General features: G+C 44.8%; 1 long non-coding RNA gene and 1 other non-coding gene across 2 annotated transcripts; one reads left to right on the top strand and one right to left on the bottom strand.

Annotated features, from left to right (window-relative positions):
• The first annotated feature begins 52,767 nt into the window (after positions 1–52,767).
• On the top strand, positions 52,768–135,075 carry LOC139185836 (uncharacterized). The gene is made up of 4 exons (XR_011569419.1): positions 52,768–53,221; positions 128,635–128,760; positions 131,704–132,043; positions 134,039–135,075. It is a non-coding gene; the product is annotated as an uncharacterized lncRNA (long non-coding RNA).
• Positions 135,076–138,572: 3,497 nt separating this feature from the next.
• On the bottom strand, positions 138,573–138,644 carry TRNAY-AUA (transfer RNA tyrosine (anticodon AUA)). Its single transcript has one exon. It is a non-coding gene; the product is annotated as a tRNA-Tyr (tRNA).
• Positions 138,645–144,179: the final 5,535 nt, after the last annotated feature.

Here is a 144,179-nt window from a genome sequence, read left to right as displayed (position 1 = left end):
TAACTAAAGTACAAACTGGAAAACAAAACTAAAGCAAGGTGCCAATTGGGGAATAAAGCAATGAAAATAAAACTAACAGATATATTGAGAGGAAAGGAAAGAAAGAAAAGAAAGACTAGTTATACAAAGTTAGAGGTAGATGAAGATTTATATACATTGAAGAATAACTGTAAGGGAAAAAGAGCAGTAGGAAAGGCAAGCAAAAGAATAAATGTAGAAAAAATATAATAGATTTCAGAAAATTAAAGTTATAAAATAGAGGAAAGAAAAAAATGGAAGAAGAAAGAGAAAAAGAAAAAACGGGAAACTCCACAGAACTGCAAAGGCTCAACGTATCTGGTTTTTTGTTGCTTTTTTTTTTTTTTTAATTTGGTGAGTGGCATTTCTGAGCTCTGTGTCTCTGAAGTAGCCTCCCCTCACTTCCTACCTTGGAGGGCTTGACGGAATGTTGTGACTTCTGTTCCAGGAGGTCAGACATGAGCCCCTTCTTTCCTGGATCCAGAGTGCCCAAACAGTTTAATTTTGTATTTCACTGAGCCTCAGAACTTCTGCATCAGAGGGGACAGTATGGAGCTCCTTCCCTAAACATTTGAATGTCCCAGAGATGCATATCAGTCCAATGCCACTTTGCTTGGAATCAACCCTCACTCATATCTGGGACTAAGCATTCCTACTTTTTCACCCTGTTCTACTTTATGGGATTCTCTGGTGGCTCAGACAGTAAAGCATCTGCCTGCAATGCAGGAGACCAGGGTTTGATCCCTGGGTCAGGAAGATCCCCTGGAGAAGGGAATGGCAACCCACTCCAGTACTCCTGCCTAGAAAATTCCATGGATGGAGAAGCCTGGTGGGCTATAGTCCAGGGGGTCGCAAAGAGTCGGACACGACTGAGCGACTTTACTCACTACTTTATGCATGCAGATTCTTAGCAATGTGCACCTGGGTTGTTGTGCATGGAATTTCCCAGGCAGGAATACTGGAGCAGGTTGCCATTTCCTTCTCCAAGGAATCTTCTCAACTGAGGGGCCAAGCTGATTCCTGCTTGCTAAGATTGAACCAAGGGTCTCTTCTCCTGTGGAGCTGGCTTCACTCCTTCAGTTCATCCTTAGCAGTGAACCATCACCATTCTTCACCCCACTGGGTAGCACTGTTTGCCCTTATCAGACTGTCCCCACGTGTATCATCCCTTTTGGATCACAGCATCCTGATGGTTGAAACCATGACTAACCCATCATTCAGTCCAACCTACATAATACCTATACTTTACATGGGACACATACGTGTTTGTTGAATGCATATTTCCTTCTAGGTACATAAAATTTTTTTCTTACAAAAAGTCATACTGGCTGATTCTGAATAGTGATATTGTAGAGCCAACAAATTTAAACAAATTTATTTTATATTTCACTGAGCCTCAGAACTTCTACATGGGAGGGGACAGTATGGAGCTCATTCCCCAAACATTTGAATGCCCCAGAGATCCATATCAGCCCAATGTCATTTTGCTTGGAATCAACCTTCACTCGTATCTGGGATTGAGCATTCCTACTTGTGTTCTTATATAGAAATGTTCTTATTTCAGGGCATATTTTTGTTTGTTTGTTTTTATTTCAAGGTGGAGGCCAGAATACATTAATGATGAGGGGTCCAAGGAAGAGAATGTACATTGCAGATGACATTTTACTTTTTATCTTAATACGTACTACATTTTTCTCATCAAATGTGTTATGTTTCCATAGCAGCAGTAAGAAGAAATCAGGCTGATTGCAGAAATAAAATACTGTTTCACCTTGAAAATGCATCCTTTGCTGAATTTTGTTTAATATAAAAAAGGCAGTTTCTTTTCTATAATGAGTAAGTTATACAAGTGCATAGATTATAGCATTGTGGTCTCTAGCACATGTGCAGAGGAGCAAGGATTGGATTTTGGTCTAAGGAGGATCATTCTTGAAGGTGAGAAATGTAAGCTAATAATTGGCATGTGTAACAGTGGGGAAAAAGGTTAGCTAACAGATATGCCGGTTATTAATTGTAGAATTCAGAGCATGGTTTGTGGAGGAAATGATGGCTTGTGAATCCTGTCTTGAATGATAGGTCTGTTCCAGGAAGTGAGGAATGATGGGCAAAGGGTGTGCGCTCAGGTCACAGTGACCTGGGCTGCACGCCCTTCTTCTCCAAGAGCTTCAGCTTGAGGACTTGTTAACCTTCCTGAGAGCTGGTTTCCTCTTGTGCACAGTGTGGACAGTGACCTCAAGCTCACAGCAGAGAAGCGTCATTTACAGGGAATCATTTATACAAAGTGCTTGAGCAATTGTGTTCTAGATTGAACCATATCCTCTCAGCAAGACGCCGTGGTCCCCATCCCCCAGGACCTCAGAATGTGACTTTATTTGGAATCCCTATCTGGACAGAGGTAATTGAGTTAGAGTGTTGTGACTAGGGTGGGTCCTCATCCAATATCTCCAGTGTCCTTATAAAATGGGGAAATTCGCATATGGGGTCAGACACTCTTAGAGGGAAGAAGACAACGTACAGACACAGAGAAAAGACAGCCATGAGACCGGAGTCATGCAGCCACGAGCCACTGGACCCCGAGGAACACCAGGAAACGGCAGAAGCTGGAGACATGCTGGAGGACAGTCCAGCCCCCCTCCCAGTGGAGCTCATCCTGGACCAGTGACACAAAGTCACGGAGGCCTGACAGCATCTGGATGCTCAGAACTGGAAGAAGACTCTGTTGCAGTGCCGAGGTCAGCGGGGCAGCAGAGGACAGAAGGCAGAGGAAGGCAGGACCATGATCAGGAAGATTCCTATTTCCTACACTCAGGAATCTGATCAAATTTGATCCATCCTACTGCTTTGGTTGATTCTTAAAATCGGCAGTGGGAGAAACTGAGTGAGCAATGTAGGCGTCATGGTTCTCTGCATTTTCTATCATGAGCCTCTCTGTCACTGCTCAGATTTCTAAAGTGGCAGACGTGGTGACCCAGCCTTGCATACAAATCTGTAGACTAAGGATGGTGATCTGTGTGGCAGTCAACCACGCCCAGGTCCCCAACCCCCGGAAGGCCACCATGTGTGCCCAGGGCATCACAATTCATACAGCATAGCCCGCCTTTTATCTTCTCCCCTCCGAAGCTCAGGGTCAGGAAAAGAGCCTCCCTTTGAAGATGTGATGAGACCATTTGCCTCCGTGCTGGTAGGATGCTGTCCCAGCAGGATGGCAGCTGCAGATGCCTGCCTTCAAGCCCTGCCCAGGGGCCTGTGTGGGCAGCACCAGCCGTGGAAAAAAGCTGGAATCTAACAGGCGTGTGTTCTTCCAGCTGCTGCTCAGCTCCTCCCTGGTCCTGCAGCCCGGAGGAGGTCTTCCTCCTGGGAAGCCAGTGAGGAGGGAGCTGCCCTTGGACCAGTCCAAGGAGAGCTGGAGGCAGAGGGGAGGTGGACCTGCCCCTCCTCTGACCCACAGAGACCCGAAGGTACAGACACAGTGGGACTAACGCCCCAACGTGAGAGGGCTGGCTGGGCTGATGGAACCAGAAAGCCACTTTCACTAGGCACAAGTCTCTCTAGATAAACAGAGCCATTGTGTATTAAGCTTTGTCATAAAACCAGTTTCCCCAGATGCTCAGCTTCTCATCTAGCTCCTGGGTGCCAGGCTTCATGAAGTTTCCTTTCCCTCACCTCTTGCTGGGACCACTGTGTGATGCATCCAGAATGGTGGCCGTGAAAACACGTGGGGAAATCCGTTAACAGGGCCAGCCCTGTGATGCCAGTGCCCGCTCCCTCCGTGCCTGAAGCTGGTAGATTATAACCTTGGAGATCTGCTCAGAACAGACAATGCCAAGAATGTCTCTCAGCTATAACTGTTCCATCATGGACACTTTTCCAAAGGCTTTTCTTGGTCTGTCACATAGAGGCACAGCAATCTCACCATTTTCAGTGACTCTGGATTCAAAGACAAATTGTTTGCAACTGCTGAAAGCCATAAAACTAAAATCGGCATCAGCTCCGAACACGGCCAGTTTAGAATCCCGAACTGTCACATTGTTTTGTTCTCTTAAGGAAATTAGCTTTGCCCCCTCTATCATTTATAACAACTGCGCATTGCGCGGGCATGCCCAGTTGCTCGGTCATGTCAGGCTCTTTGCCACCCCATGGACTGTAGCCCCCCAGGTTCCTCTGTCCAAGGAATTTTCCAGGCAAGAATACTGAAGTGCATTGCTATTTCCTACTCCAACAACTTACACATTATATATGTTGATATTATTGAATCATAGGCTTTCTACCCTAAAAGGCATTATGGAATCATCTAATCACAATTTTTTTCATTTTATAAATGAGGAAACTAAGGACCAAGTCGCTGTGCTTCTCCCGGTTCTAGAAGCTGGTCATCAGGCTCGGTAGTCAGAACAATAACCCAGCTCTTCCTCAGCATCGAGGTTTGGAGAGGGGAATGTTTTCTGGACACAAGCTGTGGGCAGCAGAGCCCGTAGGGCTGTCTCTGGACTCCGGTGCCCGACTCCTGGAGTGCTCAACCCAGTAACAAGGCTGGGTCGTCCTTTGGGTCTTTGCAGTTACCAGTTGGAGCCTGGACCTGATGGAATCATCTCTAAACACCAGAAATGTTGACTCCGAGGGCGCCAACTCAGCCAACTTGTGAGAAAAGGGGAGCTGCTCTCAAGACTGTACAAGTGGGTGGACTGCCCTGGTTGACCAGCAGGTGGTGGATGGAGGTGGGGTGCAGACCATGAGAACAGCTCCTCCAGATGGTCCTAATGCCACAGCGATGGCTCTCATGGTGGATCAGCATGGAGAGAGACCTCCTGTCTCCTCACCTGCCCAGGTGATGGGAATGGCTGAAAACATCTGTACCTGCAGTGAAAGCAGGCGGAGATACCCAGGGAGCTTTCTTTCCTGGGGCCTCAGCTGGGAAGAATATTAGGACCCTGAGCTGTGTTGCAATGGAAGCTTTTTTTCAGCGCAAGGAGCCAACAGAGTAACGGTGGGGCAGCTCTAAATACAGAGGGACACTCATCCCTGAGACCTCTTGCTGGGTCATAGTCAGAGGCCTGTGCCCACACCCAGGAATGTCCAGTAGGTCCCAAGGCCATGAGACCATGTAGAGGGACTTAGAGAGGATGGTCCAGGACACAGCTGCTGCCCAGGCCCGGACACTCCTTCTAGGAAGGGTGGGGCCGCATTCTTGCAGTGGTGTCACCCAGTCCTTCCGGGGATCGTCCTGGAAGCTGCCTGCTGGAAATGGAAAACTATGTATCCTTTAACTGCTCATGATCCCTGCAAAATTCCCGGGCGTGGTGCCTCTGGGGATGTCACTGGAGGGTCTCTTGGCTTTCAGAGAAAGAGGGAAACATGAACCTGGGTGGCTGCTGACGACGAGACTCTCTCTGCTTCTCTCTCCTCTGCATGTTGTCTCTTCTTCTGTTCTTTATTTTTTCTATATTCTTATTTCTTCTACATTCTCTGCTATTTCACTGAAGAGGTGAGAAGTTTTAAGTGTAGAGGGGATGTAGCTATGACTCTTATTGCTTCATTGCGCTTTAAAGATAGAAGATCAAGTCTGGACAGTCGTAGTGTTTGGAGGTAAAGAAAAGCGGAGCCCAGAGCCCGGGCAATTCCTAATATGGGATGCAACATCTTACTTCCTCACTGCTGGCCACCTCTTCTTCTTCACATACACCTTCTTTCACCTTAGCTCCTGGACAGTTGGGCAATACATGTGCTTCTCCATCCACCGAGTCACAAATTTTAATAACGCAGGTGGTTTCAGATTTTCTGCAGCCTTGGAAACAAAACAAAGCCATGTGACCTCAATGGATTTAAATTTCTGGCTCATAGAGTAGTCTTTGCTTCTGTGACTTCTAACCTCAGGTCCGTTATCCTCACCTCTACCTGGAGGAGGTTGGACTACAGGCTCTAGAGGTCGTTGGGGCTATAACATTTTATCATCCTTCAAATCCTTTCCCTGTCATTGGTCTGTTTGGAAGAAACATGTTGGGAGGAGTAGAATGTTTAAGACATTCCCATCTGCTCAGCCTACACACTGAAGAGATTTACCTGTCATCCTTGAGGGTTGCTTTTTCTTAGATCTGCTGAAGAGTGAGCCATGGGACACAGCACCCCCTCTGCCCCACAGTGCCCACGTTCCCATGTGTAGCCCCTGAACAGCTGTCAGAGTTCAGAGTGAGAGTTCCAGTACGGATTCTTTTTTTCCCTTTGGCCACTTTCTGTGCTGCTTTTTGGATTAGTCTCTGGATCTGGCTGTTCCCATGAAAGCCAACTAGCTTACCCACATCTAAGAGGCAAGAATTCTCTTGCAGTAACATTTCTACAACTTGGGGTTGTACTGAAGTCAGTCGGAACCTTGTACCCATCTTACAAGTGGGAAGTTATGGTGTATCTCACTAGGTAGACTCAGTAATACTTAGGAATACATTTTATTAAAACTATTTAAGGCCTGTGCAAAAATAAGCCCAAAATATTGTGGAGAGAAAACAGAAAATGTCTAAATATGTAGAGGTAGTCTGAGTTCATAAAAAAGAAACATTAAAAGCTATAAATATAAGGCATAAATAAAATACATAAAAAATAAAAAAAGTTTATAAATATAAGGTAATAAATGAAATATTAAAAACTATTAAGACTATGGAGATCAAACCAGTCAATCCTAAAGGAAATCAGTCCTGAATATTCATTGGAAGGACTGATGCTAAAGCTGAAACTCCAATACTTTGGCCACCTGATGCTAAGAACTGGCTCATTGGAAAAGACTCTGATGCTGGGAAACATTGAAGGCAGGAGGAGAAGGGGATGACAGAGGATGAGATGGTTGGGTGGCATCACTGACTCTATGGACATAAGTTTGAGCATGCTCCAGAAGTTAGTGATGGACAAGGAAGCCTGGCGTGCTGCAGTCCATGGGATTGCAAAGAATCAGACATAACTGAGCGACTGCACTGAACTGGCTAAAGTATCTATTTTCTCCAAACTTTCTATCGGTTCAATATGATCCTATAAAATTCTATGCATGCTGTTTTTGAAGCAATTGTTGGGCTGTTTTAAAAACTGATACGGAAATTGAAAATCTGAAAAATATCCAAAATATAATGAGAGTTGAAACTATGATCTAAAGACTTGTGTCATGGGCATAAAATGGGGAGGCTAAAACTCTAAGAATTCTAGCAAAAACCATAGAAGAAAAATCCTGCAATTCTGAGGTAAGAAAAGAATTCTTAGAGAGGACCAACAGAGCACAAATCAGTAAAATATATGCATTTATGTTCCTCAAAGGTAAAAACTACTCTTTAAAAAGCTCACAATTAAGAAAAGGAAAAGTCATTGACTGGGAGAAAACATTCTCAGTCTCCACGACTGGAGGGTTCTTATCTAAATCATGTAAATAATTTGTACGACTCAATACTAAGGGGAAAAAACCTTGATTATACATACATTTATCTTATTAGTTTATCTTTTTTATCTTCTACTTCTATGTAACAAAGTACCACAAATTTAGCAGCTTAAAATTTACTGTCTCACGATTTCCACAGATTAGAAGTACAGGCAGGGCTTAGCTTGGGGCCACTGCTAATAAGGCTCTCATCACCATGTCACCCGGGGCTGAGGTCTCACCTGAAGCTATGGCTCCACTTCCAAGTTCACCTGCTTGTTTCCAGGGATTGATTTCCTTGCAGGAGTGGCACTCAGAGCAGCTTGTTCTTTGAGGCCAGCAATCTCTCATTCTAGAACCTTTTACAAGAGGTTCACCAGATTAGGTTAGACCCACCCAGGAAATCTCCCTGTTAATTAATTAAAGGCAACTGATGAGATGTTTTAATCACTGCTGCCAATCGCTGCACCTAGATGCTCTAGTCATGGGAATGACACCCATCACTCACAGGTCCTGACTGCACTCAGAGGAACGGATTACAAGAGCAGGTATGCTAAGGAGGCAGGGAATCTGGGGGGCAGACTTAAGAATCCTATACACCATATTTTCCATATAACCCAATAATTCTACTGTGACGTGTTCCCCAGATCAGTAAAAACAAACGTTCACAAAAAGACTGGTAAGAATATGCTCATACCAACCTTATTCATAATAATTCAAAATTGAAATAAACCAGTCCACCAGCAGTTTAATAGACAATCTGTAGTTTAGTCACGACTCACTAATGTGAGGAGGAAAAAAAATGATATATGCTACAACCACTGATGGCTCAGTGGTTAAAAATATCTGCCTACCAAGCAGGAGACTCATGTTCAATCCCTGGGTCGGGAAGATCCCCTGGAAAAGGGAATGGCAACCCACTCCAGGATGCCTGCCAGGACAATCCCATAGACCGTAGGAGCCTGGCAGGCTACCGTCCATGGGGTTGCACAGAGTCAAACAGGACTGAATCGACTGAACAGCAGCAACAGCAACAACACAGATACGTCTCTAAAATCTATTGCATGAAAAAAGTCAGGAATGAGTTCATATATTATGGTTCCATTAATATGAAATTCTAAAACAGGCAAAATCAAAATCTACTCTAATCAGGAGAGTGATAGAAATCTGATCCCTGCTTTTAGAAGGAAAGAGAGGGCTGACTGCAAAGGAGAAGATGGAACTTCCGGAGTGATGGAAATGTTTTATGGTTTTTTTTTTTTTGGAGAGATCACAAATGCACATGTATGCATTTGTCAAAACTCATCAAACTATACACTCAAACATGTGCCTACTATGTAAATTATGCAAATTATATCTCAATAAAGTTGATTTTTTAAAAAAGAATGTTTCTATCAAAACCAAGCAAAAACAAACTCCTGAGGCCAGATTATCTCAGAACACATTTGGAGATACTTCTCTGCTTGCATATAGTGTCACGTTCATGCTGAAATCCTGGCTGCCTAGTTTAGTTACTCAGTCATGTCCAACTGTTTTGTGACCTCATGGACTTTAGCCCCCCAGGCTCCTCTGCCATGGAATTTCCCAGGCAAGACTACTGGAGGGGTCACCATTTCCTACTCCAGGAGATCTTCGTGACCCAGGGATTGAACCTGCATCTTTTGCATTGGTGGGCGGATTCTTTACCACTGAGCCACCAGGGAAGCACCCTGTATGGAAACATCCCTGCCCTTAAATGCACCTGCCAGCCAGTTAGGGACCAGCATCTGGCATCTGTGACTGGCTTCATTTGTCTTGCAGTTTGTGGATCTTCTAGTATCTCCACAATTGGTTCATTTTCTGCCTGAAGCCTCTGTGCATCAATGTAGTCTCTTCTTTAGCAGAACAAGGAATAAGTTGAAAGAGAACATAGTTTCTAACATTTGTAGCGAAGTTGATCACGATGGTATTAGCAAAAGGTTTTTCTTACAGGACTTCTTATTTTATACACGCACAGAGCAACATATTTCACGACATTTATCTCCTTTACAAAAACAGTTCCAAAAATACACTATGTGAATAGTCAAAACTGTACTCTGCCACTTTGTCAAGGGAAAGGAGAGTTTGTCTTCACCAAGCATTGTTGATCCAGTTGACTAGCAACCAGGCATGGGGAAGAAGGACTGTGAGGTGATGGGCTGTATCCTGCTTGAATGATTGTAGATACTGGGGCTGCGGCAGGACCAGTGCATGGGGGAGGGGCTTGGGGTGTTCTCTGGTTCTTCTATAGGAAGCTTGGAGGCCCACGGGCATGTCATGTACTTCTTGGCACCTAGTGGAGATTCAGTAGATGAATGAATGTATATTGGATATATATTAATATTATATACAGTTGTATATAATACATATCCATTTTCTGTGTGTTTGTGTGTGCTCAGTTGTGTCTGACTCTGTGACCCCATGGACTGTGGACCACCAGGCTCCTCTGTTCATGGAATTTCCCAGGCAAGAATACTGGAATGGGTTGCCATTTCCTACTCCAATATATGATATGTACCTATATCAGTTCAGTCACTCAGTCGTGTCCGACTCTTTGCAGCCCCATGGATTGCAGCACCACAGGCCTCCTTGTCCATCACTAACTCCCAGAATTTACTCAAACTCATGTCCATCGAGCCAGTGGTGCTATCCAACCATCTCATCCTCTGTTATCCCCTTCTCCATCCGCCTTCAATCTTTCCCAGCATCAGGGTCTTTTCCAATGAGTCAGTTCTTTGCATCAGGTGGCCAAAGTATTGGAGTTTCAGCTTCAGCATCAGTCCTTCCAATGAATATTCAGGACTGACTTCCTTTAAGATGAACCGGTTAAATATATAATAACATATATGTCCATTTTTTTCAAACAAAAATGCCCAATATATAGTCAAGGCTAATTAAATAATACTTGAAAACATGTTATACTTATCTCAGATTTTAAATAATTGTGAATTATGAACTATAAGACATTATAAAGAAATGTCTTCAGTTCATATAAAAGAGCTTGTAAAGATATCAAGACAGTTATTAAAAGCATGTTTAAATGAGATCTCAAAAAATGTCACCATTTCATTCTTATGACATCGTAGAATACTGGCCAAACTGATAATTTTGCACAGGAGCAAATATGGCCAGAATGTTGCTAACTCTCTGTGTTTTGAAACAAAACCCCTAACTATGTAGCTAGCAGTCCCTGGGGGTACTCATTGGACTTGCACCTGTCATCCAGCTGCTCACAGACCAGAAGGGAGTGTCTAGTATTTGGTGATTTCAATGTGTCCTGTACAATAAGGTCATAGGATGCACAGAGCCTGTAGGAAGAGAGGCAGGACACCAGCAGAGGAAGTGGAGTGGTGTTAACAGAAGCTGGGTTCTGGGATTCCTGCAGACAGCTCTGTAACTGAGACACGAGAGAGGAGATAACGTGATTCGGGGAATGAAAAAGTGCAAGAAAAAGACAGAAGAGTGAAAAGGGGCAGATCAGCAAACAGGTGAGTGCAGCTGGAGGAGAAGAGCGAGAGAGATGACCTTGGCCAACTCACCAAGGGCTGCATTTGCCAACTTAACACCCCTGACCTCTGAGTTGCAGGCTTCAAGTCAATGACATTGCGATAATGGCTTTATCACTGTGAATTTCAAACCTTACCATATGCTCAGGGATGTTTAAAAGTATGTCAGCAACACACTAAGCTATGCACTTAGGATGCAAGTCATAAAGACAGTCACTGACAGAGGATCATGGATTAGCCAAAGGAAGTCACATGTGTGAAATGGATAAGTGCACTCTTTCAGAATTGTCAAAAAGTAAGCACCTTCCTGAAACACTTGTATAGCAAATCCCAAAATATTTCATCCAGTGCTAAAAATGGAACTCCAAACAACAAACAAAACCCTCATCTTTTTTCACAATTCTGTAATGCAAAGTGTAAGTCATGTTTTACCCATAATTTCTTCTTGAATGCTCAATTTTCAAAAGCAATCAGAGTGAGTCAGATCCAAGGGTCTGTATTTCACCAACTTATAGAGTATTAAATTTACTGTTTGGTGGGGTAGAGCCATAAATTTGAGAGGATTGCATATGGAGCATGTAAAAGGTATTCTACTGTGTGGGCTTCAATACACTTACTTATTTTGTCCTGGCCAAAAAAAGAAAACCCTGCTGTGAATGTTAAATAGTGTTCTATTACTTAAAAAGCCTTTGGGTACAATTCAAGACCTTGACTTCACAAATATTAGGGATGGGACATTTTTAGTGCACATTCTTATTAAGGCTGTTTAGTTCTAATGAGTATGAAATGCAGTGGTAATCACACTCATTTCCAGTTCTTTGTTCCTTTTTTAATTGAAAAGAACAAAACTTTAACAACCATTTATACATGTCCTTTTAGGCACATGACAAATATTCATTCAAAACTGACAAAAATAAATCCAAAGGTCTCTACAACAAAGTGCTTGGCTGTTAATTGTTAACGGTTAGAGTAAATTTAGGGGCTTCCCAGATGGCTCAGTGGTAAAGAATCCACCTGCCAATGCAGGAGAGATTGGAGACGTGGTTCAATCCCTGTGTCAGGAAGATCCTCTGGAGGAGGAAACAGCAACCCGATCCATTATTCTTGCCTGGGAAATCCCATAGACAGAGGAGCCCCAAGGGCTAGTGTCCATGGGGTTGCAAAGAGTGGGACATGACTGAGCAACTGAGCATGCATGCAGAGTAAATTTTCCACAAAATACTTTAGGAGATTGAAAGCTAGACAATGTTTCCCTCTCTTCCATGTTACACAAGAAGAATTTAAAACAGTACAGCAAAATGCACAAGAACGAAACGTCCTTAACTCATGCCTCACTTGATAGGTGTTTGTGATAACCCCTGATGGAAGTTATCCTACTCCAAAACACAATTCCAAGTAGTTCTGACTTCTATTTTCATTCAAAAATGATCATGGAAGTTGAGACATTACCTGGAAGCAGATTATCAAATGTAGAGCTTGAGTTCTTCAGAATAACTATAAAACTCTTTCTACATGTTTTAGTATTTCCTTCCTCAAGGTCCCTGACCTGTGCTCCATTGCTTTAAGAGACCTTCCCAAACATCTCCTAATTCCTTTCAAACACCTGTAGACAATGCTTTTGTATAAGAGATTCACTTAGCTTCAGGACCTGTAGAATTGCCTTCTGCAGGTAGCTGTAATAAAAGTGTATAGAAGGAACCTTAGACCTTAAAGGACCTTTTTGTGCATTAATTTCCAACTTCCAACTTAATGCCATTATCTCCTTCAATTTAAGTACTCTTGGACAATTCTCAGTGGCAGAAAACAACACACCGCTTCAAAAACAGTCATTGCTGGATAATCTCAACTACCAAAATTCTTCCTTAAAATAGGAAGCTATCAACATTGTTGACCAAACATATAAAAATTAGCACAGGTTGTTACTATGTGTTGAGACTCATCTTTATTGACTGAATTTATTTCAATGGGTGTTTACTTGTTTCATAATTCAATTAACTGGAATAGCTGCAATAAGACTTCCTTATATTGCTTGAAAGATGAATATGCTAAGATGAGCTCTTTGGGGCTAGAGAAAACAAGCTTCATGTATCAACTTTGTCAATATGTAACAACTTTGGGATCTGGCTCCTGACCAGTGCCCAGAATGACCTGCTCCTTTTAATGGAATAAACTGTGGAAAATTCTGAAAGAGATGGGAATACCAGACCACCTGACCTGCCTCTTGAGAAATTTGTATGCAGGTCACGAAGCAACAGTTAGAACTGGACATGGAACAACAGACTGGTTCCAAATAGGAAAAGGAGTTCGTCAAGGCTGTATATTGTCACCCTGCTTATTTAACTTATATGCAGAGTACATCATGAGAAACGCTGGACTGGAAGAAACACAAGCTAGAATCAAGATTGCCGGGGGAAATATCAATAACCTCAGATATGCAGATGACACCACCCTTGTGGCAGAAAGTGAAGAGGAACTCAAAAGCCTCTTGATGAAAGTGAAAGAGGAGAGTGAAAAAGTTGGCTTAAAGCTCAACATTCAGAAAACGAAGATCATGGCATCCGGTCCCACCACTTCATGGGAAATAGATGGGGAAACAGTGGAAACAGTGTCAGACTTTATTTTTCTGGGCTCCAAAATCACTACAGAGGGTGACTGCAGCCATGAAATTAAAAGACGCTTACGCCTTGGAAGGAAAGTTATGACCAACCTAGATAGCATATTCAAAAGCAGAGACATTACTTTGCCAACAAAGGTCTGTCTAGTCAAGGCTATGGTTTTTCCAGTGGTCATGTATGGATGTGAGAGTTGGACTGTGAAGAAGGCTGAGCGCCGAAGAATTGATGCTTTTGAACTGTGGTGTTGGAGAAGACTCTTGAGAGTCCCTTGGACTGCAAGGAGATCCAACCAGTCCATTCTGAAGGAGATCAGCCCTGGGATTTCTTTGGAAGGAATGATGCTGAAGCTGAAACTCCAGTCCTTTGGCCATCTCACGCGAAGAGTTGACTCACTGGAAAAGACTGATGCTGGGAGGGATGGAGGCAAGAGGAAAAGGGGACGACAGAGGATGAGATGGCTGGATGGCATCACTGACTCGATGGCATCACTGACTCGATGGACGTGAGTCTGGGTGAACTCCGGGAGTTGGTGATGGACAGGGAGGCCTGGCGTGCTGCGATTCATGGGGTTGCAAAGAGTCGGACACGACTGAGTGACTGATCTGATCTGAAGGTTGCTTTTGTGTCTGGGCAGCTGGGTTGCACCATTGACTTGTGTAGAGTTATTTGTAATGAAATATTGAGTTATTTATGCTCTGTCATCCTCTGTAACTTGGACAGTGCCAGTTTCACCAACTTTAGTTCATTGTTTCTAGTTCATCACAACATCAGTAGCAAAGTGATTCTTATTAACTGTTTCTTGTGTGGTAAGAAGAGTTATGAGACTTTGATTTGCACTATTTCAATTAATTCTCAGAGAAGCACTGTCTGGCACACCAGTGGTAATTTGAAGCAAACTGCTTGAATCTTCGGAATACAAGAATTGTATCTGACTCTATGTTATCACCTTCTACTGGCAGTGGGAACTTAGAAAATTCACTTTCACCGGGTGGGTCTCACTTGCCTGAACAATAAAACGAGTACTGTAATGGCTCCCTGAAATTATAGATAATATTCTAGAGGGTTAGAAATGACTACCAGAAAATCAAGAATGAAGAGATGCTTAAATTTCTGAAAAGTTGCTTTAGTAAAGTATGTAGTACCTTGCTACTTAAAGTGTGGTTTGAGGCCAGCAGCACTGCCTGGGAACTCAGTGGACATTCAAATTCTCAGGCCCTGACCCAGACCCAGACCCAGATCTACTGAATCAGAATCTGCAATGTCACAAGACTCTCAGGTCATTCCTAAGCACGAGCAGCTCTGCAAGTGGGGTGGATTGTGGGGGTAGAGCTGCATGGAGAGGGCAGGGCTGCTGTGTAAGTCCTAGCTTCATATACAGCAGCTGTTTGCACAAGTCATTTCGACCTTTCCATAAAAAAAAAAAAAAAAAGAAAGAAAGGAAAAGAAAAACACTACTACCTCAAGTTGCAGTTTAAAATAAACTAGATTAAATATACGTAGGTGATCAATGCTCTACCTAGAATATCACTGATATCTTTTACATATTTGTTGAATCCAAACATGGGTATTTTAAAACCATGCTTTCTCTTCTCTGATTTTAAAAATAATACCTCTTCATTGCAGAAAACTGGCAAAATGCATTTTTATGTGCAGTTTTTATTTCCGTTTAAAGCTGTAAAAGACAACTAAAATGTTTATGGGTATTCTGTCAAATTAAGTAGCAGTTGTAACAACAAAAAAAAAAACCAAAGCACTTGCACTGCACTTTAGGAAATCAGATTCTATTTTCTTAAAGCAATTCTATGATAACAAGAACAGTACATGCAGTGCGTTTTGCATAATAAGCTTCATAAGGGGTACAGACAAGCTGAGCAAGCCCGGAGTTGCGAATCTGGGAGAGGCAAGTACGGATCCAGAGGTGTCATTGAATAGATGGATGATGTCAGGCATGGTGCTCATGTCTCCTGAACTGCAGTTTCTTCACCTTGAAGTCTGTTGCGGAGAAGATTTAGTTGAGAGGAGAGGCTCAGCTCAGGGGCCGACATGGAGTATGCCCTTCATAAATGGTGATGATCTCTGTGCTAGGGTGTGAAGACACTCCGTTTCTGACAGCCTATTCAAAGAGAAACTTGGAACAAGTTTTCATATCTATGTGGGATTCCAGATACACAACGTAACCAAGGCAGGAAGGATAGGAGAGAGGGCTGAGAATTCTCCTTGTGATGGAATTTGACATTGCAAAGGCGACAGTTCTCCTGTCAAAGCAGTGTAAACCACAGCTCTATGATAGAAATGATTATATGAAATCACTTGACTATCTGCAAAATGCCCATGCCTTTTCAGACTGGGAGTGATCAGAACACAGAGGACAGTCTAGGAGGACCAAGGTGTGTTTGTCAAGAGTTTATTAAAAGGATGGTTGCCAATCACATTTCTAGTTGGTCTCTAAATCTCTTTTCATGTTTTCTGGTCATTGGGACCTTTTCAAGTGAGTCATTGGGTGAGTAATAGTTCATTATTTGTGACACAGTGATAAAGAATCTATAGAAGATGTGGGTTCAATCCCCGTGTCGGGAAGATCCCCTGGAGAAGGGAATGACTACCCACTCCAGTATTCTTGCCTGGGAGATCCCACGGACAGAAGAGCCTGCAACCTACAATCCATGAGGTTGCAAAGAGTAGGGCATGATTGAGCACTCAGCACTTAAGATCATAATGGGGATGTAAGATAGCATAACTGATAGAATCTGGTTGAAAACCCACCAGGTAAGAATTGTGTGGAAGATGACAAACAAGCTTTGCTGCAGAGAAAAAGTCTGAACTGAGCTCAAGAAGAATCATTCCAGAGGAGCTACAAGAAGCAGCTCACTTTTGTTTTCGTCCTGCAACGCGTGGCTGCAAAATGCAGTTGGGGTGCAGGGAAGATGGACACTGTGCTGAGGTGTGACGATCCTGCCCAAGGAGCCCAGTGTCCGGAAGAGCATTTCTGAGCCCAGCCTGCTGACCGAGTTACCACACTTAAATGTGTGGTGGGCTCAGTGTGTGTGATCAGTTCCAGCTTCCTGCCGATGTACAAGGATTAGAGCCAGTTCCACTCAGATGTCTCCTTCACTCTTCTTCTCACTCTTGTCATGAGTTCTTCTGCTTTTAATGGAAAATGGAAAAAAAAATGCAGTGTAAAAAATGGTTCACAGAGTAAAGGCTGAAGCAATTTTCTACAGAGTTTTGAAGAGAAATATGCGGACATAGACCACTCCCTAAATGCATGTGTTGATACGGAATATGCTTTCGAACCATGCCGTCTTTGAATGGGTCAGCATAGTTGTGACTCTATAATTGGTTCATATGCACTGAAATGGGCTTCCCTGGTGGCTCAGACTGTAAGGAATTCACCTGTAATTCAGGAGACCGGGGTTCAATCCCTGGGTGGGGAAGATCCCCTGGAGGAGGGCATGGCAGCCCTCCAGTATTTTGTCTGGAGAATCCCATGGATAGAGGAACCTGGTGGGTTACAGTCCATAGGGTCACAAAGAGTTGGACAAGACTGAGCAACTAACACTATGCATTGAGATGCTGTTTGGTTCGGGTCACTCTTGGGGAATCTCATGAGAAGAAGCATAGCGCAGCAGGTGTCCATAGGTGTCCATTGAACATTGGACACCAGGAGAGAACACCATGCAAACGTGTACACAGTTACATAAAATCAACATTTAACACGACAAGGGATGGGCCTCGAGGCAGCAGGGACTTCACACTGCTTGGATGGTTAGAGGGAGGTGGGGCTTCCAGGGGAGGAACCTGGTACCCCAGAGGAATCCAGAGTCTCTGCAGGTCCTCTTCTGAAAGGTAGACAGATTCCAAATGTGCAGAGACGAGAAGGAAGGGGAGAACCATGAGCCACAGCTGCAGAAAGTGCTAGGTTTTGTCCTGGAAACATGGATTTTTAAGTTACTTTTCTGTAAGTCTCTCTCTGTGTTACTATATATAAAGTGTTAAAAAAAAAAAAACCTGTTAGAACTCAATTACAAAATAATTTTCTATAACTAATTTTAAGTTGGATACATGCACACCAATGTTCATTGCAGCACTATTTACAATAGCCAAGACATGGAAGCAACTGAAATGTCCATTGGTCATACAATGGATGATTACTCAGCTATGAAAAAGAATGAAATAATGTCATTTGCAAAAACACGGATGGGCCTGGAGATTATCATATTAAGTGGTAAGTCAGACAGAGAAAGACAAATATCATATGATATCACTTATGCATAGAATCTTAAAAAAAAGACACCATTGAACTTATTTGCAAAAGAGAAACAAACTCAGATTAAGAGAATGAATTCATGGTTACCAGTGAGGGGAGGGATAGAGTAAGAGTTTGAGATTGACAGTAACCTGTGTACACAGTACTATATTTAAAATAAAATGCCTTTCCATGAAATAAAGAAAAAAAGAAGTTTGGAGTAAATAAATCAGATCAGATCAGATCAGTCGCTCAGTCATGTCCGACTCTTTGGGACCCCATGAATCGCAGCACACCAGGCCTCCCTGTCCATCACCAACTCCTGGAGTTCACTCAGATTCACGTCCATTGAGTCAGTGATGCCATCCAGCCATCTCATCCTCTGTCGTCCCCTTTTCCTCTTGCCTCCATCCCTCCCAGCATCAGTCTTTTCCAATGAGTCAACTCTTCGCATGAGATGGCCAAAGGACTGGAGTTTCAGCTTCAGCATCATTCCTTCCAAAGAAATCCCAGGGCTGATCTCCTTCAGAATAGACTGGTTGGATCTCCTTGCAGTCCAAGGGACTCTCAAGAGTCTTCTCCAACACCACAGTTCAAAAGCATCAATTCTTCGGCACTCAGCCTTCTTCACAGTCCAACTCTCACATCCATACATGACCACTGGAAAAACCACAGCCTTGACTAGACGGACCTTTGTTGGCAAAGTAATGTCTCTGCTTTTGAATATGCTATCTAGGTTGGTCATAACTTTCCTTACAAGGAGTAAGCGTCTTTTAATTTCAAGGCTGCAGTCACCATCTGCAGTGATTTTGGAGCCCCAGAAAATAAAGTCTGACACTGTTTCCCCATCTATTTCCCATGAAGTGATGGGACCCGATGCCATGATCTTTGTTTTCTGAATGTTGAGCTTTAAGCCAACTTTTTCACTCTCCACTTTCACTTTCATCAAGAGGCTTTTTAGTTCCTCTTCACTTTCTGCCATAAGGGTGGTGTCATCTGCATATCTGAGGTTATTGATATTTCTCCCAGCAATCTTGATTCCAGCTTGTGTTTCTTCCAGCCCAGCGTTTCTCATGATGTACTCTGCATATAAGTTAAATAAGCAGGGTGACAATATACAGCCTTGATGTACTCCTTTTCCTATTTGGAACCAGTCTGTTGTTCCATGTCCAGTTCTAACTGTTGCTTCGTGACCTGCATACAAATTTCTCAAGAGGCAGGTCAGGTGATCTGGTATTCCCATCTCTTTCAGAATTTCCCACAGTTTCTTGTGATCCACACAGTCAAAGGCTTTGTCATAGCCAATAAAGAAGAAATAGATGTTTTTCTGGAACTCTCTTGCTTTTTCCATGATCCAGTGGATGTTGGCAATTTGATCTTTGGTTCCTCTGCCTTTTCTAAAACCAGCTTGAACATCAGGAAGTTCACGGTTCACATATTGCTGAAGCCTGGCTTGGAGAATTTTGAGCATTGCTTTACTAGTGTGTGAGATGATAAATAGGAAATACAAAAAAATGACTTTTCTGGTTGATTGTGTGTGTGTGTGTGTGTGGCCAAAATAAATATTAGCTGACTCAAGTAGACATGTGAAAAATCCTTGGCCAGTCTTAACTCTTTAAAATCAAATATTTACCTCCCTGGAGTTCTCAAAATAAAAGTTTCTGCTTAAAAATTATTGCCAGCAAAACAAATGATTTTTTTTGCACGACACTGCAACTGGTCTGTGATACTGCCAAATAAATGATCACTAAACAATATTCTGTTTGGAAAATGACTACAATTGGTCATATAGCCCAAGAGTTAAAGTTAGTTTTTTTGTAGGTGAGTAATAGTGTGGGACACTCTACAAAAAGAGTGTCAGTAAATCAGGCAATGTTTGCTCTGTGGATATGACACACTTCAAAACATTGGTGAAGTTCCTCCGCAAAGGTACATACTCGCCTGTAAAATAAACACTCCCTGGAAGGTGCATACTGCACATCCCCTGGCTTGACCACGAGCAGCCCAGCTACCATCTCCAACCTTCACAAATGTTAGTAGAGATTTTGTTGTGGAAAACAAGCTCAATCAACCAGACTCCCCTAACCTTGAATTTGTAAATTGCTTAAAGAAGTGAGCTTGAGATCATCCTTTTATAGTGAAAGAGTAAGAATGATTTCAGGGTCACTTTTTAAGGCAACTTAATAGATGGAGTTATTTTTATGTGATGTGGGAAACATTTATTTGCAGGTCACTCCAACCTATGGATTTAACCAAGTTCCCTCCAGATCCTCTTGGATACGTGGACTTGCAGTCACTTCGAGGGTTTTACTGTCAAAGTTTTGTTTTGTATGGTCTTAAAAGTTGCATGTATTTATATTGTTCTCAACTTTGTCTTCTGTGCCCAGTTTCTATGAATCTGGGACATTTTCTTTGAAGAAAGTTACACCGGTTACACTGAAACAGCAGAAATGGATGAGCTCACTCTTCTGGAGGCTACAATCCTGAAATCATGGTGTTGGCCATGAGCGAAGAACGGTTCCAGGCCAGTTTGTGGACCTGCGGTGTTTGGCTGACAATCTCCTGTATTCCTTGGCTCAGAGATACATCACTCCCACATCTGCCTGCTTCTTCACCTGGTGTTCTCCCGGTGCCCAAAGTCCCCCTTTTTATAGCAACCCAGCCATATTAGATTAGAGCTCACCCTAAAGACCTGATGTTAATTTGATCATCTACAAAAACCTTACTTTCAAATTGGTCCCATCCACTCACTCATACTGGAAGTTAAACCATCAACGTCTTTTTAGGGGCCATAATTTAACCCATAATACCATAAATCCTCTGGAGAAAGAAATGGCAACCCACTCCAGTATTCCTACCTGGGAAATCCCATGGACAGAGGAGCCTGGTGAGCCACAGTCCATGGAGTCCCAAAGAGTTGAACACAATCAAACAACAACAGAACAGAACCATAGGACCTAGTGATCCCACATCCAGCTATTTTTCCTCAAAAGGCTTTGTGAACATTGTTGTTGTTATTTAGTCACTAAGTCATATCCAACTTTTTGCAACCCCATGAACTGTAGCCTTTCAGGTCCTCTGTCCATGGGATTTTACAGGCAAGAATACTGGCGTGGGTTACCGTTTCCTACTCCAGGGGATCTTCCTGATCCAGGAATACAATCCACGTCTCTTGTATCAACAGGCTGGTTCTTTGCTACTGAGCAACCAGGGAAGCCCTTGTGAAGATTATATGAAATGTATTTATTTTTAATTTTTTAAAAAAAATTTAAGTGTAGTCAACATACGATGATATGTTTAATTTCTATCAGAGGAACTACCATGAAGACAGTGACAACTGATGTCATCTTAAAAGCTCTGGACAAGTAGAGAGAAAGGCAGTCCAGGTGGTGAAAGAGTAAAAGTCAGGTAAAGGAGATGGGGTGCATAGAAATATGTGGAAAACCTATATATCACTGATAGGAGGAGGGAAGCGTGGGCGAGGTGGGCTTTGGGGAAATATCGCTGCATCAGGGGATGGTCCAGGAGGCCATCAGCACAGGAGCTCTGTGTTCTGACGGCAATAAGGAAAGAAGGGACGCACCTGGAACAGGAGAACGGTGATATTAGTGCTTTTTCAGCAAGTTTATCTTGCATGGGGTGTTGTGCAGTGTGATCAAAAAGGGGAGTATGGCATGGGGGCCACTCAGTGGTTGAAAAAGGGAGGAGATGCCCCCTGACAGGAGCTCCATCTACCTTCCCTTTGGGAAGGCTGTTCGCTCAACTGGCCTTGTACATATCAGCCCATTTTCTTTTAACACCAGTCCAGCACAGGGTGTGTCTAAGTGGTCAGAGAGGCTGTTGGTCCCTCTAGTTAGGCTAAAAGAGCAACTATTATCTGATGCTGCCATTTCTTCCTTCTCCCATAAGAGAAAAGCTCTTGATCATGCAGTGATACTGGAATAATGCAACGATCAGCTTTATCTTTGCAGAAAAAGCAGCAGCATTTTTTTCAGAATAAAATCTCTGGATCACCAGCATTTAAGATAATTCCAGTGCCACCGTTCTTCCAAGGCTAAATCGTACACCACTGTTACTGCATTATTCTTCTAGGGGAAGGCACCCAAGCATTTAGGGCTATAGCTCAAATTGTGCAGATTCCCAAATAGCCCTTCACAGCAATATCGTTCAAGGTCAATGGCCAGACAAACAATCTCTGTGAGAAAATCTGAGAATGGCTTGATTGCATAGTAAACTCATAAAATTGGTGATTTAGGGAGGCAAAGTTGAAGGACTTCTAATCCTTTAATTTTATGTCTCTCCTTGAATATGATCATAAAGGTAGACTTGGTATCCTCCTTTCACTAATATATCAGGAGCCTAAGAGAGGAAATGGTGGTGGTTTAGTTGCTAAGTCATATCTGACTCATTGTGACCCCATGGACTATGGCCTGCAAGAGTCCTGGAGTGGGTTGCTATTTCCTTCTCCAGGGGATCTTCCCCACTAGAGGCCGAAACTGGGTCTCCTGCATTGCAGGTGGATTCTTTACCAACTGAGCCACCAGGGAACCCAATCCCTCACCCAAATATCTCATTCAGTTCAGTTCAGTTCAGTCACTCAGTCGTGTCCAACTCTTTGCGACCCCATGAATCATAGCACGCCAGGCCTCCCTGTCCATCACCAACTCCCGGAGTCTACCCAAACCCATGTCCATCAAGTCGGTGATGCCATCCAGCCATCTCATCCTCTGTCGTCCCCTTCTCCTCCTGCCCCCAATCCTTCCCAGCATCAGGGTCTTTTCCAATGAGTCAGCTCTCCACATGAGGTGGCCAAAGTATTGGATTTTCAGCTTCAACATCAGTCCCTCCAATGAACATCCAGGACTGATCTCCTTTAGGATGGACTAGTTTGGATCTTCTTTCACTCCAAGGGACTCTCAAGAGTCTTCTCCAACACTACAGTTCAAAAGCATCAATTCTTCGGTGCTCAGCTTTCTTCACCGTCCAACTCTCACATCCATACATGACTACTGGAAAAACCATACTCCTTCCCAATAAGTTGCTACCATTGCTTCCCTGTTTCTCCAGTGGAGCTGTGTCTTTTAGGACAAGCTCAGTGACTGTGGGGTGAGAACCAGCTTGGAGAAAAGGCTTCAGGTCTCTCCAGATGGCTGGGAGATTGCAGTGTACCAGGCAGACTTCTCACGTATGTAGCTTCAGGAAAGAGGAGGCTCCCTCAGGAAGGCAGCTCCGGATGCCGATCTGTCTCTCATGCACAACAGATGAGTTTGAGAACAATTAAGTCGAATGCACTCACACACCATCTCTGTGAGTTCTCCAGGAAGCATTTTAAGCAGGAAGCAAAATGTTTATTACTATGTAAAGCTCTGAGTTTCCTGGATAAAAAAATCTGTTCCCATATTTATTTATGCCTTAGTTCATATATACCTACGGAGAAGAGCAAAATATTTTAGGCAGGAGCCTCTCTGCAAGGCAGGCTTGTATTTTTAAGGAAGATATTTGAAAGTGGTGATATTTGGTGATCTGAGAACCAAAGGACTCTGTGGTGGTGGTTTTAGTCGCTAAGTTGTGTCCGACACTTTCAGCCCCATGTACTGTACTGTAGTCACTCTGTCCATGGGATTTCACAGGCAAGAATGCTGGAATGGGTTGCCATTTCCTTCTCAGGGGGATCTTCTGATCCAGGGATTGAACCTATGTCTCATACACTGCCGTCTCTTCATTGCAGGCAGGTTCTTTACCAACTAAGCCACCAGGGAATCACTTTTAAAGGAGTCTGTGGCTTAATGAAGAATTCAGCTGAAAGTTAAAGCAAGTAAATAATTCTCCAAGGTCCCCAGATGAATTGCTGGCTGATTTGAAATCTGGTCCTCACCTTTTGATTCCCTGCTTCTATTATCTCCCCAAATTCAGTGGCTCAAGACAATAGCAATTATTTGGGTTTTTTACATTAATTTTTATTGGAATAAAGTTGATTTGCAATGCTGTGTTAGTTCTAGGTATACAGAAAAGTGAATCAGTTAGATGTATACATACATCCACTTTTTTAAGATTCTTTTCCTGCAGAGGTCATTACAGAGTGCTGAGTAGAGCTCCCTGTGCTATATCGTAGCTCCTTGCACTATATGTGCTCAGTTGTATCCAACTCTTTGCAAACCCATGGCCTGCCAGGCTCCTCAGTCCATGGAATTTTCTAGTCCAGAATACTGGAGTGAGTTGCTGTCTCCTACTCCAGGGGATCTTGCAGGCCCAGGGATTGAACCTGTGGCTCCTGCATCTCCTGTGTTAGCAGGAGGGTTCTTTACCAGTAGCACCAAAGGATTGTGCTGCTGCTGCTAAGTCGCTTCAGTCGTGTCCGACTCTGTGCGATCCCACAGACGCCAGCCCACCAGGCTCTCCCGTCCCTGGGGGAATGTAATTATTGTTTTAATTTGCATTTCCTGGTGAGAGATGATGTTGCCTTCTTTTCCTATGCTTGTTTGCAATCTGTACATCTTCTCTGGCGATTTATCTGCTGAGGTCTTTGGCCAATTTTTCAGGTTGGTTTGTTCCTTTTCTGATGGTTGAGTTTTAAGAGCACTTTGAGTGCTTTAGATAACAGTCTTTTAGTGGATGTGCTTTTGCAAATATCTGCTCCCAATTGGTGGCTTGTCTTGTAATTCTCTTGATATTGTCTTTTGCAGAACAGAAGCTTTGAATTTTAATGAAGTCCAGCTTATCAATTATTTATTTCATGGATGGTGCCTTTGGTGTCGCATCTAAAAAAATAATTACCTTACCTATTGCCACCTAGGTTTTCTCCTGTGCTATCTTCTATGATTTTATAGTTTTGTGTTTTATATTTGGGTCTGAGATCTATTTTGACACGATATTTGTGCAGAGTGTAAGGTCTGTGTCTATATTCTTTTTTTTTCTTTTGCATTTGAGCACCTAGATGCTCCAGGACTGTGTTGAAAAAACTGTCTTTGCTCCTTTATGTTGCCTTTGTCCGTGCATCAAAGATAGTTGACTGTATTTGTGTAAGTCTATTTTTGGACTCTCTATTCATCTCATTGATCTATTTTTTTTCTATCCTTTCACCAATACCAGGCTCTCTTGATTACTATTGCTTTATAGTAAGTCTTGAAGTCAGATAATGTCAGTTTTCCAACTTTCTTCTTCTCCAATATTACCTTGGATATTCTTGGTCATACCTTTCTCTACGGATGAAAGAATATTGCCTCTGAAAACCCATGGGATCTCTCCCATTCCCTCAGTCTATGAGTTTTAAATCCCTTTTACATTATTTTAAAAATTATTTATTTTGATGTGAACAGTTTATAAATTCTTTATTGAATTTATTACAATATTGCTTCTTTTTTTATGTTTTGGTTTTGTAGCATGTCTGATCTTAGCTCCCCAACCAGGTATCAGATCTGTACCCTCTGCATTGGAAGACAAAGTCTTAACCACTGGACTGCCAGGGAATTCATCCCTTTTGAGGCTTTTAAGAGTGAAAATTGTGTAAATCAGGTTTCTGTCTTAGCCATGCTGTTGTTTTGACCTACATCACTACTGTGAGCTGAGTTGTACAGTTGTTAACACACTCTTGTGCTTGGGCCATTGTTTATATTGCTGTGGTCACTTTACTTACATGTTGAGGCCACAGTACTGTACTGAAAAGTGGAAATGTTATTTGCTCAGTCGTGTCCGACTCTGTGCGACCCCATGAACTGCAGCCTGCCAGGCTCCTCTGTGCATGGAATTTTCCAGGCAAGAATACTGGAGTGGGTTTCCATTCCCTTCTCCAGGGAATCTTCCCAACCCAGGGATGGAACACAGGTCTCCCACATTGCAAGCAGATTCTTTACCATCTGAGCCACCAGGATACACTTATGTAATTCCAGGGATGTTGTTCTTAGTGTAGCTTCAGGAACAACCTCAGTACATACAACACTTTCAAAGAAAGCCTGTTTCCTGCTGAACCCTGCATAAGAATAATACATCTTTACCCATGGTGATTTTTGAAATGCGATTCTCTGGGTTAAATGTCCTTTCCGTACATTGTTGTGGTTTTAGGACAAACATAGCATTTAACTTTGATTACACAGGGAGTAGATGTGAATTTAAACTAGTGGAACTCAATTATCAGACTGATTAAACAAGAAATATATGTTGTCTATTTTAATCTGCTTAATTATTGAAACAAGCTTTTCTTTTAAAATTACTCCATTAGTCAAAAGAGCAAAATCAATGCATATTCAATATTAATTATACAATAGATTCAAAGTTGAGTCAGGTTTAGCACAGTCCAATAATGTGGTTTTTGCATTGGTAAATTGAAAGTTCATTTACTGAAAGAGAGTAGGGTGCTTTTGACTGTATTTAGAATCACCATGAAGGCCAAATTCTAAATGTCAAAGCCATCTCAGACTCCAAGGGGTTTGTTTGAGTGTATACAAGTCTGGGTGGGGGGTGTAATATGACTCTGTTCCCTCTGCTTCTAGAAGAACAACTTTTAAAAGACCCAAAGAATAAATTTCCTAGACTCAATTTATAATTTTAAGATCTAGTCTAATTGGCCACAGCCATATAAATTGAGTCCAGGTAATTTATTCTTTGGGTCTTGACCAAAGAGAGGGCAACACAAACATGACTTTTCAATGATTTCCATGCCATGAAGTCTGGAAGTAGAATAGAGTTTATATGCGCACGAAACAATTTACCATTCTGGATACAGTAATTCTCAATGCATTTGGATTTCACCATTTCTAATTCGTCAGTTCTCTTATCTTGTGATGAACGGACAGAGAGAAAGAAGATGAAGGTAGCATGCCTTTTAGGATGCTTTGGGATTCTTATATATAAACAGACAGAGGGCTTCCCACCAATTTTTCCCTTTTCCTATCTTCCTCTCCAGGTCTCCTGGGCATATGTTTCCTAGGGTGTCTCTCTCCGATCTAAATCACCAAGTCGTGTATACCCTTCTCTTAAGAGACAGCATACAGACTTTAAAAATAAACCCTTAGAAATAAGTAATTAAGATAGACAGTGAACAGCCATTAATCATGTGGTTGGCATTTAGGTCCTTTTTGATGACTCACCACTCATTTGCCAAACATTTGCTGCTTCCTGAAAACCCTTGTCTTCACACCTTGGTGTCTGCATTCCTTTCTGAGTGCTGCCTGCCTGGCAGACGGCTGTACACGCTTAGCTTCATTTCCTATCTTCAAGCTTCTACATCCAGCTCACATATCATTTATTCTTGCCACCCAATGTCCATTCAAATTTCTTCTGCTAAAATAGTCTTTTTTTTTTTTTTTTTTGAGAGGGGTTCTTTTTTCAAGGCTCTTAACCTATGAAGATTGGATGGATCTGAGTTCACCTCCAAGCACTGTGATGGGTGAACGCTGATTGGCCCAATCAAAATAAAACATTCACCTTAATTTGTTGTTGTTCAGTCACTAAGTCATGCCTGACTCTTTGTGACCCATGGACTGCAGCATGCCAGGCTTCTCTGTCCTTTACCATCTAACAGTTTACACAAACTCATGTCCATTGAGTCGGTGATACTTTCCAACCATCTCATCCTCTGCTGCCCCCTTCTCCTTTTGTCTTCAGTCCTTCCCAGAATCAGGGTCTTATCCAATGAGTCGGCTCTTCGAAACAGGTGGCCAAAGTATTGGAGCTTCAACTTCAACATCAACCCTTCCAATGAATATTCAGGGTTGATTTCCTTTAGGATTGACTGATCTGATCTCATTGGAGTCCAAGGGACTCTCAAGAGTCTTCTCTAGCACCACAGTTCAAAAGCATAAATTTTTTAGCGCTCAGCCTTCTTTATGGTCCAACTCACACATCCATAGATGACTACTGGAAAAAAAAGAGCTTTGACCAATAAGATACAAAAGACTTCTGCTGGATCTCCTGAAAACATGCAGGTTAACATTATGCCTGGTGTCCTTGAACCTGGAAAAATGTAGTACTGGAGCTGATGCAGACATCATGCCCTGACACGTGATTTGAAAATGTAGCCCCCTCCCACCTGCTGAATGGACCCAACAGAAAAATAAGAGTCTAGTAAAGCCAACTGAGCTCCTCAACCCAATCCTCCCTGGAACAAGTATTAACATCACACTCCATAGATACTCTCTTATTTTTTTAAGGCAATCTGGGTTGTGTTTTTGGCTGTTTTCCATGGATAACACATTAACTGACATGCTTTGCCAACCATACCAGGCAGAATGGATGGCTCCCTTCTCTGCATCCTCAAAATGCTTTGTTTATAGCACTACTGGATCACTTGTCAAATGGTTTATAGTTAGTTATATGTGTCTCTAAGCCTCTGGAGGGCATTAACTGTGGTTAATTTCTCTTTCCAACTCCCAGCTGCAAGCACAGAGCCTGGCACATGGTGGGGGCTCCATCAGGGTTTGTTCAATTAAATAACAATTTTACTGCTCTTCCTCTGTCAGCTTCAAATTGGCTTCCCTCTCTATGTTTACAAGCTTCAACAGAATGGGAATGTATCAGCACAATGTTTTAATGATTAAAATAATTAAAAGACAATAGAGCTACATTATCTTGACAACCTCCTCAAAGGTTGAACCAAGTTAGACACTGTTAACTGATTACCATCAGAGGGAAACCAAATGTAGGAAATTGTCAATTATGTGCCAAAAACTGTCACCATGGTTTTTAAGGCATATTTTTTGGACTTAGGTTATGTTAATCCTTCCATAGGCATCAGAGACCTTTGAAAAAAATGAAGTATGAGTATCCTATTGATGAAAAGATAACCTTTCAGGGATTTTAGAGGAAAAGAAATAGCAATTCCTGAGAGAGCCTTCCAAAGCCTTATAAAAATGCTACCAGCTGAATTATTATGGTATTTCTACTTCATTTCAGAAAATCCATGCCTGCCATGTTTGAAACATACCAGCAAATTAGCCATCCAGACAGCATGAGCGCTTCCATTAGACTTCAGATCCTTGCTGAATCTCTCCCTTGCTCCCACACACAGCACACAGCTGGCTCATGCTTCCCATGCGCATGTAATCAACAGAGCAGACTCGTCATTTTTTCACTCTGGTTGCTCTGCAAAACTATGCAGAGTGAGTTCACTCCCACTGTCCATATATTTATGTTTTATCACAATTTTCACAATATCCTTTCCTCACCTTAAATGAATGGAAAGGTCATAGTAGACTTTTATCTATTATTTCTTGCCCTGATCACTAAAGCCAACACATGCTGCTTCTGTTTTTCCATAAGATACTGGCACATTTATCATTAATTGACCTTAAGAGTGTTTTTTGTGCTGTGCTCAGTCGCTTCCCAACTCTTTGCAACTCTATGGACTGAAGCCCACCACACTCCTCTGTCCATGGGATTCTCCAGGCAAGAATACTAGAGAGGGTTGCCATGTCCTCTTCCAGTGGATCTTCCTGACCCAGGGATCTAACCTAAGTCTCCTGTGTCTTCTGCATTTCCGGTGGATTCTTTACCGCTGAGCCACCAGGGAAGTCCAGTAGTGCTTTTTACCATCAGGCAATGGTTTTTCCAGTGGTCATGTATGGATGTGAGAGTTGGACTGTGAAGAAAGCTGAGCCCTGAAGAATTGATGCTTTTGAACTGTGGTGTTGGAGAAGACTCTTGAGAGTCCCTTGGACTGCAAGGAGATCCAACCAGTCCATTCTAAAGGAGATCAGCCCTGGGTGATCTTTGGAAGGACTGATGCTAAAGATGAAACTCCAATACTATGGCCACCTCACGCAAAGAGTTGACTCATTGGAAAAGACTCTGATGCTGGGAGGGATTGGGGGCAGGAGGAGAAGGGGACGACAGAGGATGAGATGGCTGGATGGCATCACTGACTTGATGGACAAGAGTTTGGGTGAACTCCGGGAGTTGGTGATGGACAGGGAGGCCTGGCGTGCTGCAGTTCATGGGGTCACAAAGAATCAGACACGACTGATCGACTGAACTGAACTGACTAAATAATGCTCTTGAATTTCACCTTCAAAGTGTGGTTCCAGGAAGAGGAATAAAGTAACATGGTGGATGCTAGGACAGTTGGCTGTTTCTGACTCTGGGTTTATGGTTCTTGGTGATATGTGAAAAATCACTTCTCTTTCCTTGACCTCACAGGCTTGTCAAAGAAAAGATATTGGTATAGGTAGTCTATAAAGTGTTAGTCACTCTGTCTTGTCTGACTCTTTTGCAACCCCATGGACTGTAGCCCACCAGGTTCCTCTGTCCATGGGATTCTCTAGGCAAGAATACTGGAATGGGTTGCCGTTTCCTTCTCTGGGGAATCTTCCTAACCCAGGGATCAAACCTGCATTTTTTGAGTCTTCAGCATTGACAGGTAGTCTCCTGCATTGAACCACCTGAGAAGACCACACAATAGTGTGTGTGTGTGTGTGTGTGTGTGTTAGTTGCTCAGTTGTGTCTGACTCTTTTGCAACCCCATGGACTGTAACCCATCAGATTCCTCTGTCCATGAGATTCTCCAGGCAAGAATACTGGAGTGGGTTGCCATTGCCTTCTCCAGGGGCTCTTTCTGACCCAGGGATGGAACCTGGGGGCTCCCGTATTACAGGCCAGTTTTTTACTGTCTGAGCCACCAGGGAAGCCCATAAGAATGGTAATAATATTAATATATTTCTAATACTATATTGATTTTCCCTGAGAAGGTGACTTGCTGATCCATGTACATGGAATGCAATGAAGGTTATTCACAGAACACTTAGAACATCTTGCTTACATTTGGCAATACACATTTTTTTTTCTTTCAAGTTACTTTGCTCAGTTGTTAACTGGGGAACATAGGCTTGCTTAAAGCTGTCTTTCTTGTTTTGGAAATAAAGAACTGCAATCATGTGCTAGAAGAAATAGAGCTTTCCTTACCATTAAATCACATGGAAGTGTGCTAGTATTCAAATAAATTCTTGGAATATTAATGAATTTTGGAATATATTACTTCAAGGGTTCTTCTTTCTGTTTGTTGATAATATAACTCAAACTGTCTGATCTAGAGAATTTCTAGTGGCTTGCAGAACTCTGCTCAGGCCTGGCCTGCTCCAGAAGGCCTGCCTGAGAGTCCTGAGCCTTGGTTAGACACCTCTTCTCTGTATCTCCCTGGTACACACCGAAGGCCTGCCTGAGAGTCCTGAGCCTTGGTTAGACGCCTCTTCTCTGTATCTCCCTGGTACACACCGAAGGCCTGCCTGAGAGTCCTGAGCCTTGGTTAGACACCTCTTCTCTGTATCTCCCTGGTACACACCGAAGGCCTGCCTGAGAGTCCTGAGCCTTGGTTAGACGCCTCTTCTCTGTATCTCCCTGGTACACACCGAAGGCCTGCCTGAGAGTCCTGAGCCTTGGTTAGACGCCTTTTCTCTGTATCTCCCTGGTACACACCGAAGGCCTGCCTGAGAGTCCTGAGCCTTGGTTAGACGCCTCTTCTCTGTATCTCCCTGGTACACACCGAAGGCCTGCCTGAGAGTCCTGAGCCTTGGTTAGACGCCTCTTCTCTGTATCTCCCTGGTACACACCGAAGGCCTGCCTGAGAGTCCTGAGCCTTGGTTAGACGCCTCTTCTCTGTATCTCCCTGGTACACACCGAAGGCCTGCCTGAGAGTCCTGAGCCTTGGTTAGACGCCTCTTCTCTGTATCTCCCTGGTACACACCAGCCGTTACACCCCACATGCCACTGTGTTTAGGTCCTTTCAATTATATCAATTTTCTACACACTGAATTCCTTGAAGACAGTATTTTGTGTTCCTCTCTATATGCCTAAGACCCAGCCTAACAGAAAGCATGTTATAAAAATCACAGTCAGTGTATGGAAAGTAGATTTAGATAAAACTTATTAACAAAAATCTTAAATAATACTGATAGACTAACATGCAATGCAAAAAGATTCCCAGAAATGTGTATGGGAAATAGGAAATGAATTAACCAGGGCTGGGAAGACATAGAGGAAAAGAAATAACATTAGAAAAAGAAAAGTATGAATAAATATGAAAGGAAAGTAATGTGCTTTTTATGATTAAGAACCATGATTAGTTCAATATGGCTCAGGAATGTTAGAAAGTCAGGTTGAGGGGAAATTAGAAGAAGCTTTGAAGATTAGGCTGAGACTTAATGGACACATCGATTGGCCAGGCGGAGATGTTTATGAATATATCCTGTGGGCAATTCAATCCTGCATGTGTGTTGTAAAGATAGAATCTCCCCAAGCCTCGGTTCCTCACATGTGAAGCCAAAAGGTTAGATTCCAAGGTGACCCCTAAGGTCTCTTTATGATCCTTTCTCTATGATCTAGGGCTGGACTGGCTTACTCCACACTGACAGCCCTTTGGAAAGTGTTCACCTCACTGGGTCAGCGTTCTCTAAGCCCAGGGTGTCAAGTAAATGCAATTATCACCTCGGCCTGTTCATTTAGCTTCTTTCCTAACTCTCTTTTTATTTGTTTTCTCTTTTTTGTTGATTTATAATTGACACATAACATGATATCAGTTTCAAGTTTCAACATCAGTTCAGTTCAGTTCAGTCGCTCAGTCGTGTCCGACTCTTTGCGGCCCCATGAATCACAGCAGGCCAGGCCTCCCTGTCCATCACCAACTCCTGGAGTTCACTCAGACTCACATCTATGGAGTCAGTGATGCCATCCAACCATCTCATCCTCTGCCATCCCCTTCTCCTCCTGCCCCCAATCCCTCCCAGCATCAGAGTCTTTTCCGATGAATCAACTCTTCCCATGAGGTGGCCAAAGTACTGGAGTTTCAGCTTTAACATCATTCCTTCCAAAGAAATCCCAGGGCTGATCTCCTTCAGAATGGACTGGTTGGATCTCCTTGCAGTCCAAGGGACTCTCAAGAGTCTTCTCCAACACCACAGTTCAAAAGCATCAATTCTTCAGCGCTCAGCCTTCTTCACAGTCCAACTCTCACATCCATACACGATGTCAACATAATGTGTCAACATAATGATTTGCTATTTTTGTACACTAAGAAATGGTCACTGCAAAAAGTCTAGTTACTCTTCATCACCATCATATTTACAGATATTTTTTCTCATGAGGAAAACTTTTAAGATGTATTTTCTCAGCAACTTTCAAGTATGAAGTATAGTGTTAATATCTGTAGTCAGCATGCTGTACATGACGTCTCCCAGGCTCATGAATTTTATAACTGGATGTTTATACCCTTTGACTCTTTTCAACCATTTTTACCACCCTTTACCCTTTCCTAAACGTCTTGAAGACAATTCGTTAAGTAGCTCCTGCTCAGTTGTGTCCAACTCTTTGCGACCCCATGGACTGTAGTCCACCAGGCTCTTCTGTCCATGGGGTTTCCCAGGTAAGAGTACTGGAGTGAGTTGTCATTTCCTCCTCCAGGAAATCTGGAGAAGAAGATCCAGGGGATCTTCCCAATTCTTTAACTCAGCCCTTTAGAAACATAAGATAATTAGTTCAAGAGAACCAAACACACTTTACTGACCTCAGGGAAGTGCTTTTCTCTGGGCACAGCTCAGTCAGAAACCAGGACCTAGAACCAGAGCTGGGTTGACTTCATATTGAGGAGGATGGATAAATTCTGAAAAGGAGCTGGAAACTGAGGCCAGAACTCCAGAGTATGTGGTGTAGTTATGAGCAAGGAAAGATCTGAAACTCTGAAGTCATTGTGGCCAGGCCCAGAGAGGGTCAAAGTGTTCCGAGGAACCCCAGCAGACTACTGTGGCTGATTAGTTGTGTGTCCATGAGTTTGCGTTCCTAACCACTTCCCATGGGTATCTCCACTTGTGTTTCAGAGAAACATAGAGGCCCCAAGTTACTTATGATGGTTTGGAGGCAAACTGACCACGCAGAAGCTCAGATTGGCCAATACAAAGGCACTTTGGCAAATAGTTGAGTGAAATGCATTTATTATTGTACATAGCAAGCAACTGGAGGAGGAAATGGTGACCCTATCCAGTATTCTTGCCTGGGAAATCCCACGGACAGAAGAGCCGGATGGGCTACTGTCGGACACAGAGTCGGACACAACTGAGCAACTAAACAACAGCAATAGTAAGCAATTTGCATGGTTCTGTGGCAAAATAAAAATAGGACGTGGACCTTTGGATATAAAAAATTTTTGTCTACTATAATCTAGACTCAAAAAAAATAAAAAAGACTTTATATGTGAGGAGTTCCTCTGACTGCTTCTTTCACAAGATGCTTTGACTCGGTTGTTTATTCACACTTGTGGGATAAAACATGACCCAAACACATGAAGTTAAGATTTTTGAGCTTACAGAGTTTTATAGGAACAATGAGGATCATAAAACACACCTCTATTTACAGAGCCAGGTTCACACGCTTATAATCTGTATTGTCATACCAGGCCGACGCTCAGCAGGGTCCCACCATTGGTTCAAAGCTCTGGGATCACCACCTTGAAATTCTCATCATTTTTGAAAAAGGATTCAATATTTTTATTTTGTGCTGCAGTCCTACAAATTATGTAGTGATCCTGTCTGTGTGTGTAGATAGAAAGATGGGTAGATAGATGACAGATGATTGATAGATGATGTATAGAAATAGATGATGATAATGATGATGATGATGGTGATACAGAGAAATCTGAGTGAAGAAAACGAACCTCGGGGATGGGGATCTATTTTCTACCATATGTTGAGTTGTTGGGCCTTTATTTTTCTGCAGATTCACTCTTATTCTGCTCATTCACATCCTGTCTAAAGAGAACATTTCCATCCTATTATTAAAAGAGAATTTAAATGCTCTAAAGCACCTGATTTTTATGAGCTGCCCTAAGATTAGTTTGCATGCTTCATTAAATGGAGTCAACATTATTTATGTGGGTATTTTAAAAGAGATTAGAAAGCCACTTTTTCCTGAAAAGGTAGTATATTTGTCAATAACCTTCTCTTGACTTCTCTTTATCATAACTTCATGCCTCAGAACTAATCCTCAGTGAGAAAGATGACTCATGAACTCAAGATCATCCTGGGTAAGCAAACTCGGACTTTGGGCCTGAGCTGCAAAGTGACTAAGGGAGATGCATTCTGAAGGCCATTCTGTGACAGCTGAGGATCCTTATATGGAGAGAAAGGGTCACTATGACAAGATGAGTATATTTTACAAAATAAGTTGCTTGAGATTCTCTAAACCTCAGTGTTAATCCACACCGCATTATTATTTTGATGATTACATATGAGTGGTTTCCTGCCTTCCCATCATCCAGTTATTCTACATTTGGGTTACATAAAAATATATATGGACTTCCCGGATGGCTCAGTGGTAAAGAATCTCCCTGCCAGTGCATAAGATGCAGGAGGTGTGGGTTTGACTCCTGGGTTGGGAAGATCCCCTGGAGAAGGAAATAGCAAACCACTCCAGTATTCTTGCCTGGAAAATCCCATGGCCAGAAGAGCCTGGCAGGCTACGTAGTCTGTGGGGTCACAGCATTGGACATGACTGAGCATACATGCAAAAAAATATATATGTTTTCTTTCTAGTGAAGGAAAAATCACTGATTCCTGAATTATTAGAGCTGGAAGGTTTATTTGGCATTACTTACTTCATTGTTTTATACTTTTTCAAGTATTTGGTATTAGCTTCAGATACCAAATATTTGAAACAACAATATCCATTAAATTCTGGCTTTAATAAACTAATTTTATGTTTTTCAAAACAAACATACACACATATGCGTAACTACTTTTTCCTAAAGTTTATCTATGATGATCTAAAAAATGGTTCATGTTTTGCTCTAAAAATATACAAGTTGAACAGAGGTGTAATTCAAACTTCTCCTGGTACACATGAGCCAGTGAAAGCAGAATGAGCTTATTAAAATAAAAACACAGATTATCCCACAACCCAATTAAAAATCAGTCTTAGAAATAAATTTCACAATCTTTATTCTGCATTTTCTTACCTCTTTGGAAAAGTCACTTAAAATCCTTGAACCTCAGTTTTGTCATATGTGGAACCTGAGTTTAATCAGCATCCTAGCTCATAGGATATTCCAAAGCAAGGAGGAAAGTTCGTGGTGGGGGTGACAGTGACAGATGACATGTGACCTGATCATGACAGTGAATATAATTCTGAGTGACAGAAGAGACCACCACCCAAGGTCACAGAGTCATCATAACACAAGGGTAGTTGACAGAGCATGAACAAAACCCAACTTTCCTAACTCTCCATTCAATGACCTTGGTGCCGAATGAAATAAGCTAATTAGATGTTGAATAAACTTCCCTGAAATCATGCTTCTGTTTCCAAAGCATTGGGTTTTTATATGGCTGATGGTGTTCACAGATCACTGATAACACTTTTTGATGAAAATATATGAGTACAGTATTGCCTAACGGTCACTGGTTCCATAATTCTTTTCTGACATGGTGGCCTCCCTGCAATTTATCTCTGAAGCAAAAGGTAGGATGGTTGGTTCCTTTCTGATTTTTCTTTCAATCTAACATATGGTTCTGTTTAAATGTGTCCATGTTTGCAACTTACAGTTGACGTTTTTGGCACTCGGAATAGTATCTTGCAATTATACTTAGTTTAGAAAGAAGGGTTTGCTTTAACAGCAGAATGCATGAAATAAAAAAAGTGCAAGTCAAATTTATTGGCTGCTGAGAGTGCTCGAGAATGTAGACGTCTGGTCTGGGGGAACTCAATGGATTTCTGTTCTTGGTACGTGCACCCACTTACGTGCTCGTGTCCACCCCCATCCTCACAGCCATTACATGAAAGCATCTGAGTGTTGTACAAGGCTAAAGCTTTTTGTGTTAATCTGTCCCATATGGAGTAGGCATTAAACAGACAGCGAATTCACTCAAGGCCTGGGGGTAAGCATGCATTTGTAACACGGGGACACTGTCAAGGGACTTGTGTAGCAAAGAACAAGGGAAAAAAAAGAGAGAGAAATGAGCAATAGAGAAATGTGAAAAGTAGTACCTTCTCGGCTACATTCAGCCTGAAAATAATTGTTTTTGAAGACTATGGTGTTTGAGGACATGCACAAACAGCTGAGGGGGCTGTCCTTGGAGGAAGGCTACTCTCCTGCAATTCTGAGCCCAGGAGACACAGATTTTTCCTGTTTCTGGGTCTCCCTGCAGAAATTAGACCCAGAAAGAGAATGATTCAGTGAAACCCAATCATATCCCAGCACCAGATTCTAGACATATGGAAATTAATGAAACACAGGAGTTCTGCAAATGTAACAGAAATGCACATGCAGACCCCTTTGTAATTTAAGCAGGACGATTTTATGTTTTAGGTGCTAGCTTTAAGCAAATGAGAGAGAGATTGAGAGATTTTGGTGGCTAGAGTATCTGTACCAAAGCAAGACATGGTCAGGCCAGTTGGTCACGTCTCAGCCGACCCCAGAGATCTGGGATGGCTCCAGGGCAACAGAAGTTTCTGGGGCAAACTAGGAGAGAGAGGCATTTGTATACATGACCTTGGTTCAAGGACAGATTTGCCCCGCTCCCTCCAGAAGGGAGTAATGGAAACTTAATACCAAAACACAGCAATTAGATTGGTTTATTTCTATAACGTCTTATGTACATTTTTCCTTGTTTATTAGATTTAAAATAGCTTTTTCTAGAATGTGGATCCATTTCTTCTGGGCAATTTTACTCTTTATCTGTCCTCACACAGTTCTCAAAGGACTCTCTCAGGTGATGCAACCCTAACATCTATTAATGGAAACCTCTTACACAGAATGAACCCATGCAAAGCCTGAAAAGTCATTTACCAAGCAGAACACATGCCCTAGTGAGTTTGTGAAGAGATGGAGTTTGGAGTTGGATGATGTCTAAATTTTCTTTTAGCTCTGAGACTATTATTCAGTGAAAGTTCCCTGGCTTCAAAAAGCCCAGCAAACATGACTCCCTGGACTGTACTTCTACCCTGCTTCCAGGGACTGAACAGCTCTGTGAGTCATTCAGATCAACATTCTTCTAGTTAATGCAGTTCTGTTCAACAGATACTCAGAATGTGCTATGAGCCCAGTACCGAGGACACAAAGTGAGAAAAACAGGCATAATCTCAGTTCCCATGGAGGTGACAGTTTCGAGGAGCAAATGTCACTCAAAGAACCACAATCAAAAGGACACCCATGAGAGTGCATAGACACAGTTGGAAGGAAAAGAACATGATTTCAGGCACCTCATTACCAAAGAGTCTGAGTCAGACTGGACAGTCAGGGAAGGATTCGTGGAGGAGGTGGTATTTGAGCCAAAATCTGGAGTAAGAGAATTTGACATGGGAAAGGGGAACATGAGAGATGAAACAGCTAAGCCCAAGGGGAAATTGTGACATTAAACAAAAAAATAAAAGCCTAGATAGAGGCCAGTGGTCCAGAGTAGAAAGGTGGAGAGAAGTGATGGACCTTCCCTAGTGCAGGAGCTGCTCACAGACTCAGAGATCAGGTGTTGACCCTAAAGGGTGGAGGAAGACACTGGAGGTTTCTAAGCTGAAGGTTAACAAAATTGGAGTTGAATTTGAAAGCATCAATTTGGCATCCACTTACCCAGAAACAACCAAACCTAAATAGTCTTTGTATCAATAGCCAGGAGATCAAACCAGTCAACCCTAAAGGAAATCAACCCTGAATACTCATTGGAAGGACTGATGCTGAAGCTGAAACTCCAATACTTTGGCCACCTGATGCAAAGAACCAACTCACTGGAAAAGACCCTGATGCTGGGAAAGATTGAAGGCAAAAGGAGAAGGGGATGGCAGTGGGTGAGATACTTAGTATCACCAACTCAATGGACATGAATTTGAGCAGACTCTGGGAGATAGTCAAGGACAGGAAAGCCTGGCATGCTGCAGTCCATGGGGTCACAGAAAGTCAGACATGACTTAGCGACTGAACAACAACTCTCTTTTACACTATCTTAGTAGATAATTCTCAGAAAATCTCCACTGCTAGGTGCCTGCTCTGTGTATCAGTGGCTGGGCTAATTAGCACATGATATCTTAGACCTAGTGGATACTACACACTGGGGTTTCCTGGCCATTTTGTGCAGAAGAGCCTCTTTGATTTCCTTGAAAAGTTAAAGTCATTGGGAAAAAGCCAGGAGACACAGAGAGGTGTCTGAACAGAGACTGTGTTTGGAGAAGAAATATAATTAACTAACAAGACTGAACAATGGAGTTTTGAGAGATGGGATGTGGGAAGAACAGCCCAGAAAGGTATCAGAAATCCAGTTTCCGATTAGATGGAACACAGAGCCACTTTGCACTTCTGTTTACTTGCTTATAAAATAGGATCTGTTCATTCACACTGCACCTATGCTCTTTCTTATTTTTAAACAATGCAGCCATGCACCAAATCCTGTGCTAAGCTCAAGGGATAAAAAAAAAAAGCATGGGGCTAGCCTTCAAGTTGGTTTTCCAGGTGGCTCAGTGGTAAAGAATCCACCTGCCAACGCAGGAGATGCTGGAGATTAGGTTCGATCCCTGGGTTGGGAAGACCCCTTGGAGTAGGAAATGGCAACTGGCTCCAGGATTTTATCTGGGAAATCCCAAGGACAGAGGACCACGGGGGTCCCAAAAGGGTCAGACATGACTGATAGACTGAGCACACACACAGCCTTCAAGTCACTGGTATTCTCCCTGGGGAGGCAAAAATCCAACATGTATCAAACCCTGACCCCCTTCTAGACCCTGGGCTTGGCGCTTTCACATGTGTTCCATTTTTTTGGTCCTGAGCACAACCAGGTGAGATCAGAGACCTCTTGGCTCCACTCTTACAAATGAGAAAACTGAGACTCAGAGAGAGGGGGGCCCTCGACCCAAGATCTGCAAGCGGCGGAGCCAAATGTCACATGCAGGTCGGTGCAATTCCAAGCCCCTCGTCCACCCCACCACAACACAGTGTGAGCAAGTCATGAGAGAGCAGACCGAGGAGTGTTTGCACTGAGGTATGTGGCAGGAATGAGGGCAGCAGGGTGCGGAGACACTAAGAATAGCCCCTCTGCCGCCATGCAGGGCTGTCCCCAGGATCACAGGCGCTGATGGACTTGAAAGTGCCCTGGACATTAAAAAGTGCCGTGTAAATAGAAGGGATTACTCTCACCCACACAACCGGATCTGCTAAGTGGAGGCTCTGAGTAACTCTCAGGGTGAGGTTGCAGGCTGGGATGGTGGCTATTTCATTCATTCTTTTCCAGGACTTTCTTGGCATTCGAGACACCACCGCAGGGGTGGGTCTGCCAGCCAGCAGTCCCACACTTTTTAAATGGAAGCCAAAACCTGACAGCTGTGTGGGGACATTCCTGGGCGCTGAGTGCTGGAATGACACTTAAGGTTTTTATCTCCAAGCCGAGAGGGAAAGGGTTGATCTAGTCTGGAGCGGTCCCAAGGAGCACCCTCTTTCTCTCCCTCCCCTGGGCCTGAGACCCCAGAACTCAGAATCAGAGTCCTCCAGTGATCAGCAATGTGCGCCCCCCGCCTCCACCCCCAGGCCCTCAGCTGTTTCTGGTGGGATTGCCTGGGTTGGGCTGAGTCACGTCTCTACCTTGCTGCTGAGGCGGGGTGGTGGGGCATGCTCAGGAATGGCTTGGGGACAAAGCCTGTTTAAGATTACAGGGGTTTTCCAGGCTGCCCTGGGTGGGGGCTGCGTGGATTATAAACAGCTGTGTTCAGTAGCCAGCGAGTGGCACCAGGGCTTTGTGACCCGGCTGGAGTCCTTGAGGAGACATCTGTGGCCAGGCTCAGGGCGGAAATTCTCACACTGACAGTCCTGGTGTTGTGGTTAGTGTGGGCACTGCCTGTCTGAATGTGTATTAGTGTGTGTCCCGGGGGAAGAGGGGAGGAAGACAGTGGGTGACAGTTTTGCTTTTCCCTTGTCAGGAGAATTACCCTCTCAAGGCAGACTCATATGCCAACTTCTGACACAAGGAATTTTATTTACTTATTTGCTTTTTTTTTTTTTTTTTTGAGATTTTTGTGACAAGAAGTAGAAAAGCAGAGAGATGGAGACAACTGAAAAAGAGAAAAGGCGGAACCAGAGGGTCAGGTGATGAGCATCTCAGTGCTGGGAGGAGAGGTGGAGGTGGAGACCTTCCTGACTTCCAGCCACGCGAGAAGAGACGTTTCTGAGGCCTATCAGAAAGACTCTGTGGTTTACACAACATTGTTGTTGTTCAGCTGCTAAGTCGTGTCCAGTTCTTTGCGACCCCATGGATGGCAGCACACCAGGCTTCCCTGTCCTTCACTGTCTCCCAGAGTTTGCTCAAGCTCATGTCCACTGTGTTGGTAGTGCCATCCAGCCATCTCATCCTCAGTCATCCCCTTCTCCTTCTGCCTTCAATCTTTTCTGGCATCGGGGTCTTTCCAATGAATTGGTTCTTCGCATCAGGTGGTCAAAGTATTGGAGCTTCAGCTTTAGCATCAGTCCTTCCAATGAATATTCAGGGTTGATTTCCTTTAGGGTTGACTGGTTTGATCTCCTTACTGTCCAAGGGACTCTCAAGAGTCTTCTTGCAGGTGGTGCTACTGGTAAAGAACCCACCTGCCAATGTAGGAGATGCGAGACACGGGGATTCAATTCCTGGGTCAGGAAGATGCCCTGGAGGAGGTCATAGAAATGCACTCCAATATTCTTGCCTGGAAAATCACATGGACAGAGGAGCCTGGTGGGCTACAGTCCATCGGGTTGCAAAGAGTCGGACACGACTGAAGTAACTTAGCATGCAATGAGAGTTTCAGGTTTTCAGGACTCCCATGTGGCACAATACCTACCAGGACTTGAAATACCTTTTCCAAAAAATGAGTCAGTCTAGATAAGCCACCTGAATATTAAATGCCAGATTTCTCTGAAAGAAAACTGCAGAAGCGTCATCCATGAAGGACCACAAATGTGCCTAACTTTGGACCTGGTATCCACACACATCATAGTTCCCGTCCACAGAAGCTCTGGCCTTTGGACCTGGTATCCACACACATCGTAGTTCCCGTCCACAGAAGCTCTGGCCTTGTGCTGATTTAAGAAAACCATGCAGCACTCTTTCATTTATATTTTTCTGAGGACCGTGGGGTCACAGACAAAAGGTTATTTTCATGTCTGTCTTCAGCACTATTATTTTAAGAAATTAATATCACCCACCTTATCTAGGAATGCTTTTAGGGTCATGACCTGACCCGAACCATGAATGAACCCCAAACTGAATGGAACCATATTAATTTGCAAAACCAGCCACTGAAACTGAAACCGTGTAGTGATTTTTAGCTGAAATGTACACTGAAACGACATCTTCTAAAAATGTGACTTGGCTTGATATATTTCGAAAGCTAATGAAGGGATGTAAAAATGTCTCTGACCGATGGGTCATCCAAGCCTTATTTGTAATATGAGTCAAAGCACATGCAGTGTGACTAAAATAATTAAAGAAGAGAAAAACCATGCAGGACCTTTGCCACGACTGAGCCATCGGCTTTCCAGACGGTTCTGCTGGGGAAAGTGAGGGTGGGGTGGGAGGCAGCCAAGGCTGGGAGGGGAACGGGGACTGAGGGAGCAAGGCTGAGCCTGGGAGTCAGGCTGGGAGGAGAGAAAGTGAAATAGTGAGTGGGGGACCTCTTCCTGGGGAGTTCAATGAACAGACTGAAGCCTTCTCTTAACGCTGATGAAAAAGGAACGTGCCAGATGGCAAGTGATCCTCACACTGATGACATAATTGAATTAGAAACTTGCCTTGGTCCACGCCACTTTGGGATACTGCTTTTAGTTTAAAGCACAGCTTTGTGGTGGTAGGTCCAGATTGGGGATGCAGGGTCAGAGAGGATAAAGAAAGAAAGAATCTAGAAGGACTTCCCTTGTCTCTTGCACGAAGGACTCCCTGAGAAAGCAGCCCCCGAAGGCCCTGATTCCTCTGAGGTCCCTGCCCCCAAGCCCAGGCCTCCAGATTCACCGTCATGTCCATCCTGTCTTAGCCTCGCCCATCTGTGGACAGACAAATGACTGTATGAATGCCCCAAATACTCTCCTTGCTCTTCCATCCTCCTCTTTGCACCATGCCATGCCAGCCTGAAATGCATTCATTCAGGGTCCTTTTCCCCTGGGTCACAGGCCCTGACTCTCCATCTCCATCTCCATCTCATTCTAATTCCTCCATTCCCTTGCTTGGGTGTTTGTATACTTGGTCTCCCAGTTGTGTCTGACTCTTGAGACCCCATGGGGCCCTCTAGGCTCCTCTGTCCATGGGATTTCCCAGGCAAGAATACTGGAGTGGGTTGCCATTTCCTTCTCCAGGACACCTTCCCAAACCAGGGATCGAACTCACACCTCTTGTGTCTCATGCCTTGGCAGGCAGATTCTTTACCACTGTGCCACCTGGGAAGCCCTCATTCTCTTGCTTAGCTGCTTTGAAATAATCCTTTTCCTTCAAATACCTTCTACTTGAATTATCATCTTATCTTTCCTTTTACTTTAATAGTTGTATTCACTTCCTAGGGTTGTCTTAACCATGGTTTACAAAGCATTCGGCCTAAAACAGCAGCAATTTATTTTCTTCCAGTTTTGGAAGCTAGAAGCCCCAAACTGAGATGCTTGTAAGGTTGTGCCCCTCTCTTAAATTTTAGAAAAATGGCATGTGTTGAATTCTGTTCCCCCAAATTCACATGCTGAAGTCCTAATGTCCAGTTCCTCGGAATGTGACTTTGTAACTTAATTTGGAAATAGGTTCATTGTAGAGGTAATTAGCTAAGATGAGGTTATACTAGAGCTGGTGTCCTTGTGAAAGGGGGATGAGGGGACACAGCAGAAGCCCAGGGAGAATAGCAAGTGAGGATGAAGCCAGAGAGCGGAGTCATGCATCTAGAGGGAATATGAGACAGTGCCAGCAAATGACCAGTATCGGGAGAGAGGCAGGAACTGACCCTTCTCCTCCCTGAGAACCTTCAGAGGGACCATGGTCCCCCAGCATCAGACTTTCTCCTCCAGAATTGAGACAACAACTGCCCATTACTGAAGCCATCAACTGGTAGTACTTTGTCCTGGCTGCCTGAGCAGACATGGGGAGACCCCTTCCCCGCCTCCCCCAGCTCTGCTGACTGCCAGCCATCCTGAGCACCCCCTGGTTTGCAGCCGCCCCCTCTGAGCCCTGCCTCATCATCACACAGGTTTCTCCTGTAGCTCTGGGTCTACATTTCCCTCCTCTTATGAGTCATCTCGGAGAAGGCAATGGCACCCCACTCTAGTACTCTTGCCTAGAAAATCCCATGGACAGAGGAGCCTGGTAGGCTACAGTCCATGGGATCGCTAAGAGTCGGACATGACTGAGCGACTTCACTTTCACTTTTCACTTTCACGCATTGGAGAAGGAAACGGCAACCCACTCCAGTGTTCTTGCCTGGAGAATCCCAGGGACGGGGGAGCCTGGTAGGCTACCGTCTATGGGGTCACACAGAGTCGGACACGACTGAAGTGACTTAGCATAGCATAGCATAGCATGAGTCATCTTGGCTGAGTGCCACCCTAATGGCTTTGTCTTAGCCTAATTCCATCTGCTAAGACTCTATTTTCAAATCAGATCACATTCACAGGTGCTGAGGGTGAGGACTCTTTCTGGGGGACACAATGCAATCCAGACTCCTTGAATGGGTTAAGCACACTCCTAGTTTCTTCCTCAGAACCTGGTTACTCTTCATCTTTTCAATGCAAAGTGCATCCTGCTGCAGACACCCCGAACTGGGATCATACCACTTTCCTCTTCACCATCTTAATCTCCGATGTTCTATTTTCTTCCTTTCCCTGACCTTGATGAGATTGCCTCCCAACCACTTTGGAGCAGACTTCCCACTTTTCTGATTTCCTGGGCCTTCTGTTGTGGGCCTGCTCCCCAGGCCTGGCACTCAGAGCACTGGTGATTCAAGCGGTATCTGCCTGCCTCTCCTCCATCCTCCCCTCCTTTGTCCTCCTGCCCCTCCTCCTTCCTCCCTCTCCTCCTCCATCCTCCCTCCCTCTCCTCCATCCTCCCTCCCTTCCTCCCTCCTCCCACTCCTCCTCCATCCTCCCTCCCTCTCTTCCATCCTCCCTTCCCTCTGTCCTCCCTCTCCTCCTTCCTCCTTCCTCCCCTCCATTTTCTGAGCATGGAGACCGTGTGATTTAGGCACCGGCAGTCCTCACACAGAATAAACATGCAGCAGCTCTTGAAGGAAAGAACAAAGACTTGAATGAATGGGACCTTGTGAATTTTCAGTAAGGGAGAATGACACAGCCTCGACTTGTGGTCTCTTTATCCCACCTTGAGAGATGGGCCCAGTGAGGCACTCATCATGTTCTGCTCGGTTGCACCCCAAGGTAAAGAAAGGAACAACCATGGAGTGTTGTGGAGAAAGGAACTGGGGGCTGTGGACACAGGCTGATCACTGCCCCCTCTCCCTAGGATGTGTGGGTGATGTTTCAGCGGGGGCTGGGGTCCAAGAACCTGCCCACCAGTGGCGGCTCTCAGAGTCCTTGTCTGACTGTGAAATGAATGAACATCAAGGATAAATGTCCTCCTTCACAGGGACATGACAGGGACAAATAGAATATTCTTACTTCTCTAGTGGAGACATTTAAATCCTAGCATAAAAGACTAGAAATAAAAACATCATAATGTGGGCAATAAGAAAACATCTTGAATCTGGACAGGAACAAGGGCGGGCTGCACCTACCAGCCAGGAGGGGTTTTGCAACTGCCCTGGGCTCCCCATTCAGCAGACCACACCCCCCCCCCCCCGCCCCCAGTGCAGGTGTGAACAGGTATGCTGTCTACTCGGATGGAATTCAAAACCTTCACTTCACATGAAGGAACTTTGAGCCTGAGAGGATTCAAAACAATGTCTTTAAAGTTATATGGAGACAGTCTCATTGTGAGAGCCCTTCTCTGAAACAGGAAAGTGGGATGGTTTTACAAGAGGCACCATGCCACCCAGGTCCTTTTGACATTGGCTTGTGCAGTTAAAGAAATGACATGATTTGGGTAATTGAAAATTTGCAAAGACCATGATAGAATAGTAAAAATGAGTAATAATGGGTTGTTTCAATTTCTTCTCATTTTCAATTCAGAGCAGGAAATGAGACAGCACATTAGGTCAATGGTTATGAACTAATTAAGGGGCAAACTAAAAGCAATTTCATTTTTAAATAGGTTATGCACGGAATATGCAATACCTTACAAGTCTGTCCACTTACAGGCTTACAGCTTGGTTTCTAGGGCAGATAGCATGGGTTTCCATGGGTTCTTTCACTTATTAGCTGTGTAATATCAGGCAGTTTACCCCAACTCTTTGGATCTGGATTTGTTCATCTGTACTATATACACCTCACAGACTCTCGTGAAAATGTTACTGTATGGCTCATGTCAGCATCCTTTCTGCAGAGCTGGCTGGAGATCTGTGTGTGATATTTTTAATCAGCATCTGACTTCAGACTGGGGGAAGCCAGAAAGGAAAACATCTCACTAAAAATTAAAATCAGCTGGTTGGGACCTCACCCCTAGATTCCAGCATTCCTTGCTTTGCCACGTTAAGCTGTTCATTAAATATTCATGGGCACTGTTCATCTCTGAATCTACCTGGTAACCCTGGAGGAAAAAGCACATCCTGTGTCCTTTGAAAGGTTACCCCAAGCTAACGGACATGCTTGGATGCTGGTGGTGGGCAATCGAAGAGCAGGCGATGACGGAATGAGGAATGAGGGAGGCTGGAAAAAAGGCAGGTCAATTCAAGGGCAGGACCTGGCTTCTGAGCCACGTCAGCCAGAAGCCTGCCTTGGGCTACTTAGACCCAGAATCTCTCTGTGTTGTCACGCGGGTGGGAAGTGCACCTCGCCCCAGGAGCCCCTGACTGAGATCACAGGAGGGGTGCCTAGAAAGCACACAGGACTTTTCCTGCAGCCTACTTGCAAACTCCACAGTTTCTCAAAAAGACTAGATCAGCAGATTCTATCTTCACAAAGATGACCTCATCAACACAGAAACCATTTGTATCTATAAAAGGCAGAGTAACTGGTAACTACCAAAGTGAAATATTTTTGCTGCCTGTTTGAGGTTTCTTTATGTCTTGTCCTAATGGATTCCAGTAAGAAATGATGGTGAAATAGGGTCCAGAGCGCATGAGTGGTGACATGCTTTGTGCTCCAATTACTCAACTTAAGATCTTTACAGTTTGCATTGCACAGTGATTCGCACCTCAAAAAGGTCGTTTGCCAGGGCTGTTTCATCTCATTCATGTTAGAGGATCATTTTGCCTTTAAGAGAGAATTGGTGAGAGAGTGACCTGAAATAATATTTGCACCACAGGAGGAGAGTCCCTTTCCAATTTTCAGCAAGGAAACTGACTCAGATCAGGGAAGGAAGTGTGGGGCGGGTCCCAAAGCATGTGTTCTCTGCCAGACCCTCCCTGAATGAACGGCCTGGCATATGGATCCTGGGCGAACAGCCCTCAGTGGTGGGTTTTACAGTGTTTTATTTAATGGATGAGGAAACTGAGATTGACACAGGTTAAGCAATAGGGCAAGGCTCTATGATTAGTTGATAGAAGAACTGGCATTTAAACTTCAGTTTTCTAGCTATATATGTGGTTTTGCTTAAATGATACTGAGAGACATATCAATGTAGCCTACTTATAAAAAGTATTTTCATGGGCTAGGCATAATAGCATATCTGACCAAAAAGAGAAAATAATTTCTAAAAGCAGACTGAGGTTGATGACTCTTGTGTCTTGCTGTTACCTGGAGGATGAAAGCACAGATTTTGTATTATGCAGGACTGGGTGTCCTTCTTCATCCTTTGCTTCCATGGCAAAGTCACAGGAATAGAGAAGAGCAGGGGAAGCATGGACCAGGAGAAAGAAGATGGATGATTTGACCCACTGACTGTGCAGCTTGGTGAAGGTGGCCTGGTTCTGGAGAAGGAGAAGGACCTGGAGAAATATCAACAACCTCAGATATGCAGTTACACCAGTCTAATGGCAGGAAGTGAAGAGAAACTAGAGTCTCTTGATGAGGGTGAAAGAGGCACCATCAGCTGGTGGCAGGAGACTTTTCAGAGGCACCCAGTTCACTGGAGCATTGCTTTCTAATACTCTAGAGATGCCACTTTGCTGACAAAGGTCCACGTAGTCAAAGCTATGGTTTTACCAGTAGTCATGTATGGATGCGAGAGTTGGACCATAAAGAAGGTTGAGAGCCAAAGAATTGATGTTTTCGAACTGTGGTTCTGAAGAAGATTCTTGAGAGTCCCTTGGACTGCAAAGAGATCAGACCAGCCCATTCTAAAGGAAATCAACCCTGAATATTCACTGGAAAGCCTGATGAAACTGAAACTCCAATATTTTGGCCACCTGATGTGAAGAACTGACTCATGGAACAGATCCTGATGCTGAGAAAGGTTGAAGGCAAAAGGAGAAGTGGGGGTCAGAGGAGGGGCTGGTTAAATAGCATCACCAACTTAATGAACACAACTTTGAGCAAACTCTGGGAGAGAGTGGAAGCCTGGAGTGCTGCAGTGCGTGGGATTGCAAAGAGTCAAACGTGACTTAGTGATGGAGCAACACCACCACCAAAAGGTTTGTCATAGCTTTCCTTCCAAGGAGCAGCTGCTAAGTTGCTTCAGTCGTGTCTGACTCTGTGTGACCCCAGAGATGGCAGCCCACCCGTCCCTGGGGTTCTCCAGGCAAGAACACTGGAGTGGGTTGCCATTTCCTTCTCCAATGCATGAAAATGAAAAGTGAAAGTGAAGTCGCTCAGTCGTGTCCGACTCTTAGTGACCCCATGGACTGCAGCCTACCAGGCTCCTCCGTCCATGGGATTTTCCAGGCAGGAGCAAGTGTCTCTTAATTTTATGGCTGCAGTCATCATCTGCGGTGATTTTGGAGCCCCACAAAATAACATTTGCCACAGTTTCCATTTTTCCCCCTTCTATTTGCCGTGAAATGATGGGACCAAATGCCATGATCTTAGTTTTTTGAATGTTGAGTTTCACGCCAGCTTTTTCTCCCTCATCAAGAGACTCTTTAGTTCCTCTTCACTTCCTGCCATTAGACTGGTATCATTGTATATCTGAGGTTGTTGATATTTCTCATAGCCACTGTCAACATGCAGAAAGTTATCAAACCCATGTGATATGGCTCAGGTGACTCTGGCTGTGTGACAAATCACCCCAGAGCTGTGTGTTTTGAAACAATGATCACATCCATTCCACTCACAGACCTGAAACTTGGGTGGGACTTGATGGAGGTAAGGCTCCTTTGCTGCTTGAAGGCTGGCATCATTGAGAAGCTCACCCCCTCAGGTCTGGTGACCAATGTGGTCACTGGCTACAGTCTCAGCTGGGTCTTTCGACCAGGACCCCTGCGTGGTACCTAGCCATGTCACCTGAGCTTCACCACAATATGGTGCCCAGGTTCCCAGGTCAGGGTCTCAAGGTTCAGAGGGCCAAGCAAAGCAGTCCTACTTTTTATGAGCTTGCCTCTTGAGTCACATGGTGTCACCTCTGTCACATTCAATTAGAAGTGAGTTACTAACTCCAACATGTATTCAAAAGGAGATGAGTTGGACTCCACGTGTTAGGAGTGGAGTGCCAAAGGACTTAGAAGCATGTCTTTAAAATCATCACAAATATTCCCTCTGTATAAGAGAGGAACACCCACCCTGGAACCCCTTGGTCTTCCTCCTGCCACTAGGATATTCTTACTTTTCTCATTTCGTGTCCTATCTTTTCTAGAATGTTAGCTACATGAGATGATATCAATTTCACTCAATATCAAATTATGAATATATAGCACACTGTCTAAATATTTTCTGCATAAATAGTATTTTACTGCACTCACTTGTTTACTATATTTTCTTATCCTACCATTGCCCGAAGGCTTGAGCTGTGTTTTATGTAGCTTCATAATCCATTCTCCAGGCATGATAGGGTATAATACAGAGCGAGAACAACAGCTACTTGTGACAGAAATTAATCAGTGCATGGTGACAATTGCCTTTGTTATCTGTGCATATATGTGATATTTGTGTGGAGGTGTTTTTGAAAGTCTTTTTATTTGTCTGCTAGCTTCCGTGAGAACAGACATTTATTTTTCCTGCAACTCTTCATTCAACTCTAGGAAAGTATTTAGTACATAGATAACACATTGGCTTCCCTTGTGGCTCAGCTGGCAAAGAATCCCCCTGCAATGTGGGAGACTGGGGTTCAATCCCTGGGTTGGGAAGATCCCCTGGAGAATGGAAAGGCTATCGATTCCAGTATTCTGGCCTGGAGAATTCCATGGACTGTAAAGTCCTGCCTTTCACTTCACTAACATATAAAGGAGAAAAGGAAAGATATACCCATCTGAATGCAGAGTTCCGAAGAATAGCAGGGAGAGATAAGAAAGCCTTCCTCAGCGATCAATGCAAAGAAATAGAGGAAAACAATAGAATGGGGAATACTAGAGATCTCTTCAAGAAAATTAGAGATACCAAAGGAACATTTCATGCAAAGATGGGCACAATAAAGGACAGAAGTGGTATGGACATAACAGAAGCAGAAGATAATAAGAAGAGGTGGCAAGAATACACAGAAGAACTACACAAAAAAGATCTACATGACCCAGATAATCACAATGGTATGATCACTCACCTAGAGCCAGACATCCTCGAATGTGAAGTCAAGTGGGCCTGAGGAGGCATCACTATGAACAAAGCTAGTGGAGGTGATGGAATTCTAATTGAACTATTTCAAATCTTAAAAGGTGATGCTGTGAAAGTGCTTCACTCAATATGCCAGAAAATCTGCAAAACTCAGCAGCGGCCACAGGACTGGAAAAGGTCAGTTTTCATTCCAACCCCAAAGAAAGGCAATGCTAAAGAATGCTCAAACTACCGCACAATTGCACTCATCTCACACGCTAGCAAAGTCATGCTCAAAATTCTCCAAGCTAGGCTTCAACAGTATGCGAACCGTGAACTTCCAGATGTTCAAGTTTTTTTTAGAAAAGGCAGAAGAACCAGAGATTAAATTGCCAACATCCACTGGATCATCAAAAAAGCAAGAGAGTTCCAGAAAAACATCTACTTTTGCTTTATTAACTATGCCAAAGCCTTTGACTGTGTGAATCACAAAAAACTGTGGCAAATTCTGAAGGAGATGGGAATACCAGACCACCTGACCTGCCTCCTGATAAATCTGTATACAGGTCAAGAAGCAACAGTTAGAACTGGACATGGAACAACAGACTGGTTCCAAACTGGGAAAGGAGTACGTCAAGGCTGTGTATTGTCATCCTACTTATTTAACTTCTATGCAGAGTACATCATGAGAAATGCTGGACTGGAAGAAGCACAAGCTGGACTCAAGATTGCCGGGAGAAATATCAATAATCTCAGATACTTAGATGACACCACCCTTATGGCTGAAATTGAAGAACTAAAGAGCCTCTTGATGGAAGTGAGAGAGGAGAGTGAAAAAGTTGGCTGAAGACTCAACATTCAGAAAACAAAGATCATGGCATCTGTTCCCATCACTTCATGGCAAATAATGGAAACAGTGAGAGACTTTATTTTTGGGGAGTTCCAAAATCACTGCAGATGGTGACTGCAGCCATGAAATTAAAAGATGCTTGCTCCTTGGAATAAAAGCTATGACCAACCTAGACAGCATGTTAAAAAACAGAGACATTTCTTTACCAATAAAGGTCCATCTAGTCAAAGCTATGGTTTTTCCAGTAGTCATGTATGGATGTGAGAGTTGGACCATAAAGAAAGCCGAGCTCTGAAGAATCGATGCCTTCAAATTGTGGTGCTGGAGAAGACTCTTGAGAGTCCACTGGATAGCAAGAAGATCAAATGACTCTATCCTAAAGGACATCAACCCTGAATATTCATTGGAAGGACAGATGCTGAAGCTCCAATACTTTGGCCACCTGATGCGAAGAGCTGACTCATTTGAAAAGACCCTGATGCTGGGAATGATTGAAGGTGAGAGGAGAAGGGGATGGCAGAGGATGAGACGGTTGGATGGCATCACTGACGGGAAGGACATGAGTTTGAACAGGCTCCGGGAGATGATGAAGGACAGGGAGGCCTGGTGTGCTGGAGTGCATGGGGTCACAAAGAGTAGGAAGTGACTTTATAACTGAATAACCATAAAGGTAGCTGGGGAAGAGCCGGGTTGACCGTGGCGAAGAGTAATAAAGACAGGTCACAATGACGTGGAGTGAATCCTGTTCATGGTGGTTTTGCATGCGTCAGCTCATTCAGTTCATACAGCACCTGGATCAGCCCAGCGTCAGGCAGTGCTTTCCTGTCATGTAGACGAGGACGCTGATGCATCTACGTCTTCCAAGTTCTGGCGGAGTCACAGAGCTCAGAAGGGTGAGTGACTTGAAATCTGTAAGTCTTCAGTAACTCCAGTGATTGCCCATCTGTTGGCCATGCTGCCTTGAAAGCTACAAGAAGATGGCTTTTAAGGAAAGCTATTATAAGGGTGACGCTGAAGGGACTTTGGCAACCCACTAGCCTAACTGCTTGCAAGCCTGTGTGCACAGTGCAGCCCGAGAACCACGTCACCGGCATGAATCTGCACAGTTCAGTGACTATTAGAACTGGCACTGGGACCCAGGTCCCCCTGGTCTCAGGTCTATGCCCCTCTTCTGTGTCTCTCACGTTCCTCCAATAACATAATCCCTATTCTAATGTGCATTATTAATTTCCTATGTGGTTTCACTTTAAAAAATACCATGTCTCCCCAGTCAACCATATCCTCTCCATATGGAGTTTAAACTCATATAAATCAAATGAGAACATGACATGCAGGAATGAAGGAATGACTGCTGGATTTTTTTTTTTTTAAGATTAAAATGACTTCGATGAATAGGTATTTATGGGAAAACACTAGAATCTTGACACATACCTTAATGCTGAAAACATATTTTATTGGCTTCATAAATAAAGGGGAGGAACTTTAACAGAAGCCTTGGAATTAATCGTGGCTGAACACGATGATTTCTTGGCTGGCATCTTTTGCAGGGGATGGGTTGTGAACCCCTGCATGGCTGGAGCCCTGGCAGAGAGCAGACCGGGCGTCAGAGCAGTGGCATCACAGAAGCCTGCATCTTGGAGACACGTGAGGGCTCAGAGCTTGGGGACGAGACAGTTAATGCCTCCCCGTGCGAGCGAGTTATATCACACAGCGCCAGTGCGAGGTCAGCAGTCTGGCTGGAGCCCGGACGGGGCTGAGTGTGCCAAGCGATGCCAGGCACCCAGGCAGCCCTGGAGAGGGTTTCCACATCTAGGTTTTGTTCCGCAGCTTGGAAGAGGCTTTGACGATCGCTTGGAGAAGGGAAATGTGAAGCTGCATCTGTGATTCCCAGACCAGCCACTTTGGAGCACGGACCTCTCCCAGCTGGAGCCCACTGCTGCTGGGACAAAGGGAGCCTGGGCTGAGACCCAGCTCAGGTGAGACCGTCCGCGGGCTTTGAGGTCCTGTCTCTGCCGTGTTAGGAGAGCGGAAGTCAGTCTGCTGGGACTGGATGCTGCCATCAGGCAGATTGATGGCTGAATGCTGTTGCCTTTTCTCTAATTCCTTTTTAAGAAGCGTGAGCTAGTCCGACGATGCATTTTGGTCAGAAAGCCACCTCTAAGATTGGGGAGCTGGTTTCCTAAAGAATCCAGCAGCTGGGGGATTCTGGCTCAGGCTCTCAGAGGTGTCAGCAGCAGACCAGAGTCGGATTAGCTCGTCCCCAGAGGCGATTTCTCCATGGCGCCCCCAGATTAATACTGGGATGGTGGCGACACAATATGCCAGGGGACCTGGGGTGCTGACTTCTAACTCAGAACCCGCCCTGGGGTTACCAGGGAACTATGTGGTCTTGGGAAAGATCATGTAACCACTTGGCATTTCAATTCTTCACTGAAAAACGTGATTAAATATTTGCTGCAACAGGTTTGCGCTCCTTGGGGTCAGAATTGTGTCCTGTTTACCTTTGTGTCCTGAGTCCTTGGCACAGGATCTGGTGAGCAGAGCGCCTAAAAATTATGCACTGGCTATCACAGTGGTTTAAAATAGAAAACAGCAACAAAATATGGGTGTGAACCTGTAAAGGCCATGGAGCCTAGGTTATCATCGCAGGGAATCCAGTTAGCCATTCAGATCCTTTGCAGAATGAAGGAACAGAGCAAAATCATGTGTGCTGATGTTGCCATGAATTGAGATCTGATCAGCCATGAGGCTAGGGTGGGCGCCCGGTTGGTTCCCCGGCCCAGGTGGCCTGTGCTTTGGGTGAAGTGAGATCCCGGTGACAGATCTCAGAGACAGATGTAGGAATGAGCCTGGGACTTTGGGGGCCAGTCTGCATGAAGCCTAGCTACAAATGCCCAAAAAGTCCAATGACCTTGAGCCATACTCACGTTGGTGTCAGTCTCCAAGATGTCTGACCCACTGGGTGGGGCCTGTCATTGGGAAGCCCCGTGGCAAACAGGGTTCATATTGGACAGATACCTGCTTTCGATCGCCAGAAAAGCCCTCCAAATGGCACCTCTAGCTGAACTCTTGAAAAGGCAGGTATGACTGTTCCTTTCTTGGTTGACACTGTCAAGCCTCCTCTCTGCCTTTAGGGCTGTGTTCAGTCTTCCTCTTGTGACCACCAGGCTGATTCCAGCCTCCGAGACCTGTCTCCTGTTCCCCTGTGCCCTCTGGTCTCGTTTCCGGACCCTCTGCTCCATGCGGAGCCTGCTGTGTGCTCATGTTTTCCTGCTGGCTCTCTGGTGCTCCTGTCATCACATCTGTTTCTGCGGGACCCTCTGTCTGTAGCTGGCAGCCTGTACCACTTGTATTCTTTGCTTAAGACCAAGCTTAGCTGCGGCTTCCTCCAACAAGCTCTGGGGCTCGTTCAGGATCTTCTCTTCCTGCCCCAAAAGCATCCTGTGTTGTTTCTATTCCATTGCATTGCAATCACCCTGCTGGGGGACGGGGGACGTGACTTGGGCATCCTGGTGCACTCAGAGCCCGACCTGCAGTAGAGACAGCCCTGTCTGACCACATGTAGAAAGAAAGGCTGTCCACTTCTGGGAAAGGCTTCAGAGGCTTCCAAGATTTCTGTGGTTCTCCCCAGGATGGGAACCCAACAACAAGATCAGGGAACCAAAACAGGAATGCAGAGTCCAGACACCAGGACTGAGGGCATCAGAGGGGCCCTGGCTCAGAAAGCTGAGCAGGAGGGTTCACCGGGACCAGGGCACCAAGACCCTCCCATGGGGCTCCATGACTGCCAGCCTGGGTCCACCCTGGATGGGGACACTGAGGCACTGAGCTAAAGACCAAAGCTAGGTTGGAATGCTGGGGCGGGCAGTAATGGTCAAGCTGCATTGTCCCAAGTGTTCATACTTGCATCACTTGGCTCTCACAGGACCGTGCATTGCAGCGTGATGTGGGGGCATTTGCACAGAGAGACCTGTGAGACTCTGAATTTGTCCCCAAATCAAAATCCATGGCCCCCTGGTGTGGAAGGAAATGGGGCCACTCCTGCCCTGGGAATCTGGGTGCACAGGCAGACCCCTGGGCCCAGGAGCCGGGCACATTGAGAAAAAGCCCCTGAGTACCACTTCGCACAGAACTCACTAGGGGCAGGTTAAATAAAAACACACAGGTCACAAGCAGTGTCTGTGAGTCAGAAACTGCCTTGTGGCAAATATGTCTCAGACTGGTTTAGATGTGAAGGGACATTTTGGGGGTCAGGTAACCACGGGGATCAAAACACGATTTTGCTTCTGTTCCCAGCTGAATCTAGGGGTTCGATGAAGTCAACAGAAATCCACGGGTGTTTGTGTTTGTTTCGTTGTTTCTGCCCCCTCTCTCTCAGGTCTGCTTTTTTAATGAGATGGTTTCATTCACAAGCAAACAATGCCCAGAGGGCAGGGCAGAGGCTACCTCTGATAGTTCTAATTAGTAAGCTCCAAGACAGAAGACCTCTTTCCCCCAGAGTTCCAGAGAAATCCCAGTGTCCTTTGTGTGGCCTCATTTGGCTCCCAATTCCATTCTCCATTCATGGCTCAGACAGTAAGGAATCTGCTCTAGGGCAGGAGATCTGGATTCAGTCCCTGGGTGGGGAAGATCCCTTGGCGAAGGAAATGGCTACCCACTCCAGTATTCTTGCCTGGAGAACTCCATGAACAGAGGAGAGAGCTAAGGGTTTTTGTTTTTGTTTTTAATTGGAATATAGTTGCTTTACCGTGTTGTGTTGGTTTCTGCTGCATAACAAAATGAGTCAGCCGTAAGTCTATTTACCCCCTCCCTCTTGGACATCTCTCCAACGCCCCGCGTCCTGATCATCTTTTTTGCATGGCTAAGAAAACAAAAAATGAGATGAAAAGACAGCTCTCAGAATGGGAGATAATATTTGCAAACAAAGCAACTGACAAGGGATTAATCTCCAAAATATACAAATAGCCCATGCAGCTCAATATCAGAAAAACAACCCAATCAAAAATTGGGTGAAAGACTTCACCAGACATTTCTCCAAAGAAGACATACAGATGGCTAACACACACATGAAAAGATGCTCAACATCGCCCATTATTAGAGAAATGCAAATCAAAACTACTGGGAGGTATCATCTCACACCACTCAGAATGGTCATTAGGAAAAAATCTAGAAGCAAGAAACGCTGCAGAGGGTGTGGAGAAAAGGGAGCCTTCTTTCATTGTTGGTGGGAACGTGAATTGGTGCAGCCACGATGGAGAATAATACGGAGATTTCTTTAAAAAAAAAAAAAAAAACGCAATAAAACTACAATGCTGCTGCTGCTGCTGCTAAGTCACTTTAGTCGTGTCCGACTCTGTGTGACCCCACAGACGGCAGCCCACCAGGCTCCTCTGTCCCTGGGATTCTCCAGGCAAGAACACTGGAGTGGGTTGCCATTTCCTTCTCCAGTGCATGAAAGTGAAAAGTGAAAGTGAAGTCACTCAGTCGTGTCCGACTCTTCGCGGCAGCCTACTAGGCTCCTCTGCCCATGGGATTTTCCAGGCAAGTGTACTAGAATGGGGGTGCCATTGCCTTCTCCAAAAACTACAATATGATCCAGCAGTCCCACTACTGGGCATACACCTCAGAAAACCTTAATTCAAAAAGACATATGCACCCCAATGCTCACTGCAGCACTACTTACAATGTCAGGACAGGACATTTACAACAAGGCTTTGAGATTCTGAGTAAATCAGTGTAAGAGGTTATTTTCTATTTCTTTTCTGGACATTGGCCATTTTACTAATCAGTGAGATTGCTCAGAGGCTTCCCTGGTAGCTCAGCTGGTAAAGAATCTGCCTGTAACGCGGGAGGCCTGGGTTTGATCCCTAGGTTAGAAGATTGATTCCTGGATTGGGAAGATCCACTGGAAATGGGATAGGCTACCCATTCCAGTATTCTTGGGCTTCCCTGGTGGTTCAGCTGGTAGAGTATCCGCTTGCAATGTGGGATACCTGGGTTCCATCCCTGGGTTAGGAAGATACCCTGGAGAAGGGAAAGGCTACCCATTCCAGTACTCTGGCCTGGAGAATTCCATGGGCTGAGATTGCTCAGAGTCTAACTTCCATCTCCTATAAGTGCTTCAGTTGTGAAATGAATTTTCCACTCTGTAAAATGGTGTGGAATGTCCAAATTCAATTTAATTGTTATCGATTAATCCCGATTGATCTACTAACAGGCATTAAACCCCTCGATGGGTCACTGAAGGGCCTCTGGGAAGGGCAGGTGTTCACAGCCCCCATCCTAGACAAAGCCTTGATTCCCTTGGCAGAGAGACAATCCAGGTCTTTTGATGGAAGTTTTCTGGATAGTTTAAGGTGAAAACCAGAATACTTACTCTTCATCTAAGTTCAGTTTAAATATGCAACATAAGGGACTCTCTAAAGAGGACCCTCAGTTACCAACCTATTTGCATGACATGTGTGTGTGGCTCAGTCATGTCTGGCTCTTTGTAACCCCATCGACTGTAGCCCGACAGGCTCCTCCATCCATGGGATTTTCCCAGGCAAGAACACTGGGGAGGGCTGCCATTCCCTTCTCCAGGGGATCTTCCCAACCCAGGGGTCGAACCTCATCTCCTGCATTGGCAGGCAGATTCTTTACCACTGAGTCACCAGAGAAGCCCAATTTTCAAGATATTTTCAGTATAAAATGTGCACATTCATCCACATAAACACAGGACATGAGCGGGATCTTCTTGAACACCCTGTAGCTGGATATAATTTTTTTTGTTGTTATCTTTGGCTTAGCATTTATGAGATGTGTGCTTGGATGCTCTTGAGCCTCTCAACACCTTCCTTACTGAGTTCAAGATTCTGTGGCCCTTGGTTTGTGAATTAGGTGTGCGGACTATTCCTGTGACAGGAGGTGAAATTGAAGGCTCTTTTGCCCTGGACCTGACATAGAAAAGTTGTCCCGGGGAAGGTTGGTCCCTTCAGCTCAGAGGTGACAAACTCAAGTGGCCACACAGGTGAGGCTGACAGCAAGAAGGGGTGATGCCGGCCAGGTACAGGGGAGCAGGGGTTGCCTGTCCTGCCTGGGGGCTGACTTGCTGAAGACCCTGGTCCAGCATTGCAGGGAAGTCAGAATCTGAGCTTGGAGTCTCCTGGCCATGAGAGCCCCGTGCACCCAAACACCTTGGTGGGAGGGAGGGGTCTGAGGGCTCCAACTTTGTTACATCTGCTTGGTGCTCTCAACAGAACAGAGGCATCTCCTGCTGGGAGGCCCAGTCCCCAAACCCAGACCTAGAATGGCTTAGAAGTGGTTAGTGGTTAGAAGATACATAAACAGAATCAATTTGAACGAAAGCATCTTTAAAAGAAGTTTCAGCTCTGGTTTGCCTCAGGCCTCACCACTCCCTGCTGTCTTACCCCAGCTCCCAGGCCTGCATCTGTGCTTCCCCTCTTTTCCCTATAGGCGTCTTCACAGTGAGCTGTGTGTATAAACAGAGGGCTCCCGGGTGGCAATAGTGGTAAAGAATCTGCCTGCCAAGGCAGGAGATGCAAGAGACACAGGTTTGATCCCTGGATCAGAAGATCCCCTGGAGGAGGGAATAGCAACCCACTCCAGTATTCTTGCCTGAAAAGTTGCATGGACCAGAGCCCAGCGGGTACAGTCCACAGGTCGCAGGGTTGCAAAGAGTCAGATACAATTGAGTACGCACGCATAAACAGATGGGTGTTTTAGTTTCTTGTCTATTCGGGTGTGACTCACTGGAGATCTAGGGTTGAACCAAAAAATGCAGGACCAAAAATTGTTATAAATGACATCCTGTGGCCCACAGAGTGGGCCTTGGCCTTGGGAAGGGGGAGGGAATTACCTTTCCACCTGAACTTTCCCCTTCTGGTCTGTAACGTGCTAATTGTGATGTTGGAAACAAAATGCCTGAAGCGTGGATCACAGCACTCGATCCATAACAGGAACTCAGTGTATGAAACCTAATTATTGCTGCCATGAGCATTTTATGAGGAATATTTTTATTACAATAACCTACCTCACTGGACCCAAATACACAAATAGCCTTGGAGTCACTGCAGAAAGGCTTGTGTTCACAAGCTTACAGGGCTCCTCTGCCAGGGATTTCTTAGGACAAACACAATAGAGGCAAAATTCTAAAGCCCCAATTAAGTGGAAAAGGTCGCTTTTACCGTAACAATAGGGCAGAGCTAAGCAACAACAAAAAAAAAGCTACTTAGTTTGGCAACCTTTGTTCCAAAGAATCTTCTGAAGAAGCCCCCCTGGAACCTTCTGAATGGGGCCTGAGCCAGGCTTCTTAATCCCCTGCCCGTCTCACATAGGGTTAATTGAAAGCTGGGGAGGAGGGGGCGTCCCCTTTTGTGGCAGACGCTGGTCACAGAACAAAAACCAATCTCCAGGTTCCAAAGGGCTGCTTCCTCCGTCTCTGCGCTAAAACCACCCGGTGACCCCTTTTCCTTCTCGGCCCGGAGGGGTGGAGAGAAAGGTCAATCTTGCCAACACACCACATTTACTGGAAAAGGTGGGAAGCTCCACCTCAAGCTCCAAATTTGAACGCAGACCCCCCCACCACTGGTCAGACACTGTGGCCCTTCTTCGTCTGAGGGAGCCACAGACGTCCCTCTAGCTTGGGCCGCAGCTTGGCCTGGAGGCCTCCACTCCGCACCACCCCCAGCCCCACCCCCAAACAGCAGGTTGCACCCGGTAATTAAACCTCTGGGGCCCAGAGATTTTGGACTCCCGGTTTGGAGAAACATGACAGAAAACCCGCCCCCAGCTCCTCCTGCTAGCCTGTGGGAATTTTCTTTAGTTACACATGGCTTCCCAGGTAAACAAGCTTGGAAGAAAAAAAAAGTCACTGGCGGGAATTAAATTAGCACCTTAGCGTTGCTTGTAATGAAGCAGTCTGCTTAATGAGATGAGCATGAACTGATAAGGTTGAAAAACAGCAGAGTGTAGCCAAAAGTGGAGGCTTTGCTCCCGCTTTCATAGGTCCTTTGCGGAACATCCTTATTAAATACGATAACTTCTTAAATACGAAGGTGCTTTGTTTACAGTCAACAGGTTGGAGTCATACAGATCCGGCCCTTGTTACCGAAGGACCATGCTACAGGGGTGCACGCGTCCTCATTCTCTGGGCTCCCTTTCTGGAAACGCTCATGGTTCCACCGTCTGTCTGGGAGTCCGGTCTGAGGGTGAAGGAAGGCTCTGTAAGGCCACGCCCTGAACATTTAGGATGCGGGCAGTGCTGCTGAGGTCCACTCATCTGGGACTCCGACACGGCCTTTGGCACACACAGGCCAAGAGCTGTCGGGCATGTGGGGGGTGCAGTAACTCACCCGCGACCACAGACGGCACGTGACGGCGTCCAAGCTCAAGGGGAGCTCTGCTGATCAGAGCCGTGCTTCCAGCACAGACAAAGTCCCCCAGACTCCGTGCCCACATGGCACAGGAGTGTCCATGCTGTCACCGGCATCTGTGTCCAAGGAAAGAGACCGTCTTGCCTGACCTGGGGTTTGAGGTCCACTGTGAACGTGGAGTCTGCCCAGGCGTCCCTGAGGCTACAGTTTACAGATGGGCACTTTACCTCAGGAATAATCACGGGGCAAGTCTGCTGGTTGGGCTTCCCTGATAGCTCAGCTGGCAAAGAATCTGCCTGCAATGTAGGAGACCCCAGAGACCCCGGTTTGATTCCTGGGTCAGAAGATACGCTGGAGAAGGGATTGGCTACCCACTCCAAAATTCTTGGGCTTCCCTGGTGGCTCAGCTGGTAAAGAATCCGCCTGCAATGCCGGACACCTAGGTTTAATCGCTGGGTTGGGAAGATACCCTGGAGAAGGGAAAGGCGGCCCACTTCAGTATTCTGGCCTGGAGAATTCCATGGACTGTATAGTCCATGGGGTCGCAAAGAGTTGGACACGACTGAGCAACATTCACTTAATGTCTACTGGTCAGGGGAAGAAGGAAGGACACCTTCAAACATGTGCCGGGGATGGATGTGCAGGCTGCTCTCGCGAGACGTGTGTGTGTCCAGGGTCACCCTGTGGTCTTTCATGGGGGAGGCTGGGTCCCCTGGTATTCTTTCAAGGGTGGACGTGGGCAGCCCCCAGCCTGAAATCTGTCCTTCTAGGGACACAGAGGGAAGAAGGTGGGTGTCTCCAGCACCCTCCAGCACGTTCTGTAGAGACTTCCACATCAGCGTCAGCAGACAAAGCTAGTTGTTCAGACAGAGATAGTGATGGGAGAGGGGCTGTTTAGATGCCAGGTTCTTGGCGTTCGGAACCAGCGGTCACTACAGTGGCTGTGGTCGTAGAGGTTATGATAGCAGGAATAGAAGTAGGAGCTGACGGTCAGTGACTATTTACTCTATGTCCCAGAGTAAATGCTGGGATGCTCTTTATTTACCCGGATTTTCTATTTCTTACAAAAACCATAGAGGTAGTAGGGGTTTCATTTTCCCTGTGAACAGACGAGGGGTCTGTCAGTTAGAGAAATGAAACTCTTGGCCCAGGCACCACCCAGCCAGTAGCCAGGGCAGCTCTGGAGGATCCGTGTGTCCATGGCTCCCCATCTACCTTATCACAACACATCCTATTTTCTTGGGAGCAGAGGTCTTGGGGGAGAAAACACTGGGTGCGTGTGTGTGAGGCCGAGAGCACGGTGGATTCTAATGACCGCCTCATGAGTGATGGTTTCCCCAGCCTCCTTCGTCCCAGGCACAATTCAAACCCCTGGTCCAGCCAAGGGATCCTTGGTTCCATCTGAAACGAGCTGTGGGCAGGGACCTTGACTGGTGCTCCCCCTAGTGGCAGTCAGCAGAACTGCCCTGTTCCCTCTGGGCAAGCCCCTCCTTGACTTCATCTCTCAATAGACTGAAAGCTTCTTGAAGGCAAGGCCTCTCCAGCAGTTTACTGTCCACCGATGTCTTCTGAAAGCTGGGGGCACAGGGCATCGAACAAGGCACGGTGACTTTCTGTGAGCAGCTGTCGTCAAGGAGACAGAGGATAGGAACCCAGGCAGGACAAACACACAGACATCCGAGGACGGTTTTAGGAGCAGAGAAAGGAATGCCTGGCTCTGCCCAGGAGAAGTGATCTGAAAAGGCGATGAGGTGGGGAGCAGCATTGGGTCTCCACCTAATAAAGTCACATGCTTCAACAGGTGGGTTCCTGGGCAGCGGGGCAGGCCAGGGGGTGAAGCTATCAGAGCTAAAAAAAACCCCAGGGACGATGGAGTTGGTCTCAAGCACCGGGGGAGAGAGTGTGAGGAGACGGCAGGTGATTTTCCTGGCTGATGCATGCTCTTTACCATCTCCATTTAAAAAATTTTAGTCTTGGCTGTTCTGGGTCTTCGTTGCTATGCTTTTATCTAGCTGCAACAAGCAGGTGAAGTAAAAGTTGCTTCAGATCAGATCAGATCAGTTGCTCAATTGTGTCTGACTCTTTGTGACCCCATGAATCGCAGCACGCCAGGCCTCGCTGTCTATCACCAACTCCCGGAGTTCACTCAGACTCACGTCCATCGAGTCAGTGATGCCATCCAGCCATCTCATCCTCTGTCGTCCCCTTCTCCTCCTGCCCCCAACCCCTCCCAGCATCAGAGTCTTTTCCAATGAGTCAACTCTTCACATGAGGTAGCCAAAGTACTGGAGTTTCAGCTTTAGCATCATTCCTTCCAAAGAAATCCCAGGGCTGATCTCCTTCAGAATAGACTGGTTGGATCTCCTTGCAGTCCAAGGGACTCTCAAGAGTCTTCTCCAACACCACAGTTCAAAAGCATCAATTCTTCGGCGCTCAGCCTTCTTCACAGTCCAACTCTCACATCCATACATGACCACAGGAAAACCCATAGCCTTGACTAGACAAACCTTTGTTGGCAAAGTACTGTCTCTGCTTTTGAATATGCTATCTAGGTTGGTCATAACTCTCCTTCCAAGGAGTGTCTTTTAATTTCATGGCTGCAGTCACCATCTGTAGTGATTTTGGAGCCCAGAAAAATAAAGTCTGACACTGTTTCCACTGTTTCCCCATCTATTTCCCATGAAGTGGTGGGACCGGATGCCATGATCTTCGTTTTCTGAATGTTGAACTTTAAGCCAACTTTTTCACTCTCCACTTTCACTTTCATCAAGAGGCTTTTGAGTTCCTCTTCACTTTCTGCCATAAGGGTGGTGTCATCTGCATATCTGAGGTTATTGATATTTCTCCCAGCAATCTTGATTCCAGCTTGTGTTTCTTCCAGTCCAGTGTTTCTCATGATGTACTCTGCATAGAAGTTAAATAAACAGGGTGACAATATACAGCCTTGACAAACTCCTTTTCCTATTTGGAACCAGTCTGTTGTTCCATGTCCAGTTCCAACTGTTGCTTCCTGACCTGCATAGAAATTTCTCAAGAGGCAGGTCAGGTGGTCTGGTATTCCCATCTCTTTCAGAATTTTCCACAGCTGATTGTGATCCACACAGTCAAAGGCTTTGGCATAGTCAATAAAGCAGAAATAGATGTTTTTCTGGAACTCTCTTGCTTTTTCTATGATCCAGCGGATGTTGGCAACTTGATCTCTGGTTCCTCTGACTTTTCTAAAACCAGCTTGAACATCAGGAAGTTCACGGTTCACATACTGCTGAAGCCTGGCTTGGAGAATTTTGAGCATTACTTTACTAGCGTGTGAGATGAGTGCAATTGTGTGGTAGTTTGAGCATTCTTTGGCATTGCCTTTCTTTGGGATTGGAATGAAAACTGACCTTTTCATTCCAAGGTTTGCCATTTCCTTCTCCAGCACTGTGGCCACTGCTGAGTTTTCCAAATTTGCTGGCATATTGAGTGCAGCACTTTCACAGCATCATCTTTCAGGATTTGGAATAGCTCAACTGGAATTCTATCACCTCCACTAGCTTTGTTCATAGTGATGCTTTCTAAGGCCCACTTGACCTCACATTCCAGGATGTCTGGCTCTAGATCAGTGATCACACCATCGTGATTATCTGGGTCATGAAGATCTTTTTTGTACAGTTCTTCTGTGTATTCTTGCCATCTCTTTTTAATATCTTCTGCTTCTGTTAGGTCCATACCATTTCTGTCCTTTATCGAGCTCATCTTTGCATGAAATGTTCCTTTGGTATCTCTGATTTTCTTGAAGAGATCCCTAGTCTTTCCCATTCTGTTGTTTTCCTCTATTTCTTTGCACTGATCGTTGAGGAAGGCTTTCTTATCTCTTCTTGCTATTCTTTGGAACTCTGCATTCAGATGTTTATATCTTTCCTTTTCTCCTTTGCTTTTTGCTTCTCTTCTTTTCACAGCTATTTGTAAGGCCTCCCAAGACAGCCATTTTGCTTTTTTGCATTTCTTTTCCATGGGAATGGTCTTGATCCCTGTCTCCTGCACAATGTCACAAATCTCATTCCATAGTTCATCAGGCACTCTATCTATCAGATCTAGGCCCTTAAATCTATTTCTCACTTCCACTGTATAATCATAAGGGATTTGATTTAGGTCATATCTGAATGGTCTAGTGGTTTCCCCTACTTTCTTCAATTTCAGTCTGAATTTGGCAATAAGGAGTTCATGGTCTGAGCCACAGTCAGCTCCTGGTCTTGTTTTTGCTGACTGTATAGAGCTTCTCTATCTTTGGCTGCAAAGAATATAATCAGTCTAATTTTGGTGTTGACCATCTGGTAATGTCCATGTATAGAGTCTTCTCTTGTGTTGTTGGAAGAGGGTGTTTGTTATGACCAGTGCATTTTCTTGGCAAAACTCTATTAGTCTTTGCCCTGCTTCATTCTGTATTCCAAGGCCAAATTTGCCTGTTACTCCAGGTGTTTCTTGACTTCCTACTTTTGCATTCCAGTCCCCCTATAATGAAAAGGACATCTTTTTTGGGTGTTAGTTCTAAAAGGTCTTGTAGGTTTTCATAGAACCATTCAACTTCAGCTTCTTCAGCGTTACTGGTTGGGGCATAGACGTGGATTACTGTGATATTGAATGGTTTGCCTTGGAAACGAACAGAGATCATTCTATTGTTTTTGAGATTGCATCCAAGTACTGCATTTTGGACTCTCTTGTTGACCATGATGGCCACTCCATTTCTTCTGAGGGATTCCTGCCCGCAGTAGTAGATATAATGGTCATCTGAGTTAAATTCACCCATTCCAGTCCATTTCAGTTCACTGATTCCTAGAATGTCGACATTCACTCTTGCCATCTCTTGTTTGACCACTTTCAATTTGCCTTGGTTCATGGACCTGACATTCCAGGTTTCTATGCAATATTGCTCTTTACAGCATCGGACCTTGCTTCTATCACCAGTCACATCCGCAACTGGGTATTGTTTTTTCTTTGGCTCCATCCCTTCATTCTTTCTGGAGTTATTTCTCCACTGATCTCCAGTAGCATATTGGGCACCTACTGACCTGGGGAGTTTCTCTTTCAGTATTCTATCATTTTGCCTTTTCATACTGTTCATGGGGTTCTCAAGGCAAGAATCCTGAAGTGGTTTGCCTTTCCCTTCTCCAGTGGACCACATTCTGTCAAATCTCTCCACCATGACCTGCCCGTCTTGGGTTGCCCCACGGGCATGGCTTAGTTTCACTGAGTTTGACAAGGCTGTGGCCCTAGTGTGATTAGATTGACTAGTTTTCTGTGAGTATGGTTTCAGTGTGTTTGCCCTCTGATGCACTCTTGCAACACCCACTGTCTTACTTGGGTTTCTCTTACCTTGGGCGTGGGGTATCTCTTCAAGGCTGCTCCAGCAAAGCGCTTTATTGCCCCTTACCTTGGACGAGGGGTATCTCCTCACTGCCGCCCTTCCTGACCTTCAATGTGGGAAAGCTCCTCTAGGCCCTCCTGCGCCTGCGCAGCCACGGCTCCGGGTAACTCCTCTCCTCGCTGCCTCTGGCCTCCGGCGTGGGTTGCTCCTCCCGGCCGCCGCCCCTGGCCTCGGACGCGGGGTAATTCCTCTCGTCGCCTACCCTGGCCTCGGGCGTGGGTTGCTCCTCCAGGCCGCCGCCCCTGACCTCGGACGTGGAGGCGTGGGGTAGCTCCTCCCGGCCGCCGCCCCTGACCTCGGATGCATGGTAACTCCTCTCGTCGCCGCCCCTGGCCTCAGCGTGGGTTGCTCCTTCCGGCGGCCGCCCCTGGCCTCGGACGCTGGGTATCTTTTCTCAGCCGCCCCCCTTAACCTCGGACGCGGGGTAGCTCCTCTCAGCCGTTCCTGCACTGCAGCAGTCTGGTACTCTTGGCCGCTGCCCCTGACCTCGGACGTGGGGTAACTCCTCTTGGCCGCCGCCCTTCGGGCATGGGGTCCTCCCGGCTTCTGCACCTGACCTCGGACGTGGGGTGGCTCCTCTCGGCCTCGTGGCACGCCCGTCGCAGCCGGCGGCGTGAAAGTTGCTTAGTTGTGTCTAACTCGTTCATGGGATTCTTCAGGCCAGAATACTGGAGTGGGTAGACTATCCCTTCTCCAGGGGATCTTCTCAACCCAGGGATCGAACCCATGTCTCCGGCATTGCAGGCGAATTCTTTACCAGCTGGGCGACCAGGGAAACCCAAGAATTCTGGAGTGGGTAGCCTATCTCTTCTCCAGTGGATCTTCCCAACCTAGGAATTGAACTGGGGTCTCCTGCATTGCAGGCAGATTCTTTATCAACTGAGTTCTCAGGGAAGACTGTGGCAAGCAGGGATTACTCTCTAATTGTGGTCATGGGCTTCTCATTGCAGTGGCTTCTCTTGTTGCTGAGCACAGGCTGTAGGGCACTCGGGCAAATGGTCTCAGTAGTTGCAACTGCTGGGCTCTAGAGCTCAGGCTTAGTTGCTCTGCGGCATGTGAGATCTTCCTGTATCAGGGATCGAACCCATGTCTCCTGCATTGGCAGGCAGATTCTTTACCACTGAGCCACTAGGGAAGTCCCAGCATCTCTATCTTTGAAAAATCATCTCTAAGATGCTAAGCAACACCTGGATGGATACTTAACAGAAGCCAAGAATTTTAAAATATAAAAAAAAATTAGAAAACTCAAATGGAGAATGAAATAGGAATAAGACCCTCAGAGACTAACATTTATCCTCCCAAAGTTTTAGCTTATCATTTACCTCATTAGTTATCCCTCATGAGGACAGTGGCCAATAGTTGAATACATAAGTTGTAAAATTCAAAGCCAAAGAGCAACACAGGCTTAGTCTACTGTGTAAGTGATCCATGCCTAGTACGCGCTCATCAGCATGCACTTGGTAAGCATTTTTGGTCCAGACCGTGTGTACAGGGTCCCCACAGGGTTGGAGCACAGAGTCACAGGGTCCCCACAGGGTTGGAGCACAGAGTCAGCGGGGTTGTGAGAGGCTGAGCTCACAACACAGAACAGAAGAGACTCCCGTCCATGCTCAGGCATCTGAATACCCCTTTAGCATATGCTGTGTGGCTCTCTGTGTGAGCTCCTGCACCCCTTTGCCTGGACGCCTCCTGGAAGGAAGATGTGCACTTCAGTCAGGGTGGGCCTCACCCCAAAGCAAGAGCTGAGGACCGCTGCCTCCCTGGATGGCTTCTCAGCGGGTGGGCAGGTGAGACCCTGCCCAGAGATGTCACAAGGCGGGCTGGCAGGGGCCTGGCTGACCTGGAACTGTAGAGAGCTCCTGGGCCCTGCACTCATGAAACCTCAGCTTAGAGTCAGGGGTGAAGCTCCATGGGGTTTTGCCCCGCGTGCCCGAGGCGGGGTCCCCCTGTGATGAGCCCCCAGGCTCCCCTGACCCTCAGTCCCCTCCCTGCGTACTTCTCGCCTTCTCAGTGGACTTGCTTTAAAGCTGTTGGAGCCCACACTTGTGTTTCGCTTCTGCTCTCAGAGACCCAAGGCAGCACCAGGTCCCCTGCCCTCAGAGCTCCTGTTCAGGGACCACAGACCAGGCAAGGAAGGACCACCTCCCCGTGGCTGAGGAAGTCCCCGTAGGCATGAAGGAAGTACTCAGTTGCCTAAGGCGCAAGCATGAACTTAACTGCATCTCATCTCTCCAAGCTACTGTATTTTTTTTTTTTTTTTCAAGAAGGAGAAAGTACTGCTTTGATCTTAAACGAGACAAATGTTCTTCGGATGGGCCCACTGCGGGGCATCAGGAGCAGGACTTGGCAGGGCTCTGGAGCCAGCAGGCACCAGGCCAGGTGGTGATTTCTTCTGGGGCATTTCCCCTGGTGGCTGGGGGTGGGAAGGGGTGGTGTGAACAGACCGGGCTGGAGGCTGCTGTCACTGGGTGGGGGGCGGGTTTCACTCTGATTTTTTCGCAGGCGGCTTCCCGGGGAGGGGCTGTGTTTCAGCAGAGCCCCCGTCCTGCCTCCCCTCCCCCACCCCTAAGGGCACAAGTGTACAGTTAGGAGAACACAGCGGGTCTGGACCCTTTCCACCATACACCCCGCCCTGCGGGGTCTGCCGAGCCCCTTCTCAAATGTCCGGACTCCCTCTGCCGGGTTCCCCAGAACAGATGTCAGCCTGGCTCCTATGACATTCACTCATGAACTTCACATATGCCGAGTGACGGACCCCTGGCTGTTGTATGCACTTTACTGCACGTTCCGAACGCATGCTGGTGTGGTTTTGTAGAGACTCTGCTCCCGGTGAAATTCTGATTTCTGTTCTCATCAGCCTTGCCCTAGAACTTTGCCAGGGAAGAGGAACCCTAGCAGCCCCTAGCCTTCCTGCTGGAGGGAATGGCAGACTTAGGAAAAGGAGGTGTTCATCCAGCTTTGCCAAGTTCAGGGACCGGCTTGGGGCTCAAATCTCTGCTCTGAATTTCTCATCCATCTGGGCTCTTTATGTCTCAAAATCTAACTCCATATTATCAGAACTTTTACAGATGGCATATTTAAAAACAAATGGTTCTGTAATTTTAATTTTTTAAAGACTTTATTATTTTAGAGTAGCTTTAGGCTCACAGCAACATCAAGGGAGCACACAGAGACTTCCCATGTGCCCCAAATCCCATAGACGAACAGCGCCCCCTCAATCATCAACACTCGCACCAGAGCGGGACCTCGGTTACGCCTGATGAACCTGCCCTAACGCGTCACCATCACCCAGAGTCCACAGTTTACAGGAGGTCTCCTCTGGGTGTTGTGCGTTCTGTGGGTTTGGACAGTGTGTGATGACACGAACCCACCTTTACGGGTCTCACCGAGTGGTTTCACTGCCCTAAACCGCCCTGTGCCCTGTCCAGTCATTCTGACTTCCAGTTCCTGGAAACCACTCACTGCTTTACTGTGTTCATGTTTTTCCTTCTTTGATGTTTTTTGAGGTTTCATTGCTAGCCTGAGTGATTATATGAGTAAAGAGTTCCACCCACCACAGCCTAGGGGTCAGATCAGCCAGGTGTCCACCTTCAGGACAGAAGCATTTCAGGAAAGCCCTGACAATAGCTTCCTTGTACGTATCAGAGGCTTCCTGTCTCCATGGTGACATGGTTCCACCCCTGCTCTGAAGACCGACGTCCCTTCTGGATTCTGGGATTCTGATTCCCTTCTCTTATACCCTCCACCTTCACCCCTCGGTACACCCCGCCTCCCCGGCACCCATATCCTGGGTGCCTGCCCAGCTTTCTGGGCTCTTCCAAGCCTGTTTGGACCTAGGTCCTCAGGGGGGAGCTGGTGGTTGTGCTGACCACTGCTCCCATCCCTGGAGATGCCGGCTGGGTTTCGGAAGGATCTCCAAGGATAAATCTCCAAGGAAAGAACAAATGCCGTGTTTAAGCCGGTCTTTCTGACGTGGTACACTACCTACCCCAGAGTCTGAGGTCTTGTCTCAGGGTTTCTAGGACTTTGGGTACAAAGCCATCACTCTCTAAGCCAGACTCCCTGGCTTCAACCACAGGCCCTGAGTCAGTGTGTAGGGTGAGTCCGCCTCCAACACAGGGGGCCCCAGGCTTCTGGGGGAGGCACTGTGGTGTGGAAGAGCCCGTGAGGCTGAGTGCTCCGGGACGGGGGACATGGTCTCCTCACCTGCCGGTGCACCTTTCTGTCCTTACGAGGCCACAAGACTAGGGATCCAGCAGACGTCTGGGCTGCTGGCTGCAGCCATGTGTCCCCCCACCCACCGCTGCCCAGAAGCCATGGACAAGGTGCTGGTGGCCACGCCCTGCGAGGGAACACCCGCACCACATTGCAGATGCTGCCACATTTCCACGTGACCATTCACCCATGGAGGGGGGCCCTCCCATTGTGGAGAACCTCAGCCCACCCCCTCCCTGTCTGCTCCCACTCTCTGGCTAGTCCAGAGCAGCTGGGGTCATGGAAACTACTCAAGACCAGAGGTCAGAAGGCTCAGATTCCAGGCTGCCTCGGCCACCATGGACTGGGACCATGAACTGGTCACTTTCCCTGATTTTGGTTTCCAGTGGACACAGTGGGGGTGTCTCTATGCATTCCTGGTTCTCTACGCAGAGCCTCTGTCTGGTTTCTCTGTGCCAAAAAATACTCTTAACTAGGTTCTAACCTCAGATGCTTGGGCTCGGGAAGTTGGAACAGGGTTCAGACGGAAGAAACTTGGGGCACAAAACAGCTGCAGAGTGCTTGGACTCTGATGGGCTCTGCTGGGTCTTGGTTACAGTGTTCCCCTAACTAGTCATTGCTGGATCTGTGATCGCACCCCCCAACATCAAACTAGCAGCCTGGCCCCGTCGGGACAGCATCCCCAGGCTGTGATGCTGTGCGTGAGATGCGGCCTGCGATTGTACGTCTTCTGCTGCTCTGTCGGCTCCAAATGCACTGGGATCCCCGGGTCATAAGTTGGGTTGTCGTTGTTTAGTTGCTCAGTTGTGTGTGACTCTTTGCAACCCCAAGAACTGCAGCACACCAGGCTTTCCTGTCCTTCACTGTGTCCTCAAGTTTGCTCAGAGTCATGTCCATTGAGTTGATGATGCCATCCAACTCTCTCATCCTCTGTCGTCCCTTTCTCCCACCTTCAATCTTTCCCAGCATCAGCATCTTTTCCAATGAGTCGGCTCTTCGCATCAGGTGGCCAAAGTATTGGAACTTCAGCATCAGTCCTTCCAATGAATATTCAGGGTGGATTTCCTTTAGAATGGACTGGAAATCAACAGGGACCACCAGTCATAAGTGAGATCGAATCAGTCCTAAGATGCCGCCTGGGAGCGGCACAGGAGCAGCCCCCACATGGCCAGCATTCACAAAGCCATGATCAGGTGTTCGGGGTGGAGCCCTGAGTCCCCAAGGACTTTCCTTGAACTCAGAAGGACAGCCCTGGAGTTGTAGCCCTGCAGAGTCTGGCCTCATTCATCTAGGTGCTCACCCCTCACAGGGCAGCTCCACCTGTTGAGGTCACCCTCACTGACAGGCACTCACTCCCATCAGTGGAAAGATGAGACGTGGCCTCTGCTCCTGTCCTGGCCCCTTTGCCTGTGGATTAAATATGTGAATAGAAACAGTGCTAATAATGAGTTTGTCGGGAAAAGTTACTGAGGTTTCCTTGGTATTTCCCTCCCCTTCTGTGGACAAGTTTTCTTTCTGAGAAAATAGGCAAGACCATGTGCTCTCCTGCCTCTGGGATTACCAATATTCCACACCACAGGCTCCGGAGCAGAGGAGTTGAGGCAGCTAGATGGCATTCAAGGCCTTGTATGTGAAAGCCTGGGCTTCCCAAGAGGAATCGTACTGGACAAGCCAGTGGAGGAAGCCACAGGGATATGGGGGTTTCAGGGATGAGAGGCCAAGAAAGGGTACCAGACGGCTTGGGTGGAGCTTTGGATAACTTCCTGTTGCTGACATCATTGAGACTGTGGTCCAGGGAGTCCCCAGGACTCTGCTCACATCCAAGATGCTGGGGGATATGAGGATAATGGACACAGGCCTTGGGGACAGGGACAAAGAATCCCTGTGTTCACACTCAGCTCAGATGCAACCCACCTCGAAGGGAGCACAGGAACTGAACGGGAGTTTATCCATGGGGCACTCAGGGCTGAAGAACAGAGAAGGCTTCCTTGAATGGTTGGACTATACAGACCTTCTGGAATTTTGTTCAAGTCTGGGAGGGAGGGCTAAAGATAAGACTCATTTGCAGTGAGAAGGTTGAAAAGCATTTGGATCAGATTTTATTTAACTTGGAGAAGTAACGGCATTTGGTAGTTCTGCTGGGGCCCAACGGGCTTGCGGGCCCTCACGGAGGGAAAGGGGTAGAAGGTGATGTGATGGGCTGTCTCCTGGTGTTCATCTCCAGGGAACCGGGGGCTGTCTTCAGGAGCGGGAGAGGTATAGGGCCCGTACCGCCACAGTGCTGAGAGGGAAGCGGGGAGTGCCCTCCACCCGGCCCCAGCACAGCTGGGCTCAAACTGTGCCAACATCTTCAGCGGAGACAGTGAGGGAGGGGAGGAGAAAGTGGAGCAAGACAGGAGGGGGTGTGTGTGTGTGTGTGTGTGTGTGTGTGTGTGTGTGTGTTTGTGTGTGTGTGTGTGTGGTGTGTGTCTGTGCTGTGTGTATATGTGTGTGGTGTGTGGGGTGTGTGGTGTGTGTGTGTATAGTGTGTGTGTGTAGTGTGTGTGTACTGTGTGTGTGTGGTGTGTGTGCGTGCGTGCGTGCAGTGTGTGTATGTGTGGTATGTGTATGTGTGGTGTGTGTGTGTGTGTGATTGTGGTGTGTGGTATGTGTGTGTGTAGTGTGTGTGTGTGGTGTGTGTGTGTGTGTGGTGTGTATGTGGTATGTGTATGTGTGGTGGTGTGTGTGTGTGTGCGGTGTGTGTGGTGTGGAGTGTGCATGTGTGTGGTGGTGTTTGTGTGCAGTGTGTGCAATGTGGTGTGTGCGTGTGTGTGTGTATATGAGTGGTGTGTGTATATGTGTGGTGTGTATGTGTGTCCAGTGTGTGTGAGTGTGGTGTGTGGTATGTGTGAGTGTGGTGTGTGGTATGTGTGTGTGTGGTGTGTGTGGTATGGTGTGTGTGTATGTGGGGTGTGTGTGTGTGGTATGTGAATATGTGTGTGGTGTGTGTGTGTGTGGTGTGGTGTGTGTGTGGTATGTGTATGTGCGGTGCTGTGTGTGTGCGTGGTGTGTGGTGTGGTGTGTGCGTGTGTGTGTGTGGTGTGTATGAGTGGTGTGGGTATATATGTAGTGTGTGTATGGTGTGTATGTGTGTGTGTGTGGTGGTGTGTGTGTGTGTGCAGTATGTGCGATGCGGTGTGTGTGTGTGTATATGAGTGGTGTGTGTATGTGTGTGGTGTGTATGTGTGTGTGGGTGTGTGTGTGTCGTGTGTGTGTGTGTGTGTGTGCAGTATGTGTGGTGCGGTATGTGTGTGGGGTGTGTGTGTGTGTGTCCAGTGTGTGTGTGTGTGGTGTGTTGTGTGTGTGGTGTGTGTGGTATGGTGTGTGTGGTGTGTGTGTGCAGTGTGTGTGGTGTGTGTGTGCAGTGTGTGTGGTGTGGTGTGTGTATGTGTGTGTGTGGTGTGTGTATGAATGGTGTGTGTATATTTGTGGTGTGTGTGGTATGTATGTGTGTGTGTGCAGTGTGTGTGTGTGGTATGTGTGGTGTGGTATGTGCATGTGTGTGTGTGCGGTGTGTGTGTGTGCAGTGTGTGTGTGTGGGGTGTGTGTGTGGGGTGTGCATATATGAGTGGTGTGTGTATATATGTGGTGTGTGTGTGTGGTGTGTGTGTGTGGCACAAGAGTAGACCCAGCTACACAAATATTTCACTGATGCCCAACTTGCGGCTACTTAGAAATAAGCACTTTCTGACTGGTAAACGTTCCTTAGGATTTCAGTGTAAATTAGTGTTCGTTTTTTTGAGGAGTTTTCCATTTTCTTTCGTATTGGAGTATGGTAGATTTCTGCTGCTGTGCTCATTTTGGGTGCACAGCAACGTGACTCAGTTATCCGCATGCATGCACCTGTTCCTTTTCAAGTCCTTTTCCCATTTAGGTTGCTAGAGGATATTGAGTAGAGTTCCCTGTGCGATAGAGCAGGTCCTGGTTGATTATCTATTTTATATACAGTAATGCATATATGTTAATCCCAAATGACTAATTTATTCATCCTCACCCTCACCTCTTCCCTTTGGTAACCAAAAGGTTGTTTTCTATGTATGTGAGTCTATTTCTGTTTTGTAAATGATAAGTTCATTTGTATCTCTGTTTTAGATTCTACACGTAAATGATTAAGTGATAAAAATGTATGAGCTTTAAACACACACACACACACACATGCCTCTGTCGCCTGCCCCCCGCCCCTGGCCCCTGCCCCCGGAACAGATAGACCTTAGGCCCAACCAGCGTCTGGAAGGTCAGAGCATGGAGGTGTCAGTCCTGGGCAGCTATCACCCCGAGTGCCCCAGGGGAGCAGGGTGGCCTGCATCGCTGCTCAGAATCTTCCCAATTAAGCCTCCCCAGCCAGCCAGAGGGCAAACTTTTCTGTTAGGGACCAGAGGGGAAACATTTCTGTTAGGATCCAGAGGGCAAACCTTTCTGTGAGAAGTCAAAGGGCAGTTGTGTTCGTGGTGGCGGCTGCATGGGGGAGTCACCTGTCTGCAGCCCTTAGCTCATGGGTTGGCATTAGCCTGTGGGCCCATGGCTCATAGAGGCCGCTGCCTGTAGTGCCTGGTGCCCCACAGATTTCTCACAAGCATCACAGATCTGGAGAGAGACCTGGGAAAAGGCAGCTGGTTTGGGAGTTCATCACCCCCACATGGAGAGCATATATATTCAAAAAGAACCTTCTAGGTAACAAAGTAGTCATGTATGGATGTGAGAGTTGGACCATAAAGAAAGCTGAGCTGCAAAGAATTGATGCTTTTGAACTGTGGTGTTGGATAAGACTCTCAAGAGTCCCTTGGACAGCAAGAAGATTCAACCAGTCCATCCTAAAGGAAATCAGTCCTGACTACTCATTGGAAGGACTGATGCTGAAGCTGAAGCTCCAATACTTTGGCCTCTTGATGTGAAGAACTGACTCACTGGGAAAGACACTGATGCTGGGCAAGATTAAAGGCAGGAGGAGAAGAGGACGACAGAGGATGAGATGGTTGGATGGCATCACTGACTCAGTGGACATGAGTTTGGGTGAACTCTGAGAGTTGGTGATGGACAAGGAAGCCTGGTGTGCTGCAGTCGATGGGGTCGCAAAGAGTCAGACACGACTGAGTGACTGAACTGAACTGAACTGAACCAAGGTAACAAAGGGGCCGTTGAAAGCTCCAAATGGGAGCTTCCTTTCCCAGCAACATCCTAGCTGCTTGTCAAACAGGCTCTGTGGTCTTGTGTGCTCTGCGTACACTCCTGTCCTCTCGTCCTGAGGCAGCTGAAGGAGGGTGGAGGATTATCCTTCCTCGAGGGAGAGCAATGTAAAGGGCAGCATTCTGTCTGCAGAGACAATGCTGAACAGGGAGTCATTTTCCAGGCACCTCTGCAAGGCAGGACGCTGTCTGGGTGAGAAGCCTCTCTTATACTCTGAGACCCTTTCAGCACATGTCCCCCTGTCTGATGATGTCTCCAAGTGCCTGGGATGATGACTCCAAGGGCTTTTATTTCAGATACAGTCACCTGCACAGCTTCACCCTGACTGTCTCGGGAAAAGTCCCTTGGGACTGCTTTGCTTTTTGAAAGGAACCATGATGACTTGGCCTTTTGACTCAGCTGGATGTGAACGTGGTGGCTCGCTCTCTCTGCTCCAAAGCTGTACAGAAACATGTGGAAATGTTCTGTTTCTCAGATCAAAAACCATGTGCGCCACGTTTTCCCAGACCTGATCTTAATGTAGATAAAAGTGAGAAACCCAGAGGGGAGCCTGCTGTCGAAGGCCTGCATTGTATGCTCTAATTTAATCATCATGTGCCTTGGGATTTCTTTGCATAAATTATAACCACGGCATCACTTTCACAAAAGGTGGCCTCTAATCAGTTCAGATCTCCGAGAGATGGGCGGCAAGTCCAAAGCGAGAAGGGCTGCCCTCTGCCTTACAGAGCTGGAGGCGGCACCTGGGGCTCGTGGCGGACGCCCATCCACCAGCACCTCCCGGTTCTTCACCTACTCAGTTCATTTTCTTTTTCACTTGACACCTACTAGCTGCTTGGTTCTTATTTTCTGGGAACAAAGGGTCATTGGCAGTGGGTGCCAGCCTGGTGTCTGGAGGAGGGGGCTTCCAAAATGCCCCCCAGAGTAGAGAAGTAGTGGAGGGAACTGTCCTCTTCGGGTACCTCCCGTGGCCTCCTGTTTCTTGTCCTCTCCTTTTTCCCTTCTGTTGGACAAACACAGTTGTTAAATTGTCTGCATTGTCAACGCTCTTGGGTCTTCATCAGGGAATGCACTGTCTCTCATGCTTCTCTGAGCAGACCTGGGCCCATGGCCTCCTCTCTCCAGGCCTAGGAGGGTCTGTCTCCCTAGGAGCCCCGGGAGAGGTTTTATAAGCCCCTGCATTGAAGGCAGGCTGCCAGCCAGCTGTGCATGTCCACGTTGTGCTGATCCCAGAGCATATGGACAATCCCTCTGGAAGAATGGCGTTGAGAAGATTCTCAGGATAGAGACAGCTCATTTCCATCTTTGGAGCTTCCCCTCACAAAGGACATTTGCTGTAAAGACAGAATTGAGTCTGTGAAAACTTTACTCTTTATTTCCCAATGGGTTAACCCTAGAGAAAATGGAATTTTTTTTTTTCACATTTTCCCAATAGAGTGATGCTTTTAGTGCCAAAATCCTCAAAACAGAATAAAGATCGCATATCACCTGTATGGGCAACAGCAGGAATGTGTGATGAAAATTCAGGGACTACAAGGGGAGAGCTGCTCTTCGATAAAGGTTAAATGAATGAGTGAAAAATTCAATAGTGTCCGTGCTGCTGAATGAAGTAGTGGTTATCAACATATGCAGGTGTACACCGCCTTTTATGACCACAGCAATGCAAAGCCTTATCTCCTGTCAAATCACCATGAGAACCACTGATATTTATTCCTGAGGGCAAAATAGGAGACCAGCCGTCCTGGGGGTGCATGTGGGTGTGTGGGTACATGTATGTGTGTGTGCGTGGACACACACACGCCAACCCACCTGGACAGCCCCGCTCTGCAAGAACTCCTCTTGTTTTGTGTGTTTTCAGTGGGGTGAGGGGTCATAAGTCAAAATGCTTCCTTGGAATGATGTAAGGAATGTCAGACCATACAGCCTGAGCCAAAAGTCTTCCTCTGACTCAATTGACATGTATAAATATGAAGTTCTGAGTCTTAGAGAATAGTGAAAACAGACATGGCTACGAAAGGTATGAAGAACACAACAGATGCCTTTTTCTTTCTGCAAATCAGATTGTTCTGTCTTATGAATGCTCCTTTAATGCTCCTATGAGGTCAGACTTGGGAGATGTTTGGATTAGTAGCCTAATAAATCTCTGGTGTAAGACTGTGTGTGTGTGTGTGTGTGTGTGCGTGTGCGTGTGTATATGTGTGTGCACATCTACATACGCACGCGAGTGCATGTGTTCCCGTCCGTGCTGTGTAACTGAAGTCAGTCTGGACCCTGTGTCGTGCACATTCACCTAGCAAACAGCCCTCCTTTTCAGTTTCAATGGGGCCTGCCGACATGGGAACCCAGTTGTGGGATTTGTGTTGGGGCTGAAAGAAAAATTTGGCTTCATAACACTCCCCAGTTTTGTTTCTATGTGTTCCTTGTTTCATATTTCCCCCTCTTGTTTCTTTAGATTAAAAAGAGAAAAAAGCTATTGGAATGGTCCTGTGGGGTTTCTATTCGTTTAAAAATAAGCCTCCTCACTCAGTGAGACCTCGGATATTTGGGAAGCTATTAACACTGGCTCCGGAGTCGGGCAGAGATGGTGTGCATCCTGGTTTCCCTGTTTGCTTCGTGGAATCTTTCCATCTACTCTGCCACTCCAGCCCTCTTACTGAGGGTTTTCTTACCTGCAGAACAGAGGAAGCTATTCTTACCTTGCTGGGTCATAGTATTGAGTATAGTTCACATAGGAAAAACACGCAGTGCACAGTAGGCACTTAATACATAAATAGGAATTATTACTTGGTTTGTGGGTGTGTATCAAAGTGCACAATGCCCTTGACAAGTGAAAGTGAAAGTTGCTCAGTCGTGTCAGACTCTTTGCGACCCCATGGACTATACAGTCCATGGAATTCTCCAGGCCAGAATACAGGAATGGGTTGCCTTTCCCTTCTCCAGGGGATCCTCCAAACCCAGGGATTGAACCTAGGTCTTCCGCATCACAGGTGGATTCTTTACCAGCTGAGCAACAATGTCTTTTTATGTATTTAAAGCAAGTACATTACAGGTTAAAGACAGAGGTTTACAAAATGCCAGAAATGGGCAAATTTGAAATATTCACAAAGCTTTCAGTAAGAGATAATACAAGAGGGTCTTAGCTCTGCCATGAGTTAGTTTATGTAGCCTTAGACAGGTCATGTCACCTCCCTGGATTTCAGCTGTGTCACAGATAACCGTAAAGAGTCAGTGCTTCCTGCAGGGGCCTCTGGTGTGTCCCCTGGAGGGAAGTGTGGGTCTGCACCTCCCCCTCCCCAGCTGGACCCCTGCAGATCCACTTTTGGGTACTCCTCCCGGGAGACTGTGGCCCTTCTTTTCATGTCTCACTTTCCGGAGATTGTGAGGGGTAGTGGTCTTTCTGGTCCTCAGAGGTAGGGAGGCTGAGCCTCTGCCCCACCCCACGGCCGCTCGGACATCAGGTCTCCTCCCGTTGGCCACCCTGCTCCTCCAGGGCTCTGCTTTGCTGAGTGGGAGGCTGGAGGCCCCATCTCTCTGGAGCCTCAGGGGCAGCTCTCTCATTTCCTGCCACCAGAAATCAGCCACTCCTCAGCTCTGGTTCTGGCTGGGGCCTCAAATTCGCTCACCTCCTCGAGTTCCACTCCCCCTAAGAGGTGGAGGGCAGACCCAGGGCTCCTGCAGCATCAGGATATCAGGATTTCCCACGAGAACCCAGGAGGCTGCTGGAACTGGCAGGGACTTGTCATCCAGGTGGCGTGCCCCAGAGCAGACCCCCAGAAGCAAAAGGGACAGCCCACTCCACCATCTGTGGGGACACAGAAGGAGGGTCCCTAGCGAAACAAAAGACATTCCCATCAGCGGGGGCTGGGTGGGAAAGCAGCCGGTGGAGACGCCGGGGACGGAAGGTGACCAGAAGGCTGAGTCCCCGGAGACAATTAGAGACAGGCCAGCAGGCAGCAGCTGAGGCCTGGGCCCCGAGAGCCATTTCCTTTGCAGGGCTGCTGCAGAAGGGCCTGCACACTGTCTCTGCCCAGCAATTTGTCCACAAGGGAAATAATAGCCCGGGTCTCATTGCTCTGGGTAGCAGAGAGGACAATGACCTGCCGTGAAAAGAAAGATTCTGAGGACAGGAGAAGCAGGCCCACACGGTGGCAATTCAGGCGCCTTTGGATGCCACGAGCACGCTCTTTAATGAAGCCCCTGTTCTTCAGCACATCCTGCAGAAATGCACCTGCCTTCCATCTGCCCGCTGGAGCGGCCCGAGCGTGACTTCACGCCGTCCTTCCTGAGTTCTGCCCTGGACTGTTCACGTGAGGTGGCCACGGGCTCACTTGCTCTTTCTCTCTTTTTCCTTTTTCTTGCTCTGAAAGATTCTATGAAAATCATGTTAAAAGTGTGTGAGCCAAGCGATTCCATTTATCAAAGGGAGAAAGCTGTAAATAGCATTCATTCCGAGAATAGCAAACAGTACTACCAGATTCCTAGGCAAGGGAGGAAGGCCCGAGTCCCCTTAATTGACCTAATCTCCATTTCATGCCCAACGCTGCATCTGCGCCTGCAAGCTGGAACACAAAATATCTTCCTCTCACAGAATTATCTTCGGCAGCAGCAGTAAACAACCAGGGCCTGAGACATGGGTGTGTGCGCTGTTTGCTGAACGACCCTGTCTTGTTTTGTGTCGCAGTGGTGGTGGCTTTTTTCGGGTGGTTTGGTGCTGACTCCGTTCTGCAAATGGGTTCCACTCACGTGGGCCGGGCAGTGGGCAGGGCCCCATGTCTGGCGAGGAGGCAGCGGGGTGCGCCCGTCTGCCCTCCTGGAAATCTTGCTGTTGCCAGGATGGTGCTGGGTCATCGCTCGGGGCCCCTCCCCTCCCCTCACAGATGTTCTTGCATTTTCAGGAGAGGCCCTGCGTGAGCTGCTTCCCTGTCCATATGTGCCTGCTGGCTCCAGCAGCAGGGGAGGCTGGTGCGAGCCCAGCCCAGGCCTGGCACCACCCTGGCCCCCATTGCAGCTCAAGCTGCCTGGCTACAGCTCTGGCTTCAGCAAAACCACACCCTTTATACCTCCTGGGAGAATGGCTGTCCCAGGAATAGGGAAGAGAGGGCCCCTATTGATTTGTGCAGGATGCACAGTAACTGCAGGAGATGCCTGTGTCCTAGAAGCTGTGAGTGGAGCCTCGGAAGCGGTCGCCCTGGGATCTGAGATCCTCCTGGGTCCTCCTGGCCCTGAGGGCTCACCCATCAGACACTGGCTCCTGCTGGCTGATCCTCTGCGCCTATGCACTCTCCAGGCTTCCCTGACCACCACCCCCATCCCCAACGTGGTTTCTGGACACACCCCCCTTTCCCTGCCTCCTTCCATCCTCATTGACTTCGGCTTCTCTGTGCATTGCCCTGAAGGCTCAGGACCTCTGGGAACACCCTTGTTTCCCCATTGTCCCATTCTTCAGTGATCAGCCCAGAACTTGCTGGGTCTGTGGAGCTGAGAGGGCTCTTTCTTTCTTTCTTTCTTTCTTTTTTTAATATGTTTGTAAGTATTCAGATAAAAGATTGCTAGGCTCTGATTTGTCTTCGCTGCCTAAAGAAAAATGGAGAATTAAACACAATTCTGCTCTGAGAAAAACCCAACTGTAAAAACAAAATGATGATTCAATGGAAGGTATTCAGGAAAATCTGCAGTTTGAATAAGCTTGATGATTTTTAGCACTTCCAATAGATTGCAAGCCCTTAGCATCATTTATTAACTATTTGGAGACTGTGGATTGATGATTATTCTGTCTCCTTTACAGACTAACAGAGGTGTCCACTGTCTCCCAGAGTGGCTGGGGAAAGGAAAGAAAGAAACCTGCCAGAAAAACAGTCTGGCTTCTCAAATGGCTCATAATGGCTCGTGAAATTGAGGAGAGGAGTAGAGACAGAGAGGGAGCTACTATTCCGGTGGAATCTGTTTGCAGCTAAGGCCTGGGCAGTTCTATGTGGGACATGGTTTGGAGTCAGGGATTCGGTTTCACAGTTTGCACAGGAGAATGTACACGCTCTCCCAGGTTAGGGGGTTGGGGCAGAGTGTTCTCTGGCAAAGGGGCTGCATCTTGCTCAGGGGTGCCTCTAGCATCCGGCAGCCTGGGCCACTGTCCTATAAGGTCTTGAGTGTGCCAGCCCTGCCCACCTCCACAGGTGTGGGTGATGTGTCCAGGACACACCTCCATGATTCCACGGGTCCTCCTCCCCTGTGGGTGCCCCTTCCTGGAGCAGCTTTTCAATCTTTCTCATTGTCTGCTTCCAAGGTACACCACTCTTCACAAAGCTTTCTCTTGCCTCCCCCCACCTTCACTTGATGCTATACCTTTCCCTTCAACGTTCCCACTGACAACGGAGACTTTGACTTCCAAGTTTATGCTCATAATGCTTTCTATCCAGCTCACATCTCTCTGATGAATCCTAGACAGATAGCTTCAAAGCCTGCTGGGCTCCTCAATGCCCCCCAAATGTCCAAACGACCCAGGGGTCTTTGCTGTCTCTGCCCTGACCTTGTCCTTCACCGTCTGCTTCTTCTCCATGGAGTCCCCCTCTGTAGAATCAGTGGCATTCGTGTAATTAACCTAGACTGGAGATGCACCCCTTCCTTCACACCTTCACACCCCTTTTTAATTGATTTACTGAGTCTTGCTTCCTCTGATGCGGGAAGATTTCTGGACCCCCTTTCCTCCCGTGACCCCTGCGGGCGCCTGAATTCAGTCTCTGCCCACAGGGATCCAAGGGCACCTGATGGGTTCCTGTCTCTGGTTTGCTCCTCACCCTCCAGTAGGTCTTCTACCTGCTGTGGCTTGTTTTTGCATAGAAAACTTTTATTTTCCAGCACTTAGACAATAAGCTCTTTAGCCTGACACTCGAGTCTTTTCAACAGAGCCCCCAACCACTCTGTGCTCCTGGGCAAGCTCCTGGCTACCCTCTTCCTGAGAGGCTGTGTGCAGGGCCTGGCAGCTCTGCTTGTGCCCCTCCACCTGACACCATCCCTCCCTTTGCATGATAAATCATGTTTTAAGATGACTTTAAAAGTTATCTGTGCTATATAATAATAATACTATAGCGTATGGTATTTGCTCTCCGGTGTATGCCATGTGGTATATGACATACAATATATGTCATGTGATATAAGTTATCTGGTTGCATTATGTGGTATATGCTATCTGGTATGTCATACGATATACACGATGCAGTATATGTCATGTGGCATATGCTATCTAGTATATGCCATACTGTATATACCATGTGGTATATTCCACATGGCATATGTCATGTAGTATATGCTTATATAGTATACTGTATCTAGTATATACCATATAGTATTAATGTATACCATGTGGTATATGCTACATGATATATGCCTGTGGTATATACTATCTAGTATATGTCATATAGTATGTACCATGTGGTATATGCCATTTGGTACATGCGATAGAGTTTATGCTCTCTCGTATATGCCATATAGCACATATCATGCGGCTTGTGCTGTGGCATATGTCATGTAGTACATGCTATTTGGCATACATCATATGATATATCAGTGTTATTCTCTCAGTCATGTCTGACTCTTTGTGACCCCATGGACTGTTGCCTGCCAGGCTCCTCTAACCATTGGATTTTCCAGCAAGAATACCAGACTGGGATGCCATTTCCATATGCTATACAGTATATTCCATATGATATATGCCATGAATTGTATGACATATGCTGTATGTGTCATATGATGTAATATGGTGGAAAATGCAACCAGACCTTATGAATCAAAGTATAATTCCATCTCGAGCCCACCATCTGCCTCCCACTCTGGATGCTCTGCCTGCTCTCATGTGCAGCCTCGTATTGGCTCCAGGTGAAACGAGGTGGCTGCTGACCCTGGAATGGTTCTGGGAGCCTCTCTGCTGTTTCAGGGGCTGAGAATAAGCCCCTGACTAGCTTCTTCATCCCAGGTTGCGGTGAATGTCTGCCTGTAAGGCGGCATCCTTGCTGAGTCATTAGCAAGCTGTGTGCTTACTGTCTATAATGACTCAGCACCTGTGTTGTTGTTATTCAGTTGCTAAGTCACATCTGACTCTTTGTGACCCCATGGACTGCAGGGCGCCAGGCTTCTCTGTCCTTCACTATCTTCTGGAACTTGCTCAAACTCATGTCATTTGAGTCAGTGACGCCATCCAACCATCTCATCCTCTGTCACCCTTTACTTTGCTCTTTTCAAAGTACTTTCCATTCGTTTCTTACTCAGGGCAGGGGATTTCCATCCTATCATACAAAGAGGTGATAAAGATTCAGAAAGGGTAGCCCATTTTTCAAGGCAGTGGTTAAACCCTGCTTTCTCCTGACTTGGACCACTCTGTGGAAGGCCCACCTCCCTTTCTCTTTCTCTGTCTCTCTCCTCCCCCAGCCCCCTCTCCGCTCTGGTCTTCCCCCTATCTCATTTTCTGGCTACTCAGAAGTCTTGCCCTTTGCCTCGGCCCCACACCATAACCTGGTCTTCCTCTGAAGTGCTCCAGGGTTCCCTGATCCTGTAAAGTCCAGAAGTGTGAGTGGTGACAGGTATGTAAGCGATGCTTTGATGGAGGTGGATGGACCGCCAGAAGGGAGCTCTGCTTCCAAGGATTCCCCTGGTGGGCTCTCAGTTTTTATGCCAGAAGATAGACCCAGCTTCATCTGACTCACTGTGTCTTTTATGTAATATTGAATTTACATTGGTTTTTTGCATCTTGACCAAAGGAATGTGTGATAGTCAGAGTTGAGTTTCCCAGAGGTTTTGCCCACGCTCATTTGAAGTCCTTCATTAAGAGGTCCGATTAAGTCACAAATATCAGTGCAGCACTATATTGTACAAAGTTCATCAAACTGCAGTGGGAAAGGGACCCTGGAGGCTTTCAAAACCTGTAATTGGCCTCATCTCTAGAGATTGTGACTGAGTCACAGGATTCCTTGCATGCCAGATGATTCTTTACCTTTTCCAGATTCCCTGAGATATAATTAGCTAATAAAAATTATACATACCTAAGATATATAACTTGATATAAACAGATAAGAATCCCACTCAGAGAGTTTCTGGTAGAAGGAGAATTGACTTTACATTTAGACAGACTTAAATTCAGAGCTGATCTTTGCTTTTCATTAACTTTCTAATTTTGAAACAAGTGTTCATTTTTGACCTTCACTTTATCACTTAGGAAAAAAAAAAACTATGTCAAAGGATTGTCCTTAGGGTTAAAATAAAATCAATTAATTATATCATTAATATAAATACCCCCATGTTCCTTATGAAAATGGAAGATTGCTTTTTTATGTGAGTGACTAGTTTATTAAATTATAATGATATGTAAATAAAAATACTACAATCCATTGGGAAATATATTGGCTGCTTTATTTAGTTTGAGAAATGCATACAATTAATGTATTTCTATCTCTGGAAAGTGTGCAGGAATTACAATAGAAAATGATTATAATAATATATCTTGACATTTCAACTTCCACAGTGTGTTAGGCCAAGTACCAAAAACCTGTACCTCTAAAACCGAGCGGTAATTCTGATTACTCAGTTACAAGCAGGGTTTATGTGTATGGCTGAGTTTACAAAGAAGGATGGAAGGTCCGGAGCAGCCAAAATAAGGAACAAAGTATTAGAGCCCTAGGGCTGGCATGGGAGGCGGGCAAGAGGCAGGGAGGTCGCTCCGCTTTGTATATCAAGGGGCTTCTGTGTAACCATCAGAGGAGACACTGAGGGAAGTCTTGGAGCAGAACTCAGTCTACTCTCCTGCCCTACCTACAGGGTAAAAATCAGGTACGAGGTGATTACATCTTAGTGGAAATCACACAAGAAAAACTGTTCACCAGCTCAGTGAATTGACAAGTTTTCAGGGCTAATTCCACCTGGAATAAGGTTTAATTAAAAGGCAAGGGTGGGGGCAAATTCCCCTGAACGCGTGCGGCTGTGACCTACCTCATATGGAGTTGGCAGTCAAATGGAGGATATCAAAGCCGTGAAGTCTGGGCAACCTGGCAAAAGCAAACCCAAAGCCACTCTAGAAAACTCAGGTCCACCAGAGAGGAGCCCAGCATCGCCAAGTGCAGACTCCCTGTGGCATGAGGGTGCTGGAAGGATTTAAAGACATCAGAGGAGAAGGTGAAGTCATTGAGAAGACTACTGCAAAGATGTCAGGTAGATTTTGGAGAAACAAGATAAAATGAAACGCTTAGAAATGAAAACTGTCACCACTGAAGTGAAGATAATTCAGTTCAGTTCATTTGCTCAGTCGTCTCCAACTCTTTGCGACCCCATGGACAGCAGCACACCAGGCCTCCCTGTCCATCACCAACTCCTGGAGTTTACTCAAACCCATGTCCATTGAGTCAGTGACGCCATCCAAACATCTCATCCTCTGTCATCCCCTTCTCCTCCTGCCTTCAATCTTGCCCAGCATCAGGGTCTTTTCCAAGAAGTCAGTTCTTCGCATCAGGTGGCTAAAGTATTCAGCATCAGTCCTTCCAATGAATATTCAGGACTGATTTCCTTTAGGATGGACTGGTTGGATCTCCTTGCAGATAATTAGAATGAGATAAATAGTATGTATGTCTGGATGCAGGAGAAATCTTAACATAAAAGAGCCCTCACACCTTCCTTTCTTCTTGGTTATCTCCCACAGAGAGGCTGGACACATGTCTTCTCAGGTTCACGCAGTCAGTGAGTGAGGGAAAGCTACAATTCAAAGGTGCTTTGCTCTGCCTGCAGCCCATGGCAGGAGTACGCCTTACAGAGTGCTTTGTGCACCAATGTAGGGAAACCACATCACAGTCAAAAAAAGTGTCATTGGCCAGAAGAAAGACTGACTTCTGTGGACCTCCCTGAAGGCAGGCGGCCTCCATGGGCCTCCTTGAAGGAAGACGATAATGTGAAGGTCGTAAAGTATAAGAAAAACAGAGAACAAATCTGCATGGACCGGGCCTACCAAGGATTATCTGTGTACTCTCGAGGCCGTGGGAACCTAAACCAGAACTCAGGGAGTTTCGGTTTTTCTGTGATATCGTGAGAACTATTATAATGAGAAACATAATTATATGGAGACAAACCCCCAGTGGTTTCTAAGCATCCTTCTCAGCCTTTAACAAATAAAGACATATGCATTTTGCATTCACGCTAAGGAATAAATAATAAATTATAAACAGAATAGAAACTATAATACAGTGGTGTGGTGTCTGTAGATTTTTATGGTCCCTGGAGTGTGCTGCTGTAGTAATGTATGCTCTTTCCTGATTTGGAAATATTCACAAGTCTTTGTGAATCCAGTTCACCATATCAGTACAGGAACATTGGAATGGAAAATGTATTTAGAATTCCATGGGCTCCGTTCCTCCATTGCATTTCAATTAGAGACACCATTTGTCTTGGGCCCTTTATCTCTTGGAACATTCTCCCATGTGCTGTCGGAAGATAACGTGGTTTTCAGGTCTTTGAAGTTGTGGGGTTTTACTCTGTGTCTCCACACGCCCCACAGGTGTATGTAATCTGGCTGTAACAGAGTGTTGTCATGTCTTGTTGACTAATTAAGCCCCTTCCCTTGAAATCCCAGCAGCTGAAAGTTCAAGTGTTAAACGGTGGGACGGTGAATCCAAAAGGGAGCGAACACTGAGCCGCCCCAGCCCCAGCTGGGTTTCATGTTTCTGCCTTTCTTTGCTCTATTTCCTGTCTGTCTGGCCAGGGGCTGCCTGATTAGAGATGCTAGTGTGTTCAGTCTAGAGCCAGAGACACCATCCAAACGCGAGACTCGGAACCAGCTGATACGTGATGCGACACAGCAAATTCTCACAGCTTGGTATTGCAGTGGCAGGATGAAAATTGTCGTCATCAACTGATCTGTGTATTCACAGGGCAAACGTTGAGTGTCTACTGTGTGCTGGACACTGGGAAAAAGACTGGAGCTACAAAGATTTGGAAGACGAGATTTTGCCCTCAAAGTACACGATCTGGTGGGAAAGAAAGACAAACAGACAATTGCGGGACCTTGCGGTGGAGGTTGAGACAGGGTGTCTCAGGAGTCCTGAGAGCTTGGAAGAGAGGGGAAGACCGTTATCTTTGTCATAAACAGGGGTCAAATCCGACAAGGTGACTTTGAACTGTGTGAAAATCAGTTCAAAGAAGGATGTGAATTGAAGGAGAGGAAGCAGGGCCCATCATAAAGGGCCACACATTTCACAGTCCAGGCTTTTGGTAAAAGACTTGAGGGTTGGTTGAAAGATTTTAACTGGGAAGTTTCAAGGGAAACCTTGAGGTTGAATCCATACATTGACAGCGGTGTTCAAGGATGGACTTACTGGGGAAGAAAATGGGATCAGACAAACTGGGGGACTCTTTCAAAGAAAGGGAGACATTGGGACTCGGGGCTGAGACAGTGACCGGTTCTAGAATTACGAAGGAGCTCTTTGGTAGATGCAGCATGCAGCTGGGGTGAGAAGGGCTGGAGTCCCGTCTGGCTGCCTCGAGTGGAGAGGATGCTGCTTGTTAAAGCAGGGACTGCGGAGAGAAGACAGCAAGCTTCCAGTGCTGGTCAGTTGTGGTCTGACATACCAAGGAGGCATCCAGGAGGAAATGTGATGACCAGATGGCCAGGAGTGGCCAGAACCCCAGAGAAAGATCTGGGCTAGTATATAGATAGGTTCCTAATTCAGAAGCTTTCCAGAGCAGCTATAAACCAGGTGTGTAAACCATAAAACTACAGGTAGCAACAAGATAACTATAAAATTCTGGAGAATGATTCAATGGAAAGAAAATGGAAAGAAAGAAACCTGAGAGGCAGAGAGGGAGCCAGGGCCTCAAGAGGAAAGAGGAGACCCAGAGAAGGGAAGAATCATCAAAGCTAAGAGGAGAGATGCCATGGAGAGCTTGGGTCAGCGTAGAAGGGACCCCTACCCACTGCACTTGGAAATCCGAAGGCTCAGGTAAACATGAGATGAGTGATGTCAGTGGATTAAAGAGTGAATTAAACACTAAGCAAAGCAGAGGTCGTGTAATGGAGGTGAAAGAGAAGCTGAGAGTTACTCTGGCTCATTTGCCTCTGTCTGTAGATGAAGAGATTGAAGTCCAGTAAGGGTGTTTACCCAGCACACTTACAGGCTTGAAAACTGGGCTCATATAAGGGACTGGAAGAAGCATGCTTAGAAAGATGGCAGCCGGCTCTTGCGTATTGTCCTGAATTCCAGTGCAGGAATACAAGCTTCGCTTTATTGCTGTCATCAGTTTCAACACGGAGCCACTGAAGTTTTTGTGCTGAGTGCTCGCGTGTTCATAAGAACATTTAAGAAGATCCATCTAAGGTAAATGAGCATGAGGGTGCAGAAAGATAAAGGATGAAAAGACAGGAAGTAGAGATTGGAGACAATAGCAAATTCAGGTGAAAAGGGCTGGGCTTACAGGATGCGAGAAAATTAGAGAATCATGAAGACTCTGTCAACATATGAACAGAGGAAATGAAATTGAGATGTAGGTTCTCTCCATTCTTGTCTTGAAGGAAGAGGGATTCACTGGTAGGAATAGGAAAATCCAGAAGTATTATTTTTGACATATATCTAATGACTTTTTTTTTTTTGGGCCATGCTGCCCAGTTTGCGAAATCTTAGTTCCCAACCAGGGACTGAACCTGGGCCCTTGGCAGTGAAACCACGAGTTCTAACCACTGGACTACCTGGGAACTTCCAAAATGCTTTATTTTTCAATGGTGCTTCTGATTTCCTGGAGAAGAACCTAGATTGTACCAGGAGGAGGCTAAACACGTCACCTAATATGTGTCTTTTAAGGTGTGTGTGCTCACTGATGGGAGAACACTGAGCAACCTTCACTTTATCCCTGAGTAAATTCTTTCTGACTCTCATGCTGCTGTATTCCCCAGCCCAGCCATTGGAATGCAAGCCCCTGGTGGTCTGCCTCACCTGTCAGGAGCGATTGAATAACAGAGAACAGCGATGAGGGCTCATGTTACTAATATTCCATTACTTTTGCAAAGGAGACAAGAGTACATTCATTAGTACACTATGAAATATTACCCTAAATAAGTAAAATTAAATTATGCTTGTCAAAATAAATGAACACTGCACATGCCACAATTCCGTGTCTCTAATTCTTTTAATTATGTTTTTTTTTCTTACTTGCTAATTTGTGAAATTTGCTAACTCACAATGGGCTCCCCTGTCATTAGTGAGAATGAGCTGACTTCTGCCTAGCAGTTTGCACACCCTGCTACCCGTGGCTTCTGGCGTGTTCTACCTTGGCCCCATACAGACTAATTGATTGGTTCTTTTCCTCTCTTCAAGCTTGCTGCAAGCTACATATTAATTTTCACCTTTTGAAATTGGTGATTAGGAGACAAACATTCTCTCTGCAGATGGAAGGACACCGTTTCGCTCTGAAATTGGAAATTCCAGTCTACACAGTGACTGTACTTGCCTTCTTTTAAGTGTGGTGTGTGTGTTGTGTTTTCTTTTCAATGAAGAGAAACGATTGTGTTAATTTCCAGCGTGTGACTGCTGATCCATCGCCCGGAGGGATGCAAAAGTCACTTTGGCCCAGGTGTTCCTTGAGAGGGCTTCGAATCCAGGCCGTTGTTCCCTGAGTACCTTCTTGTAGTGTGATGCATTCTGAAAGAGTTTTGCAAATATCATCCAATCCATCCTCCCAGTATTTCTATAAGTGAGGCATTTTGAACACCTTTTAATGAATCTGTAGCTCAAAGCTGCTGCTGCTGCTGCGTCGCTTCAGTCGTGTCTGACTGTGCGACCCCCAGATGGCAGCCCACCAGGCTCCCCCATCCCTGGAATTCTCCACGCAAGAACACTGGAGTGGGTTGCCATTTCCTTCTCCAATGCATGAAAGTGAAAAGTGAAAGTGAAGTCAATCAGTCGTGTCTGACTCTCAGCAACCCCATGGACTGCAGCCTACCAGGCTCCTCCATCCATGGGATTTCCCAGGCAAGAGTACTGGAGTGGGGTGCTGTTAAAGTAGTTAGAGGGATTCCCCAAGTTCACGTATTCGTGAGAGACAGGATGGGAACACATCTCCCCATCACATGTCTTTTCCTGACCCTGGTGTGTTATGGGCTCACATCAAACTGCCCGGAGATTGCCTATTATTAAGAAACCATAAAGAAATAGAACCTGTGAAGAGAGAGAGAGAGATGATGGTGGGGAAGTGTTAGAGGCAGGAATTGAAGAAAGGCTTACATAGGTATCTCATTCCTAATTTTAACTATTTTTTGAAGGATATGTTTATTGAAGAACATTGAGAAAAGTACAATGAAAGAATGGGCTTCCCAGGTGGCTCAGTGATAAAGAATCTGCCTACCAATGCAGGAGACGTGGGTGTGATCCCCAGCTCAGAAGATACCCCTGGAGGAGGAAAAGGCAACCCACTCCAGTATTCTTGCCTGGGAAATCCCATGGACAGAGGAGCCTGATGGATTAGAGTCCATGGGATCACAAGAATCGGACACGGCTAAGCGACTGAACAATCACAACAGTAACGACAGAATTGATGCCTAGCAGCGCGGTATTTGCACATTTTATCTTTTAATATTCTCAAGCTGGGATCACACAGCCTCCCCTTGACCATGCACTGGATCTCTGGGCTCACAGAGCAGGAAGAAGACATAGGACGCTACCTGACCTTCTCTCAGGCTGGGCTCTGTGGGGCTTCCCACTGGCTCTGTTCTTCCCTGGGGATATGCCCCGGGGAACCCGGCACGGCCATGCTGTGTGCTTGTTCACCCTGAGGCCACCAGGCTGGAGACACAGATTAGACTCAGGGAAACCCCAGGAGCTCAGTGTGGTCCCAGCACCCGCGGGTGAGTGAGCGCACCTGCCAGCCTCAAGCCACATCAGCTCTCCCAGGGAGAGATGCTGTCCTCATGGAGACCTGCCCTGTAGGCTGAGTTGTGAGGGAAATTAAAAGAAGTGGATTCTGTTTTAAGCCACTAAGTTTGGGGTGGTTTGTCACATAGCCATTGTTACTGGAACACAGGCATAGTTTTCCTTTCCTGCTTGTGATCATACTGTACCAGGCTCCTCTGTCCATGGGATTCTCCAGGCAAGAATACTGGAGTGGGTTGTCATCCCCTTCTCCAGGAGATCTTTCTTATCTAGGGATTGAACCGGGGTCTCCCATATTGTGGACAGATTCTTTACCATCTAAGCCACCATGGAAGCAATTAAGTATATGTAATGTCTAAAAGAAAAGCTCTTGCAGATACATTTCTTTTGTCTAATTATGAGAATGTCCATATAGTAAGGGGAAACATTTTTTGCTGAAACTATTTGATACTTTGGCCACCAGATGTGAAGAGCCAACTCATTAGGAAAAAACCCTGATGCTGGGAAAGATTGAGAGCAGGAGGAGAAGGGGGTGACAGAGGATGAGATGGTTGGATGGCATCACCGACACAATGGACATGAGTTTGAACAAACTCTGGGAGTTGGTGATGGACAGAGAAGCCTGATGTGCAGGTGACCTTGGGGTTGCAAAGAGTCCAACACAACTTTGCGACTGAACGATAGTTTACTTTTAAACATCTAATGTAATCATGAACCAAATCCATTGTGTAGATGTGTTACTGTGGCCAATTCAATAAGATAGGTTTGGCTCAGATGATTTTTAATTCTCCTTCGAAAACATTTGGATTGGGTCTTGGTTAGTCAGAAGGTGATCACCAGATCCAGTGCCATAAAATAATGTGTGCTTAGTCACTCAGTCATGTCTAACTCTTTGCCACCCCATGGACTGTAATCCTCTAGGCTCCTCTGTCCATGGGGATTCTCCAGGCAAGAATACTGGAGTGGGTTGCCATGCCCTCCTCCACGGGATCTTCTCAACTGAGGGATAGAACCCAGTTCTACTGGGTTATTACAAAATAATGGTAACATGAAATACCTTACATTCTCTTAAAACTGAAGCAACACTAGTTGCCTTATTCATTTAATTTAAAGACTGTCAGCATCAGTGTGGGTGTCAATCTAATATGCACTTGGGGGCTCACCTTATGTTTTGGGGTGTTTCTAAAATCATGGATGTCCCACGTGGCACGGCATCTCGCACTATTCACTGCATCCCCAGCCTGGGAACTCCGTATGAATTTTGCCCTTCTGGGGAACATTGCTCCCATTAGTCCATCTTCCCATGGCTCCTTCTCCATCTCAATATTCAGGCCTTGCCTCCTCCTCAGATCCTGATCATGTGAACTAAAGAGTTTCCCATATCTCTCTTAAGCCCATCACCCTATTTCATATTTTAAAAGTATGTATCATTATCTGAAAACACTCTACCACCCTGCTGGTTTGCTTGTTCCGGCCTCTCCTATTTTCTGTGGAACTGAAACTGCTGAGAGCAGGACCCTTCCCTGTTATTTACTGAGTTATCCCCCACTGCCTGACACATGCCTGGAAATTAGCAACTGTGCCATAAATACTTGTCAAGTGAATATAGGAAGCAAGGATGGATAAGGACTTGATTTCCTTAACAGAAAATCCTTAAAAAAAAGGTTATTTTTGATGTGCTGACCACACCTGTCCCCATCTTCTCTTATTCTGGCTCCTGATTCTTTCCCACCCTGTTTTGAATTCTGCTTTTGGCTCCCTTTGCAGACATGGCAAGCATGTTGCATTCAGATCTTCTGCTATCTTTCTGCATCCATTTCTTTTATTTACCCTGCCTATAGCATCACACCAGTCAATCAATCCCAAAGGAAATCAACCCTGAATATTCACTGGAAGGACTAGTCACTGCTAAAGCTGAAGCTCTGTTACTTTGGCCACCTGATGAGAAGCGTCAGTTCATTGGAAAAGATCCTGATGCTGGCAAAGATTGAGGGCAGGAGGAAAAGGGGGTGACAGAGGATGAGATGGTTGGATGGCATCACTGACTCAATGGACGTGAGTTTGAGCAAACTCCGGGAGATGGTAAAGGACACGGAAGCCTAACATGCTGCAGTCTATGGGGTAGCAGAGAGCTGGACACAACTTAAGTACTGAACAACAGCAAAATGTAGCACAAAAGCCCTTCACATACACACACCTGAAAGTTGCTGGATGTAACTGGTTATATAAACAGAAATATTTGGTTGGGAGAATATGACAGTGACAAGCTCACGGAGCAGCACTTAGGAAGCCAGGCGGTAGCCTGAGTGTTCCAGTTTGGAATTTCCCTATTATGGAGAAAATGAGAAGCAGGGAAGAGGATTCTTTTCATCTGTCTTCAGACAGGCTTGGCACAAGTACATGAAAAAATATTATCCACTTAGTTCCACTGGCCTGGCAGTTGTCGTAAATGTATCTTAAATTCCTAAATGTATCTTAAATTGCATTCTATCCTCCCATGGTGTAGTCAGAGGTTTGATTTCTGAGGCTACTAGCCAGACACACATTTTAACAAAAACTGGGGTCCATTTGTCTTTACTGGAAATATATATATATATATTTCCAGTAAAGATATATATATGTGTGTGTGTGTGTGTGTGTGTGTGTGTGTGTGTATCTATATATATAGAGAGATATATATGAACAGATCCAAGTGGGGAAGTATTCACAGAGGACAACTGGTTTTCATTCAGTCTTCACATTGGTGCTATTTTTGATGGAAGTGTAATTTACACAGAGTAGCAAGAGATGCTTTGAATACTCTGAGATCTGACTCTGAGAACCAAAGGTGGTTTTCACAGAAACAGCTTTGCAACCATCAAATCTATATCCATTGGTGGAATAAAGGTTTCAGTCCCATTGCATTCCAATCAGAAATTAATGCTTTCAATGCAGATTAACTGTGGGTTACTTGCTCTATCTGATTTTTAAATGTATCCCTGGAAACTAAGCTTGATGCTTTGCCAAAGAGCAGGCCTTTGCCCTTGGCCTTGACATAGCTATTCTTCCTCCAGCAAGCCCCTAGATAGTTACTATCCAGAAGGACCAAGAATCCCACTCTAACGTGTCAGGGTGCAGGGAGGGAAGGGGGCTGAGGAATCACGCAAGAACTGCAGTGCCGGGGGGGAGAAGAGCCACTCATCTGGGTGTCAGCACGTGTGAGACCTCAGCCTGGACACACATGTGCAGGACCGCTAGGTTCATTCACCCAACAGTAAGCACAGGGAGATGCAAGGTAGACTCTGCATGGTCTCCTTCTGTCTTTTTAGACGGCATTTCACTTGCAGTTGTAATACTTTGGAGATGATTTAATCTTTCATTGAAAGAGTCATGTGAATCAAAGCAAGCAGTGGTGACCATGCAGGCAGTACTCGGCAGGAGTGAAGGAAGGACAGGAACCAGATTTGAGAGGATGACAGATTTTAAGAGCTTTGGAAACTGCTTAGCTGTGGCAGAGGGGGAGAAGGGGCAGGTGAGTGAGGCTTGCAGGACCACTCCAAAGCAGATGCCCTCAAATGCACCGGGTCAGGATCCAACAAGCCAGTCTGTAAAATTAGGCTAAAAACCAGTTTAGTTTACTTCTCTCTGGCTCTGTCGATGCTCCTACTGAGAACAGCAGCTCTTCAGATTCCCTGACTTCCACTTTCCCATTCTGTGAATGCAGCCGTGGCATCTCTGAAGTGTCCTCCTTTGTCATGATGCAGCCACTGCCTGCCACTTTCCTCTGGCCCCACTTTGTCTACTAGAGGCCTGGCCCTTTCCCCATCTGTGTTAGTTTTCTCCAGCCCCTATAACAAAACACCATAGATCAGGTGGCCTAAAGACAGCAAATAGAGAAATGCATCATGTCACAGTTCTGGAAGCCAGAGGTCCAAGATGGAGGTGATTCAGAAGGCTGTGGGGGGAGTCTGCTTCTGGCCCCTCTCCTAGCTGCTGCTGGTTTGCTGGCATCTTTGGCCTCCCTTGGTTTATTGATGAACCTCCCCCGTCTGAGCTTCATCTTCACCTGGTGGTGTATATGCGTGCAAGGCTGTGTCCAAGCGTCCCCCTTTTATAAAAACTGCATTAGGGCCCACCCTGCTCCTGCCTGGCCTCATCTTAACTAATCACATCCACAACAGCACTGTCCACACATCAGGCCACAGCCCAGGTGCTGGGGGTTAGGACCTTGACATGTGCCTTCCCAAGGAACACGTTTCAGCCCATGATACCATCTGGTGTTAGGACCAGCAGATATACTCACCAGGACAGGGAAGACACTGCCTCCAGCGGCCCATGTTGGAGGCACCACCGTTACTGTTGATGAACCCCGAAGCTTCCACGCTGGGTATTCTCTCCAAGGGTAACATTACCTGTGCACGCAATGAGTGGTGTGGTGCTGCTGTGATCTCAGATGTTCCACCCTCCCAGGAGACCACAAGGAAATGTTGTCCACTTGAGATTTGTCTTTAATACATCCCTCTAGCTGGGCAGTTGAGCATGACCCACAGAACTGGACTATTGGATGACTGAAGAAGAGACCCTTGTTTTGTCTAATGATCCCTGTGATGGCTTTCCATAGAACATGGACAGGTGATGAAAAGGCTGATACTGAAAACCACTGTTCAGCACATCACTTCACAAAGTCATATGGCGACATTCTGAAAACCACAGTCTTTTCATTGTCTCTCTTAGCCTTGCAAGGCCTTCTGTGTTTTATAAAACCTGAATGAAGTTAGGAGGAGATAACAATGAAGAATGGGTCTCATTCATATATCAAGGAAAAGTACCAAATGATTTTTTCAATTCTATGTAAAGCTACTGAGACCACTGTAGAACTCACTGGGTACATAATACCAGATTTGAGTCGGGAAGTTGTGCATTAAAAAGATGTTGTCAAGATTCAAGTTACTCCGTGGAGGATGGCATGGATATAGAGTGTCGACCATAGTGAATTCCCTGTCAGTGAATGTGGTCAAGTCCAAGGTAAATGATGAAAGGCCAAAGAGCTGGGCAGAGAGCCAGGTGGTGACTAACTCATCATGGGGGTTCAGTGTCTGTTGGAGGGATGAATGAATGAATGGAAGCATCATATGCATCACCCAAATTCATTGACTTTAAAGTGTCTCTTAACCCTGAGAATCTATGAGTCTATAATTATCTTGTCCCATATCAACCTGTGAAAAACTAGCAGTATTCTTTCTAAAATGTGTGTGCAATGTAAATTACTTTATTGATAGCTAAGCCATAGATTCATATTTTGGCATTCTGAGAGAGGAAATTCTCTCTGAATGCTCAATGCTGATACGTGTATTGGCTGTCTGGCATGCCATCATTCATGCCATCTGTTCTGGTGGCATTATGCCTAATTGCAAGGTGGCCTGACAGTTTTAAGGGGCTTTGCATGCCAATCACATTTGAGCTTAGCTAGCTAACCTGCAAAACTCAGAACATAACAAGCTGAAAAAAGTTGCCCTGCTGGTAGATCACAACTTCAAATGAAAAGATCATGCCTCATTAAAAATGGCCATGTTTTTTGAGTGTGGCAGGTACCCTTCAAAGAGTCTCTTGCATTTACCTTTCCTTCAGTGACCACTGCTGTGGGCAGGTCATGTGTGAAGAGGATATAATTGACAAAGATTCCGTCTTGTCCAGCCTGAATCACTGACAAGTTATAAATGCTCAGGATCCCTAAAACTCTCATGCTTGGGAATAAATGCAGCGACCTGCCAGAATTTCACAGCATTGTCTTCCTATAATGAGCAAACATCTGTTCACTCAAATCCAGTTTATCTTTTGGAAACGATGCAGTTGGAGGCTGGATGTGGGTGCATTTGCTTACCTCCTGGAATTGTCATGGAAAAGACCCAACATAAGCATTAAAATATGTAGATTGCAAAACAGGAAATTAAACTGCTTTCTTGACATTGAAAATCTGGGAGTGTACACTTAGGCTTACAGCTGCTGGTTACAGATGAGATAGTAGTAGGCTCAGAGATGTTAAAAGACTTACTCAAAATCAAATAGGTAGCTTCTGCAGAACTGGGATTATATCAGCCAATATACTCTCCTTTCTTCCAACATTACTGGAATAATGATATTTGTTATTCTGGTTAAAATGGTCATCATGGCTCTACTCAAGTCTGGATTGACCATAATGTGTTTTTCCTTTTTACTTTCTCTCCCTTTAGTAGCTTTTTTTTTTTTTTTTTTGCAGTATCAACTCAACTGTCCATGCATTTAAACGTATGTCTTAAGTATTGTTGTCATTGTTTAGTCACTAAGTCACATCAATTCTGCAACCCATAGGCTGTAGCCTACTAGGCTCCTCTGTCCCTGAATTTCCCAGGCAAGAATACTGGAGTGGGTTTCCATTTCCTTCTCCAGGGGATCTTCCTGGCCCAGGGTTCAAATCTGCATCTCCTACTTGGCAGGCAGATTCTTTACCATTGAGCCACTAGGGAAGCCCTTCTTAAGTAAAATTTGAAGATCTGATGTTTTTCATCTTATAAATAAACTCTTTGAGATATTTAATAAGAGTTAATATAAGTCATATTTTTAATGAAGTGATCTCTGTTTGGAGCTGAGCTCTCACTGTACCTGCTGCAGACAGATGCTTTTGTGTTTTCATATATTCCATAGTATAGTACTCAGTACATAGCAGAAGCACAATACTATTCTGTTCTGAATAGAGAGGAATGATGTGAATAAGACCAGAGAAGGTGGGAATGGAAGGAAAGGGAAGTAACATTGCCCATGACTGTGTACATGAATGATGGTGGCTTCCGAGGGCAGTGCTCCTCACACACTATTTCTAGGTATCATTCTCTATTTAAACACATTTGCACGCATGCATGACTTCAATACTGCATGCACTGAACTTGTCAGAGCCTAGTTAAGACTATATTTTTATCCCATTTTAAACCCACCTTACTGGTCTTCTTTACTTCATTTCTAAGTGGTTAGTTCTCATCCCTATTTTCATCATAATAATGTATTAAAATACACTCATTTGCAGTCATTAAAACCTCCAAGGTGGTCTAAGTCAGCATTTGTATCTCACTTCTATATTTCCATTGATCCCTACCCCAGGATTCAGGCCTGAATAAGGCTCTGCAGCCTTCCACGGGAAAGCAGGGTGTCATCTGCTCTGACTCTTCATCTCATGTTACTTTCTAGTTTCTTACACATGCTTCCTCTAAAGGAAGGAGCAGGATAAGGTCCTCTGTGATTAAGGACCTCTGTGCAGATTCTACAACATTGGTTAGTCACGCTGGCGCAAATGCTGTGGGTTTAACTGAAGTATAATTGGCTCCATGTCCTCCTTGTTCTCCCTGCTGATGTCAGATAATGCATTGATTGTGTCAGATAATGCATTGATTTTGTCAAATAATGCATTGATTATGTCAATTCAGATCAGTTCAGTCACTCAGTCATGTCCAACTCAGCAACACCATGGACTGTAGCATGCCAGGCTTCCCTGTCCATCACCAACTCCTGCAGCTTGCTCAAACTCCTGTCCATTGAGTCAGTGATGCCATCCAACCATCTCATCCTCTGTCATCTGCTTCTCCTCCCACCTTCAATCTTTCCCAGCATCAGGATCTTTTCCAAAGAGTCAGTTCTTCACATCAGGTGGCCAAAGTATTGGAGTTTCAGCTTCAGCATCAGTCCTTCCAATGAATATTCAAGACTGATTTCCTTTAGGATGGACTGGTTTGATGTCCTTACAATCCAAGGGATGCTCAAGAGTCTTCTCCAGCACCACAGTTCAAAAGCATCAATTCTTTGGCTCTCAGCTTTCTTTATGGTCCAACTCTCACATCCATATGTGACTATTGGAAAAACGATAGCTTTGACTAGACAGATCTTTGTCGGCAAAGTAATGTGTCTGCTTTTTAACATGCTGTCTATGTTAGTCATAGCATTTCTTCCAAGGAGCAAGTGTCTTTTAATTTCATGGCTGCAGTCACCATCTGCAGTGATTTTGGAGCCTAAGAAAAGAAAGTCTGTCACTGTTTCTATTGTTTTCCCATCTATTTGCCATGAAGTGATGGGACTGGATGACCAACAGAGGATGAGAAGGTTGGATAGCATCACCAATTCAATGGACATGAACTTGGGTGAACTCCAGGAGATGAAAAGGAACAGGGTAGCCTGTTGTGCTGCAGTCCATGGGGTCCCAAAGAGTCAGACATGACTGAGCGACTGAACTGAACTGATGGGACCAGATGCCATGATCTTCATTTTCTGAATGTTGAGTTTTAAACCAGCTTTTTCACTCTCCTCTGATAATGATTTCACTCTTTTCTGATTATGTCAGATAATGCATTGATTGCATCAGATAATGCATGGATTGTGTCAGATAATGCATTATCTGATGTCAGACTCTGTATTACACATGACCCAAAGTACCTTTAGTTCAAAATGAGTTCTCTAGATGAAGGATGTGTACTAGTACAATGTTTTAAAGTTTTTTTTGACAAAACGTGGTATTATCAATGTTTATGGGGAAGCAATGAGATAATGCCTCGGTATGGATGATGTTCAGTTGCTTTCCTGAGAGTCTTCTCTTGCCTATAGGAAACCCCCAGAATTCTTGCTCTCCAAAGTCTGCAATATATACATCTGCCAGGGGGAAATACAGACCTCTCCCAAGGGAAATGAAGACACTTGACAAGAGACGTAGGGCTGCCTGAAAGGAAAATGCCAGCACCTTCCAGTGTTAGAGCATCCTTCTCCAGTGGAAAGGCAGACACATCCCTATAGCAACACAGACCTTCCCAACAGCAGAGGTGTCTGCCACTGGAGTTACATTCACCTCTGGAGGTGATGCTGCATCCACCACTCACCCAAGTGGAATCCAGGCCCCTCCTGAGAGCCCTCCTGTTCCTTTGGGGAGAGGCTAGTGTCCCCAGCCTCTCCCAGGTTTGTTCCTGACTGTGGGAGTGGTGCAGTTATTCCCAAGATGGGATGGGGGAACTGGCTGGCTCTTGGTCTTTTCTTGGGGTGGCACCCATTCTCTTCCTGAGGCACCTCACTTGCACCAGCCTGGTGGTGATCCTGGGGGCCCTCTGCCCTGTCTTCCCTTTTCTCTCTCCAGCTAGAGTTCATTTCTAGTATCTCCTTATTTAAAGTTCAAATAAGAATGATAGATTATCTCAGAACCACCTTTAACTGCTTCTTAGTAATTTCTGAAAAGGATAGGTCTAGCTACCATTTTTAGAAAGCGACACACTTGTCCATCTTGGTTCTCAGCTTAATGGCTCTAAAAATGAGGAAAAATGTATATCCAGTTACATTTATTTATATCCAGTCTTGATCTTAAAACTCTCCAAGGTAGTTCTTAGAAAAAATAATATTTAATTACTGGTGTACGATAACACAGTTGAATAATTTTTCTAGGAATTCACTCAATCCCTGTGTTTAGGACTGTTTATTATATGATGACTCAAAGCAAACTTCAGTTCAAATGACTTCTCTAGACAAAGGATGTATAATAATAGTACAATGTTTTAAAGTTTCTTTGATAAAATGCAGCATTTATCTTAACAATGTTTATGAGAAAGCAGTGAGTCATTTTCTCAAAGGGAGGCAGAGATCACAAGGCTATAGATGGTCCAGGTGCCATACGTGCAAATTGAAAGCCTGGGATTCACTTAGTTCTTAGTGAATTCACTTAGTTCTTACACACAAGTAGCAACACCATTTTGATAGCATTCCTATAAAGGAATGGAGATTAAATGTATCTCAATGAGTTAATCTAGGGTTTGCACAATGTAGCATAATGTCTCCTAACTGACACATAGAAACATTTCTTTAAATTTGTGAAAGAAAAATGTGATTTATTAAAATCGGTCTTACCTAAGTAAATACATTTTGAACCATTCAGAGGATGAGATGGCTGGGTGGCATCACTGACTCAATGGACATGAGTCTGAGTGAACTCCGGGAGTTGGTGATGGACAGGGAGGCCTGGCGTGCTGCGATTCATGGGGTCACAAATAGTCGGACACGACTGAGCGACTGAACTGAACTGAACCAAACTGAACCATTCACATCTCTCAACATTTCGTTTCAAGAAACCCAGATAAATATTATATCCCCATATAATGGATGGGAAAATTGATCCCAAGGAGATATTTGCTAAATAAGTAAGAACCTTTCTTGAAAGACAAATCATAGCATCATAGTTTTTATCATGACTGGGGAGTGAAATCACTTCGCAAAGTGAGAATGTTCTCCGTGTGCTGTCTGGGTCAATTATCATCATTTGGCCGGTCCTTCTGCCTCTCACAGGGAGGCCATGTCAATAAGCCAAGCCCTCCAAGGCTTCATGTGGCTGCAATTAAGGTTCAGCCCTCCCCTGGGATTTTCAGAATCTGGGCATATTGTGGATAAATCCACACCATCTGAAAAGGTGGAGAGGAGAGAAATAAACAGGACAGGAGATTGCCAGCTTTCCATGAGACATGCTTGCTTTTCTGCAGCCTTCTTCGCTTCAGTGATGACTTTTATGTTCTATTGATTTTCATGTTATTTCCCATTTTTGAGCAGAATGGCTTGAAGCAATAGCAGCGATAAAGCAATGTTTCTGTCAGTCATCTCTGTCTTTCTCACTCACACACATGTTCTCTCCATCGCGTACATACAAACACACATAACTCTTGTGAGTGTTGAGTTTCCAAATAGAGGAAATAAGGCTGAGATTTCTAGGACAATCTAGGACCACCCCTCAAAGCTTTTAGAATTTAGAACTGTTCTTAGAACACATCTGAAAAGGGATGAGCGCATTGAACTCCAGCACCTCTGATCTTGAGGGCTGGCATCATGGACCCGTCAACTTTTTCAACTTTGGCATTTTACCCAGAAATGTCCCCCCCCCCCACCCCCCCCAGTTTCTGCCCTGTGTTAGGCCATGTGATAGTATTCAAGAGTATCTGTAGAATAATCCTGAAGAGGACAGCAGGGCAGAGTCAGCATAAAGCCAGGAGGAGTTAAAGACCAAGGGCCATGGTTGACAAAATTATAAGAAGCCCACCTGGTTTACACACCTGGTGTAATCCTTAGGACAGTGAATAGAATGGATATCACTCCCACGATAAGATTAGATTACAAAGCAGAGCTGGCCCTAAGGTAGAATGTCCTGGGAAACACTGAGCTAAAGATGAGCCCTTATAGGTGATAAGCCTAATCCTGAATGTATGCGTGCTCAATTGTGTCCAACTGTTTGGGACCTCATGGACTGTAGCCCACCAGTCTCCTCTGTCCTTGGAATTCTCCAGGCAAGAATACTGGAGCATGTTGCCATTTCATTCTCCAAGGGATCTTCCCAGCTCGGGGATCAAATCCCCATCTCCTTCAAGTCTCCTGCATTGGCAGACAGATTCTTTACCACTGAGCCACCTGGGAAGCCCCTCATCCTGAATAAAGATGAGGAAACCAAATACATAAATAAGAACAAAGTTTGAACAGGGAGATTTTACGTGAGGAGGATACTTTATTTCTGGCTTTGAGATGGGGGGGACCACCTGGCAGGGAAGATAGGAGGCCTCTAGGAATGAGTGGTACCAGCTGTGAGTCCTTCAACTTTGTTCTTCTGTTTAAAGATTATTTGGCTGTTCTGTCTGCACTGCATCTCCCTGTGAATCTTAGGTTTGGCATGCATTTGTTTTTCCTTAAGATTATTTATTCTACAAAAAAAATAAATAATTTTCTTAGGTACAGAAAGCAATTCCATCACCATTTATGGAAAATGAAAAAGGTTTTGATGCCGGAACACTGAATCTTGAGTCCTGTGTCTCAATCACTTTACATTTATTGTCTCATGTACTTTCTTAGGGAGGCAGTGGGCTGGTTGAGAATAACTGGCTTAAGGGAAACACTGGGACTGTAGCTGAGAAGGAAAGAACAACCTGAAGGCCAGGGGTGAGAAACAGATAGAAATTCCAGGCCCGAGCGAAGCCACAGCCACAAGCATAAGTGATGTGGTCGAGGTGCCTGGCACACATCACACTACTTCACAGGCATGTACTGAATTAATTACTAGGTCAAGGTCAAGAATCTGAGTAATGGTGTGGGATTCACACGGAGGCTCTCTGAGCCATGTGGAGGGCCAGAGGGTCATTTCTGTGAGGGTGTAGCTGTTGCCTGGGTCCCAGAGCAGCTGAGTAATGAAAGTATACAATCTACATTGTATAATTGTGTCCTCCTCTCTTATTTCCCTTTAAGTCCAGTTCTTTTGAGCCTAACCGTGACACACTCTTATGACATTTGATTACTGGCTTTTCAAGCACAACATAACACAGTCTGTTTTCATCTGCTGTTTGCTTAGTGCTCATCAGATGCTGGCCACCCCCAGCAGCCTCTCAGTGGAAGGGCACTGCCTAGAGATCAGCTCGGGTCTGCATGCTAGTGTCTTAGCTTGTTCCGATGCCGTCAGAAAATCCCACGGACTGTGGATGGTAAACAGCAGAGATTTATCCTTCACAGTTCTGGTGGCCACAAGTCTAAGATGGAGGCACCAGCAGGGTCTCCTTCTGGTGAGGGTCCTCCTGGTTCACAGTTCATACCTCGTTTATGGAGGAAGGGGCGATGGAGCTCTCTGTGTCCTGTTTATAAGGATCTCCTAGAACTAACGCAAAAAAAAGATGTCCTTTTCATCACAGGGGACTAGAATGCAAAAGTAGGAAGTCAAGAGATACCTGGAGTAACAGGCAAGTTTGGCCTTGGAGTACAAAATGAAGCAAGGCAAAGGCTAAGAAAGTTTTGCCAAAAGAATGCACTGGACATAGCAAACACTCTCTTCCAACAATGCAAGGGACGACTCTAAACATGGACATCACCAGGTGGTCAATACCGAAATCAGATTATATTCTTTGCAGCCGAAGATGGAAAAGCTCTATAGAATCAGCAAAAACAAGGCTGGGAGCTGACTTTGGCTCAGATCATCATTTCCTTATTGAAAAATTCAGGCTCAAATTGAAGAAAGTAGGGAAAACCACTAGGCTATTCAGGTTTATAAGAACATGAGTCCTATTTATGAGGGTTCCTCCCTGGTGACCCTCCCAGCTCCCAAAGGCCCTATCTCCTAACACCATCACATGTGGGGTTGAGGCTTCAATATATGAATTTGGGGAGGACGCAAGCATTCAGTTTCAAGCACAGGTCAAATGACATAATCTTTCCATGACTCAATCTCTTTGTCATTAAAAAACATGAATAATCGTCACACCTACCTCATAGTTTGTTTTGAGGATTAGATGAGTTTGTATATGGAAACTACTTAGAATCACCTCTGTCATGCTGCTGCTAAGTCTCTTCAGTCGTGTCCGACTCTGTGCGACCCCATAGACGGCAGCCCACCAGGCTCCCCCGTCCCTGGGATTCTCCAGGCAAGAACACTGGAGTGGGTTGCCATTTCCTTCTCCAACATCTGTCATAGATAGTATTAATCTAAATACATATTAATATATTCCACTGTTCTGAAAGGTATCTGAAAAATTATACTTCTCATTTCTCCAGGGATTTAAAAAGTACTTAGGTAGATATAATGCAGACATGAAATAACCGGAGCATAACTAAGTAATAAATCTTGTTTAATTGCCTGTAAGTACAATGGGTATCAGGGCTTCCCAGGTGGTGCTAGTGGTAAAGAACCCACCTGGCAATGCAGGAGCTGCAGGAGACGCAGGTTTGATCCCTGGGTCGGAAGATCCCCTGGAGGAGGGCAGGGCAACCCACTCCAGTATTCTTGCCTGGAGAATCCCATGGACAGAGGAGCCTGGCAGGCTAGAGTACACGTGGTCACTAAGTCAGACACGACTGAAGAGACTGAGCATGCAATGGTTATTCAGAGGTCGAGAGAGCATCTGGAATAGGCACAAGCAGAGAAGATTCCTAAAGAGGATCAGGAGTCATCCTCAAAATACAAGATGCCGCTTTTTTCTGCTACACTGTTTCTCCTCAAGTCCAACGTTTTTGGCAAGAGCAGCTACTGCCCTAACTTCCCCCTCCTGTCACATTATGCAAAATATTGCCATCTTTAAACCTTGGCCAGGAGCATTTGTGCAGTTATATGAGGAATGGAATGTGTATTCCAGAGGGATCTAATTCCATATATCACTCAGCATCTAAATAGCATTTTTGAGTAGGTTTTAGGGTTCTTTGATTAATCCTCTCCCCCTGACAGGTTTTAAATAATCTATTTAGGATGTTTAGAGCTTAGCAGAACCTAAGCACCACAGTCCTATTCCGGAATTTCTCTCTGTGGTCACTGCTACACATTATTCTCCATGGTCAGGGTGCGGAATGGTCTTCCCTGGTGGCTCAGATGGTGAATCCGCCTGCAAGGCAGGAGACCTGGGTTCAATTGCTGGGTTGGGAAGATCCCCTGGAGAAGGGAACGGCTACCCACTCCAGTATTCTGGCCTGGAGAATTCTGTGGACTGTATAGTTCACGGGGTCGCAAAGAGTCAGACGCAACTGAGCAACTTTCAGTTTCAGGGTGGGGCGCACCCAGCACTCGGTCAGGAGGACTCACTCCAGCCAGCGCTGTGGGTGCTGACCTGCTGGGCTCCACCAGCATCTGCATCAGGCGGTGTGCCTTCTCTCTGGCTGGTCCTGCTTCCCGGACACACTGAGTCTTCTTGAGAGGATTTCTTCTGACTTAGGATGGTTCACCTTATTTTCTGACGTTATGACATGCATGCAGTATAAACGGCACATGAAGTTTGAATTTTGATTTTTTCCACGGTGAGAGACATGCTGTGAGAAACCCTCTGGTGAAGCTGGGAAGGGACAGTCCCAGCTCCTGTGAGCCACGTGATCCAAAGGGTAAGTAGCTTCCACCCTGACAACTGTTCTGCACCCAGATGACACTTCCAGCACAGTATTCAATAAATCACAGGAGATTTTCAGCACTCTATTATAAAACAGGTTTTGTTCTAGACAATTTTACCCAACTGTGGGCTAATGTCAGTGTTCTGAGCATGTTTAAGGTAGTCAATGACAACTGACTCCAGTACTCTTGCCCGGAAAATCCCATGGACAGAGGAGCCTGGTAGGCTGCAGTCCGTGGGGTCTCGAAGAGTCAGACATGACTGAGCGACTTCATTTTCACTTTTCCCTTTCATGCATTGGAGAAGGAGATGGCAACCCACTCCACTGTTCTTGCCTGGAGAATCCCAGGGACGGGGGAGCCTGGTGGGCTGCTGTCTATGGGGTCGCACAGTGTCGGACACGACTGAAGCGACTTAGCAGGAGCAGCAGCAGCAGGCTACGTTAAGGTGTTAGGTAAATTAAAGCATTTTTTACTTACAATGTTTTCAACTTCTGATGCATTTATCAATCTCTACTTAAATAAGTCTGATAAGTAGATAAAGATCTGTACATAAAATAATACATATATATAGAATACATTTATACTTATATATTAAATAGAGTATAGGAACTATTTTTGGAATATTAAAATAGAGTTTAATATTTTTAATTTTAATTTTAATATTTAAAAATATTAAAACTATTTTTACATAGTTTTAATATGTACAATATACAAATTGTTATGATTTATCAGGTTTATATAATGCCATCATAATTAAAGATCTGTACATAAAATAATACCTATATATATAATACATTTGTGATTATTATAGATAATACAGGAATATATGTCACATATAATATACTTGTATAATCTATAATATGCACAATATAAATATACAACATATTTATACATTATATATTATATATCATGTTTTATATACATGTATTAAAAATCAAGAGTCTTCCATTCCAGAGACAGTAAGAGCATTATTTCTCTTTGGAGGCAGCGTGGTAAATAATTAGCATGTGTATGTTGAGTGGAGGACAGAAGATATTGTAGAAAAGGAGAGGTCAGGCAGCAAGCAACAGCTAGGAGCAGGAATCTACCACTGGCCACTGGAGAGACTCCCTGTGGGTAGGATAACATGGTAAGGAAGGGTCTGCCTTTTGGAAAGAAGCTGAGATTTCTTGGCCTGCATTTGCCACATCTGAACTATCTAGTATTGGGCAAGCCTCTTTGCATTCTTATCTGCAAAATGAGATTAGTAACACAACTTATTCCATAGCATTGGTGAGAAGAAAAAAATTGAAAGTAAAAGAAATAGAATAGTTGTGTTAGGACATTGCATAACACAAGATAACTTTGTCATAAATATCAGCTTTAATCATTATTATTTTATCCACTTTTAAATGAAATGTTGAGAAAACAGCTGTACCAGACTTTGATAGATAACAGAGCATTTGAATCATCCAACTGACTCCACATGTTTGGTTCCCATTCTTACTAAAACAATTTCTGATTTTGCTTCTTTCATAGCTCAGTTGGCAGAAAATGAATTCACGTTCACACTGAAATGAACTTTCCAGCCTGTGTGACACAGCTTTCCCATTAGAAAGGAACATCCTGACATTATGGTTCTGGCATTAAGAACTGAATCAGTATCATTTAATTCCCCTGAGACAAATCTCTCCTGGGTATAAACAAGAGTGGATTTCTGGTCAACCTCCCACCTCCAAGCATTTTGAGTTCATTTGAGCAACATCAATAAATGGGACCTTTAGTGGTCACCTGTGGTGCTAGTTCCCACATCTACTTAGAACCCACTGAAGTGTCCCCAGGACACCCAGGGGAGTCCTATGCACACTGAAGTAAGTGGGAAAGGTTGGTTCCATTGGCCTTGCTTCCCTGGGGTTTGTTAATCATAATATGATCTGATACAAACATCTTTGTTCATTATTCTTCCCAGCAAAACACCTACAAAGATACCCATCTGATTGTTATATCCTGTATTTGAGCTCTTGCTGCTGGACAGGCTGCAAAACCAACTGGGAGGTATGCAATCTGTTATAGGTTGAATTGTGTCACCCAGAAAGATATGTGAAAGTCCCAACTCCCAGTGTCTCCAGATATGATCCTATGTGAAAATAGGGCCATTGAGGATAAAATTGGTTAGCATGAGGTTATGACGGACTGCAGTGGGCCCCAAACCCAATATGATTGGTGTCCTTAAAAGAAGAGGAGAGACACAAATAGGAGAATGACATGTGAAGACAGACACATGCTAACCAAGGAAGGCCAAGGATTGGTATTAAGTCTAGAGCTGGAAGTGGCAAGAAAGACTCTCTATAGACTTCAAGGGGAGGATGGTCCTGCCAACACTGTGATTTTGGAGTTTTCCTCTCCAAAACTGTAAAACAATAACTGTCTCTTGTGCTAAGTCTCCCAGTTTGTGGTGTTTTGTTCCAACAGCCATGCCCCCCACCAGCAGCCATTAGAACCCTTGGCCTCACTGACCCTGGATTTGCTTAAGGCACCATCCTATGCTGAGCATGTGTTTGACATGAGGTTGGAAAAAGGCAGCACTTCATCTTAGGCATCAAATACAAACAAATAAGAATATTTGGGATCCTAATGTGAAAATGCCTGTTTCTATTAGTTGGCTCTGATTAGCTATCTGCCTTTTCCTACTAAAAGGAAAATCCATGGCGTAATTGAATTAGTCAGTCTCTTGTAAATGAATGGTTTAGAACAGAATGGCTTTATCAAGATATCCTTGTAGGATTTTTATCCCTCATTGATTCCATCCCAGTAAGTGCATACAATTCAACATCAAGAAAAAGAAGAATATGCTGAAGACGCATTATTTTATAATGCAGGAAAGCAGACCTATAGAGATTCTTACAGACTTTGAATGTCAGCCAGATTTTTAAAAGGGCTAAATTCTTCTGAGTTGTTTCTTATTTTGGGGAACTGGATCCATACAATAGTGAAAATTTTACCATATCAGTTAATATGATAGAAAAATGTGATGTATTGATTATCCTCTGATCAAATACTCCATCTCATAGAACTCTTGATTCAGACATTCTGACTTGACTGGATGGGTTATTAGCCAAGGAATAAACTGGCTGATCTCATGAAAGCATTATAGTGAGGGAGGTGCAGTTGTTAAAAGAAAAAATAAAAAGAGCGCCATAAATTTTGTGCCCGGTAGCTCTTCATGCACTCACATTCTACACAGATGGCAGTGCATTTCAGTTGCAAAAGCAGCCCCTTATCACCATCTCTCTCTTTTGTGTACGTTACCGTGGCAAGCAGAGCCCAAGGCTATTGGCAGAGCTGAAAAAAAAATTTTTTTTTAAATGATTGCCACTGCTTTGGGATTAGGTAAACTGCGAGGAACCAGAAGCAGGGCTTTCCAGTTTGAGAGCTTGTGCATTTGCCAAATGAGTGGTTTTGAAAATTGGCCTTCCTTTGCTGAAACATGTTTTTCTACACTCTAAGAAACCTCCGCATAAAAGGGAAATGTTGTGTCAGGACACAGGAGGCAAATTGAACACTGTGTCTCCTACTTTTTCTTTATTTTCATTTTCTCTTGTGGAATGAAGACAGGCCAAATACAAGCCACATTTATATTCCACCACTCTTTTTGGTGGCTTCCAGGAGACAGTCTGGAGGCGGTTGACAGACTGACCCCACTTGCAGGAGCACCTACTATGCCTAAGAGACAGCTATGAATAACAGGTTGACCAGAAGTCCAGGTGAGCGGGGAAGCCTCCAGGAAGCATTTGAGATAGATGTTCAGTGACCTCAAGTTTATAGAACAGACTTTGACAAAGGCACAAGGGAATATTGTCCAAATGCCCTTCTTCCAGTCTCACGATTTTTGGCAGAATATATTGTCAACTAAGAGCCAGGGTAGTATGGAGGACCCCCAAAATAAAAATCTTGAAATCCTGGAGGTTTAAGTAAGGAGACCCTCCTTCCCAACTTGCTGCCAGAGGCAAAAGCTAGTTGAGTTGGAAGACTAGTTGCAGAGAGAGGGTGGGCAGTGGGGAGGTTGGTTCAGAACCAGTATCTACAGCTCACAAGTGGTAAAGGAGAGGAAGGCACACATTTCACCATCCTAAGAATCTAGATATGTGGCCACAGAGCCTGTCTCCTCAGAATAAGACTTTTGGACTAAAATCTAGAGCTTCTTCCATGACATCAACTTGCCTTCTCTTTTTATTAACCATGATAATGGAGACCAGAGATCTCAGATGTTTCATCTTTAAATGATCTGCAGCAGTTACTACTTGAAGGTAACTAATGGTTACTCTCCCCAGCCTGAGGGTGGGGGAGGGGTGATAAGCTCATGCTGTCTTGGCTCAGCATCCAGATCCCAGAAATTTGAATGAGGTATAGGAATTTATTTGGGAGCCAGGAGACCGCACATGGTTATTTATTTGTTATCCTACCATGTATGTTGCATGTCCATCAGCTGTTCTAGGCCCAAGGGAGCAGAACCAATATGCTGCTGCAGATGCAGAGGGCAGCCCCAGAAGCGGTGAGTCTGGCGTGGGGGCATTGGGGGAGGGGATGAACACAGCTCGGCTGCACGTGGCTGTTCTGGGGAAAGCCCACTTAGCACCTGTCATTTAATGAGAACTGAGAGGGAAAAACCGGAATCATTTTCTTACTATCTGATGATTGAGTCTGGTATGGAGACAATTGAGGGGAGGAAACAATGAAAACTCAGGAACCTGAAATATCACTGAATCTTCAAGGCAGAAAGCACTTGGTTATTGGCCCACATGCCTTGGGAAGTCCTGTTGGCCTGGGGCTGCCCTTGCTTTCCCATGGACAGGAGCCATGAAGCCTGAGAAGACATCACACTGTATGTCCATGGACTTCTGCACCTGTCCTGGTCTAGGTGTCCCACGAAGTCCAGGACTCCAGCATCCTCTGTCTTCCCTTCAAGAGGAGAGCTTAACAGCATTCCCCTTGAGTGTAGGCTAGACTTGCTTCTAAGACACAGAATAAGGAGGAAATGATGGTGTCTGACTAGGTCATAAAATCTATAGCAGCCTGAGTGGCCTTCTCCTCTATCTTTTTCTGTCTTTGTCTCTCTCTCTGTCTCACATACTCTCCTCTCTGTCCCATCACTTGATTTGAGGGAATCTGATTGATTTGTATATGGGCTCACATGCCAAGAACTGATGCCTCCAGATTCCAGGCACATGAGGTAGCACCTTGGAGGCTCACAGTCAAGCCTTCAGAGGTTGTCACTCCTAGCCAACAGCTAGACCATCACCTTTCAGGATACCCTGAGCCAGAGCACTGTGCTAAGCTGAACCATTGTTTGTTCCTGACCCTAAGACGCTGTGTGTTGTGCTAAACTTCCAAGTTTTAGTGGTAATTTGTCACAGGCCAGAGATAACTGATATACCCTGGACTCATCCTTTCACACAGCTTCTCTAGTCCCCTGGCAGAACCGCTCTTACCTGGGTTATTAGTAGATCCAACCTGCCTTCTGAATTCCTAAACCAATATACAAGGTCTTGAACCCAGAATCCAGCGTTCTTGTTGGCATCTAAGGGATTAGCTCGGAAACCTTGAATGGACCTTATTATATTGGTTACACTTCCTGGAAACAGCTTCATCCTGGTTGGTTGCTTAGGGAAAGTATAGGAAATGTAATGTAAAGGGTTTCATGAGAAGGTGAACGGCACTGAAGCTGAGCTCTGTTGTTCTTGAGTGGGAGTGAAGGGGTGGAGGTAATTTTAATTTGACAAACAGTGGGCATGGGAGTGAAGCAACCATGTAGTATCATTTATTCTGTGACAATCATTATTTCTTGACATTAAATTAGTATCATTTCCCATCGCAATTACAAAGGTGCTTTTTTTCTCCAGTCTTCAAAATAAAATTTCACCAACACATATTGAGTAATTACATGCCTGAACTCTGGCATTTTAAGTATGATTAAAACATTGAAATTCAATTCTATAAGGGACACAGACATCTCTAAATCCCTGGGTAACTAGATTAAGAGCTACTCTGGATATATAAAGGATATGTTAATTGAAATGCTTTATGGGAGAGAGATTGCATGAAGACGAGAAGACTTTATGGAAGAAGGGTGAACAGAGTAGAAATATGAAACATGTCTAGAATTCCAACAGGGTAGAAGTGGGGAAAAAAATATTCCAGGTGAAGGAAACACCCTAATCGGAGGCTTGAAGATGGAGGAAATACAATTTTAATGCAGACTGAATTATCTGAGTTATTCAGGAGATAAGACTGGAAGAATCCACATGGCCAATGTTGAAATATTCATAGGGGTCTGGCTCTTTCTTGCATTTTAAAACCTATTCCTATCAAATATCTCAACTTTGTTAATGCTGTCATCGTGGTATTCTATAGTTTTCCACGGTCTTTGAAACTTGCAAAACATTTGAGTTTCATTAGCTCATAGAAATTTACTAGAATGAATCAAATTTAGCAAACTGTTACAGCTTCTTCCAGTGGCAACAGAAGTGGAGAACAAGCTCAGAAACACAGAAGGGACTCATAAGACATTAATCATCGTGTTTCTTGGCACCGGTGCTGGTCACACCAAGAAGCATTGGCAAAAGCCCAAGAGACAATGAATATGCAACATTTAACCTTTTTCCTTCAAATGACAGGTACTCCTTTAGATGTGTTATCTGACACTCAGTATAACAGATACCCTAGAAAGCATGACTCTCTCTCTCTCTCTCTGCAGTCCCTAAATTTGAAGTCAAGTGGATCTGTTTACAATTCTGTGAAAATGTTCATATCTGATATCCCAGATATATTAAAAAATTCTGAATTTTTTAAATTTAAATAGTACAGTTCTTTCTGTACTGTTTCATATAGGCCTGTATGATTTTATTGATTCTTTTTTTTAAATGACTGGCTTTCTTATTTGTATTTTCTGGATTTGGCTGAAATTTGATGTTAATTCTTTTAAATGAATAATCTTAATGGGATACAGAATTTTCCATCATTAATTACTAAACTGCTAACTTTGTATCTGGATAATTGCTGCTGCTGCTAAGTCGCTTCAGTCATGTCCGACTCTGTGCGACCCCATAGACGACAGCCCACCAGGCTCCGCCATCCCTGGGATTCTCCAGGCAAGAACACTGGAGTGGGTTGCCATTTCCCTCTCCAACGCATGAAAGTGAAAAGGGAAAGTGAAGTCGCTCTGTCATGCCCGACTCTTAGTGACCCCATGAACTTCAGCCTACCAGGTTCTTCCGTCCACAATTAAAAGTTGAAGTAAATCCTTTGAGAAGTCCACACCTAAACCTAAGTCATTCAAATTCAGGGCCTCTCCATAATTATATTATGAAGTAAACATAGAATATGTTACTTTCTAATCATGACATTTCCTAAGCATCCCATGAGAGCATCATCAGGAGAGAAAATAAAAGAAATATTTAGTACCAAAATAGGCCAAGAGGGCAAAAAATGTTTCATATCTCATATCTGAATGTCTTACTCTTGGAGCTCTTGGTCTAAAAATGATATTTGTAGAGTGTTTTAGAGTTTAAAAAGAATATTCATCCCCTTTTTCATGTTATTCTTTCAGTATACTCTGAGTCATCATCAGCCTTATTTTTCTAATGGAGAAACTCAAGATCATAGAAGTTAAATAATTTATTTTGCTGGATTACGTTTTGCCTTAATATCTTTGAAGTAAGGATCCATCTCACAATTAATGCATTAGCAATTATGCCTTTGTGGTAGTATTTTCTTTCATATCAGTGTTACATATACATCTTCAAGTCAATAAAATATGCAAATTCTAAATTTCACGTGGCTTATGAGTAGTGTTTAAAATCAAACAAATTATTAATATAGTCTCTTCCCATGAAACTGCTACCTCACTCAAGATCATCTGTGAAAAATAAATCAACCAATAGAAAAAGATTTGAACACAGTGGATTTTGAGCTGCAAATACATCCATATTCAAAATATGCAAATATTATATGCTGCATTGCTTTTTAATAACAAAATATCAGTGCATTCCTATCAAATTTGAATTATCTATATCTTTTTGTTGTTGTTCAATTGCTCAGTTGTGCCTACTCTTTGTGACTCCACGGACTGCAGCATGCCAGGCTTCCCTGTACTTTCTCCCAGAGCTTGCTCAAACTCATGTCCATTGAGTCGGTGATGCCATACAACTATCTTGTCCTCTGTTGTCTCCTTTTCTTGCCTTCTATATCTTTTAAATCCAGTGTAATTACGTAAACACTTACCAAGAGTGTCTTTTGTGCAGGAGACATTGCCCTTCCTTGTGAAACTTCTACATAGCTTCTTAAAATTGAGATTACACACTTATGAGAGAAGATGATGGGGAATATAAATTGATAAGCAATCCTACTATGTAAGGGGTTTGTGTTCAGAACTTTTACAGACTTTGCCTCATTAGAATTCCCTTTTTGTAGACGAGTAGACTGAGGCTTATAAAATGATGCTTTCCCCATGATATCAGAAATAAAATTGTTGAACTGAAAGTAAAATCAAATCTTCTCACTCACCAAACCAATTTTCTTCCTTTATTTCATGTAAGTAGGTAGCTCTTATATAAGATATGGAAAGAGACACACAATTATTTTGGGGTTTTGTAAGAAGAGAGTTTTGTAGTATATGGAGAAAGCTAGTACAAAATAATCTGTCCTCTAATCAAACAAACTTTCCTTTACTTTGTGAGCAAACCTCCTGCTGGGGGTATTTCTCAAGAGACATTCTCATCACAAGTGGAGTATAAAATCAATAAAATGATCAAAGTGTTGGCACAGGAGAAAAGAGAAGGCCTGGCGACTTTATTTGTTAATAAAAGTGCTAGATAACTGGAAACTTTAAATTTGCTTGTGAGTTCTTTTCATTTCATAAAGATACTTCTATCCAAAGAGAAGGAGAAAAGGCACATTTTTTTCAACTCTAACCCTGAGCTGGGTACTGTATGTTTACCATCAATTTTTATTCCTGAGACAACTCTGTGAGTTATTGTAACTCTTGTAAGTGTAAATATGTTGCAATGCAAATATCTTGCTCAGGGTCACATAATTGTGTTTCGTTCCAGAACCACAGGACCTTTCTACTATATAACACTGATGGGTTTGGAGAGCCTACCACGTATGCACATTGGCCAATAAATGAACAGCTGGAGTCTGGAGACTGCCACCCAGCTGCCTGGGATACTGACTCATCTGAACTATTGGAGCTTCTGTTTGAGTTCTGATAGAGTGGAACTAAATGAATCTGAATTAATACTAATCATATATTTCATTGATCACTATTAATCTTAAAACCTGTTTTCCACTCTCGTTTATCTTCAAAACACTCCATTGCTGATTACCATGTTTGTTGTAGCTGTTCCTACATCATAAAACTAATATGATTTTTCAGATGAGGAAGAGTACATGTGTAGAACTGACAAGGTCACACAGATATTATGGGATAGATCTCAAATTTTTAGCTCTTTCTCAACATTGCTCTCCATTTGAAAATGTGTTTTTGGGGGGAGTCCAGGCATGGATAGGTGACGGATTTACTTCCTTGGTGTATTTAAAAAGGTTGAAGATAATTCAGTCAGAGATGTTGGTGTTTTGGAAACCAAAGACTGACAGATAGACCTATGTTTCCTATGCGGAATATACAAAGCAAACCCTGGGGGTGATGATGGAGAAAGAGTTAGTGTAAGTGAAATGGATGTTAGTAATTCTCCAAGATGGAGGCACTGCAGTTGGAGAGAAGGAGACAGTCTCAGCAGCACAGACTTCATCCTTCACAAGAGGAGTGATGTGTTTCCTTGGCTATCTCCATGCCCTTGGAGAAGGGCACGGCAACCCACTCCAGTATTCTTGGCTAGAGAATCCCATGGACAGAGGAACCTGGGAGACTGTGATCCATAGGGTCACAAAGAGTCAGATAAAATGGAAGCAACTTAGCACACATGCCCTTGACCTGTCTTTAAAGAAAGGCGAACTGGTGGGTCGTTAAGAATGTGAGCCAGAGGTGGGAAGGAGATTCAAGAAGGGCGGACATATGTATACCTATGGCTGATTCATGTTGATATAAGGCAGTCAGTCAGTTCAGTTCACTCAGTCGTGTCCTACTCTTTGCGACCCCATGGACTGCAGCACTCCAGGCTTCCCTGTCTATCACCAACTCCTGGAGCTTGCTCAAACTCATGTCCATTGAGTCAGTGATGCCATGATGCATGTATGGCAGAAGATAACACAATATTATAAAACAATTTTCCTCCAATTGAAAAAAAAAGAAATTGAGCACTAACCATTCTTGACCCCGGCTTCTCCACTGAATATCTCTGAGACCTCAGGTGGTTTACCTCTGTTCTCTGTGCCTCAGTTTCCTCCCAGGAAGTCATGGTGATCTTACTTTCATCTGTCTCAGACTTTTCATGAGAATATATAAAGTGCTTGGAGCCATCTTGGACACAGATTCAGGAAGGAGGTGTTAGGGACTGTTCTTCTACCTGCTATAGCCTCCATGTTCCTATCTGTAGAATGGGGGTTGATGTGACATTCTGACAAGAATCACATGAGAAATACAGATTTATCAAAATACATAAAAGCAGAAAGTGAAGAGGAACTAAAGAGACTCTGATGAATGTGAAAGAAGAGAATGAAAAAGCTGACTTAAAACAGCATTCAAAAAACTAAGATCATGGAATCCAGTTGCATCACTTCATGGTGAATAGATGGGGAAAAAATGGAAGCAGTAACAGATTTTATTTTCTTGGTCTCTAAAAATCACTGCAGACAGTGACTGAAGCCATAACATCAAAAGATGCTTGCTTCTTGGAAGAAAAGCTGTGACCAACCTAGACAGCATATTAAAAAAACAGAGACATCACTTTGCTGGCAAAGGTGCATATAGTCAAAGCTATGGTTTTTTCAGTAGTCATGTATGGATGTGAGAGTTGGACCATAAAGAAAGCTGAGCATCAAAGTTGATGCTTTTGAACTGTGTTGCTGTAGAGTCCCTTGGACTGCAAGGAGATCAAACCAGTCAATCCTAAAGGAAATCAGTCCTGAATATTAATTGGGAGAACTGATGCTAAAGCTCTAATTCTTTGGCCACTTGTTGCAAAGAGCTGACTCATTGGAAAAGACCCTGTTGCTGGGAAAGATTGAGAGCAGGAGAAGGTAGCAACAGAGGATGAGATGGTTAGATGGTATCACTGACTCAATGGAATAACATGAGTTTGAGCAAACTCTGGGAGATAGTGAAGGACAGGGAAGCCTGGTGTGATACACTCCATGGAGTCGCAAAGAGTTGGACACGACTTACTGACTGAACAACAAAGTAATAAAAAGAGACAACAGCAGTGGGAGAAACCTCTCAAAGAACAAGTACCAGATGCTTTTCACTCATCAGGAACTGTTTTGTACAAGAGATACTAAAACAAATAATACACAGATTCTGGTCCTCAGGGGCTCACAAGAGAGTAAAGAATCCAGACATACAAAGAAACATTTCTCAAATGCTGTCATGATTTTCCTGGAATCCTGAAGAGAAGGGAGGAGATGTGTCTGGAAGCCTGTGAGTGTCCATGGACTCATCTAAACACAAGGGAAGATTAGCTTCCTCTTACTGAGTTTTACACCAGGTGGTATCATGGAGCCAGGGCATTGCACCAGCGCCCAGGTGGCCTCATCTTAGCCTTTGATGCTGTGTAACTCGGGGATATTGCTCATTTCTTTATGTTTCAAACTACTCATCTGTCTTTGACTGAGTGTTTGCTGACTGGAAACACCTCCAGTGCTACAGGCAGTCAGAAGACAGAGGGAAGTCTTTGAGAAGTTGGCTATTTTGTTGGTGAGAAAAGACTTAAATATGAAAACCCAGACATTCATGGGTTAGGATTGAGCAACATACATCTGCTCCTGTACAGTGTGGATCAGTGTCACTTCCTGGAGGAGGTGAGAGTTCAAGCCCAAATCTGGGACAGAATTATTCCAGGTCTCTAGGAAGGTGATTCTAGGGATTAAGTTGAACCTTGAGCTTCTGACTCAAAGATTAAAAATAATCTTCCCTCCTCTCAACAATTAATACTTGTGATCTATCCCCCCCACATGGGTTTTGTCACTTTCCAAAAGTGCATTTAAGTTGCTTGTAGGAATTTTTAAAATTCTCTTAGCAGCCTGAACATTCTTTAATGACAGAGCAGGTTTTAATTATCTTTATTGCTCCAGCATGCAGTAACTTAATGCAAGCTCATGACATGTGCTTATTAATGGTGGTAACAAATGCATGAAATAAAGCAGAAATGGAGTGGTCCCTGAGTGTGGGGCAACCTCCTGAATGTCCCTCAGCAAGAGTTCTAATTAAAGGGAATAAAATCTGATGGCCAAAGCCATGAATAAATGGGTCAGGATTTCAGCCAAGTGACCCATCGCCAATTAGGTGAAGAGGGTGACGCCCAGGCCAGGGACCCTAGGAAGGAGGTCAGCTCACAGTCTAGCCTTCTTCCACCTGCCCTGTTTATAAGCTTTCCTCTAGCTTCACCTCCCCTGTGTTTGGCCCTGGAAATGAAGATACCTTCTTTGTCATCATTGTGGGTCATCCATATCCCTCTAAGGGAGTCCAAAATGGAGAAGCAGACACCAGGCAAGAGACAGGTGCAGAAAGGAGAAGCAGGGTCACGGATGGGAAGTGAGAATGGAGCCTGCACTCTGATCTCCCCTCTCCCTCCAGGACCTCTCCCTCCCCCTTCTCCTCCTCCCCTGGCAGGACTGCTATACCCCTTGGACTCCAGGAGGGCTTCCCCTGCAGGGGTGTGAAGCAGGAGAAGGAGGTCTCAGCTCTGTCCCTGCGGGGTGGCCTCCGACTGTTTCCCCGAGTGAGGGTCGTCAGATACCCTCTCCTTGCACCTGGTTGCATGTACACCATCGTCTTTGTTTCCTGGCAGCCTCTCAGAGCTCTCCCCTCCCCTCACCCCAGTACTGGTGCTGGGGGCTATAATAGCTCAATTGATGGCAGCCTCCAAAGTCCTACAACCCACCCCAAGCTCTGTCATTAGCATCTTTGCAAATAAAACTTTATAAATCCTCCTATTCAGGATCTATTTCCTGTTAGAACCCTAACAGATGTGGACCCATAGATCAGAACTTAATTGCCCAGCACAGAGCGGTTTTATGTTTTACTTCCTGCTCCCCATCTACTCTGTAAGTTTTGAGATACTTTCTTTACTCTGTGACCTGAACAAGATATTTAGTTTGCATAGCACTTCAGTTTCCTCTTCTCCAAAGTACAATTAATACTTGGGTTGTTCTAGGCCTTAGACAAAATAATGCATGGGAGATGCAGGTACGGGGCTTGGAAAACAGTAGATATTGGATGTATTTCAGCTTTGAGAAGTCCTGAATATTCATTGGAAGGACTGATGCTGAAACTGAAACTCTGATACTTGGGCCACCTGATATGAAGAGCTAACTCATTGGAAAAGACCCTGATGCTGGGAAAGATTGAAGGCAGGAGGAGAAGGGGACGGTAGAGGATGAGATGGTTGGATGGCGTCACCATGTCATTGAACATGAGTTTGAGTAACCTCCAGGAGTTGGTGATGGACAGGGAGGCCTGGTGTGCTGCAGTGCATGGGGTTGCAAAGTGTCAGACACGACTGAGCGACTGAACTGAACTGAGTCTTAAGCACCTTATTCTTTCCACTTTAGTAATAAATGAAAAATACACATCATTGTGTGTCCTGAGTGGGGTTTTATAGCAAAACAGTAAAAGTCAAAGATGAGGGGAAGTTGTTAACTAAAAAAAACAAAAAACAAAAAAACAGAAACTAAGAATCACTCTATGTGAGTGATATTAGCCTCAAAAACATAACTGCCTCACCCCCTCTATGCTCATGGATTCTAGAAAAAAAGAGAAAAATAGGTCTGCTCAAAGGGTCCTCTGAACAGTACAATTCAGAGAGGTTTTATGAGAGATTATATAGCTCTGGAAAGAACTTGATCAAACATGACAACAGGCTCACTGATAACATTGTTGTCAATTTACTTGATTGAGTTATCTGAAAAATATGGGATTTAATTAGAATCTATTCTCTGTTCTCTACCAACATGAGCAGAGAGAGGTGCATGCCAGCCAACCCAGAACAAAGATGCCGAGCTCCGAGCAGAGTCGCCCACTCCTCATCCTTCCCAAGGCCAAGTAATTAGAAATTATTAGGATGCTTATAGCTGAGGCAGAGAAGAAAAAGCAGGAGCTTCTCAAAAATGTGAATTATCTTCTTGCCTGAAAGGAGCACAGAGAGAAATTCCACACGTATTTCTCTGAAAGGCAGGACTGGGCTGTAAGATTACCCCCAAATTATTCAGGATAAAGTAAAAGACGGTTGTGGTTTTGAAAACATGAGGCCCAGGAGGCGTCTATTGAAGCAGTGAATAGAGAGACCGTTCGTTTGGAAAGAACACCATTTATCGGAAATTCCTCATCTCCTTTTTACCTTCAGTCTTGGTGACTGGATGGCAGAAGTTAAACCTGGCAATGCATATTTCCCGCCCTTATGATGTAGGAGAGGGTCTGTTGATTTTCAAGAAAAAATGAGTGAAAACTTTATTTTCTGCATTAAAGTCAGAATGGTACATTTTCTTTATTCTTCAAAAGTTTCCTGCCAGGGTTAGGCCATAGAGTAGAACCTAAATAATTTGATGTAATACTAACATTAGGCTCTTTCATGAGATCAGCTCTTACAGACTTTGATCAATAGATATTCCATTCTTTCTGGCTGATTTGAAATCCTTGCTCTCGCTAAGAAGACAGAATAAAAGTATCTTGTGGTGGCAGGGGAAGGGTGGGAGCATTCAAAAGTGTGGCTCTTTATGTGCAACCTTCTTCAGGGCCCAAGGAGGCACCAGCATCTTCTCATAGTTTATCTGGTCCTCAGATTTGTCTGGGACAAATGCTCAGACCCCAGTTCTCATCCCTTTCTTTTCACAGCAGCATCCACCATGGGGGTGTGGGGCTTTCCTAAATGAGCATGTTTCAGAGGCATAAACTGGTGTTAGACCCAAGAAGGGCCAGTCTATGCATTAGTAGCAAGGTGCCCATTAGTTCTGAAATCTAGGTCTGGTTTTCTCTGTATTCCATACTATTTTGTAGATATTTGGTCTTCTTCTCTTTGTTAAGCTAAAGGGCTTTCTGCTTCCCAAGTTCACCCAGCTCATCCCCAGACACTTCTTCTAAACAAACCAATAGAGCAATTCTTCCTGAAACAGCAGCTCTTTAAAGCAAGGCACTGGCCTTCCTGAGGCAGGTGTGCAAGTTACAGCATCCTACCTGAGTGGGGGAAGCAGATGGTTTGTGCAGGAGTGTCACACTTTTTCTGACAGTCTTGCTTCCACTTTGCAGTTGCCTCTCCAGATCTCGATGGGAAAATGCCATCCTGAGAGGACCGTGAAGGGCAGCTGGACCCAGGTGGCTACAGGGTGGGAACCGTCATTGTCGTTGGCAACAGCTATGGTGTCCAGTAATGGTGTGGTTTGATGTACTCCTGGCAAAGTTTCCAGGGTTATCTGTAAACAATAGCTTTCTGTGACATGAACGAATCCCAAGAACAGATTCCATTTCTTAAAGCATCAGTTAGGCTTTTTCTTTTCTTTTCAAATGACAGAGGGGTATGGATGCTCCTGGCACTGAGTGAATGAGTGTGGCAGGGTGCTGGGTGCTCCACGCACATGGCTGGAGTCTCAGCTTGGGTGAGAGTCATGGTCGACCGGGGCCGGTGTTGTCACCCTACGTGGTAGCAGGGGATGACCTGGGGACACGCTCCATACTGACTATTTGCTCAAGTGTCAGCTTTCCTTCAACATCGCCTGTTCCCCTTCAGCCACCTGTGCCCGCAGGGAATCCCTTGTGTACTCACTCAGGTTGTGTAGCTGTCGTGTGTAAGAGGGTGTTTTTTCATAGCTGCCCTCTTCCACACTGCTACTAGAAACCACATGATCATGAAAAGACAAACGAAACAACGATGCTAATGCAGCCCTTTCCAAAATAATCAGAGACATGGATGGCATTCACCAGAGCCGCCGTCCTCACTTATTTATGTCTCTGAGTACAAACATCTCCGCATTGTAAGGCTTCCTCTTTTCTTTCCAGTGCCCCAGCAATGCTGGTGAGGCAGCTTCCTTCTTAGGCCTGAACGTGTGGGCACCAGTGAAACTGCGACTCTAGAGTTTCCACTGGGCAGTCAGTCTTTGCTTCCACATCTAAGGTTGCAAACACTGCACTGCGGAAGGTGGTCACCTCGCCTTTTCACAAGTGGAACCCACAATGGAGAAAGGGAAGAGAAAGGTCACAGGGGATTTCACATCCAGAAGGGAGAGGCTCTGGGGCACTGTGAGGGGCACCAGTCAGTGGGAGGGGTGAGGGGGGAAGGGGGGTCTGGGGAAATGTGGCTGAAGTCTCAGCTCCGTCATGGAGCTCTTTGGTACCATGGATATATTGTTTACTGAATCCAGCTCCTGCTTTCCCTCCTATGAAATAAACGATGTTCTCAAACTCTCCAGAAGCATTTGGAAAAACTTACAAATTCATAAAAATGTTGCAAGAATAAAAAATAAGAGTATAAAGAACACCTATATACTCTTGATCCATTAATAGATTTGTTTTGAATTTTTTACTGTATTTGTATTTTCTCTATCTCCAGATATGATATAGATAAAGACAGAGATAGAGATTGAGATCAATATTGAGATATATAGATATAGATACGTGGAGCTTCCCTGATGGTTCAGCAGTTAGAGAATCCACCTGTAATGCAGGACACACAGGAAATGCAAGTTCAATCCTTGGGTCAAGAAGATCCCCTGGGGGAGGAAATGGCAACTCACTCCAGTATTCTTGCCTGGGAAATCCCATGGACAGAGGAGCCAGGCAGGCTACAGTCCATGGGGTCACAAAGAGTCAGACACGACTGAGAAAATAAACACATACACACACATACACATATATACACATACGATTGTTTCTGGATCATATGAGAATAAGTCCTATGCATTATAACCCTCTATCTTAAATACTTCAGTGCACATTATATACACTAATATGTACGTATATACATGTAGCACAGTTATAAGCTGTAGTGAAATTAGTATTGGTATAATACTTCTATCTAACCTATTATGTTATTGCAGTTTTTGTCTCTCTCATCTCTTTTAGTCTGGATCATTTCTATAATCTTTCCTTGTCTTTTACGACATGGACATTTTTGGAGAATACACTGCCTTTCCATTTTAACACCATGTTTCTGAGCTGGGGTTTGCCTGCTGTTGCTCCATGGTTACACCAGCTCATGTTTTGGCTGTAACATGGCTTAGGAGATGCTGTGTCCTCCTCCAGGAACTTGATCTAGAAGCCCAAGATATCCATGGCTGTAATCACCCTATCAAAAGATTTTCTGATTTCTCTGGCACTGTAGTTTATAATTTTATTTTGGAGCTGATAAGCTATGCAAATAAATACTGCTCTGTTCTTCATCAGAATGTCCCTCTTGATTTAGGATAAATGGATGATTTTTTTCATGAATCAGTATTTACTGTGAGGTTTGAGAAATGATGGATTTCATTCTGCTACATTCTTTTCACATTTACTAGCTTGCCTTAGAAGTTCTACTAGAAATAAGAACCCCTTCTCAGTCCCCAGTTTCTTATGTATTATTGGTATGAACTCTGGACTCAAGGTTATTACAGTTTAATTATCTTGATATCCCCCAGCCTGGCTGCAGAGTCTCTGTGACTTATCCTTGTCTTGGTTTTGAACACTTTACTACTTTCTGGTATAAAACAATGTTCCAGGCTCAAAATGTACCTACTCTACCCTCGCCCTGGAATCACCATGACATGAAAAATTTTTGAAAACATGAGTTCCATTGTTTATCCTGGAACACTGCTAGCAGAGCAGCCTGCATTATGTGAGACTGAAGCTCTTTAGACAAGAGTAAAGTAAGTCCCTTCAGTCGTGTCTGACTCTTTGCAATCCTTTGGATCTGTAACTGCCGGGCTTCTCTGTCCATGGCATTCTCATGCAAGAATACTGGAGTGGGTTGCCATACCCTCTACTAGGGGATCTTCCCAAACCAGGGATCAAACCTGGGTGTCCCACATTTCGAGCAGATTCTTTACCATCTGAGCCACCTGGGGAGCCCTTTAGACATAAGAGCATGTTTGTAGGGTTTGTTTCACTTCTAGCTTTAGGAAAATTCAATTATCTAACCTTTCTCTGACTAATTCCTATACCTGAAACATAGCTTAAAAAAAAATCCATTAAGAACATGATCAAGTGCTTTAAATTTCCAAAGTTCCTGTCCGTGGCATCGTGTAAAATTTAAGGAAATAAGAAAAAAGACTCTATCCCCAACATTTGAAGGATACGATAATTAATCAGAAACAGTTACTAGAAGGTTAATTCAGACAAACAATCTCTGCAAGTCTGAAGGTGGGCAGACATAGGCCAGGTAGAGGATCTCCCCGGACAGGACAGAGCATCCTTAGTGGGCAGCCTCAGGCATGTTTGACTGGTTCTTACACTTACCTGCGTGTAGAATTCAAAGGCATCTGGAAAACAATAAGAGCTTAGGTGCCTGATCTTCATTATCTGAGGCTTCTCTCTTGGTAAAACCGACAGATGTTTCTCATAGATTTCTGACAAAGGAAAGGGGAATGCCACATGCCAGTGGGCTGCAGCTGGGCTCGTGGTTTCACCAGGAGAGGAGGTGATGGGGTGTGGGGACCAAGGAGTGAATGCTGAATTTCAGGTCCCCAAAGTGCCCAGAGTAGGATTCTACCACAGGCCAGTCACTGAATTCAGTTAAGCTTTCTCTACATAAAATATTGTACTTGCTTCCTAATTATTTTAACCCATCCTTTAGACATGTTAAGGATATGTATGTTTTAGCCAAATAAATGTTGGTTGTTAAAATAAAAGCAGAGTTATTTCCCAGACAATATATAGATAGACTAAAATTGTCATAAACAATTAGAAAATTTTAAAAGGTGAATATAAAATAAAAATTAAAAAAGCAAAAAAAAAATCGAAACAAGAAAGGATTCTGCCTTGAAATCTTAAGCAAATTCTATTTTGTCAATGATATTTGATGTTTTCTTTTTGTAATTGTGTCAATCAACTTGTAAGGGACTTTTAACTTCCATTGTAAAGTAATAACATACACTATTTTTTTTGTTCACAGTCAATTATACCAGTAATATTTATTAAAAAGCCATATTTTCAGTAGAAGTCTGAAAAAGAGAAATTTTTAAAAGATATATATGTATTTTTTCAGAGCACCACTTTATGTCTAAAGGTGAAATATCTGCTTATTTCTTTTGGCAAGTTCTCACATGCCCACCTACGCCCCTGTGGGTTTATCCAAGTCACAGGACTCTCTGCTATTGCCCAGTGAAAATCAAAGACAGTTCTCCACTGCCTGCTGGAGCTGCTGAACAAGAGTCTACACGTGGTGATGTGGACAGAATTCTGCTCTACTCCACACAGGGTGAGGACGTCCACCAGAAGCTGTGACGTGAATTTACTGCTGGCTCTCATCCCACAAGGGCAATAATATAATACAAAGGCTCTCCCATAGGCTTGATTTTTTTTTTTTTTTTTTTTGTACTGGGTGTTTTTTATTGTTGTTGTTGGTGGTGTTTTTTGTTTTTTGTTTTTTTTATTTTAAGGAATAGTTTTATTGAGAAATAATTCACATACAATTTACCCATTTAAACTATAAAATTTAGTGAGTTTTAACATGTATAAATTAACTATATACATTTATACTAAATATATACATATATCCGTAGCTGTGCAATCATTACCAGTGTCTAATTTCAAACAATTTCATTTCAAAGTGAAACCCAGTACTCATTAACTGTCATCCCCCTTATAATTGAGTTGTGATAATTCCTTATATATTCCATACCCAAGTTCTTTATCAGACACATTATTTATGAGTATTTTCAGTCAATGATCTGTGACTGGTCTTTTCATTCTCATCACAGTGTCTTTCAAAGAGCAGAAGCTCTTAATTTTAACAAAGTTCAATTTGTCAATTATTTTTCTTTTCCAGATTGAGCGTTTGCTGGTATTCCTAAGAAATTTTTGCTTAGTCTCAAGATCTTTTCCTGGGTATTTTTAATGTGCTTGTGTAACCAAGCACTAATTATAACCTATCTCACCAAGGTCAGAAAATGCCCAGACCTTGGCTTTCAACTCCAGCCTTTTTCTCAGGCAAAATGGACTCCACAGACCTGCTCCGACGTTTCTTCTGTCTTCCCTCCCAGAGATGATCCCAGAACAAAGTATTAAACCCACTCAGTGGCTTTCTTTCTCCGTCTCCTACCTTTTTCATTAATATTTCATCTCTAAGCCCGAACTGCCAGGAACCATGGTCAAAGAACGGTGTGGTTTTGATGAAACAGACCCTCAGTGTCTGACTCACTTGAGAGGCCAGCCTCGATGGAAGCCTTGAGGATGGAGCGAAGTGGCCGCCAGGCTGGGGAAAGAGAGCTGACGACTCTGAGATCAGGCTGTCGCCCACCCCCAACCCCCACCTCACCCCCGCCCGTGTGAATCCATCTGCCTGTAGCTCCTGGTTTTGTGAGCTTTTGTTCTTTTCCAGTTTTTTAAGCAACTGATTTTTGTTGTTGCTGTTGTTGTTTGTTTAACGTATGCATGGTGGGGTTGGGCACACTGGTTAATGAACAAGAAGCTGCTTTCTGATTCTCCCCGCCCCCTCCATCCCCTTGTTTCCACCTGCTCAGATCTGCGGGGCCCCATGGAATAGGACCGCACTTTACACCTCGCCCCTGCCTGGCAGGCGGCAATTAGGTTGTGTTTGAAGACTGAAGAAGGTGAGCATCTTGCAAATAACGTGAGAAAAGGCTCTGCAGCAACTGGCGCTCCAAAGCGGAGGCGCGGGGGTCCGAGATGCTGGATCTTCGGGGCTCACCGCTCGGAGGCTGAGGGGATGTTCCTGTTGTTTGGGAAGGCACGAGGCCCCGCGCCAACGGGGCTCGGCGTGCCCCAGCATCCGTCGGAGAACGCGCGTCTGTCTGAATTTTGCCTGGGTGACCTCCTGCTCACGGGACCTCCAGGCGCCGGGAAGCCTGGCTGTGTGCCTCCGTTGGGGAGGGGGAGTGATGGGGCGGGGGTTGCCTAGAGGGTGGTACCCTAGGGGTTCCCAAGAGAGTAGCGACCAATATGAGCATCAATAGGGAAGCAGAGGTGGTCTGGGAGCCTGACCAGAGCGAGGTCTTGATTTTTCTTCTCTGTTTCTCCACCCTCAGCTCGGTCCTCCTCTCAGAAGCCCCTCCCCGGGGGAATTGCGTCTACCTGGGGAGAGAGAAGACGGCAGGCTATTGGTCTCCTTTCATACAGCATATGTGTAGCAGGGGCGTTTGCCAGCTTTATTAAGGAAGCTTTAGATTCACGTTCTGGTAGGTGAGAGGGAAGGGGAGTCGGACAGGAAACAGTGGCCGCAGCGGTCAGTCCGTGACGGATGCCCCCAGCGCCCCCCCCCCCCGACACGTGAATTACCCGCTGACCTTCTCCTGGAGACAGAGGGAGGTTACAGTCCAGTGTGGGGGGAGGCAGCAACTAATGTGTATAATAATATGAGTTAAAAAAAAATCCCTGTGGATGAGGAAACCGCAGATAATGGGTGGCTACAGTTATTTAATAACTTTTCTATCTTCACACTGTCTTATCTTGATCAGGAGACCCATCCCATCAAGCCTGCTAAGTATCTCTAGCTACATGTGGTTGTTATATGCATTTGGGGATGTTTTCATAGATATCTAGATGCCAGAACTGCAGCCACCCATTATCTGTAGTTTCCTCATCCACAGGGATATTTTTGAACTCATATTATTACACATATTAGTTGCTGCCTCCCTCTACACTGGATTGTAAACCCCCTTCTGTGAGAGTGTAATTCCATAAGGCAAAATGGATCTGTCTCTCAACTGAAATGGGTAAATAAGAAGCATCAACACAGTGAACTGGGTGTCCCCTCTTGTAAGACCCCAAAGGTCTTGCATATTAGATAACAAAGTGGCTTTTGTCAATTTCCGAATGGTCCTGGTGAATATCAGATTGTACAATACAAGCTGTACTCATATGTTAAAAAGGAAAGGGAAGTAGAATATGGTCTTACACACTTCACATTCAGCTGTGGAAACACACACACGCGCACTAGGATGGACAGGGAAGCCTGGTGTGCTGCAGTCCACGGGTTACAAAGAGTCAGACACAACCGAGTGACTGGACAGCCACAAAGGATGGATAATGAAGCAAAGGAATGAAAAGGAGAAAAGAAACGAAGGATTTCTTTACTAGGAGAAAACAGCTGTTTTAAGAGCGCCTAGATAACTAATGCTTCTTTCTGTTGATCAGAAACTATCATGAGTTTGAACAAACTCTGGAAGACGGTGAAGGGCAGGCAAGCCTGGCATACTGCAGGCCATGAAGTCACAGTCAGACATGATTGAATAACAACACCATGATGGGAAATGGAGGAAGGTAAGTGTGTGCAGGTGTAGATGTACACACACGGCTGCAGGGCCTTGATTCATCAGGACATTGACAACACGCTCTTATCTTGTGCACAAGCTGAAAAATAGTGTTAAAGGAAGAGTCATTTGGATTTGTGTCTGATGATAAAACCTTTCTCTTGATATTTTGATGAATGAATTTCTGTCCACCAGATGAGGAGGAGATCTAGACCCGTGGCAAGGATCCTACCTAGTCCTTGTGTGTCCAGTTCAGAACTTGTATTAGTATAAAGTTGACTGTGCGTGTTTCAGATTTTTTTTTTAATTAAATAAGGGAAAAATGAACATACATTTTCTGATGTCTTGAAAGCTTATCATTGTCATATGATAAATCTTATACACCCTCAGAGTTGGTGTTTCTTGCTTTCCCTGACTGCCTGGGTTGGGTATCAGCTCTGGTGCTGATTCTTGTGATGTACTGACCTGGGGGCCATTGGGAGCCCCCACTCCATCTGCTCCATTTGCCTGAACACTGTTATCTTTATCCTTCATCAAATATTTAGTGGGCGCTCCTAAGCTTTCTTATACAAAAGAAAGAAGATCAACCTTTAGGATTTGAAGCTTGTATCACAGTGTAGCCTCAGCCTCACAAACAAGGCTCCTTCAGGAAACCTGTTCAGCTGCATTCAAGGTTCCAGTGGGACCCCAGGAACCTAAGAAGACCTGGACTGGGGGTGGCTCTTCTGCCCCACACAGCTCCTCCATTTCTCCAGTTGCTTCCACCCATCCTGTGATCTGGGACCACTATCCCTAGCCCCTCCTCTCTGCCTCCAATCTGCTGAGGTCTGGCCCCCACACTTAGCTGTGCATCTTCCTCCTGCTTGCTCTTCCCAGCTCCTCCTCTCCAGAACTCTTCATATGCCTCTTGAGTCATGGAGGTCATGCCCTTGCAGGATAGGACTGACCTTCAGCTAGTGGGCTTTGGATGTGGGCATGAAGGAGAATATTCTCCCAGCGCTCTTCCTAAATCAGGGACAGTGGTTCTGTTGTCATGTGAGAGAGTGAACATTTGGCATCTAGGCCAATTTTTATATGCTCTCTAATTTTTTTTTTCTTTTGTCATGCTGTATGGCATGTGGGATCTTAGTTCCCTGATCAGGGATTAAACTGGTGCCCTCTGCAGCGAAATCTTGGAGTCTTAACCACTGGCCCACCAGGGAAGTTCAAAATATGTATTGATTTTTGACAGCTCCAGCATATCCAGATTTACACACATGCACACATTTTTACAGACAAATCCATCTGTCTAGGTTATAAAAGGCAAAATTGTGTAGTAGCTAAACTAGAGTCAGAACGTCAGTATTTGAATCCCTTCTCTCATCTCACCAGTTGTATATCCTTGAGCAGGTTATTTAACATTTCCCTGCATCAGTTTAAGCATCTGTAAAATGAGGATGACAACGGTATTATTCTCTTGCCTTTGTTACTGAATTTGCATCAGTTTATTTCATATGATCCACTCAGGACAGTATCACCTTTTAGGTTTCCAATTCCATCCTCAACATATCCATGAAAAGAGAGTAAACTTCGCAATTCCCAGGGCTACAGACACTTCGCTGACCTTAGTTGATTGTTGACTATATTTCAGGAGCTGTGCTGAGCACTTGCTGTCAGTTGAATTACACAAGTTTACTGATAACCTCTGTAATTAGGAAAATCAGGCAGCTCCAATGAACAGTTTTCTTATCCACAGAATGGGCACAGAATCTCTCTTTTGAATTGTGATAACAATTTAGTGAGGTTAGGTGAAGGACTGGTCACAGTGTTTACTACACGTGACTGCAGTTATTGTTGTGATGGTTGTTAGTACTGTCCTTCTTACTATTAATCACAGCCACTTGTTTTCTTAAAGAGTTAAAACAGATTGTGCTCATCCACAGACCCCACTCGCCAGCAGAAGTATACCGTGATGCATATGTGTTCTTCTCAGGCCCTCAAGGTCTGGGGGAACATTTATTTCTCTTCTCCTTCTAAAAGCATGTTTAGTCAGTGTACGGGTGAAACAGGGCTTCCCAGGTGGTTCCGTGGGTAAAGAATCTGCCTGAAATTCAGGAGACGTGGGTTCAATCCCTGGGTCAGGAAGATGCCCTGGAGGAGGAAATGACAACCCACTCCACTATTCTTACCTGGCGAATCCTATGGACAGAGGAGCCTGGTTGGTTACAGTCCACGGGGTTGCAAAGAATCAGACATGACAGCCTTGACTGAACACACGCACACACCCCATAAGTGAAACGAGAGCAGGAGCAAAGGTAAGAGAACTCAGTCTTTGTTTTAAAATAACACCATTATTTTGATATGGGATGGGATGTTCTAATTTTTCCAAACCTGTGTAGTTTTATGTATTTTGCTTGCATAATTGAAGAAATTAAGTACTGCTCGTTCTCATTAACAACAGGAAGAGAAAAAAAATGGTAAAAAAAAAAAAAAGGATCAAATAATGTCCTGCAAACCTCACTGGTCCTGGACGGTTTAAAATTGCTTCTCCACCAATGCAGCTGTGACACAGAGAGTGTTTCCTGGGCTCCTGGAAGCTTTGTCTATAAATGACTCCATTTTGAGAGTGGCCCCTTGTTCTTTGGTGGTGGTTGTTGTTGTTACTTATTTATTTCTTCCAGGAACAATATAAGGGTCTCCAATTAGTTGCAGGTGCAAATATTATGCATGCAATTAATTGTCTTCAAATGGTTAATTATGGGCAGAATTGGCTAATTTGGGGTGCAATTAACTGCTTGCCACTTCTTCAGAGAATGCCCGTAGACAATTGTGTCTGCAATTAATTTACAAGAGCCATTCCAGTGAAAACCTTGAGCTATAAATCCAAGAATAGAGTGGGAGGATTTTTTTTTTCGAAGCAGGATTTCATTCTGGGTTAATTGCATTGACTCTTTCCTTTGGCTTTTCTATGCAGGTTGACTGTAAATGGGGTTTTCTCTGAGCTTCAGACGTGATTGGAGCAGGCCTGCTCCCTTGGAGAATGCTGAAAAGGAGCAGAGAATCAGGGAACCTTCATGGAAGCCGAGGGACCCTTGAGCAGCCAGGATCCAAGTGGCCTTTCAGGGAGCCCTATTTTCCATGTGGTGGTGGTTTAGTTGCTCAGTCATGTCCATCCGACTCTTTTGTGACCCCATGTACCTGCCAGACTTCTGTCCATGGGATTTCTCAGGCAAGAATACTGGAGTGGGATGCCATGCCCTCCTCCAGGGGATCTTCTTGACCCGGGGTTTGAACCTGGTCTCCTGCATTGACAGGTGGGTTCTTTACTGCTAATCTGCAGGGAAGCCCCTGTTGTCCATTAGTTCAGTTAGGTAGCTCAGTTGTGTCCAACTCTTTGCAACCCCATGGACTGCAGCATGCCAGGCTTCCCTGTCCATCACCAACTCCCAGAGCTTGCTTAAACGCATGTCCATCAAGTCTGTGATGCCATCCAACCATCTCATCCTCTGTCGTCCCCTTCCCCTCCTGCCTTCAATCTTTCCCAGCATCAGGGTCTTTTCCAATGAGTCAGCTCTTCACATCAGGTGGCCAAAGTATTGGAGCTTCAGTTTCAGCATCAGTCCTTCCAATGAGTATTCAGGACTGATTCCCTTTAGGATGGATTGGTTGGATCTCCTTGCAGCCCAAGGGACTCTCAAGAGTCTTCTCCAATACCATAGTTCAAAAGCATCAATTCTTCAGTGCTCAGCTTTCTCTCGGAGAAGGCAATGGCACCCCACTCCGGTACTCTTGCCTGGAAAATCCCATGGATGGAGGAGCCTGGTAGGCTGCAGTCCATGGGGTCGCTAAGAGTCAGACATGACTAAGCGGCTTAACTTTCACTTTTCATTTTCATGCACTGGAGAAGGAAATGGCAACCCACTCCAGTGTTCTTGCCTGGAGAATCCCAGGGACGGGGGAGCCTGGTGGGCTGCTGTCTATGGGGTCGCACAGAGTTGGACACGACTGAAGTGACTTAGCAGCAGCAGCAGCAGCAGCTTTCTCTATGATCTAACTCTCACATCCATACATGACTACTGGAAAAACCATAGCCTTGATTAGACGGACCTTTGTCGGCAAAATAATGTCTCTGATTTTTAATATGCTGTCTAGGTTGGTCATAGCTTTTCTTCCAAGGAGCAAGTGTCTTTTAATTTCATGGCTACAGTCTCCATCAGCACTGATTTTGGAGCCCCCCAAAATAAAGTCTCTCACTGTTTCCATTGTTTCCCCATCTATTTGCCATGAAGTGATGGGACTAGTTGCCATGATTTTAGTTTCCTGAATGTTGAGTTCTAAGCCAACTTTTTTCACTCTCCTCTTTCACTTTCATCAAGAGGCTCTTTAGTTCTTCACTTTCTGCCATAAGGATGGTATAATCTGCATATCTGAGGTTATTGGTATTTTCCCTGCAGTCTTGATTCCAGCTTGTGCTTTACCCAGATCAGCATTTTGCATGATGTACTCTGCATACAAGTTAAATAATCAGGGAGACAATATGCAGCCTTGATGTACTCCTTTCCCGATTTGGAACCAGTCTTTGGTTCTGTGTCTGGTTCTAACTATTGCTTCCTGACCTGCACACAGGTTTCTCAGGGGATGGGTAAGGTGGTCTGGTATTTCCATCTCTTTAATAATCTTCCACAGTTTGTTGTGATCCGCACAGTCAAAGGCTTTGGTGTAGTCGATAAAGCAGAAGTAGATATTTTTCTGGAACTCTCTTGCATTTTTGATGATCCAGTGGATGTTGGCAACTTGATCTCTGGTTCCTCTGCCTTTTCTAAATCCAGCCTGAACATCTGGAGGTTCTTAGTTCACGTACTGTTGAAGCCTTACCTGTAGAATTTTGAGCCTTACTTTGCTAGCATGTGAGATGTGTGCACTTGTGCCTGTTGTCCATGGTTCCTGCTTATTTGTTTTCTCTGCATGTTCATCCATCTCTGTACCTTTTCCGGAGCTGCATTTCAGTGCATTTGCAGAAATGGGTGTCCTCATGTCTTCCCCGTCATGTCCAATGTCTCCACTCAACAATCGATTTTCACAGCTACTTTTTAATTTACTTATCAGCAGAGATCAACACTTAAACAGATCCTTTCCACAATCATTTAAGTATAGTTTTAAAATTTGCTATGTTCTTTCTATGGGCCAACCACTGAGCTAAATACTATGATTACGTTATCATATTTAATCCTTACAATAATCCCATGTACTAGGCCCTCTTTTTATCCCCATTTTGCTTATAAAATTAAAAGAGTTTTGGTGTCTTGCAGGTAAATGGTGGAGCTGAGGTTAAACCATGCCTGTGTGAATCCAAGCCTTAGATCTTGGCGACTCTGCGATATTGGGGATTTCAGACCTGAAAGAGCGCTTCCATGCCACCCTCTGTAACTTCTTCTTGGACAGATGGAGGAACCCAAGACACACAGCTAGGGACAAAGCCAAGCTTAGGAACCAGGTTTCCAGCCACCCAGACTAATGTTCTAACTACAAGGAGTTGCCAAATGCAAATTCCATGCACACAGCTTGGTCCGTTTTCTGTCCTTTCTTCATAAAGGATCATTTTCCTGTGGAGTCTGAGTTGTCTGTGTGTCCACGTTGACCACTGATGGGGAATGCCATTCCACTGAAAGTCTCAGGACTGTCCAGGGACCACCAGCAGAGAAGAGCTCAGGTTGCAGCCACTCTTCAGGCTGCAACAATTGTGCTACCCAGCCATTCCTCACATCATGTTTCTTTAGCACTGGGATAGGACGGGTAATCAAAGATGACAAGCTCCCTCTGCTCCTCCGGTGTCTCTCGCTATGCAGGCCAGCCACATGCACATGAATCTGCAAAGGCAGCTGCTGCGAGTCTCAGATACAGAAACTCTGAGCCACATGGGGCTTCATCACTTTGCTGCAAGGAAAGAAGGAATGGCATCGGTCATCACATTATTGGAAGGAAGGAACATGTTTGTAGCTAGCAGAAAAGAAAGAAAGTTCTGCCAACATGAGATTAAATCACCTTGAGTTTGTGTAACTGATTTGGTCTGCATCTCTTTTAAGGATGCTTCTCTGGTACTCAGATATGGGGATGGCAGAGCAACTCATCCCATGGAGGCTGGCCCACTTGAAATTTTTTGTTCCCTGCCATTGGCAGAGGCTCTGAGAAGCTAAAGGGGTTCAAGTACAAGTGGCAATAACCTAAATGCTGTATGATGAAGGAGGTCAGCACAGAAAGGATGGATGTCCTTCTCTTTGTTTCTGGTGAATTGTAAACTTCTTGGAATAAAAGTCTACAAAGGGAGTGAAAGAAATCTATCCAGATATATACATCTGCCATGTGTCAGGGTCTTCATACACCTTGTCTTTAAACCTATCCATCTGCCTTGCATGAGGGATGTTTGTTACCATTTAAATAAGGAGTAGATAAATCTGGGAGGGACGAGCCAGCTTGCCAAAGCTCACACGCCCCATCAAGCAGAGAGAGCCCAAAAGGAGGTGTCATGGGGTTGACGATAATGATAGTCACGACTCGTTTCCTTGTGTCGTGTTTCCCAAAACTTTCTGTAAGATGACTTTGAGTAAGGTTGAGTTCTCACCACTTTTTAGGATGAAGGGTAGCTCTAAACTCTTTTCTCCTGTAAAATATGATTTTGTTTTGCTCCTAAACAGGTGTGGCTTGGGGAAACATCTTCTGTTCCCTTCAGGGCATATGTGATCATTTGATGGGTGTGCGGGGATGATGTGTGGAGCCCCTTGAACCTGATCTCCTACTCTGTATCCGAGACCTGGTTTCTTATTTATGTCTTAGGTCTTGGCCACACTCTTGGATTTAGGATTTCTGATTTGCACTTCTAACAGAGATTAGGATGTTCAGTACTACTTCTGTCAGTTTGTCATTGTCTTCAAAATCTCAGGCCCAGCGTGACAGCTCATAGTGAGCTCTTGTTTTGAACATAGACACTCCCTGCCCATTAAGTCCTTCTCCCCACTCCCACCCCCTGATGTGACATATACCTCATGATCAAAGTGTGGATTCCAGAGCATGCACCTGTAATAAGAATAACATTGTTCATTCCTTGTCCTAGAAGATACAAAAGGTACCAGAAGGCTAAAAATTTGGTTTTCAGAAAGAAACAAGAAAAAAAAAATAATCAATTTCAGAAAGAAAAGACTTGTCAAGGCAATTTCTTGCAAGAGCAAACCTTTCATTAGAAATCAAGTTAGGTCTAGTTTTGAAGGCGTGGCGAGATGTCGCCTGGCGTTTCCTATTGTCATTTCTTACATGACACAGACAGAGGAGAGTGATTGTTTTCAGTCCCACTTATATTAAAAGAGAACTAACCAAATGAGTAAAATCAAATATAATTAGTTTTACCTAAATTGTAGGTTTTCAGAGCAATTAATAAAACTGAGAGTTGAAAGCCGCTTGTTAAGCGAATCAAAGATCAAGGAATATATTTCCTTTATTGAATGTCATTCCTATGTAAACCAACCTACACAAATCATCTTCATGTTTGAAATATAGCAAGTGGGTAATTGGAATATTCAGCCACAGCAGTAACTTAAGCACTGCAGGCATCTCCCTGGATCCTGACTATAACATGATATCTCCACCCCTAACTCCAGTTCTCATCCCTGAGGAGCTGAAGGCATAGTCGTCAAATACCAGAATGCTGGAATCAGGAAGGACTCCATTTTGAGTCTCAGCTTGGTTCCCCTACTGACTCTGGGAGCAGGAACACTCCCTTTACCACCAAAGCCCCACATTCCCATCAGTAAAGCTGGTCTACCCAAGTGGTGTAGACCCTGATGCCAGGAAAGACTGTGAGCAGGAAGAGAAGGGGAAGACAGAGGACAAGATGGTTGGATGGCATTACCCACTCAATGGACATGAGTTTGAGCAAACTCAGGGAGATGATGAAGGACAGGGAAGTCTGGTGTGCTGCAGTCCATGGGGTTGCAGAGTCAGACACAACTGAGTTACTAAGCAAGAACAACCCAAGTCATATTGGGTTGGAATTCTTCAAGAGGAATTCTTCAGATGCCTTATGCAAAGTATTAATATTTAGCAAACTGCTTTTCATATGGCTTAAGCCAATAAGTGCTTTTTACTACTATTATTCTTATTTTCCAAATGATACATGAAATAATTCTGGGGAGCCAGTTATGGTCACATTATCTTTTCCAGAACTTACCAACCCATTATAGTGTGCCGTGATCGTGCGTCTCTCTCTCTAGTTGACGGCAGGAAACTCACTTTCCTGTCTTGAGCCTTGATCTCATCAGTACAATGGACACTCCCTTCAGCCTTCATAGGAAGGTCCTTGGAATAGAGGTCCTTATGGCAAAGTTGTGCCACATGCAAGAGCTGTATCCTTGGGTGCCCTTAAAAATTTTGGGAAAATATTTCTCCCTCTAAAAATTCATACAGCTTAGGATCCCAGGGTGACTTTCCAGGGACACCTCATTATAGAACCACAAGCTCAGGGGATACTAAGAATTCCAAGGCAGCATCTGAAACTCCATTCCATGTGCTTCATTCTATCAACCATTGAAGCATTTGCATTTGTTCTACCTGAGCTGATCTCGCATTTTCCATGGAAAATAAGGCACATGTGATACTGTGGTTTTATATTATATATATAACATATAGTCTTTGTTTCTACTCAGAGTTCTGAAAACCCTTGAGGTTTCTTGAGTGACAGAGCTGTCTTTTGTTATGTTAACGAGGGGATGTTTGGAAAGCACCTCAGGTCAGGGCAGAGCAGGGTGTGGGGGTGGGGGTTGCTGATTGCCTAGAGAACCAACCGTGTGTTTGAAGGGCTGGCACTTTAATGCCCTCCTCCTGGCAGCTGAAAAGGGAATAGGAGTTGGAGTATGCACCAGTGACCAATGGCCAATGATTTCATTAATTATACCTATGTAATGAAGTCTTCATAGACACCAAAGTGGAGGGCTTGGAGAGCTTCTGCATCCGTGAATGAGGGAAGACTTGGGGAGAGCGGCATGATCAGAGAGCCTGGAAGCACCACACCCTGTGCCCACAGCTTGCCGTCTACATCATATCCACCTGGCTGTTCCTTATCATAAGCGGTTAATCTAGTGAGTGAAAGGTTCCTCTGAGTTCTGTCAGCAGTTAATGGAACCCAAACAGGAGTTGTTGGAACCTTGTTTCTAGCCAGTTGGTCGGAAGGGTGGGTAGTTATTTGGACTTGCGACTGGCATCTGAGAGGAGGTTGGATGGGTGGTGGGCAGGCTTGTAGGAAGGAGCCCTTAACCTGTGGTGTTGGACACTATCTCCATTGTCAAGACACCCAGCTCATATCCAAGATTTGCCGGGTGGTGTGGAAATATCTGCCATACACTGGAATCGGGGACTGGAATCCTTATCATGTATCATTATGCCTGTTTAGCAGATAAACACACTGAGATAACAGAGCACAGAACCTGTCCACAGAGTGTGGGATAAAGTGTAAAACGTGCCTTCTCTTAATGTTTATGACAATGACTCCATAGACCTCTTACTTTAGCATCTTGTTAATATTACTCCTGCTTTTAGGTTTCTGTTGTTTGGTTGGTTGATTTTTTTTTTTTTAACAGATGGCAGAACAATTGCAGGAAAGATGAGGACCTAATTTGCATGCCTAGTTTCCTGCAGCTCCAAGGGGGTCTCCAGGATTCCACTGAAAGTGAAAGTGAAGTCGCTCAGTCGTGTCTGACTCTGCGACCCCATGGACTGTAGCCTACCAGACTCCTCCGTCCATGAAATTTTCCAGGCAAGAGTACTAGAGTGGGTTGCCATTTCCTTCTCCAGGGGATCATCCCAACCCAGGGATCGAACCCGGGTCTCCTGCATTATAGGCAGATGCTTTTCCATCTGAGCCACCAGGGAAGCCACTGAACCAGGCATCAAATGATGGGTGGTCCTTTGTTGAGGACCTGAGAGTCCCCTGAGAAAAAGGACCAAGGAGATGCTGGAACTGACCTTCCAACCAGGGTATTGAAAAATAGAGGTTTCCATAAAGGAGCAAAGATTTTTCCTGGAATCTTCTGAAAGAGAAAATGTAGCACATTTTATTTGGACTGTAAACAAACTTACATTAAAAAATGCTTGCCTTACTTCTAAATTAGATGTGGTACCAGGTAATGGGGTAAATGGGCAGCCTGCAGGTTTGGGAGGCAGAGTAGTCTAAATCGTCAATCCTCCTGTGAATGGCCTCATGCCCCAGGTAAGCTCTGTTCTGTGGGCTCACCTGAGAGTGAGGGCAGCGACCTTTTTCGCAGCTCTCTGGGAGGACCCAATGAGATGCTGCATATCACCTGCCCTGTTGACCTTAGTATCGTGAGCCCGATTGTAAATGGAGAGATGTTCAAACCCATTAATACATCACCATTTTCCATCACATCTAAGTAAGGTTTCCTTTTTGGAAACAAACAAGGGTGTACAGACTTTAATATAAAACCCCATTCCCAAATAAGCATACAAACCTTAATAGAAACTTAAGGAAAAAAATATTGAATAATTGAATAATAAATAGAACAGCATATAGATGAATTAAGAGCCCAGGAATGAGCACCATATGGGTGAGAATTTGCTTAAAATACACACAGGGCTTGGAGGGAGGGGGGCAGAAATAGAAGATTGTTGGCAAAAAAAAATATGCTTTGGGATGATGCCAAATTTGAAAACATTTGAATAAATAATTTAAGCTTACGGAAAGTATAGAAAGATTTCTCTCATCCTCCTAGATAAATGAGAGAGAAGAAATGTAGGTGTAGATCCAGAAAACTCGCAGTGAACATGCAGGCCTTTTGGCAGAAACTAGTTTGGAGTTGGCTTGGCCAGATTCAGAAACAAGACTCTTCCTCTAGGATGTTACTATTTAGCACACAACACTCCGTTGAATGCTTGTATGTAGAGGCATCTTTCACTTTAGTTTCAGCATAAGCTCCACCAGGATTCAAATAAGGGGTGTGCCTGGCACATAGGACTCCTCATACCTGTGTAATAAGAGCCTGCACCTGTCTTTTCTGCAAAAAGGACATGAATCCTCCTAGAATGTCGGTTCACAATCACATTCTTTTTGTTCAGTCCACCGTCTCACTTTTCATTTTCATATTCTCTGCTGTTGTATGTGAATATGGAAATGTGCCTTACTTTCACTCGTTTTAACCAGGACAATGACTTCATTTAAATAGGCATCATTCTCCCAAATATTTTGGTCCTGGGCTCAAGAATCTATTATATTTCAAATAAAACATGTACAGGGAGATATAATGTTGTGTTAACTGTGCACTGACTTTCAGGTTAGAACTCACTGACATCCATTCTTTGGTACTATGTGGTCAAGTTCAGTTCAGTTGCTCAGTTGTGTCTGACTCTTTGTGACCCTGTAGACTGCAAAACGCCAGGCCTCCCTATCCATCACCAATTCCTGGAGCTTGCTCAAACTCATGTCCATTGAGTCGGTGATGCCATCCAACTGTCTCATCCTCTGCCATCCCCTTCTCCTCCTGCCTTCAATCTTTCCCAGCATCAGGATCTTTTCCAATAAGTCAGCTCTTCACAGCAGGTGGCCAAAGTATTGGCGCTTCAGCTTCAGCAACAGTCCTTCCAATGAATATTCAGGACTGATTTCCTTTAGGATGAACTGATTGGATCTCCTTGCAGTCCAAGGGACTCTCAAGAGTCTTCTCCAGCACCACAGCTCAAAAGCATTGATTCTTCAGTGCTCAGCTTTCTTGGTCAAAGAAAGCACAACCTTGTGGTCAAAGATAAACACCATTTTGTGTTGGAAAGAAGTCAGTTGTGTCCTCACTGTCCAGGGAGAGATGATCCTTCATTTCTTCACCCTCGCTGCCCTCAGAGCACTGACCTGAGGTTTCCAAGGCTGAAGTCCCATTTCTGAAATCAGAGGAAGTCTGTTTGTGTGCCCAGCACTCTGTGCCTGCTCCAATTTCCCAAATTCTCAGTTACTCACTCATGGTGCTCTGCACTGAGCACCTACTGTGTAGCTTGGCACGCATCATGGCAGGTCTCAATTTACAGAGCCTCTGCCTTGAGAAGCCCCCGCCTGCCCCTGGAGCGTGCACGGTGCATACTCAAGAGGCTTCAGAAACACAAGAACAGCAGACAGGTGGACCGTGATTTAGCACCTCACGTGGCCCTTCGCTGCTCCCTGGACGTCAAGACAAATAGAACATATGACAAAAGTACAAGCTATCCAGCCTGCTCTCCCCCTTATGCCTTTCTTGTGGATCATTCTATAAGCCATGTGCTCTGTCGCCTTGAGGAAGGTAATTTGTTTTTATCAGTGCAAGTTATAATACTTCTTCCAGGGATTTCTGTTTCTAAAAGATTCTAATGACTTACCAGTCTTTGGTGAGTAGACCTGGTCGCTGGGACCTTCATGATCTGGGGTTAAATCTCTCCTTTTTTTTTTTTTTTTTTAATGATTCAACCAAAGTGTTGGAGTCCACACTGTGCTTTTCCCAACTCTGCATCTCTGTTCACTCCTCTTTTTTCTTGCTCAGAATGTCCTCTGTCTTCCTTTGTGTCTTTGCTCCTCCTCTCTGGACCCACCCAGTTCTTGAAGTGCTGAGTCATCCTTCATCTGCGCACCTGGACCAGCTAACAGCCTGGTAGTGAGATGCTGATTTCAGGAAGCCTTGGCTGTGGATCTTGGATCCTCCAAATTTATTGATAATTTTGGGTGGATTATTTTCTCTCACTGATCCTCAAATTTCTTCACCTGTAAAATGGGACCAGCAGTGCTTATTTCTGAGTTACTGCAGGTGAGATTAAATAAGATGAAAGTTGCTCAGTGGTGTTCAACTCTTTGCAACCCCATGGACTGTAGCCCACCAGACTCCTCTGTCCCTGGGATTCTGCAGGCAAGAATACTGGCATGGGTTGCCGCTTCCTCCTCCAAGGGATCTCCCAAACCAGGGATCAAACCCAGGTCTCCTGCATTGCAGGCAGATTCTTTACCATCTGAGCTACCAGGGAAGCTATCTACATGCATTCAGTGCTACTCAAAGTCTTTGTTTTAGTTATTTTTATATTTTTTAACTCAACGAAAAGCAGGTTCTTGTAATTCAAGACACTACTCTTCTTTTATACCACCATGATCTTAAAATGATGCCTTGATAAGCAGAGTAAACAGGACACATGCCAGTATTAGTATTGTTTCTAAGTAGTTTTCAGGCACGTAAAGTAATACCTATATGACAAGAACAGTTCAGAATTTTGCCTTTAAAAAAAAATCTACAAAACACAATTTTGTTTTAGTTTATTTGTTGATTTTTGCACTACTCAGATGTGTTCTCATGCTGTATTCTACACATAAATTTTATTTTATTTATTTATTTTTTTAAATTTTATTTTACTTTTAAACTTTACATAATTGTATTAGTTTTGCCAAATATCAAAATGAATCAGCCACAGGTATACATGTGTTCCCCATCCTGAACCCTCCTCCCTCCTCCCTCCTCATACCATCCCTCTGGGTCGTCCCAGTACACCAGCCCCAAGCATCCAGTATCGTGTATCGAACCTGGACTGGCAACTCGTTTCTTACATGATATTTTACATATTTCAATGTCATTCTCTCAAATCTTCCCACCCTCTCCCTCTCCCACAGAGTCCATAAGACTGTTCTATACATCAGTGTCTCTTTTGCTGTCTCGTACACCGGGTTATTGTTACCATCTTTCTAAATTCCATATATATGCGTTAGTATACTGTATTTATGTTTTTCCTTCTGGCTTACTTCACTCTGTATAATAGGCTCCAGTTTCATCCACCTCATTAGAACTGATTCAAATGTATTCTTTTTAATGGCTGAGTAATACTCCATTGTGTATATGTACCACAGCTTTCTTATCCATTCATCTGCTGATGGACATCTAGGTTGCTTCCATGTCCTGGCTATTATAAACAGTGCTGCGATGAACATTGGGGTACACGTGTCTCTTTCCCTTCTGGTTTCCTCAGTGTGTATGCCCAGCAGTGGGATTGCTGGATCATAAGGCAGTTCTATTTCCAGTTTTTTAAGGAATCTCCACACTGTTCTCCATAGTGGCTGTACTAGTTTGCATTCCCACCAACAGTGTAAGAGGGTTCCCTTTTCTCCACACCCTCTCCAGCATTTATTATTTGTAGACTTTTGGATCGCAGCCATTCTGACTGGTGTGAAATGGTACCTCATAGTGGTTTTGATTTGCATTTCTCTGATAATGAGTGATGTTGAGCATCTTTTCATGTGTTTGTTAGCCATCTGTATGTCTTCTTTGGAGAAATGTCTATTTAGTTATTTGGCCCATTTTTTGATTGGGTCGTTTATTTTTCTGGAGTTGAGCTGTAGGAGTTGCTTGTATATTTTTGAGATTAGTTGTTTGTCAGTTGCTTCATTTGCTATTTTTTTCTCCCATTCTGAAGGCTGTCTTTGTACACATAAATTTTAAAATTTTGTTTTTCAGATGTGAGAAAAAAATGTTTCCATATGATAGGATGTATTAGTCTTCTAGAGTTATCATGGTGAAACATCACAGACTGGATTAAACAGCAGAAATGTATTTTCTCAGAATTCTGGTGGCTGGACGTCCAAGACGAAGGTCCAGCAGGTGTGAGTCCTGCTTGCAGATGGATGCCTTCTGGGCTTGTGCTTGCCTACGTGCCTGTGGAGGGAGAGGGAGTGAGGTCCCAGATGTTCCTCCTTATAAGGGCACTAATCCTGTCAGATCAGGGCCCCATACTAAGGCCCCACTTAGCTGTCTTTACTTTCTTAGAGTCTCCATCTCTGAATAAACCACACTAGAGGTTGGACTTCAACATCTGAGTGGGTGGGAGACAGAATCATTCAGTTGGTAACAAAGGATAATGGTCATCATCTGAAAATAACCTCCCAGGACCTTACGTGGGTAGGGTTTCAAGCAACATTTTCACCACTTCTTGGGTTGATGCACACTCCTGTGCATCTTTTTGTTCCTTTGAACATCCGCAGGATCTTACTTTCCATTCGGTCCTCTTTCCAAGCTCCGATCGTGTTTGTTTGTTAAAGAAAAGCCACCAAATAGTGGTTGACTCTATGACTCAAATCTTGATGCAAAGATCTCTCCAAAACTAAGGAATATTTTTAAATAGATCTGATGTCAATGTGTTGAGTGGAAACTGCTTATGTGCTGGTTTCCCCAGAGTCAGTGGAATGACTATATTTTGTGTGACTGGTTTGTATTTAATTTTAAAAAAGAAAGATGAAATCATAGGCCCTGAAAATAAATTTAGAAGCAATTGAAAATAATTGCATCATGACAAAGTAGTGCAAATTTTTATTCCAAAGCTAATATTCATTATTTTACCTCTTTGTATTTCTCTGCATCTATATCTAAACACATACAGGTGTCTCCAATATGTGTGAAATATGTC

This window comes from Bos indicus, chromosome 11 (genome assembly GCF_029378745.1).
Source record: "Bos indicus isolate NIAB-ARS_2022 breed Sahiwal x Tharparkar chromosome 11, NIAB-ARS_B.indTharparkar_mat_pri_1.0, whole genome shotgun sequence".
In the NCBI taxonomy this organism is placed as follows: Eukaryota; Metazoa; Chordata; class Mammalia; order Artiodactyla; family Bovidae; genus Bos; species Bos indicus.
This window is presented reverse-complemented; position numbering and strand designations above follow the sequence as displayed.